This window comes from Patiria miniata, unplaced genomic scaffold, assembly GCF_015706575.1.
Source record: "Patiria miniata isolate m_02_andy unplaced genomic scaffold, ASM1570657v1 HiC_scaffold_6, whole genome shotgun sequence".
NCBI lineage: Eukaryota > Metazoa > Echinodermata > Asteroidea > Valvatida > Asterinidae > Patiria > Patiria miniata.
This window is the reverse complement of record NW_024037073.1, coordinates 12,747,905-12,892,083: the sequence shown is the minus strand read 5'-3', so window position 1 is coordinate 12,892,083 and position 144,179 is coordinate 12,747,905. Positions and strand designations below refer to the sequence as shown.

Sequence of the window (144,179 nt, the reverse complement as noted above, 5' to 3'; positions counted from 1 at the left end):
TGCCCCTTTTCCCTTGCTCTTTCTCTCATAATAACTATAAGTCCAAAACATTGTTGGTGCAGCGCACCCCTTCCTCCCGAAGAAAAATCTTCACTTCCCCAGTGCCCTCCCCACTGAAAATGTGTTGGTCCTATAAGTGATCATGGTTAACGGGTTTAGCGGAAATTACCCCCCCCCCCACCACCATCACACATCCACCCCCCCCCCACTCCTCCCCCATTCGCCTCCCCCGGCAACACCGCTGTTTCCGGGCCGTGTGCGCCGGCACGACATGTGGAAAAGAAAGTTCGTAGGTGCACAGAGGCGTAGCAAGGTTATTTCTATTGGGGGGGGGGGGGTAAAAAAGTTCGTTAAGAGGCACTCACACATCTGTGCTGAAATGTACACGGGGTTTTTTTTCTCCGGACCCTTGGCCTCCGAACAATCAAATTGTGGGTGGGGTGGGGTGGGGGTAGGTACCATCTTCCAATGGGGGCGCTGTTCAAACCGGACAATCATGCACACTATTGGGCAATAGATGGCGATTTTCAAGGCGGCACAATTGCCGCGCAAAATTCTAAAAAGGGCACTCGTAAAAGGACGCTGGTAAAAACGGGCACTTTTTTTGGGTTTTTTTAAAGGGCACTTTTTTTAAGGGCGCTTGTTTAAAAAAATGAGCACTCATCAAAAATATTGGGGGTGGGAATGCTGGTTAGTAAAAGGCACTTGAATGGAAAAGGGCAGTCTTTACAAATTGGGGGAGGGGGGTAAATGGTTCCCTAGATCCAGAAATACAATCAATGAAGTGAAAGGGTGTAAATTTTACTTGGGGTGGGCCACTCCCACTTGTGATGTGACGAACTCCAATGCCTATTAAATGCATATTCAAAGCATAACCCAGATTCAGCAGTAACCCAAGTAAAATTGACACCCTTCCATCCCACTGAATTGATTGTATTTATGGATCTAGGGACCCAAATGGAATGGTATAAAAAGGAGTGGATTGCAAAATAGTCAGGCTTTAATGTAATATATAATTTCATTGAAGAAAAAAGTTGTTAGATGTGAGTTATGAGTTCAAGTTTTCGATGTGCAGTTGTTGGTCTTTGAAAGTGCTATCCGTTCTGTGATTTGAAGATAAATTGAGATTTTCTTCTGATAAGTTGTCATGTTTTTTCGAAAATTTTAATTGGCAAAACATCATTTATGAAATGTGATATTTTGGGAAATTTCATAAGTTTTCATACTGAAGGTATAGAGCATTTTGTTGTTTCAGTAATGTTGACCACATTGTTAGCCAGTATCAGCCAACTCCGAACAAACACTTCAAAATCATTCATTTTTGGCGATGTATGACAACTGCGCATGCCTATTACCATGGTGCTATCCACATAGCAATGCCAACTCTTTCGTCTAGAATTAGTAAGCACGGATCTCTATTATCCAGGCGCGGATCCAGGGGTGGGGGGGGGGGGGTTTAACAAAAAAAAAAAGCTCTTTCCAAGTTTTCTTTCATAGAAATTGATAAAAAAATAATGCGACCCCCCCCCCCTTCCCCTCTGACATCCCCCCCCCCCAAAAAAAAAAAAGATACCTGGTAATAATGTCCGACTGTGCACAAAATACGGACAGAGCCAGCTTGGTTGGGGTATTTGTACACTATTCTGTAATAGTGTTAATAATCGTTGGATTCGAACAGAGCCCGCATTGAAAGTATGGGGAAAAAACCTGTCTACATTTCAGATTTTTTAGCTGATGACACCCCCCCCCTGCAAAAAATCCTGGATCCGCCCCTGACTACCGTAGTGAGCAGCTGAGCAAGCTGACCGCAAGGTGCTTAATATATTGATAACACTTTGAAGTACAAGAGTTCTGACTCCTTCCGTTCATAAAAACCCAACAGTTTCTGTGAGAATTTACATTTGATGTTGAAACATAATGAAACATTGTGTTTATTATACATGCACAAGGCTGGTTTGTTCTTTCTTTGAAGTTCATTTCTGGGAGCCCACCTAACTTAAAGACACTGAAATTTGGCTCACAGTCAGTGCCTTGCCTCAAATCATACGGAACCAGTGTTGCAGTACTCGTACTCGGTACTCATACTCAAGTACTACTCCAGTACTTTTTTTCGAAGTACTCGTACTCGTACTCGAATGTCAAAGTACTCGTACTCGAAATGACGGCACTCGTACTCGGGCAGCAAAGTGCTCGTACTCGACATGTCAAAATAGTACTCGATCATCAAAGTAGTCGTACTCGAATAGTCGGTATAGACTGACTTACCACGGCCTTATTTTATTATCGATACTTTCAGATGGAAATGGTTGATTGGCTTGCAGAGAAATCGAAGTTTCCTGATTTTTCTCTGTGTACGACTGGACAAACACACTTAACAGCTAGCCGTGAGTCGGTCCGTATCGATCTGACTGGGCCTGGGCAAATTACGCACAATGAACCATTTACCGAATGGAATTATTTGTAAATAGAAGTACTTGTACTCGGAATACAAGTACTCGTACTCGGAAGTAAAGGTACTCGCACACGGAGACATGTACTTGTACTCGGAAGTCCAAGTACTTGTACTCGGTAAACTAAGTACTCGGCAGAACTCGGGTACTCGAAAAAAAGTACTGACTACAACACTGTACGGAACATTCGAGCAACGGGAATATAAATATTGACACATTTTCAACGAGCACAGAATGATGAAATCGATGAGGGGAAGCCCCATACCCGAATGAGAAATGTCGTCTGGTTGCTAGACAATGGCAAACTAGCCCATGTCTGTTTTCCTTGCTGTCAATTATAAGCTGTGGCAGATGCAATGTGCTGTCAGTTGTTGCACATTGATTTGGTTTGGATGAGCTTATAGGCAGTTGCTTAAAAAACCCCAAAGATGTAAGTGTATAGTATGCATGAGAAATCGTCTGAATATTGTCAAGTTCGTTCACAATTTGGTATTCAAGTTCGCAGTTGGATATTTGGTGTAACAATGAAACCGTGGTCTGTGAGATTCACTTAACAATATGAATGTATTCACCCAATGGTCTATGTATAGTCAGATTTAGTTACTTGAGTGTATTTAATTAAATACGAAATGAAGATTTAGAATTTCGCGAATAACGTTTGAGTTGACTTTAGGTATAACTGGAAATGTCAGTTTCCTGCAAAATAGGCAGTATAAACCAGAATTCATCTATGACTTTAAAACCCTTTTCTTCTCAGGGCATCGCGGCGCACTTTGGCTACGCCTGTTGGACATTTCCATCTGTCATTGCTTTGTAACCGAAGTCGACTCACTGATATTACCGCCGACTTCAAACGTCGTCATCTCTTGGCCTACTTGGAGGAGAAGAAGAATAAAGCGGAACGTCACGCCATTCGTAACCTTCTAGGCGTGCTCGCTTACAGGCAAGAAAACGACCGTCAGGGCGCCTTGGATTACTTCAATCACATCCTCTCTCCGGGAGAAGATCCAGACAACCTGAACGCCATGGCCAACCGTCATTTTGTGATGTCTACGTCCAGAGGTGGAATTCCTGCGGCTGCTCCTGACGAGCCTGATTTATCTACAGAAGAAGGGAAGATGGCACAAGCCAGGAGATACGCCGAACAAGCCTTTGCCCTCATTGACGAAAAGAACGTCGATGCTATCGATTACGAGGTATGCAGCAGAGCGCTCGAGCTTTGCAATCAGGCGATGGAGCTGGCGGGTCACCTCGTCGATCTAGACGAGAGCAATGATTGGAAGTACCTGGCTGGAGAAGCCAGCTACGAAATGTTACGAAAAACAATGACGACAAGTGAGACACACGACGAGGCCTATCAAGCTTTGGAGAATGCTGTCTGGAGCTTTTGGACCATAGCCGAAAATCCATCTACGGATATCAACATGAAAAGCTCGGCCTGGGTTCATATTGGTTTCATCTTTCGCTGGGCATCAAAATGGGATGTGCGGATAGGAGACGTACCAGAATCTTTGGCGGAATTTATCGACGAACCGGAAAGATGCGTACGCAAGGCGAGGGAAATAGCACCAGATTCCCCGCAGGTTCTCAATTATCTTGCTCGTTTTCGTGGCCAAGCCGGTGATGTGGAAGAAGCACTGAGGCTATACAAGAAGTCCATTTTTCTACCAAGCACCAAAGAGAAGGTCTTCGCGTACTCAAGCAGGGCCGAACTCTGCCTCGAGGAACACAAACGTGCCGTCAGCGAAGATGCTCCCGATCGGAGATACCTTGATCAAGCCAAAGACGACTTGGAGTACATCCTTACGAAGCACGAATCGCCATTGGATTATGCGATGCTGGCTGATGTGTACCTACAAATGGCTAAGATCACCATCGACTCAGCAACAAGACGGGAGTACCTCACAAAGGCTCTGCACAACTGCACCATGTCAGAGAACTGTCAGAGAGGCTACAAACTGGACCGACTCCACAATGTCCGCGGACGATGTCTGTGTTTATTCGGCGAGCACAAAGAAGCAAGGAAGTCATTCGGACGGGGAATTAGGTGCGAAAAGAAATCGGGTTTTATGTGGGGAGAATGCAGGAGCCTTCTAGCCGATTGCGAAGATCACCATCGTCTGGGAGACGATTAGTAGAGATGACCAGAGACCAGTGGCTTATCCAGGAACTGTAGGGGGATGTTTCACAGGAAACAATTATTATTCTGAAATCTTGAATCAAAAGTCCACGTACAGCAATATTATGATAAAGTTTTACTTACACGGGACTGCAGTTGAAATTCAGTGGAGTAAAATCCCTAGCGAGAAAGGAAAATAGTTCTCCACGCTCCAGCTTGTACATTATTTTGTAGTTTTAAAGAAAAGAAAACAAACCATGGTATACATGTATTTACATATGTGCATCTTAGCATGTTTTTCGTTTAAAATACAATTATGAGACCGACTGGCACAAATTTGCAACCAACAGATGTATAATACAACATTTAGGTTACTTTATGCGCTATTTGTATAGTGTTGCTGTCTTCTGTTTGTAACTGAATATGTTTAATCTAGAACTCATTAAATCATAATGTAACTTCTTTGGTTAAGTCGAAAGTAGAGCTTTGTGAACTGTTAAGTTGAAGTTTTTCATGGTAAGTCTTGATATTTGTAGCGGTATATACATTCTGGAAGTTCAAATATTTTGAAGTTTGAGACTGTTAATCGTGTGTGCATACTGCCTATTATTATTTGTAACGTAGACTGTCATCAACCCTTCACTTTTCACAAAGAAAATGCGTAGGTTTAGCTTTTGAAGAGGTGTGTGAACCCTGTGAAGCTACACGTACATAATGTAAGACATATTTGTAAAGTCATCACCAATAATGAAGTGTATTTGTTTCCTCAGTGTGTTCATGTTATTGCCATTATATAATGTAGGGGACTGTAGCTTATAACTGAATTAGCAAGACTGTACTTGTCATAACATACACGAATATTACACACGGAAAGAAGACCGATTGGGAGGAGTTTCCGGGTTGCGACAGAAATATCGTGAAATTGTTTTGAGAGGTGTTCTCCTTTGATTCCATGTATAACCCCAAAACACATATCGGTGCATACTCTAAATAATCGTGTTGAAAACACAAACTGTTTCCGCTGTTCTTACTGTATATAGATATACATTCTAGTGTTAGAAAAATAATACTCTGGTAATTCAAAGCAAACACTCTTAGCTGTATGCTCACCGTTTCCCTCTTGCGACACCGTTATGTTTCGTTATCAACATATTAGTTTTAGAAATAAGATTTTAGGTGTTTTTTTTTATTCTTCGATAATGTGGTGTTCAGAAAAATAATGTTTTAAAAACGTTATAACGTCGCTTTGTTCCTCAATATCTAAAAAATGATTACCAAATATAGGATGATAATTGCGGAAACGACTAGGCAAACAGACAGTCAGTTAGGAACCATTAAAACATCAAACTGTGTGTTTTGTTTAATGCTTTCCTTTAAAATGTACCTTTCTGTTCCATTTCACCTTATTTTCAATTTTCGTTTTGCCATTTCGAAGTGTATTTTGGTGCCTTTTGCTAGAATTAAGGATATTTTCTGTCGTCAATTTTCTTTTCCTTGGTGATTCGCTATTGTTAAAGTACATGACAGTAAGCCAATGAGCAACCCTTTCTCACATTATTTTTCAATGAGCAAAGTTTGGGTTCACAAGTTGAACAGAACACCCCTATATTGAACAGTGTCTTCCTCAAATGTCATCACAGCAACAGCGTCCTCAGTAGTCCGGAAAAGCATGGGTAATTTTAAATGTTTAAAAAAATGCACTCTTCAATAAAAACAACAAAAAGGGATATCAAATAGTTTTAGTAGGAGTTGTACAAAAACAAAAACATTGTGTTTCTAAGAAAAATTCTTCTTTATAAACTGTGTGTCATTAGCATGATCTATTATTGTAAAGGTGAATATATACTATTTTCGAGAGTGCCAAATTTAGTGTTTTTCATTGTTTACTTATTTTCAAAAGTCTTGGTCACAAGAAGCCAACATAATGTTGGACATTAAAGATGCGTTTCCTATGCTGTACATGTACTTGAATTTCACTTTTGAATGACACATCGAACCAAAATCCACCAAATTTAGTTGTTCAGTTTATTTTCTTAACAAAATTCGAATGATTGGAAGAAAATTCGACTCTCGTAGTGTTGGTTCATCTGTTCACTTTGTGCGCAAAGTGAACTACATTTAGAGGGTAGCAGACGCCCTTTATCGGAATGAAGTCCCTCCGTTACCAAAAAAATATACAAATTGAAAATTCGTCAGGAAAATAAATCCGAATTATTCACATCGGATGTGACTTGCAGCCATTGTTTACCTAGCCTTTAGTCAAGTCCCACGCGCCTATAGGACCATCCGGACACGTAACGCACCCTGGATGCTTGCCCGTAAAAAGACTAGCACGAGCGGTGAAGCCTCGCGGCTACGCCGCTCGCGTAATTTTTTTCCTAGGTGGGTTAGGGGCAAAGTCATGAATAATTCAGTTTTTCCTTTGAATCATTGCAAGACTTAGGTTCTCGTTCTATTTTCCCCTTAATTTAAAATTATCTCAGTGATAAATTTGGAGAAGAAAAATAGCTGATGAAAATGAGCAGCGACGACGTGGATTCGAACCAGGGATCTTTGTATCCATAGCTCATCTCGCTATCCACTAGGCTAATGTGTGGTAGCTCGACGACAACCGTTCTTTAAAATGCTTTAATGTATTGTAACTAGTTGAGTAACTAACAACAATGCTGTTGATGTCATTGTCCGTTCTCATGGATAAACATGAATTATTCATGACATTGCCCCTAACCCTCCTAGGAATAAAAATTACGCACGCCGCGTGTCCTAGTCTTTTTACGTGTCAGCATCCGGGGTGCGTCACGTGTCCGGGTCAGCGCGTGGGACTTGACTAAAGGCTATTGTTTACCTCGCAGTAGGCGTTTCCAGCAGTGAATAAAGCCATCCAGATATTATTTTTTTTTTCGAAAGGAAACATAAGCGTGACTGGAATAAAGACTAGTACCAACATGTTGTGCCCTAAATTCCTTCACGTGATTATAACATAAAAACCGCAGATTTTTGTATAGTATTGTGTGAACTATTAAGATATTGTTAATTTAAAGGTTTAAACAAGTGCTGAAAACTACGTTGGATTTTAATATAATTAGGCCTATGTACTTTTTGCGTGTTATGGAGCAGAAAAAAAATGGGCGATAGCGTTTTGTGGAGTAAAATTGTTGCAAAGGGAATTTCCCGACTCGATTGTGCAACACGTACACGATAAATCCAAAACATTGTGGGTGCAGGCGCACCCCCCCCCCCCCAAGTCACTCTTCAATTGCCCTCCCCACTGAAAATGTGTCGGTCCTATAGTGATCCTGGTTAACGGGTTTAGCAGAAATTACCCCCAACCCACCCCCATCACACACCCGACCCCCCCCCCCCCCCCTCTTCCCCCTCCCCCGCCTCCCCCGGCAACGTCACTGTTTCCGGGCCATGTGCGCCGGCACGACCCGTGCGAATATAAGTTCGTAGATCGCACAGGCGTAGCAAAGTCGTTAAAGGGCACTCGCACATCCGTGCTGAAATGTACGCAGGGTTTTTTCTCCGGACACTTTGCCTCCGGACACTTTGCCTCCGTACAATCAAATTGTGGGGTGAGGTGGGGGGGGGGGGGGGAGCAGGCATGTATCATCTTCCAATGGGGGCGCTGTTCAAACCGGACGATCATGAACACTATGGGACAATAGATGGCAATTTTCAAGGCGGCACAATTGCCAGTGGTCGCGCGAAATTCTAAAAAGGGCACTTGTAAAAGGACGCTGGTAAAAACGGGCACTTTTTGGCTTGTTTTTTTTTTTTAAAGGCACTTTTTTTTTAAAGGGCTTATTATAAAGGGCACTTGTTTGAAAAAATGAGCACTCATAAAAATATTGGGGGTGGGAATTCTGGTTAGTAAAGGGCACTTGAATGGAAAAGGGCAGTCTTTACAAATTGGGGGGGGGGGTAAATGGTTCCCTAGATCCAGAAATACAATCAATGAAGTGAAAGGGTGTAAATTTTACTTGGGCCACTCTCACTCGTAATGTGACAATCTTAAATGCATATTCAAAGCATAACCCAGATTCAGCAGTAACCCAAGTAAAATTGACACCCTTCCATCCCACTGAATTGATTGTATTTATGGATCTAGGGACCCAAATGGAATGGTATAAAAAGGAGTGCATTCCAAAATAGTCAGGCTTTAATGTAATATATAATTTCATTAAAGAAAAAAAAATGTTAGATATGAGTTATGAATTCAAGTTTTCGATGTGCACTTTGTTGGTCTTTGAAAGTGCTATCCGTTCTGTGATTTGAAGATAAATTGAGATTTTCTTTTGATAAGTTGTCATGTCTTTTCGGAAATTGTAATTGGCAAAACATCATTTATGAAATGTGACATTTTGGGGAATTTCATAAGTTTTCATACTGAAGGTACAGAGCATTTTATCGTTTCAGTGATGTTGACCACATTGTTAGCCAGTATAAGCCAACTCCGGAACAAACACTTTCAAAATCATTCATTTTTGGCGATGTATGACAACTGCGCATGCGTATTACCATGGTGCTATCCACAAAGCAATGCAAACTCTTTCTTCTAGCATTAGTGAGCACGGATCTTTATTACCCAGGCGCGGATCCAGGGGGTGGGGGGGTTACAAAAAACAGCTCTGTCCAATTTTTTTTCATAGAAATTCATGAAAAAAATATAATGCGATACCCCTCCCCCTTCCCCTCTGACAACCCCCACCCCCAAAAAAATTATACCTGGTAATAATGTCCGACTGTGCACAAAATACGGACAGAGCCAGCTTGGTTGGGGGTATTTGTACACTATTCTGTAATAATAGTGTTAATAATCGTCGGGTTTGAACAGCGCCTGCATTGAAAGTATGGGGAAAAACCTGTCTACATTTCAGATTTTTTTTCCTGATGAAACCCCCTTGCAAAAATTCTTTGATCCGCCTCTGATTACTGTAGTGAGCAGCTGAGCAAGCTGGCCGCCAGGTGCTTTCTATATTGATAACACTTTGAAGTACTTGAGTTCTGACTCCTTCTGTTCATAGAAAAAAAACTAGTTTCTGTGAGAATTTACATTTGATGTTGAAACATAGTGAAACATTGTGCCCCCAGGAATTAGTTGTCAGTTTATTATACATGTACAAGGCTAGTTTGTTCTTTCTTTGAAGTTGATTACTGGGAGCCCACCTAACTTAAAGACACTGAAATTTGGCTCACAGTCAGTGCCTTGCCTCAAATCATACGGAACCAGTGTTGCAGTACTCGTACTCGGTACTCATACTCAAGTACTACTCGAGTACTTTTTTTCCAGAGTACTCGTACTCGTACTCGAATGTCAAATTACTCGTACATGAAATGACGGCACTCGTACTCGGGCAGCAAAGTGCTCGTACTCGACATGTCAAAATAGTACTCGATCTTCAAAGTAGTCGTACTCGAATAGTAGGTATAGACTGACTTACCACGGTCTTATTTTATTATCGATACTTTCAGATGGAAATGGTTGATTGGCTTGCAGAGAAATCGCAGTTTCCTGATTTTTCTCTGTGTGCGACTGGACAAACACACTTAACAGTTAGCCGTGAGTCGGTCCGTATCGATCTGGCCAGCACCCGATTTCACGAAGCGCTGCGACGCGTCGCAACTCGAGTTACGACGTGTATTACACGTCACAACTTGCGACTTGTCGTATAATCCATTTCACGAAAGTTGCGATGTGTTGAACGCTTCGTAAGTTCCTTGACAACGGCTTAAAACACGTCGCAAGCTACGACGTGTCTAGTGGTCGTCACAAAATAAGAAGAGTCCTTTTTTAGCCAGTTTAGTTCCATAAACATTAAAAAAAAATGAGATTATAATACCGAGGCCATGTGTGTAAAGTTGTAAATAGAAAATTCATTGAATAATTATGAATTAGCCTGGAATATTGCAGTTGAAATTTCAAAGTAGCTACACAGTCCACTGAGAGCTTGTTTTCCTTTAAAATTACATCGCATGGCCGCCCTTTTGTCCTACGTTTTAACAAATTTCGAGCGGAGACCCGACGACTCTTTGTTGAATACCAGACGACTATTTACTGTACGCAGACTTAATACATAAAACAGTCACCGAGTTGTGCTGTAAATACACATACGACGCCTTGCACTTACGACGTGTTTTGTGAAATGGATCGCAGGACGCGTCGCAGCTGCGCCGCATCGTAGGGATACGATGCATCGTAAGTTACGATGAGTTTCGTGAAATCGGGTGCCCTGCAAATTACGCATAATGAACCATTTTCCGTATAATGTGGGGGGGGGGGGGGGGCAATGTACAGATTTGGGTTTCCGTGGAAATTTCATGTTAATTTATGGCAACCATTATAAATGTAAAAAACAATAAAAGTGATGTTGCCATTTTTTCCATTGACCTTTAGTGACCTTGACCTGATGTCAAAGTTCATGGGTCATTTTCACCTAAAATTTGCCTTCCGGAAGGGTTTGTGAAGATTTTCGAGGCAAGTGAGCACATATTGTATTTGGTTGAGAGTTTCTCCATCATAATAAATGTTATTATTAATGTATTTATGGGTTTTGCTGAAGAAAACATGAGCAAATGTCACTTTTACCCGAAAAGGGCCGGGTTGTTTTGATCACATCTCACATGGATTCCGCCCCCCCCCATGACCTCGGCCATCGAGTGATGAACAATTATGAAACTCGGTACATGCATAGAACAACTTAACATGAACATACCCAAGAAATTTCATGATTATAGGTGAAAGGGTTTTGGAATTATGGCTTATTAATCATTCATAAGCACGTATAGTAATTCAAATGTGTACACTACGTACCGGTATATGGGGAAATTCGGTTTTGACGGTGGGTAGCGCCGAATTTTTTTCACTGCGCGGCAACCTGTGGTCCAAATTTTATGTTTTTGGTATCAAAAGATGTGCAAGACTCGAGGCTAAAAAGTCAGGGCAACTCTGGCCGCGAAATGAATCTTTTTTTAAGGCTATCGCAGAAAAGTTGAGGCGGGGGGGGGGAATCCGCCCCTCCTTTTAGGGCTAATGTTGATTTTGAGGACCTGTATTTATTTAAATGCAAAATATGACCAACCCTTTAGTGCCTGGCATCCAAATATGAAGATGTTGTACAGTGCCCTCTGCAGTACAGCACACACGCAGGGTGTTTGTCGTTTGGGGAAAAGCCCCACTTCTTCATAATGCTTTTGGTGCGAGCCACTCCAGAGCGGAGGCGATTTAAGCACCTCCAGGTCTTCCATCCTGCATTGGATCCTGTAGGTGAGGCTTCTGCAGGCTTGATGGGCATCTCATGAAGTGGGGGAGACGACACCAGCCTGGCCAACCCAGGAGGTACACACTTAGGTCTAGCAGGGTTGATCGCTGTCAGGTGACTCACAGTGTAGCACTGCTGTGACTGGTCAAGAGCATAGGTCAATGTCTTCTCTGATGATTCTTCAATAGAACACCAATAAACTGGGTAAGGGTCAGGTCTGCTGTCATGTCCAGGTTTTCTGAAGGAGTCAGCAGTGGTTAACAGTGTCATAAGCAGCTGTAAGATCAACAAAGACAGTGCCGGTGATCTATTTTTTTCTGATGGAAGCCGTCCTCAATGTACTGAGTGAGGTTTAGAAGCTGTCCCGTTGTAGATTTGCCGGGACGGAAGCCTGCCTGCCTGTTCCTGTATCAGTTGTTTCTCAATGAAGAGGCAAGACGGTTCAGGAGGAATTGTTCCAGCAACTTGAATGTTTGTCCTAGAAGGGATTTGGGACGATAAGTTTTGACCTGCAGTGGGCCTGTCCCGGGTTTAGGAGGGCGATGACCTTCGACTCTTGCCACACTTTACGTATTGTTTTTGTGGCGAGGCAGGTGTTGAGGAGCTGGAGTAACCAATTTGAGGCGTTTGGTCCAAGATGTTTCAATTCTTCGGTGAAAATGTTATCCAGTTTGGTTGCTTTCCTGTCCTTTATTTATGCCAGTCGCAAGTTCATTAGCAGAGAAGTATTTGATGAAGCCAATGTCGAAGGCGGGGTCTTTCTGGCGGAGCTTGGGTTTTGGTCGCTTAGGAGAACGTGGCACTTAACCATTTAATAGCAGTTGTTGTGGGCTATTTGGTTGGTGGTGATGTTACAATGCTGTTCACTTAGCTCTGTGCGGTCATTGCTGAGCTTTTTGATTATACTCCACGCTTGGAGGCCATTATTGGCTTCTTGGCCATATTTGTGGTTACAACAAGGGATTGCCACAAGCTTTGAAGCTGTTCTTATATGGCTGTTATTAATTCCTCCCCAGCTGAAATTGTATCGACAGCAAGAGGTTCGTTTTCACTCAGGCGTTTGTATTTCAGCACTACGGGATGCTAAGCCTGGGATGTACTCAGTGCAGCAGCCCCTAGGGGTGTTCTTGCACCACCACATCAACAAACCAGAGTCAAAGTTATCGGGGTTACATCAACCTCAGCTATAGATGGTGTTTGAGCTTATTGGTGAAGCCTTCCCAGTTGGCCTTACTAAGTTGAAATGGCGGCGGAATGGAATTGTTGCGGAGAGACAGCAGCAGTTACTTTGATTCCAATAGGGCGATGTAGGGTCTTTGGAATGGCGTCAAGGACCATCTTGTTGCTAAGCGAGGCGATGTTGTGGCTCACAAGGGCTAGAGCAGGATTGAAACTTTATCTCCAGCCTCAACTGTGGAAAGACTTTGGCAGTTACGCATTGTGAATAAGGCTCAGTTGACTTGCTTCGGCCAGCGATTCAAAAGCGTTGACGTCTGTGATGGAATGAGAGCAAATGATGCTGCTGTGGCTATTAAATCCCCGATAATTATGCATGGCTTGGACTGTTTTGTGGATTGTGGCGGTGGCATTAGGAAGGGGCTTCCGGATGGTTTGTAGATGGATGTTGCTACTCCACCTAAGCTCAGTATTCAGAACTTTGATGTTCTGGTCATCAGATATGGAAGTTGACTGGATGACAGTCCCAGTTTTGAACCCTCCACCCCCCCCCAAAAAAAAACGCACTCCCATACTTCTCGTAGGGGCGCTCATCAGTGTCAGTGTCATACCGTGGATTTTTGGTCTGTTGTTGGGACCATGCATTTGGTGCATTTCTTGCAGGCAAAGGACACCGCACCTGGTGTTCTTGAAAAGAAGGTAGTCTACGTTGGCCATATCTCCTCAAAGTTAGCAGATATTACTGTCAGCGCCGGCCTTAACAAAGGCCCCACTACTGTGCCCTGCTGAGGTGGCGATGGCATCTGGAATTTGGAGAGACACCAGGAATTTGGGGAATCATCTTCTTCCTTCGTCGATTTTAATCAGATGAACAGCTCGTTGGTTGAATTGTTTTTGTTTCTTTGGTTGGAGTGGCACTGGGACTAAGAAACAGGAAATACCATTGGCACCAATAATAGCCAATGCGCTCGGCGCCGGACGCGGTTCTACGGGGGGGGGGGGGGGGTGCTAGGGGGGGGGGGCTGTAGCCCCCCCAAATTTTGTCTAGCCCCCCAAAAATAAATTCCGTAAAAAAAAAAGGCATTAGCAAAAAGAAGGATTGTGATGTAACACGCGAACGGTCTCCCCCTAAAGAAGAAATATCCGTGACAAGAGTGCATTAGTTAATATATTGTGAATGATTTTAGGATTTTTTTGGCGCTCCCCATTGAAAATATGGCATGAGCCCCCCCCCCCTCCCCCTATTGATTTTCGGAGGCCTAAGTGTCTGCAAAAAATAACCGGTCAACATTTCAGCACGCCCCCTGAAAAAAATTCTGGATCAACCGTGCTAGCCCCCCTAAAATATTGGTTCTAGAACGGCGCCTCAACAAAATAATGCAGGCTTCCATGCTTTCACTGGAGCTGAGCAGACGGGCAAGTTCGCGGTGAAGGGCAAGCTCAATTGTTGGCAGGCACTAAATTAGTGTTCTGCTGAGGTGTTATCTGCCTTTACTGCGTTGGGAGCTGCCTGCAAGCTAACAGCCGCAACAGAAGGAGGCATCAAGGCAATTGTATGCCAACCTGTCACGTTGCTCGAGTGACGACGATGATGAGGAGGATGATCCTTCAATTTAGTTCTGACACTGCAGCAGTTTGTACTGCTGGTATGGTCGGCCATGGACACAATGATCCTTTATAAACATTGGACAGATGAACATGTGTTTGCTGTACTGAGATCTATAAGTGTATGTACATGTATGTAATGTTCCAGCAAAAGACGTCATGTTAATAAATAGTCGAAAATACGTTGATATTTTACTGGAAAATTAAGCTGTTTATACTCCACACACTAACAGGACTTTAAAAACGCAAGCAGAGCAGTTACTTAATATAAGAAGCATTATTAAAACCCCAAAGGGGTAAATGGATATTTAATCAATACTTAAGCTCCTATTTCTAACACCATATTGTGTGCATTTTAACCGTTTTGGGGTATATTATGGAAAATAAGATTAAGGTATCAGAAAATGGTCAGAAAAAATGGCAACATCATTTTTTTGTAAGTTAAAACATCCCAGAAGATGGTCCAACCAATTGCCAAAAATTTACATTTCATGCCAACGGAAGTACATTGGCCCCTCCACTAGTATGGCCGTATTCGGAAATAGAAGTACTTGTACTCGGAATACAAGTACTCGTACTCGGAAGTAAAGGTACTCGCACACGGAGACATGTACTTGTACTCGGAAGTACAAGTACTTGTACTCGGTAACCTAAGTACTCGGCAGTATTCGGGTACTCGAAAAAAGTACTGATTATAACAACACTGTACGGAACATTCGAGCAACGTGAATATCAATATTGACACATTTTCAACGAGCACAGAATGATGAATTCGATGAGGGGAAGACCCATACCCGAATGAGAAATGTCGTCTGGTTGCTAGACAATGGCAAACTAGCCCATGTCTGTTTTCCTTGCTTGTCAATTATAAGCTGTGGCAGATGCAATGTGCTGTCAGTCATTGCACATTGATTTGGTTTGGATGAGCTTTTACGCAGTTGCTTAAAACACCCCAAAGATGTAAGTGTATAGTATGCATGAGAAATCGTCTGAATATTGTCAGGTTCGTTCACAATTTGGTATTCAAGTTCGCAATTGGATATGTGGTGTTACAATGAAACCGTGGTCTGTGAGATTCACTTAACAATGTGAATGTATTCACCCAATGGTCTATATATAGTCCGATTTAGTTACTTGAGTGTATTTAATTAAATACGAAATGAAGATTTAGAATTTCGCGAATAACGTTCGAGTTGACTTTAGGTATAACTGGAAATGTCAGTTTCCTGCAGAATAGGCAGTATAAACCAGAATTCATCAATGACTTTTAAAACCTTTTTTTCTACTCAGGGCATCCCGGCACATTTTGGCTACGCCTGCTGGACATTTCCATATGTCTTTGCTTTGTAACCGAAGTCGACTCACTGATATTACCGCCGACTTCAAACGTGGTCATCTCTTGGCCTACTTGGAGAAGAAGAAGAATAAAGCGGAACGTCACGCCATTCGTAACCTTCTAGGCGTGCTCGCTTACAGGCAAGAAAACGACCGTCGGGGCGCCTTGGATTACTTCAATCACATCCTCTCTCCGGGAGAAGACCCAGACAACCTGAACGCCATGGCCAACCGTCATTTTGTGATGTCTGCGTCCAGAGGTGGAATTCCCGCGGCTGCCTCTGAGCCTGATTTATCTACAGAAGAAGGCAAGAGGGCACAGGCCAGGAGATACGCCGAACAAGCCTTTGCCCTCATTGACGAAAAGAACAACGATACTATGGATTACGAGCGATCCAGCAGAGCGCTCGAGCTTTGCAATCAGGCGATGGAGCTGGCGGGTCACCTCGTCGATCTAGACGAGAGCAATGATTGGAAGTACCTGTCTGGAGAAGCCAACTACGAGATGTTACAGAAAACAATGAGAAAAATAGAGACACACGACGAGGCCTGTCAAGCTTTGGAGAATGCAGTCTGGAGCTTTTGGATCCTAGCCGAAAATCCATCTGCGGATATCTACATGAAAGGCTCAGCCTGGGTCCGGATTGGTTTCATTTTCCGCAGGGCATCGGAATGGGATGTGCAGATAGGAGACGTACCAGAATCTCTGGCGGAATTTATCGATGACCCGGAAAGATGCGTGCGCAAGGCGAGGGAAATAGCACCAGATTCTCCTCAGGTTCTCAATCATCTTGCCTTTTTTCGTGGCAAAGCTGGTGATGTGGAAGAAGCTCTGAGGCTATACGAGGAGTCCATCCTTCTACCAAGCACCAACGAGAATTTCTTCGCGTACTCAAGCAGGGCCGAACTCTGCCTCGAGCAACACAAACTTGCCGTCAGCGCAGATACTCCCGATCAGAAATACCTTGATCAAGCCAAAGACGACTTGGAGTACATCCTTACGAAGCACGAATCTCCTTGGGTTTATACGATGCTGGCTGATGTGTACCTACAAATGGCTCAGATCACCATCGACTCAGTAACAAGACGGGAGTTCCTCAACAAGGCTCTGTACAACTGTTTCATGTCGGAGAACTGCCAGAGAGGTAACGAACAGTTCCAACTTTACCCAATCCGCGGACGATGTCGGTGCTTACTCGGCCAGCATACAAGAGCAAGGGTGTCATTCAGACTGGGAATGAAATGCGAAAAGAGATTGGGCTACAAGTGGGGAGAATGCGGAAGCCTTCTGGCCGATTGCGAAGATCACCATCGTCTGGGAGACGACTGCTAGAGATGTCCAGAGACCAGTGGCTTATCCAGGTACTGTAGGGGGATGTTTCACAGGAAACAATAATTATTCTGAAATCTTGAATCAAAAGTCCACGTACAGCAATATTATGATAAAGTTTTACTTACATGGGACTGCAGTTGACGTTCAGTGGAGTAAAATCCCTAGGGAGAAAGGAAGATAGTTCTCCACGCTCCAGCTGGTATATTATTTTGTAGCTTTCAAGAAAAGGGAAAAAACCACGGTATACATGTATTTACAAATGTGCATCTTTGTTTTTCTTTTAAAATAAATTCTTCATGAAACCGACTGGCACAAATTTGCAACCAAAAGATGTATAATACAACATTTAGGTTACTTTAGGCGCTATTTGTATAGTGATGATGTCTACTGTTTGTAACTGAAAATGTTTAATCTAGAACTCATTAAATCATAATGTAACTTCATTGGTTAAGTCGAAAGTATAGCTTTGTGAACTGTTAAGTTGAAGTTTTTCGTGGTAAGTCTTGATATTTGTAGCGGTATATACATTCTGGAAGTTCATATATTTTGAAGTTTGAGACTGTTAATCGTGTGTATTATTTGTAACGTAGACTGTCATCAACCCTTCACTTTTCACAAAGAAAATGCGTAGGTTTAGCTCTGGAAAAGGTTTGTAGTTTTTGAACCCGGAGAAGCTGCATGTACATAATGTAATACATATTTGTTAAGTCATCACCAGTAATGAAGTGTATTTGTTTCCTCATCTTGTTCATGTTATTGCCATTATATAATGTAGGGGACTGTAGCGTATAACTGAATTAGCAAGACTGTACTTGTCATAACATACACGAATATTTCACACGGAAAGAAGACCGATTGGGAGGAGTTTCCTCGGGTACGGGTTGCGACAGAAATATCGTGAAATTGTTTTAGGAAGTGTTCTCCTTTGATTCCATGTATATAGCCCCAAACACACACATCGGTGCATACTGTAAATAATCGCGTGGAAAACACAAACTGTTTCCGCTGTTCTTACTGTATATAGATATACATTCTAGTGTTAGAAAAATAATACTCTGGCAATTCAAAGCAAACACTCTCAGCTGTATGCTCACCGTTTTCCCTCTTGCGACACCGTGATGTTTCGTTATCAACATATTAGTTTTAGAAATAAGATTTTAGGTGTGTTTTTTCATTCTTCGATGATGTGTTGCTCAGAATAATAATGTTTTAAATAACGTTATAACGTCGCTTTGTTCCTCAATATCTAAGAAATGATTACCATATATTGGATGATAATCGCGGAAACGACTAGGCAAACAGACACTCAGTTAGGAACCATCAAAACATCAAACTGTGTATTTTGTTTAACGCTTTCCTTTAAAATGTACCTTTGTGTTCCATTTCACCTCATTTTCAATTTTCGTTTTGCCATTTGGAAGGTCTTTATTGATGCCGTTTGCTAGAAGTTTGGATTTTTTTCTGTCGTGAAGTTTCTTTTACTTGGTGATTCGCTCAGTTTTCCGGAAAAGCATGGGTAATTTTAAATGTTTAAAGAAGTGCACTTTTCAATAAAATTATTCAAAAAGGGATGTCAAATATAGTTTTAAGAGGAGTTGCACAAAAACAAAAACATTGTGTTTCTATAAGAAAAAAAATAATCGATGGCTTCTTATAAACTGTGTGTCATTAGCATGATTGGGCCCAATTTCATGGCGTTGCCTAGTATACGATTTCCTATTATTATGTACAGATTACTGTTTATTATTTTCGAGAGTGCCAAATTTATAGTTTTTCATTGTTTACTCATTTTCAAAGGTTTTGGTCACTAGAAACCAATATACTGTTTTAAATAAAAGATGCGTTTCCCATGCTGTATGTATTCGAATTTCACTTTCATGACACATCGAACCAAAATCCACCAACGTTAGTTGTTCAGTTTATTTCTAAACAAAATTCGAACGATTTGCAGACAATTTGGCTCTCGTAGTGCAGGTTCATTTGTTAATTTGTGCGCAAAATGAACGACATTTAGAGGGTTGTAGACGCCCGATATTGGAATGAAGTTCCGCCCCCCCCCCCCCCAATACAAATTGAAAATATGTCAGGAAAATAAATCCGTATTGTTAACATCGGATGTGACGTTTGATGCACTTATTGTTTACCTCGCAGTACGCGTTTCCAGCAGTGAATGAAACCATCCAAATTCTGTCGAAAAGAAACACAACTGTAACTGGAATAAAGACGAGCACCAACATTTTGTACCCTAAATTCCGTCTCGTGATTATAACATAAAACCGCAGATTTTCGTAAAGTTGCGTGGCCTAATAAATATTCTATTTCAAGGTTTACACTATTGCTGAAAACCACGTTGGATTTTAATTTAATAATGCACTTTTTTCGTGTTATGGAGCAGAAAAATGGGTAATAGCATGTAATGTTGCAAAGGGCAAAAGACTCGATTGTGCAACACGCATGCGCTGTTTACTATTGATCTGATGCCTGAATGTTTGCATCCGAGAATAAACACTGCCCACACCTTGTCACTTGACACATATCTTCGGTTGCTTGGAACACATTAGCAAACATTTACAAACATGCCATGCTTATTGTCTGCACTTTAAAGGGAACCAATGGTGGTTGAATCTAATTACAGTACTTAAAGGTAGGGGCTGATACAATGTGCTTAGCCCACTCAGCATTACTTACTAAGACGCTTGGCCTTCTGCCCCTTTTTCCTCGCCCATTTCTAATAACTATAAGTCCAAAATATTGTGGGTGCAGGCGTACCCCCCTCCCCCACCCCCACCCCCCATAAAATCGTCACTCCTCTAGTGCCCTCCCCATTAAAAATGTGTTAGTCCTGTAAGTGGTCATGGTGACGGGTTTAGCAGAAATTACCCCCGGCAAGGCCCCAACCCATTACCATCACACATCCAACGACGCGCGCGCTGACCAGAGACCGACTTTTTTTTTTTGGCCTTACCGACACAATATCGGTTAATTTGCGTGACATTATCGGTTGGTGATACATTATCCGTTGGTTACTACCCCACAGTTGTAACACAGGACTTACTTGTAAATATTTGCATATGAATGAGCCTTTTTTTGCCAAGTGGGTGTATTTTTGTTGCATTTTATTTTAGTTTGTCGGCTTAATAAACAACCTTCAACCAACTGGGACTATCAAGTTGTTTTTTTTTTCAGCACTCGTTTTATTTTATTAACTTTATATTTAATACGTATGAATTTAGTAAAAATTTACAAACAAATGTATTTTTCTTTAATATAACATATGGAAATCGTTATTGCATGTGGAAAACTGGAAACTGTTGTTAAAAGCTTGCTTTGTATCACACTCTAAAAAATAGTTGCTCAATATTGGGTAAAATTACTACCTTTTCGAGAGTAAAAAGGGAACATGGTCGTCAACTTGTGTACTTTTTTTTACACAACAGCTAAAGTGTAGAAAAGTACCCATTTCAGTGTAACTTTTACCCATAATTGTGTTCCGTGTTTGCACAACAAAGTTGGGTAAGAAAGTTTACCCATGTGACGACCATGTTCCCTTTTTACTCAATTATTGGGTAAACTTTACCCAACCCTCCTTTTACCCAAGTGTTGTGTCAGTTTCTTACCCAGATATTGGGTTCTAATTTTTACCCTGCATTGTTGGGTTCTAAATTTACCCATCACTTGGGTTGTTTTTAAATTAGTTGTTGTGTACCTTTGTTATTGACCCTTGCGGTTTTATTCAACTTTGAACTCTGCAAAGTGAATTGCATGCTAGAGACAGCAATCGCGAGGGATTTCAATAACTGAGTCCTGGGTTGGAAAGTCAGTAAAATGAATAAGATGATATTTCCCGAAATATGGTGCTGATGCATGAGGACTATTACGAGGAACGTGGGCTAAATGATGGGCAGGGGTGTTAGAATTTCCCTCAATCAACTCATTCAAAAACAATGCCCCAAATGTCGGTCACTTTACTCCGTGTTTCTAGATCTGAGAACACTCACTATACGGTGCATGAAACGCATGCATCATGTGCATGGAATCGTGGATGGCAGAGCCGTGACGTCCAAGTTGCATGTCTAAATAATAAGCATGTCACTTGTCCAATCTCTCCGATATTAATCCTCATACATCAGGATCGCATTTAGAGGAAACAACACTAAAATTCTTTTCACTGACTTACCTGGAACAAAGAAATCACGTCTTCAAAATCCCCAAATTGTTAAAGGTCTCACAAATGGTGGCCATTTTGTACATGAGTGATACGCGTGCACAATATTGGGCAAACGTTGTCACGTGCGTCAGTTTACCCCGCACCGTGGTAACATTTTACTAATGTCGTGGTAAATTCTACTCTTCGACGTGTTCAATGAAAGAATTGTTACACAGTTGTGGGGTAAATTCAGTTTCTTTAACCCATCACTTGGGTAATAATACCATGATTTTAACTTTTTTCCTGTGCTGCTTGGACTTGTAGTCAATGTTGGGTATTATTTTACCTTTTCATGTGTAACACATTTGACACAAGTAGGAGGTACAAGCGAAATTTTCATTTTGCTCAATATTGAGCAGAAATGACACAATTTTTTTACACAACAGTTTTACACAACATAAATTTACACTTCTTTTTTAGAGTGCAGTGAGGTCAAATATTGTGTGTACAAAATATTTTACAATGGCCTTGTTCCACTTTGATAGACACTAGTCAGTGTTGATATTTGTGTGCTTCCAACAATCACAGCAGATACTATTACCCCCATTCCATGCCAGCTGATGAAAATAACTGTAGCACATTGAAAGCCAATTTCTCTCCTTTCTCAGTGTGTAGGCCAACCTTCAGTGCTTTAAAGTTTAAAGAAACTTCAAGTTTAGTACAGAAGAAACAAACGCTGGAGTTTGTGTCCTTCCCTATTTCAAATCACTTACATTCAGCTGATTTGTGGGCTGACAGTGCCGAAGTATAAACGTCTAATATATGTGTAAATACATATTATCCAGAAACAAAAAGAAAAGTTTTGTGTTCAAATGAAAATGTCAGACTCGATCTTTCCACTCTATTTTCTTTGTTCTCAAGTGCAGATTCAGATTATCCAATAACTACAGTGGATTCGTATTATCATTACAATTTTTCTCAAATATATCATCGGAAAAGTGTTTCCATTAACATTTCAGAATGGGTGGCAATTTTTTTTAATCATAATCTTCAGGATTCTTACAGAAATGTTCATGTCAAAGTCTTCCAGACTATGTTCTCTACACTCTTAATTAACTGTGGATTCATATTTTCTAGTAATATTGTGTATATGCTTCACGAGCACAGGACCTCCACTCTTTGGGGTGACATATCCTTTACTGCAGCATCAGCCCGAGTGTGGAGCCAACTCCTTCTGGCTATCAAATCATCTCCATCCATCACAACATTTAAGACAAACATAAAATCTCACCTGTACAAACAAGCTTACTCTCACAACACAATCCTAACTGGACTTTCTCCTCAAGCGCCATGAGCGCCTTTTTAGGCGGATACCGGCGCTTTACAAATGTTCTTTTATTATTATTATTTGTTATTATTAGTATAACTGAGAGTAATCTGTCATAGAATGTATACATTCTTGCAATATGTACAAACTACCAAACTGCATTATATTGAACTACAATAATATAAACTGCTCTTTGTATAAGAGCTATTTGTTTTAATTTGCATCATAAAATGTGAGGTTTTTTTTTACTTTTGCTGTACAAAATTTCACAGATTACTTTACAAAAAAATTATATATACGTTTAAAATGAAAACGTTTCTAGCTTGTAATAAAATTGCTCACTGGACTATGTACATAATTTGTGTCGGGAAATATGAACATATATATAACACAGATTGCATCAATCCATTTGATGGAAAACTCCCGACTTTCAGAAAACATGCTTTATTTGAAATTCCATTATTCACTAAAGGTCTTCAGGGCTGAACAAACGAATTTAAGGTTTGTATTTGCATCAGTGAAAGCTTAAAAAATATCTCATCGAGTGCTCTGTACGACAGACAAATTTCAAATTGGCAGCCAAGCATGCAGAGGGTACGTTGGTTGATATTTCTTCTTCTTCATGTCTTTGTTATCCTCAACACAAAATATCACAAACCCCTCATTTTCAAAGCTGATTTGATATTTTGTCTATAAAGGGCATAGTGTTTTCCTTTGACACCTTACAGCTTTTATCGATTTTGTTTTGTGGAATTTGGAAAATAATTTTATCATTTCTAATAAAAATTTGACCAGACTGAATTGTTCTACAGTACTGATGTAGTCTTTGCATAGTATTAGTTTGACATATCTGAAATTATATCATCTTCTTGTAAAACACTATCTGTTGGATGTATGACTTTGCTGTTGCCGTGCTGCGTGTTATTTTCAGAAATCATTTCAGAATGTGGTGGAGTTGTTTGGGTTCAGTTTTGGCCCAAGTCATGCACATTGTGTTCAGCCTGTTGACCCTCGAGGTGGCCGTACTGGTTTCAGTTCATCCTATAATCGTCCAATTTCTGCGTTGTCCAGCTCTCGGGCCTTTTGGCACAGGGCAAATGGGCAACAGCAGCTCAGTGTTAGGCAGTCATCGCAGATTGAACCCTGGATCGGATATAGAAACAAAATGTTGGAATTAACTGAGAAATTACCAAAAAAACAGCTTTCTAAACCCAACACGGTACCTTCACCAGTGCTCAACTAAATGAGCTGTCTAGCTTGTCTTATATCAGCAGTCTTCCGTAATGTATTGAGCACCTGCGGCCTGCCTTCATTATAGCTGGAAGTTCTATTAGTAAAGTTCCAATATCTTGTTCCCGAGGTTCTACATTTCAATCTAGCCAAGGCGAGCCGAGGGAAAATCGAAAATAGAATGCTCCGTGGATCACAAGGAAAGTCTACACTTCACCACGGGTTAAGCAGTCAATGTTTATACCATCCCTCATCAGCAGTGATGGCTCTACATCATAATTCTTTCTTTTTAGGGGAACTACACAAAATAAACTTCTTGACAGTTCCTGACCTCAATGTTTTGCTGCATCCGAAGCTTTGTTCTCAGCGCAAAGACTCCTCCCGGAACACAGGCCACGACACAACAGGACTCCCCGAGCTGACGGGCCAGTGAACAGGCCAAACACGGTGTGCACAGCGCGCCCAGTAAACCTAATCAAATATATCAGAAGATGGGTGCCGGGGAAATAATTACATTATGTGGAAATCATGTTGAAGATCTCAGCGTTAATGGCCAAACGTAACTTTGACTCGGCACTTCAAACTATACACAAACGAGCAGAACGCGACAATAATCATTAGAAACACAACCATGCTCAAACAAACAGGCTTGTGCCATCCTTTTTAGATATCTACTTAGAAACCTACTCCAGCATCAATAGTTTCTAGAATTTAGCTTTTTTCCCATGGTATTTATTTTTTGGCCTTGGTGATACATTTTTGTATCAGTACATGAAAAAGTCTAAGAACAAAAGTTATGCACAAATATGTTTCAGTTACCAAAAAAATCGGGTTCACATTTTTAACACCCCCCCTCCTCCTCGTAATCTGAAAAGTGTGTTCCTAAAGTGGCATCACGGAAACAGCGCCCCCAGTTGTCAGAAAAAGCAGGGGTGTTTTAAATGTTATAAAAAGTGGACTTTACTAAATAATTAACGAAAAAGAGGATGTCTCATAATTTTTATACAATTTGGGGAAATGGATATATGCACAAAATAAGTTCCATCCTAAACTTTATGTCATGCCCCTTTAGCAAGGAGCTCGATCCATGATATTATTTGAGTGGTTGGTTGAACAACTTAGTCAAAATATTGACTGGTTTTCCCAGTTATTGGAAATTGACTAGGGATTTAGTTAAACAAGCAAAGTTTCATACTATGACTAGAAAAGTAGTTGGGTTCTACTCCAATTTTAGTTATTTGCACAACTATTTTTTCAAAGTCAATAATACTGACTGGAAAAAATCTAGTCAGATTGACTGATTTTCAGTTGCACCCAGCTGACCCTGAATGGCTAGTCAAATTTGACTGGTTTCTAGTCAAATCTGACTAATGCTTTTTTAGAGGGATATGTAAACGCAGCTGCTAGCTTACACGTGTGTTCGTCCTCCATACATCCAAAGAGTTTAGTGGACCAGTCCGAAGTTACCTGCATATAACCCACCAAAAAGAAGAAAAAACAACGAAGATAAGTGCATCAAGTCATAAAGACTGGAAACAAAGGCAATCTAAAATTCTTGGAAAGACGTTTATATATAGTACCCTGCAGATTAAAAGAAAGTTAATAATAATTATTTTAATTTTCAAAAGCATTACTAGTTTCAAAGACAAAAAAGGAGGATGGCGGTAAATGGAAGCGGGCAGGGACGAGAAACGTGTTTCCTTACATACGGGTAGGCCTAGTCTGTTCTTATTTGAAGTTGATTTCTGAGAGCCAGGCCGATCCAAATTAAAAACATTCAAATTTAGCTCACAGCCAGTGGCTTCCGTCAGATCATACGGAGCATTAGAGCAATGTCAACATTAATGTTAAAATAGATGAGGGGAAGCCCCGTACCCAAATGAGAGCACTGTCTGGTTGCTGAGACAACAGAGACGGCGTCTATTTCCCTTGATTGGCATTATAAGCTGTACAAGACGCAGTGTGTTGTTAGTTGCTCCACATTGATTTGGTTTAGATGAGCGAATACATAATTATAGTTCCTTGGATAAAACCGGGGACGTGGCTCCCCCCCCCCAAACCCCGCCTCCTGAAAATTTGCCAGTCCTGTTTCACGAGCGGCCTTTTAATTCAATATTTTTTTTAGATTGTGCCGCCATGAAGAGCGCCACGTATTGTCCGCTAGTGTCCGCTTTGAAGGGCGCCCCCGTAGAAAGATGGTGTCCAGCCCATTCCCCTACTTTTCGATTTTACCGAGGTGACCGGTAAAAAAAACACCTGTCTATCTTTAGGACCGATGCTTCAGAAATTGCTCAGCCCTCTTTTCTATGGTGAGAACTCTGGCTACACCGCGATTCCAAACCAAAGACATTTCAACTTGGTTCACAGCCATCATGTGGCTTGACGGGAAGCCCCGTTAAATTCCGTATGGTTGCTGGACAACGGCAGACTAGCCAACGTCTGGTTTTATAAATATTGACACATTTTCAACGAGCAGAGTATGATGAAATCAATGATGGGAAGCCCCGTTTTCGAATGAGAAATGTCGTATGATTGCTGGACAAGCCAACGTCTGGTTTTATAAATATTGACACATTTTCAACGAGCAGAGTATGATCATGGAGGAAGGAATTAACGTTAATTCCTTCCTCAATGGTATGATGAAATCAATGATGGGGAGGCCCCGTATCCGAATGAGAAATAACCTATGGATTCTCGGAAACCGGAAACATATATATATATAAAGCCCATGTTTTCTTGCTTGTCATTATAAGCTCTAACGGATGCAGTGTGTTGTCAGTTGCTCCACCTTGTTGTGGCCTGGATGAGCGAACACATACTTCCTTGAATAAACACAAACATGTAAGTGTGAGAAATCGTTTTAACCGGCAATGAAGCTCGCAATTCGGCGTTAATGTTTGTAATGAAATACATGTATTTGGTGTTTTAATGAAACCTTGGTTTGTAAGTTTCATCGAACAATATGAATATCAAACTGTGTTCATCCAATGGCCTAGATAGTCAGATTGAGCCACTGGGTGTATTTAAATTCGAAATGAAGTATTTCAATTCCGTTAATAACGTTTGTATTGACTTGAGGTATAACCGAAGTCTCAAACTAAGACAGAATTCAGATATTGATTTTTATAATCTATTTTCTCAGGGCATCGCGGCGCACTTTGGCTACGCCTGTTGGACATTTCCATCTGTCTTTGCTTTGTAACCGAAGTCGTCTCACTGATATTACCGCCGACTTCAAACGTGGTCATCTCTTCGCCTACTTGGAGGAGAAAAAGAATAAAGCGGAACGTCACGCCATTCGTAACCTTCTAGGCGTGCTCGCTTACAGGCAACAAAACGACCATCAAGGCGCCTTGGATTACTTCAATCACATCCTCTCTCCGGGAGAAGACCCAGACAACCTGAACGCCATGGCCAACCGTCATTTTGTGATGTCTGCGTCCAGAGGTGGAATTCCTACGGCTGCCCCTGACGAGCCTGATTTATCTACAGAAGAAGGGAAGAGTGCACAAGCCAGGAGATACGCCGAACAAGCCTTTGCCCTCATTGACGAAAAGAACAACGATGCTATCGATTACGGGCGATCCACCAGAGCGCTCGAGCTTTGCAATCAGGCGATGAAGCTGGCGGGTCACCTCGTCGATCTAGACGAGAGAAATGATTGGAAGTACCTGGCTGGAGAAGCCAGCTACGAGATGTTAAAGAAAACAATGAAGACAAGTGAGACACACGACCAGGCCTATCAAGCTTTGGATGATGCTGTCCGGAGCTTTTGGACCATAGCGGAACATCCATCTACGGATGTCAACATGAAAAGCTCGGCCTGGGTTCGTATTGGTGTAATCTTTCACTTGGCATCGAAATGGAATGTGCAGATAGGAGACGTATCGGAATCTTTGGCGGAATGTATCGATGACCCAGAACGATGCGTGCGCAAGGCGAGGGACATAGCACCAGATTCCCCGCAGGTTCTCAATTATCTTGCTCTTTTTCGTAGCCAAGCTGGTGATGTGGAAGAAGCTCTGATGCTATACGGGGAGTCCATCCTTCTACCAAGCACCAAAGAGAATTTCTTCGCGTACTCAAGCAGGGCCGAACTTTGCCTCGAGCAATACAAACGTGCCGTCAGTGCAAATGCTGCCATTCGGAGATACCTTGCTCAAGCCAAAGACGACTTGGAGCACATCCTTCCGAAGCACGAATCGCAATTGGATTATGCGAGGCTCGCTGATGTGTACCTACAAATGGCTAAGATCACCGTCGACTCAGTAACAAGACGGGATTTTCTCATCAAGGCTCTGCACAACTGCTTCATGTCAGAGAACTGTCAGAGAGGCAACGAACAGGACCAACTCCACAATGTCCGCGGGCGATGTCTGTGCTTACTCGGCCAGCACAGAAGAGCAAGGGAGTCATTCAGGCGCGGTATTGAATGTGAAAGGAAGTCAGGCTGGTGGGGCGAGTGCAGGAAACTTCTAGCCGATTGCGAAGATCAGCATCGTCAGGGAGACGAAGACGATGGCTGAGACGCACCAGGAGCTATCCAGGTACTGAAGGGGAGGGAAGTGGGTTTTCACCAGGAACAATATACTGAAATCAAAAAGTCCATGTATACAGTCAGCTGGCAACAGAAACACATTGGGATCAACATTTATTTTACATCGGACTGCAGTTATAACGATCATCACCAAAATTCATATTTGAAAAAAGAGCAAAATCTCGAGGGAGAATGGAAGGGGTACTTCCCCACCCATCCTCAAGCATGCAGGGTGTGGTGTAGTTATTGATAACTGCACTTATTTATTTGATAACAATGCCTGGATCGAAGGTTTTTTTGGTGGGAGGTGGGAGAGCGAAAAATGAAATTGTAAATGTTTTTTTTTCTAGAAAAAAAGTAGCGAAGTTCCTCACCCTCAACTTGTATATTTGTAACATTCCAGAAAAGAAAACAATAGTTACAAATGTTCGTCAAAGCATTTTTGTTCGTCGATTCATTTTAAAACGATTTAAGCACATCCAAACGACATGCGATGGTTTAAAACTAAACGTCTTCATGGAACTGGCTGTCGGAAAAATTACAACAATACGATTTACAAATGTTATGTTTATAACAGGGGCATCAATCGCTTCTCAAAAGTGGGGGGGGGGGACATACCTTGATCAGAAATAATGCATGCGCGAAGTGCGAAGCCCTTACAGCGTGGGGTTCGGGGCCCGCTTAAGGGCCCGGAAAAAAAATCGGATTCTAGATGTTCATGTGGTGTGATCTGAGGCAATTTCTGACCACTTTAACCAATATTTTTTGAGCAAAAGATAATGATTTAAACATCATTTTCGAGGTTGAAGTCATTGAATAAGCTATTATATTCTCAGCTAAAGGCGTGGGGTTCGGAGCCCGCTTAATTAAGGGCCCCGAAAAAAATTGATTCTAGATGCTCTGTGGTGCGATCTGAGGCAATTTCTGACCACTTTAACCAATATTTCCCCAGCAAAAGATAATAATTTGAAAATCATTTTCGAGGTTGAAGTCATTGAATAAGCTATTAAATTCTAAGCTAAAGGCGTGGGGTTCGGGGCCTGAGGGCTCTGTGGTGCGATCTGAGGCAATTTCTGACCACTTTAACCTATATTTTCTTAGCAAAAGATACATTGTAGTACATAATAGGGCCCTGTAAAAGTGTTGTCAGTTGCTCCAAATTGATTTAGCCTGGATTAGCCAACACATAATTACAATTTTAATAAAAAGAGAGGGGGCATCGCCCCCAGACGCCCCGTCCCCAAGAGCCCCCCCCCCCCATTTTTTTTTGCACGTCCCCGGAAATTCACTTTTTCACGAACGGCTTTTTTTCACGAGTGCCCCTTTGTTAAGAGCGCCACCTTTTGTCCGCTTGTGTCCGCTTTGAAAAAACGCCCCGTGGAAAGATAGTGTCTAGTCCCCCCCCCCCCCCTTTTGATTTTACGGAGGCCAGGTGACAGGTGAAGACAAGTTCATTTTGCGACGGATAACCTTAACCCAAAATGCTTCTACAACTTTTCCAAAGAGGAGAAACCTTGTACAAGCGTTACATTCACTGTGTGGACTTCCGAACAAAAGAGGTCCACATAAACCAGGTAGCAGCGACGCGACGTTGTGTGGACTTGCCCACGTCCACACAATGTTTCCCCCTCTCTGGAAAACAGGTTTAGAGGCATTTTGGGGTTAGGTTTATCCAAGGCAAAATGAAGAGAAACACTTGAAAAATCATCACGGAAAAAAAATGGTGGAAACTGTTTTCACAGTGTGAGTAAAATGATTTTTTTTGCAGGTTTTTTTTTCTTATTTACACGAAAACAAAGGAATGTCCACACTAGGTATGTAACGTAAAAATGCGTGCGTTTGTTTGTGGTCGGTAACATGGAATCGAGAACAGGAACCAAATCGAGGACGACATCGATTAGAAAACGTGTACCAAACCAACGAGAGCTGTTGCGGAAAAAAGTTAGTACAAGCAAAGCAAAGGGAAGAGGAACAAAAGAAATTTTAACAATGTCAGTATCAGTCTTCAATGATTAAGATAGTCATATTGAGTCATTTGGGTATAACCTTTATTTAAATACGAACTGCAGAATTTCAATTTCGTGAATAATGTTTGTGTTGACTTGAGTTATAACCGAAGTCTCAATTTACTGATGTGGTATATAAGCCATGCAGAGTTCACCTATGGATTTTCAAAATGTTTTTTCGCAGGGCATCCCGGCTCATTTTGGCCACGTCTGCTGCTTACTTGGAGGAGAAGAGGATGAAAGCGGAACGTCACGCCATTCGTAACCTTCTAGGCGTGCTCGCTTACAGGCAACAAAACGACCGTCAGGGCGCCTTGGATTACTTCGATCACATCCTCTCTCCGGGAGAAGACCCAGACAACCTGAACGCCATGGCCAACCGTCATTTTGTGATGTCTGCGTCCAGAGGTGGAATTCCCGCGGCTGCTCCTGACGAGCCTGATTTATCAACAGAAGAAGGGAAGAGTGCACAAGCCAGGAGATACGCCGAACAAGCCTTTGCCCTCATTGACGAAAAGAACAACGATACTATGGATTACGAGCGATCCAGCAGAGCGCTCGAGCTTTGCAATCAGGCGATGGAGCTGGCGGGTCACCTCGTCGATCTAGACGAGAGCAATGATTGGAAGTACCTGGCTGGAGAAGCCAGCTACGAGATGTTACAGAAAACAATGAGAAAAATAGAGACACACGACGAGGCCTGTCAAGCTTTGGAGAATGCAGTCTGGAGCTTTTGGATCATAGCCGGAAATCCATCTGCGGATATCTACATGAAAGGCTCTGCCTGGGTCCGGATTGGTTTCATTTTCATTTTCATCTTGCCTTTTTTTCGTGGCAAAGCTGGTGATGTGGAAGAAGCTCTGATGCTATACGGGGAGTCCATCCGTCTGCCAAGCGCCAAAGAGAATTTCTTCGCGCACTCAAGCAGGGCCGAACTCTGCCTCGAGGAACACAAACGTGCCGTCAGCGCAGATGCTCCCGATCGGAAATACCTTGATCAAGCCAAAGACGACTTGGAGTACATCCTTACGAAGCACGAATCTCCATGGGTTTTATACGATGCTGGCTGATGTGTACCTACAAATGGTAAGATCACCATCGACTCAGTAACAAGACGGGAGTTCCTCAACAAGGCTCTGTACAACTGTTTCATGTCGGAGAACTGCCAGAGAGGCAACGAACAGTTCCACCTTTACAACATCCGCGGACGATGTCGGTGCTTACTCGGCCAGCATAGAAGAGCAAGGGAGTCATTCAGACTGGGAATGAGATGCGAAAAGAAATTGGGCTACAAGTGGGGAGAATGCACAAGCCTTCTAGCCGATTGCGAAGATCACCATCGTCTGGGAGACAACTGCTAGAGATGCCCAGAGACCAGTGGCTTATCCAGGTACTGTAGGGGGATGTTTCACAGGAAACAATAATTATTCTGAAATCTTGAATCAAAAGTCCACGTACAGCAATATTATGATAAAGTTTTACTTACATGGGACTGCCGTTGACGTTCAGTGGAGTAAAATCCCCAGGGAGAAAGGAAGATAGTTCTCCACGCTCCAGCTGGTATATTATTTTGTAGCTTTCAAGAATAGGGGAAAAACCACGGTATACATGTATTTACAAATGTGCATCTTCGTTTTTCTTTTAAAATAAAATTCTTCATGAGACCGACTGGCACAAATTTGCAACCAAAAGATGTATAATACAACATTTAGGTTACTTTAGGCGCTATTTGTATAGTGATGATGTCTACTGTTTGTAACTGAAAATGTTTAATCAAGAACTCATTCAATCATAATGTAACTTCATTGGTTAAGTCGAAAGTATAGCTTTGTGAACTGTTAAGTTGAAGTTTTTCGTGGTAAGTCTTGAGATTTGTAGCGGTATATACATTCTGGAAGTTCAAATATTTTGAAGTTTGAGACTGTTAATCGTGTGCATACTGCCTATTATTATATGTAACGTAGACTGTCATCAACCCTTCACTTTTCACAAAGAAAATGCGTAAGTTTAGCTCTGGAAGAGGTGTGTGAACCCTGTGAAACTACATGTACATAATGTAAGACATATTTGTTAAGTCATCACCAATAATGAAGTGTATTTGTTTCCTCATCTTGTTCATGTTATTGCCATTATAAAAATATAAGGGACTGTAGCATATATTTCTGAATTATCAAGACTGTAGTTCTAATAACATACACGAATATTACACATTGGAAGAAGTACGTTATATCGGGTACCGGTTGCGACAGAAATATCGAAAAATTGTTTTGAGAAGTGTTCTCCTTTGAACCCACGTAGCCCCAAAATACACATCGGTGCATGATGCATGTAAATAACCGCGTGGAAAACACAAACTGTTTGCGTCGCTTTGTTCCTCATTCTAGTGTCAGAAAAATAATACTCTAGCAATTCAAAGCAAACACTCTTAGCTGTATGCTTGTTATCAACATGTTAATTTTAGAATTACGATTTGACATGGTTTGTTTGTTCTTCGGTGATGTGGTGTTCGGAATAATAATGTTTTAAATGGGCCGTATCATAAGTCCGACGCCTCATAGGTCCGACGCCTCATAAGTCCGAAATTTCGGATTCATGAGGCGTCGGACTTATGAGGCATAACATTTTATTATTCCGCCTCATAGGTCCGACACCTCATAAGTCCAACGCCTCATAAGTCCGACGCCTCATAAGTCCGACGTCGGAAAAATGAGGCGTCGGACCTATGAGGCGTCGGACTTAATGAGGCGTCGGACCTATGAGGCGTCGGCTTATTGGCCTTTATTTGGTTGGCGGATGCAATTTTGTCGGACTTATGAGGCGTCGGACCTATGAGGCGTCGGACTTATGAGCGGACCCCTTTTAAATAACGTTGTAACGTCGCTTTGTTCCTCATTATCTAAGAAATGATCTCGATAAATTTGATGATAATTGCGGACACGACTAGGCAAACAGACTGTCAGTTAGGACATCAAATTCTGTATTTAATGCTTTCCTTTCAAATGTACCTTTAAGTTTCATTTTACCTTATTTGAATTTTTTGTTTTGCCAATATGAAGGGTTTTTTTTAGTGCCGTTTGCTAGAAGTTTGGATATTTTACTGTCGTAAATTTTCTTTTCCTTGGTGATTCACTATTGTTGAAGTATATGGCAGTAAGCCAATGAGCAACCCTTTCTCACAAATGTTTTCAATGAGCAAATCTTGGGTTAACAATTTGAACAGAAAACCCCAATTGTGTCTTACTAAAATGACATCTCAGCAACAGCGTCCTTAGTTGTCCAGAAAAGCATGGGTAATTTTAAATGTTTCAAGAAGTGCACTTTTCAATAAAATTGACCAAAAAGGATGTCAAATATAGTTTTAAGAGGAGTTGCACAAAAACAAAAACATTGTGTTTCTAAGAAAAATTTATCGATGGCTTCTTATAAACTGTGTGTCATTAGCATGATTGGGCCCAATGTCATGGCGTTGCCTAGTATACGATTTCCTATTATTATGTACAGATGACTGTTCATTATTTTCGAGAGTGCCAAATTTATAGTTTTTCATTGTTTACTTATTTTCAAAGGTTTTGGTCACTAGAAACCAATATACTGTTTTACATTAAAGATGCGTTTCCCATGCTGTACATGTATTCGAATTTCACTTTCATGACACATCGAACCAAAATCCACCAACGTTAGTTGTTCAGTTTATTTCTAAACAAAATTCGAACGATTGGCAGACGATTTGGCTCTCGTAGTGCGGGTTCGTTTGTTCATTTGTGCGCAAAATGAACGACATTTAGAGGATTGCAGACGCCCGATATCTGAATGAAGTCCTTCCCATTTCGTTACAATAAAAACATATCAACTGAAAATTCGTCAGGAGAATAAATCCGATTTGTTTACATCGGATGTGACTTGCAGCCATTGTTTGCCTCGAAGTATACGCGTTTCCAGCAGTGAATAAAGCCATCCAGTTAAAAGTTTTTTTTAATTGCAAACAAGTAATACGGTTCGACAACGCTTTCGAAAAGAAACATGAGTGAGCATGACTGGAATAAAGACTAGCACCAAAATGTTGTACCCTAGAAACCGCAGATTTTTGTAGTATTGTGTGGACTAAGTAATAAATATTAAGTTTCAAAGTTTACACATTTACTGAAAACCACGTTGGATTTTAATTTAATAATGCACTTATTGCGTGTTATGGATCAGAAAAAATGATACCGTGATGATGTAAAATTGTTGCAAATAATATCAAAGGGAATTTTCCGACTCGATTGTGCAACACGCATACACTGTTTACTATTGATCTGACGGCTGAATGTTTGCATCCGAGAATAAACACTGCCCGCACCTAGTCACTTGACATATTATCTTCGGTTGCTTGGAACACATTAGCAAATATGCCATGCTTAGTATCTGCACTTTAAATTAAAAGGAACCAATGGTAGTTGAATCTAACTACAGTACTGAAAGGTAGGGGCTGATACAAGGTGCCGAGCCCTGGCCTTCTGCCCCTTTTCCCATGCTCTTTCTCTCATAATAACTATAAGTCCAAAACATTGTGGGTGCAGCGCACCCCTTCCTCCCGAAGAAAAATCGTCACTCCCCCAGTGCCCTCCCCACTGAAAATGTGTTGGTCCTATAAGTGATCATGGTTAACGGGTTTAGCGGAAATTACCCCCGACCCACCACCATCACACATCCAACCCCCCCCCCCTCCCCTACCCGCCTCCCCCGGCAACGCCGCTGTTTCCAGGCCGTGTGCGCCGGCACGACATGTGGGAAAGAAAGTTCGTAGGTGCACAGAGGCGTAGCAAGGTTACTTTTATTGGGGGAGGGGGGGGGGGTAAAAAGTTCGTTAAGAGGCACTCACACATCTGTGCTGAAATGTACACGGGTTTTTTTTTCTCCGGACACTTGGCCTCCGTACAATCAAATTGTGGGTGGGGTGGGGTGGGGGGTAGGTACCATCTTCTAATGGGGGCGCTTTCAAACCGGCCAATCATGCACACTTATATTGGGCAATAGATGGCGATTTTCAAGGCGGCACAATTGCCGCACGAAATTCTAAAAAGGGCACTCGTAAAAGGACGCTGGTAAAAACGGGCACTTTTATTTTGTTTTTTTAAAGGGCACTTTTTTTAAAGGGCGCTTGTTTAAAAAAATGAGCACTCATCAAAATTATTGGGGTCGGGGAATGCTGGTTAGTAAAGGGCACTTGAATGGAAAAGGGCAGTCTTTACAAAATATTTTTTTTTGGGGGGGGGGGGATGGGCCCCTAGATCCAGAAATACAATCAATGAAGTGAAAGGGTGTATATTTTACTTGGGACACTTTCAATGCCTATTAAATGCATATTCAAAGCATAACCCAGATTCTGCAGTAACCCAAGTAAAATTGACACCCTTCCATCCCACTGAATTGATTGTATTTATGGATCTAGGGACCCAAATAGAATGGTATGAAAAGGAGTGGATTGCAAAATAGTCAGGCCTTAATGTATTATATAATTTCATTGAAGAAAAAAATGTTAGATGTGAGTTATGAATTCAAGTTTTCAGTGTGCAGTTGTTTGTTGGTCCTTGAAAGTGCTATCCGTTCTGTGATTTGAAGATAAATTGAGATTTTTCCTGATGATTTGTCATGTCTTTTCGGAAATTATAATTGGCAAAACATCATTTATGAAATGTGATATTTTGGGAAATTTCATAAGTTTTCATACTGAAGGTATAGAGCATTTTGTTGTTTCAGTGGTGTTGACCACATTGTTAGCCAGTATCAGCCAACTCCGAACAAACTCTTTCAAAATCTTTCATTTTTGGCGATGTATGACAACTGCGCATGCCTATTACCATGGTGCTATCCACAAAGCAATGCAAACTCTTTCTTCTAGCATTAGTGAGCACGGATCTTTATTATCCAGGCGCGGATCTAGGGTTGGGGGGGGGGTTTACAAAAAAACAGCTCTTTCCAAGTTTTCTTTCATATAAATTAATAAAAAAATAATGCGACTCCCCCCCCCCTTCCCCTCTGACATCCCCCCCCCCCCAAAAAAAGATACCTGGTAATAATGTCCGACTGTGCACAAAATACGGACAGAGCCAGCTTGGTTGGGGGTATTTGTACACCATTCTGTACTATAGTGTTAATAATCGTCGGATTTGAACAGCGCCCCCCATTGAAAGTATGGGGAAAACACCTGTCTACATTTCAGATTTTTTAGCTGATGACCCCCCCCCCCCCTGCAAAAAATCCTGGATCCGCCCCTGATCACCGTAGTGAGCAGCTAAGCAAGCTGGCCGCCAGGTGCTTTCTATATTGATAACACTTTGAAGTACTAGAGTTCTGACTCCTTCCGTTCATAAAAAACCAAAAGTTTCTGTGAGAATTTACATTTGATGTTGAAACATAGTGAAACATATTGCCTCCAATAATTTGTTGTCAGTTTATTATACATGCACAAGGCTGGTTTGTTCTTTCTTTGAAGTTCATTTCTGGGAGCCCACCTAACTTAAAGACACTGAAATTTGGCTCACAGTCAGCGCCTTGCCTCAAATCATACGGAACCAGTGTTGCAGTACTCGTACTCGGTACTCATACTCAAGTACTACTCGAGTACTTTTTTTCGAAGTACTCGTACTCGTACTCGAATGTCAAAGTACTCGTACTCGAAATGACGGCACTCGTACTCGGGCAGCAAAGTGCTCGTACTCGACATGTCAAAATAGTACTCGATCATCAAAGTAGTCGTACTCGAATAGTAGGTATAGACTGACTTACCACGGTCTTATTTTAGTATCGATACTTTCAGATGGAAATGGTTGATTGGCTTGCAGAAAAATCGAAGCTTCCTGATTTTTCTCTGTGTACGACTGGACAAACACACTTAACAGCTAGCCGTGAGTCGGTCCGTATCGATCTGACTGGGCCTGGGCAAATCACGCACAATGAACCATTTGCCGAATGGCCTTATTCGGAATAGAAGTACTTGTACTCGGAATACAAGTACTCGTACTCGGAAGTAAAGGTACTCGTACACGGAGACATGTACTTGTACTCGGAAGTACAAGTACTTGTACTCGGTAACCTAAGTACTCGGCAGTATTCGGGTACTCGACTACAACACTGTACGGAACATTCGAGCAACGTGAATATAAATATTGACACATTTTCAACGAGCACAGAATGATGAAATCGATGAGGGGAAGCCCCATACCCGAATGAGAAATGTCGTCTGGTTGCTAGACAATGGCAAACTAGCCCATGTCTGTTTTCCTTGCTGTCAATTATAAGCTGTGGCAGATGCAATGTGCTGTCAGTTGTTGCACATTGATTTGGCTTGGATGAGCTTTTACGCAGTTGCTTAAAAAAAACCAAAGATGTAAGTGTATAGTATGCATGAGAAATCGTCTGAATATTGTCAAGTTCGTTCACAATTTGGTATTCAAGTTCGCGGTTGGATATGTGGTGTTACAATGAAACCGTGGTCTGTTAGATTCACTTAACAATGTGAATGTATTTATCCAATGATCTATATATGGTCAGATTTAGTTACTTGAGTGTATTTAATTAAATACGAAATATAGATTGAGAATTTCGCGAATAACGTTTGAGTTGACTTAATAAGGTATAAATGGAAATGTCAGTTTCATGCAGAATAGGCAGTATAAACCAGAATTCATCTATGACTTTTAAAACCCTTTTCTTCTCAGGGCATTGCGGCGCACTTTGTCTACGCCTGTTGGACATTTCCATCTGTCTTTGCTTTGTAACCGAAGTCGACTCACTGATATTACCGCCGACTTCAAACGTGGTCATCTCTTGGCCTACTTGGAGGAGAAGAATAATAAAGCGGAACGTCACGCCATTCGTAACCTTCTAGGTGTGCTCGCTTACAGGCAAGAAAACGACCGTCAGGGCGCCTTGGATTACTTCAATCACATCCTCTCTCCGGGAGAAGACCCAGACAACCTGAACGCCATGGCCAACCGTCATTTTGTGATGTCTACGTCCAGAGGTGGAATTCCCGCGGCTGCTCCTAACGAGCCTGATTTATCTACAGAAGAAGGGAAGAGGGCACAAGCCAGGAGATACGCCGAACAAGCCTTTGCCCTCATTGACGAAAAGAACAACGATGCTATCGATTACGAGGTATCCAGCAGAGCGCTCGAGCTTTGCAATCAGGCGATGGAGCTGGCGGGTCACCTCGTCGATCTAGACGAGAGCAATGATTGGAAGTACCTGGCTGGAGAAGCTAGCTACGAGATGTTACAGAAAACAATGAGACAAATAGAGAGACGCACGACGAGGCCTGTCAAGCCTTGGAGAATGCTGTCTGGAGCTTTTGGACCATAGCCGAAAATCCATCTGCGGATATCTACATGAAAAGCTCGGCCTGGGTTCGGATTGGTTTCATCTTTCGCTGGGCATCAAAATGGAATGTGCGGATAGGAGACGTACCAGAATCATTGGCGGAATTTATCGACGATTCGGAAAGATGCGTACGCAAGGCGTGGGAAATAGCACCAGATTCCCCTCAGGTTCTCAATTATCTTGCCTTTTTTCGAGGCAAAGCCGGTGATGTGGAAGAAGCACTGAGGCTATACAAGAAGTCCATTCTTCTACCAAGCACCAAAGAGAATTTCTTCGCGTACTCAAGCAGGGCCGAACTCTGCCTCGAGGAACACAAACGAGCCGTCAGCGCAGATGCTCCCGATCGGAGATACCTTGATCAAGCCAAAGACGACTTGGAGTACATCCTTACGAAGCACGAATCGCCACGGGATTATGCGATGCTGGCTGATGTGTACCTACAAATGGCTAAGATCACCATCGACTCAGTAACAAGACAAGAGTACCTCACAAAGGCTCTGCACAACTGTTTCATGTCAGAGAACTGTAAGAGAGGCAACAAACTGGACCAACTCCACAATGTCCGCGGACGATGTCTGTGCTTACTCGGCGAGCATAAAGAAGCAAGGAAGTCATTCGAACTGGGAATTAGGTGCGAAAAGAAATCGGGTTTCATGTGGGGAGAATGCAGGAGACTTCTAGCCGATTGCGAAGATCACCATCGTCTGGGAGACGATTAGTAGAGATGACCAGAGACCAGTGGCTTATCCAGGAACTGTAGGGGGATGTTTCACAGGAAACAATTATTATTCTGAAATCTTGAATCAACGTACAGCAATATTAGGATACAGTTTTACTTTATACATGGGACTAAGTTCAGTGGAGTAAAATCCCTAGGGAGAAAGGAAGATAGTTCTCCACGCTCTAGCTTGTACATTATTTTGTAGCTTTCAAGAAAAGGGGAAAAACCACGGTATACATGTTTTTACAAATGTGCATCTTCGGTTTTCATTAAATCATAATGTAACTTCATTGGTTAAGTCGAAAGTATAGCTTTGTGAACTGTTAAGTTGAAGTTTTTCGTGGTAAGTCTTGAGATTTGTGGCGGTATTTACATTCTGGAAGTTCAAATATTTTTAAGTTTGAGACTGTTAATCGTGTGTATACTGCAACGTAGACTGTCATCAACCCTTCACTTTTCACAAAGAAAATGCGTAGGTTTATAGCTCTTGGAGAGGTTTGTAATTTTTGAACCCTGGGCAGCTACATGTACATAATGTAATACATATTTGTTAAGTTGTCACCAATAATGAAGTGTATTTGTTTCCTCATCGTGTTCATGTTATTGCCGTTATATAATGTAGGGGACTGTAGCGTATAACTGAATTAGCAAGACTGTACTTGTCATAACATACACGAATATTACACACGGAAAGAAGACCGATTGGGAGGAGTTTCCTCGGGTACGGGTTGCGACAGAAATATCGTGAAGTTGTTTTGAGAAGTGTTCTCCTTTGATTCCATGTATATAGCCCCAAAACACATATCGGTGCATACTGTAAATAATGGCGTGGAAAACACAAACTGTTTCCGCAGTTCTTACTGTATATAGATATACATTCTAGTGTTAAAAAAATAATACTCTGGCAATTCAGAGCAAACACTCATAGCTGTATGCTCACCGTTTTTCCCTCTTGCGACACCGTAATGTTTCGTTATCAACATATTAGTTTTAGAAATAAGATTTTAGGTGTGTTTTTTTTATTGTTCGATGATGTGGTGTTCAGAAAAATAATGTTTCAAATAACGTTATAACGTCGCTTTGTTCCTCAATATCTAAGAAATGATCACAATAGATTGGATGATAATTGTGGAAACGACTAGGCAAACAGACAGTCAGTTAGTAACCATCAAAACATCAAGCTGTGTATTTTGTTTAACGCTTTCCTTTAACATGCACCTTTGTGTTCCATTTCACCTCATTTTTAATTTTCGTTTTGCCATTTTGAAGGTCTTTATTGGTGCCGTTTGCTAGAAGTTTGGATTTTTTGCTGTCGTGAAGTTTCTTTTCCTTGGTGATTCGCTCAGTTGTCCGGAAAAGCATGGGTAATTTTACATGTTTAAAGAAGTGCACTTCTCAATAAAATTATTCAAAAAGGGATGTCAAATAGTTTGAAGAGGAGTTGCACAAAAACAAAAACAAAAACATTGTGTTTCTATAAGAAAAAAAAAATCGATGGCTTCTTATAAACTGTGTGTCATTAGCATGATTGGGCCCAATTTCATGGCGTTGCCTAGTATACGATTTCCTATTATTATGTACAGATGACTGTTTATTATTTTCGAGAGTGCCAAATGTATAGTTTTTCATTGTTTACTTATTTTCAAAGGTTTTGGTCACTAGAAACCAACATACTTTTTTTTCATTAAAGCTGCGTTTCCAATGCTGTACATGTATTCGAATTTCACTTTCATAACACATCGAACCAAAATCCACCAACGTTGGTTGTTCAGTTTATTTCTAAACAAAATTCGAACAATTGGCAGACAATTTGGCTCTCGTAGTGCGGGTTCGTTTGCTCATTTGTGCGCAAAATGAAAAACATTTAGAGGGTCGTAGACGCCCGATATCGGAATGAAGTTCCAGCCCCCCCCCCCCCCACATACAAATTGAAAATATGTCAGGAAAATAAATCCGTATTGTTAAAATCGGATGTGACGTTTGATGCAGCCATTGTTTACCTCGCAGCACGCGTTTCCAGCAGTGAATAAAGCCATCCAGTTTTGAGATTTTATCGAAAAGAAACATAACCGTGACTGGAATAAAGACTAGCACCCACATTTTGTACCCTAAATTCCGTCGCGTGATTGTATCATAAAACCGCAGATTTTCGTAAAGATGCGTGGCCTATTAAATATTCTATTTCAAGGTTTACACTATTGCTGAAAACTACGTTGGATTTTAATTTAATAATGTACTTTTTTCGTGTTATGGAGCAGAAAAATGGGTGATAGCGTGTGATGTTGCAAAGGGCAAAAGACTCGATTGTGCAACACGCATGCGCTGTTTACTATTGATCCTGAATGTTTGCATCCGAGAATAAACACTGCCCACACCTTGTCACTTGACACATATCTTCGGTTGCTTGGAACACATTAACAAACATTAACAAACATGCCATGCTTATTGTTTGCACTTTAAAGGGAACCAATGGTGGTTGAATCTAACTACAGTACTTAAAGGTAGATGCTGATACAATGTGCTTAGCCCACTCAGCATTACTTACTAAGACGCTTGGACTTCTGCCCCTTTTTTCCCTCGCCCCTTTCTAATAACTATAAGTCCAAAAAATTATGGGAGCAGGCGCACCCCCCTCCCCCACCCCCACCCAGTGGCGTAGCCACGGGGGGGGGGGGGGGGGGGGGGCGTGGGGGGCGACAGCCCCCCCCCCCCATGAAACCTTGTCGTCCCCCCCCGTCGCCCCCACTGAGATTTTGAGTTTCTGAAAAAATTATCATTGATCTACATGACGCCCCCCCCCCCCATGAAATGTTCCAGCCCCCCCCCCCCCCCCCCCACTAAAAGATTCCTGGCTACGCCACCGGGCCCCACCCCCAAAAAATCGTCACTCCTCCAGTGCCCTCCCCATTGAAAATGTGTTAGTCCTATAAGTGGTCATGGAATTACCCCCGGCAAGGCCCAAACCCATTACCATCACACATCCCCCCTCCCCCCCCCCCCCCCTTCCCCGGCAACGCCGCTGTTTCCGGGCCATGTGCGCCGGCACGACCCGTGCGAAAGGAAGTTTGTAGATTGCAGAGGCGTAGCAAGGCAATTTTTGTTGGGGTGGGGGGGGGGGGGTAAACAAGTTCGTTAAAGGGCACTCGCACATCCTTGCTGAAATGTCCACAGGTTTTCTTTTCTCCGGACACTTGGCTCCCGTACAATCACCAATAGTTGGTGGGTTGGTGGAATCGGTTAGGACCGATAATGTAACAACAATTGACTGATATCGGTCAATTTTTTTTACATTATCGGTTAGCGATACAATGTCGGTTAATTTGTGTGACATTATCGGTTGGTGATACGTTGTCTGTTGGTTACTACATTATCAGTTGTAACACATGACTTCTTGTAAATATTTGCATATGAATGAGCCTTTTTTTTGCCAAGTGCGTGTATTTTTGTTGCAGTTTATTTTAGCTTGCCGGTTTAATAAAAAACATTCAACAAACTGGGACTATCAAGTTGGGTTTTTTTCAGCACAGGTTGTATTTTATTTACTTTATATTTAATACCTATGAATTTAGCATAAATTTACAAACTAATGCATTTAAAAAAAAAATATTTTACAATGGCCTTGTTCCACTTTGATAGACACTAGTCAGTGTTGATATTTGTGTGCTTCCAACAATCACAGCAGATACTATTGCAGTTAATACCCCCATTCCATGCCAGCTGATGAAAATAACTGTAGCACATTGAAAGCCAATTTCTCTCCTTTCTCAGTGTGTAGGCCAACCTTCAGTGTTTTAAAGTTTAAAGAAACTTCAAGTTTAGTACAGAAGAAACAAACGCTGGAGTTTGTGTCCTTCCCAATTTCAAATCACTTACGTTCAGTTGATTTGTGGACTGACAGTGCCGAAGTATAAGTGTCTAATATAATGTGCAAATACATATTATCCAGAAACAAAAAGAAAAGTTTTGTGTTCATATGCAAATGTCAGACTCGATCTTTCCAGTCTATTTTCTCTGTTCTCAAGTGTGGATTCAGATTATCCAATAACTACAGTGGATTCGTATTATCATTACAATTTTTCTCAAATATATCATCGGAAAAGTGTTTCCAATAACATTCAGAATGGGTGGCAAAATTTTTCAATCATAATCTTCAGGATTCTTACAGAAATATTCATGTCAAAGTCTTTCAGACTATGTTCTCTACACTCTTAAATGTGGATTCATATTATCTAGTAATGTTGTGTATATACAGTATATTACTGAGAGTAATCTGTCATAGAATGTATACATTCTTGCAATATGTACAAACTACCAAACTGTATTATATTGAACTACAATAATATAAACAGCTGTTTGTATAATAGCTATTTGTGTTTTTTTTACTTTTGCTGTACAAAATTTCACAGATTACTTTACAAAAAAAAATTATATATACGTTTAAAATGAAAACGTTTCTAGCAGTTTGTTATAAAAAATCTTGTAATAAAATTGTTCACTGGACTATTTACATAATTTGTGTCGGGAAATATGAACATATAAATAACACAGATTGCATCAATCCATTTGATGGAAACCTCCCGACTTTCAGAAAACACTGCTTTATTTGAAATTCCGTTATTCAATAAAGGTCTTCAGGGCTGAACAAACGAATTTAATGTTTGTGTTTGCATCAGTGAAAGCTTAAAAAATATCTCACCGAGTGCTCTGTACGACAGACAAATTTCAAATTGGCAGCCAACCATGCAGAGGGTGCGCTGGTTGATATTTCTTCTTCTTCGTGTCTTTTTATCCTCAACACAAAAGATCACAAACCACTCATTTTCAAAGCCGATTTGATATTTTCACTATAAAAGGTATTTTCCTATTGCACATCACAGCTTGTGTCGATTTTGTTTTGTCGAATTGAAATAAAAATTGATCATTTCTAATAAAATGTGACCTGACTGAATTGCTTTACAGTACAGATGTAGCCTTTGCATAGCGTTAGTTTGACATATCTGAAATTATATCATCTTCTTGTAAAACACTATCTGTTGAATGATTTCGCTGTTGCCTTGCTGCGTTTTATTTTCAGAAATCATCTCAGAATGTGGTGGAGTTGTTTGGGTTCAGTTTTGGCCTAAGTCATGCACATTGTGTTCAGCCTGTTGACCCTCGAGGTGGCCGTACTGGTTTCAGTTCATCCTATAATCGTCCAATTTCTGCGTTGTCCAGCTCTCGGGCCATTTGGCACAGGGCAAATGGACAACAGCAGCTCAGTGTTAGGCAGTCATCGCAGATTGAACCCTGGAGTGGATAGAAACAAAATATTGGAATTAACTGAGAAATTACCAGGAACAGCTTTCTAAACCCAACACGGTACCTTCACCAGTGCTCAACCAAATGAGCTGTCTAGCTTGTCTTATATCAGTAGTCTTCCGTGATGTATTGAGCACCTGCGGCCTGCCTTCATTATAGCTGGAAGTTCTATTAGTAAAGTTCCAATATCTTGTTCCCGAGGTTCTACATTTCAATCTAGCCAAGGCGAGCCGAGGGAAAATCGAAAATAGAATGCTCCGTAGATCACAAGGAAAGTCTACACTTCACCACGAGTTAAGCAGTCAATATTTATACCATCCCTCATCAGCAGTGATGGCTCTACATCATAATTCTTTCTTTTTAGGGGAACTACACAAAATAAACTTCTTGACAGTTCCTGACCTCAATGTTTTGCTGCATCCGAAGCTTTGTTCTCAGCGCAAAGACTCCTCCCGGAACACAGGCCACGACACAACAGGACTCCCCGAGCTGACGGGCCAGTGAACAGGCCAAACACGGTGTGCACAGCGCACCCAGTAAACCTAATCAAATATATCAGAAGATGGGTGCCGGGAAAATAATTACATTATGTGGAAATAATGTTGAAGATCTCAGCGTTAATGGCCAAACGTAACTTTGACTCGGCACTTCAAACTATACACAAACGAGCAGAACGCGACAATAATCTTTAGAAACACAACCATGCTCAAAAAAACGGGCTTGTGCCATCCTTTTAAGATATCTACAGTATGTAGAAACCTACTCAAGCATCAATAGTCTCTAGAATTTAGTTTTTTTTCCGATGGTATATTTTTTTGGCCTTGGTGATACATTTTTGTATCAGTACATGAAAAAGTCTAAGAACAAAAGTAATGCACAAATATGTTTCAGTTACCAAAAAACTCGGGTTCACTTTTTTAACACCCCCCCCCTCCTCCTCGTAATCTGGAAAGTGTGTTCCTAAAGTGGCATCACGGAAACAGCGCCCCCAGTTGTCAGAAAAAAGCATGGGTGTTTTAAATGTTATGAAAAGTGGACTTTACTAGATAATTAACCAAAAAGAGGATGTCTCATAATTTTCATACATTTCGGGGAAATGGATATATGCACAAAATAAGTTCCATCCTAAATTTTATGTCATGCCCCTTTAGCAAGGAGCTCGATGCTTGGTTGGTTGTTTGACTATTAAAATATTATGTCAACGCAGCTGCTAGCTTACACGTGTGTTCGTCCTCCATACATCCAAAGAGTTTAGTGGACCAGTCCGAAGTCACCTGCATTACCCACCAAAAAGAAGAAAAAAAACGAAGTCAAGTGCATCAAGTCATAAAGACTGGAAACAAGGGCGATCTAAGATTCTTGGAAAGACGTTTATATATAGTACCCTGTAGATGAGAAGAACATTAATTATTTTAATTTTCAAAACATGTACTACTTTTAACAACAAACAAAGGAGGATGGCAGGAAGAAAAAAAAGAAGCGTGCAGGGATGAGAAACGTGTTTATTTTGTTTACGTCCCCTTACATACGGGTAGGCCTAGTCTGTTCTTCTTTAAAGTTGATTTCTGAATTTCAAAATGAAAGACATTTAAATTTGGCGCACAGCCAGTGGCTTCCGTCAGATCATACGGAACATGCGAGCAACGTCAACACTATAAACGAAATCGATGAGGGAAAGCCCAGTGCTCAAATGACAAATGTCTTGTTAGTTGCTCCACATTGATTTGGCTTGGATGAGCGAACACATAATTATAGTTCCTTGAATAAAACCGGGGGGCGTGGCCGCCCCAATCCCCCGCCCCCTGGAAATTTGCTAGTCCTGTTTTAACGAGCAGCCTTTTAATTCGCTTTTTTTTTTAAATTGTGTCGCCATGAAGAGCGCCACGTATTGTCCGCTAGTGTCCGCTTTGAAGGGCGCCCCCGTAGAAAGATGGTGCCCAGCCCCTTCCCCTACTTTTCGATTTTACCGAGGTGACCAGTAAAAAAAAAACACCTGTCTATCTTTAGGCCCGATGCTACAGAAATTGCCCGGCCCTCACTCCTATGGTGAGAACGCTGGCTACACCGCGATTCTAAACTAAGGACACTGGATTACAGCCATCATGTGCATGGGCGTCGCGAGGGGGGGGGGGGCAAGGGGGCACTTGCCCCCCCCCCCCCCCCTGGAAAAGCAAAAAAAAAAAAAAAAAAAAAAAAAGAAAAAAAAGAAAAGAAAAAGAAAAGAAAAAGAGGCGCGAAGACAAAGTTGTGTAATTTTAATGAGTTGGGGGAGGGGGCAAAATGTCCCTGCCCCCCTCTAAAACTGATAAATCGAGAATGTGTTGAGAAATACAAGAATTTTTTGGCAAAAAAATTCTTTGCCCCCCTCTAGAAAATATCCTGGCGACGCCCTTGCGTACAAGATCGTACGGAACATTCGAGCAACGTCAATATTGAAATACTAACACATTTTTAACGTGCAGAGAATGATGAATTCAATGATGAGAAGCCCCGTTAAATGTTGTTGGACAACGGCAGACTAGCCAACGTCTGTTTTTATAAATATTGACACATTTTCAACCGACGAGCAGAGTATGATGAAATCAATGATGGGAAGCCCCGTTTTCGAATGAGAAATGTCGTATGATTGCCTTGCTTGTCATTATAAGTTCTAACGGATGCATTGTGTTGCCAGTTGCTCCACACTGTTGCGGCATGGATGAGCGAACATAGTTCCTTGAATAAAGCAAACATGTAAGTGTGAGAAATCGTTTTAACTGGCAATGAAGATCGCAATTCGGCGTTAATGTTTGTAATGAAATACATGTATTTGGTGTTTTAATGAAACCTTGCTTTGTAAGTTTCATCGAACAATATGAATATCAAACTGCGTTCATCCAATGGCCTAGATAGTCAGATTGAGTCATTGGGTGTATTTAAATTCCAAAGGAAGTATTTCAATTCCGTTAATAACGTTTGTGTTGACTTGAGGTATAACCGAAGTCTCAAACTTATATAATTATCTAAGGCAGAATTCAGCTATTGATTTTTAAAATCTATTTTCTCAGGGCATCCCGGCGCACTTTGGCTACGCCTGTTGGACATTTCCATCTGTCTTTGCTTTGTAACCGAAGTCGACTCACTGATATTACCGCCGACTTCAAACGTGGTCATCTCTTGGCCTACTTGGAGGAGAAAAAGAATAAAGCGGAACGTCACGCCATTCGTAACCTTCTAGGCGTGCTCGCTTACAGGCAACAAAACGACCGTCAGGGCGCCTTGGATTACTTCAATCACATCCTCTCTCTGGGAGAAGACCCAGACAACTTGAACGCCATGGCCAACCGTCATTTTGTGATGTCTGCGTCCAGAGGTGGAATTCCCACGGCTGCTCCTGACGAGCCTGATTTATCTACAGAAGAAGGGAAGAGGGCACAAGCCAGGAGATACGCCGAACAAGCCTTTGCCCTCATTGACGAAAAGAACAACGATGCTATCTATTATGAGCGATCCAGGAAAGTGCTCGAGCTTTGCAATCAGGCGATGGAGATGGCGGGTCACCTCGTCGATCTATACGAGAGCAATGATTGGAAGTACCTGGCTGGAGAAGCCAGCTACGAAATGTTACAGAAAACAATGAAGACAAGCGAGACACACGACGAGGCCTTTCAAGCGTTGGATAATGCTGTCTGGAGCTTTTGGACCATAGCGGAACATCCATCTACGGATGTCAACATGAAAAGCTCGGCCTGGGTTCGGATTGGTTTCATCTTTCGCTGGGCATCGGAATGGGATGTGCAGATAGGAGATGTACCAGAATCTGTGGCGGAATTTATCGATGACCCGGAACGGTGCATGCGCAAAGCGAGGGAAATATCACCAGATTCCCCTCAGGTTCTCAATTATCTTGCTCGTTTTCGTGGCCAAGCTGGTGATGTGGAAGAAGCTCTGAGGCTTTACGAGGAGTCCATCCTTCTGCCAAGCGCCAAAGAGAATTTCTTCGCGTACTCAAGCAGGGCCGAACTCTGCCTCAAGCAACACAAACGTGCCGTTAGCGCAAATGCTCCAAATCGGAGATACATTGATCAAGCCAAAGACGACTTGGAGTACATACTTACGAAGCAAGTCATTGGATTATGCGATGCTGGCTGATGTGTATCTACAAATGGCTAAGATCACCCTCGACTTAGTAACAAGACGGGAGTTCCTCATCAAGGCTCTGTACAACTGTTTCATGTCAGAGAACTGCCAGAGAGGCAACGAACGGGACCAATACCACAATGTCCGCGGACGATGTCTGTGCTTACTCGGCCAGCATAGAAGAGCAAGGGAGTCATTCAGTCGCGGTATTCAATTTGAAAGGAAGTCAGGCTGGTGGGGTGAGTGCAGGAAACTTCTAGCCGATTGCGAAGATCAGCATCGTCAGGAAGACGAAGAGGATGGCTGAGACGCACCAGGAGCTATCCAGGTACTGAAGGGGAGGGAAGTGGGTTTTCACCAGGAACAATATACTGAAATCTTGTATCAAAAGTCCATGTATATACAGTCATTAGGCAACAGAAACACATTGGGATCAACATTTATTTTACATCGGACTGCAGTTATAACGATCATCACCAAAATTCATATTCGGAAAAAGAGCAAAATCTCACGGGAGAATGGAAGGGGTACTTCCCCACCCATCCTCAAGCATGCAGTTTGCGGTGTAGTTATTGATAACTGCATTTATTTATCTGATAAAAATGCCTGGATCGAAGGGGTTTTTGGTGGGAGATAGGCGAAAAATGAAATTGTAAATGTTTTTTTCTAGAAACAAGTAGCAAAGTTCCTCACCCTCAACTTGTATATTTGTAACATTTCAGAAAAGAAAACAATAGTTACAAATTGTTCGTCAAAGCTTTTTTGTTCGTCGATTCATTTTAAAACGATTTAAGCACATCCAAACGACATGCGATGGTTTAAAACTTAACGTCTTAATGGAACCGGCTGTCGGAAAAATTACAACAATACAAAAAAAAATCGGATTCTAGATGCTCATGTGGTGTGATCTGAGGCAATTTCTGACCACTTTGAGCAATATTTTCTGAGCAAAAGATAATGATTTAAACATCATTTTCGAGGTTGAAGTCATTGAATAAGCTATTATATTCTCAGCTAAAGGCGTGGGGTTCGGAGCCCGCTTAATTAAGGGCCCCGAAAAAAATTGATTCTAGATGCTCTGTGGTGCGATCTGAGGCAATTTCTGACCACTTTAACCAATATTTCCCCAGCAAAAGATAATAATTTGAAAATCATTTTCGAGGTTGAAGTCATTGAATAAGCTATTAAATTCTAAGCTAAAGGCGTGGGGTTCGGGGCCTGAGGGCTCTGTGGTGCGATCTGAGGCAATTTCTGACCACTTTAACCTATATTTTCCTAGCAAAAGATAAATTGTAGTACATAATAGGGCCCTGTAAATGAGGCACAAGTTCAAAAATCTGGGGGGACATTTGATATTGTGTCCCCCACCCTTTAAAAAGTGGGGGGGGGGGGACATGTCCCCCTGTCCCCCCCCCCCCCCCCCCCCCCAGGATTGACGCCCATGGTTTATAACCCGTGTGCTATTGGACGTGTTGTTGTCTTTGATATAGTAAGTTAAATTATTAAAGTGTACTAGATTTAATTGAATGTGTAGTTCAGTGAAACAGTTTATTGAAATTTTGTAATACGCGTATGGTAATTTATGATTGATGTAGTGGTTACAATCATTTTGAAGAAATTTCAACAAAATTAAATTTAGACAATGTGAATGGTTAATACCGTCTATTATTATTTGTAAGGTTGAACTAACCCTTTAATTTTTACAAGAAAAACTGCATAGACTTAGTTAAAAGAGGTGTCTAGTTTGTGTTTTAAACCATAGGAATCTACGTTTTGTCACGAATTTCCTTCGCGAAATAATAGGCCACATTTAACATAAAAACCTTTCATGTTTTAGTTATGTAGACTTTCACGGTAGGTGTTAATTTGAAACAGCGATTTTTTTTTGCGTGTTATGGGGCAGAAAACCAGGGGATAACGTGTTGTAAAAAAAAATATTGCAAAATACGAAAGGGAATTTCCGGCCCGATTGTGCAACACGTACACACTATTTACTACGAAGACCTAGAGGGAACATGACGATATATTCTTACGTACGTACTAAAAGGGACACATGGATTTTCGGCCTATGTACGTATTAAAAATCTTCATGTCCCCTCTAGGTCTTCGTAGTGAACAGTGTGTGCACGATCGGGCCGGGAAATTTCCTTTCGTGTTGTGCAATCTTTTTTTCTTCTTTTTTTTACATCAGACGCTCTCCCCTGATTTTCTGCCCCAGAACACGCAAACAAACTACATCGCTATATGAAATTAAACGAACGTAATAATAAAATATTACTATAGGCCTACACCTAAGCAATATTGTTGCGTATATACATACATGTTTATACAATGATAATTATCGTTCTCTATTACAATCCACAGTGCTCGATACATCTCTGTACACTCTAAAAACATAGTGTAATTTTTTGTTGAGTATAGTTGTTGGGTAAAATAATTGAGTACATTTTTAAACAATAATTGATTTAAACCCCAAAATATTATTACGCATCACTTGTGTAATAACAATATACGGGTTTTACCCTTCCACGCGGTAAATTTTGCTCAATAATGCGTAGCCTGTGAATCTTACTCCGAAAAGTTGATTGTTTTATACTCCGAGTTGGGCAGAAGTTTACTACAATGTGGGAGGTAAACATGTATACATCGCATTGTAGACGCGCGCGGATTGTTCAAGATGGAGGACGTAGGCGAAACTATATTTTTCCCTTTATTGTTTATGTTTTTTCGCTGCCATTTCTAATTTTGCTGAGGGACAAAAATAGACTTTGACGTCGTGAGAATTGGCAGAACTCGTCCCCCTTTTGAATGAAAGTTTGAACTACGAGAGTTTTAGCTCACGACATGCAGCCTTCTACACATCGTAGACTATTTTGGTGTGGTAAACGTGCGATCATCATGTATTTTTCATGCTACTTAATCACGGTTTTCATTTTCTCTTAAGTCCATGCTCTCACAGAGTCGGGGTGTGTGCGTGTGTGTGTGTGTACAGGCATTACATTCACTGTGTGGACTTCCGAACAAAAGATGTCCACATAAACCAGGTAGAGGAGACTCACGCTGTGTGGACTTGGGCAAGTCCACACAGTGTTTCCCCATTTCTGGAAAACAGGTTGAGAGGCATTTTTGGGTTAGGTTTATCTGTAGCAGAAAAAAGAGAAACACTAAAGGGAATCATAGAAAAAAAATTGGGTTGAGAGAGTTTTCACAGTTTGAGAAAAATGAGTTTTTTTTCACTGGTTTTTCTTAACTACACGAAAGCAATGGAAAGTCCACACTTGGTATGTAACGTAAACTTGTGTGTGCATTATATATATATATACAGGTATATATATATATATACGCAAACAGAGCTAAGTAAACATATATGGGACTTAAAGGACGAAGGGAAAGACTACGAAATCAAATGGGACATAGTTCTGAAAGCACTGCCATACTCTAACGTAAACAAGAGATGCAATTTGTGTATAGCAGAGAAGTACATAATCATATGTAGGCCAGATCTAGGTACACTGAATAAGAGAAGCGAAATCGTCTCCAAGTGCAGGCATCGAGACAGATGTGTTCTTACTTCAGTGACGTAAACGCGTACTAACTTCAATGACGTAACGCGCGTAACGCGTGCGCGCGCTTGATTCGAAATAAGGTAAGATGCTACTTGTATTCTATTTTTCGTCATTCTGCTGATGAGTGCCTTATGGTACGAAACAGTCTGTTCAGAAGAGAGATATGCCAAAGTTTGTTTAACTCATATTCTGAATTTATTGCATACAGGTATATGTATATATGTATACAGGTACCGAAGGCATCCAACGTCGTACACGTACAGCGAAACCGTTGTGTTGTGGAGTCGCGTATATATTAACCATTCATCAATCAAATTTGGTATGCAAAACAAATCTATAGTACGGCAATAAACTGGCTATAGTCTTTGCAAACAGAAGGATAACAGCTCGACTCCACAACACAACGGTTTCGCTGTACGTGTTGGATGCCTTCGGTACCTGTGTTGCATTATGCACAGAACTGACAGACTGACTCTGTGAGAGCATGGACAAGAGCATGCAATGAAAATGAAAACATGCGGGTAATTAGCATGAAAAATACATGATAGGTTTACCACACCAGAATAGTCTACGATATGTAGAAGGCTGCATGTCGTGAGCTAAAACTCTCGAAGTTCAAACGTTCCTTCAAAAATGGGTACGAGTTCTGCCAATCCCCACGACGTCAAGGTCTATTTTTGTCCCTCAGCAAAATTAGAAATAGCAGCGAAAAAACATAAACAATAAAGGGGAAAAATATTGAAGTATAAGTGAAGTATAAGTGAAGTATATAGTCATAAAGACTGGAAACAAGGGCGATCTAAGATTCTTGGAAAGAAGTTTATGTAGTACCTGCAGATGGGAAGAGAAATAGTTTATGTGAGGTTGATGTTGTCCAAAAACATCTGATGTTGAAAAAATGTGAAACATTGTTCCCCCAGGACAGGAATTTGTTGTCCACTCGGTTTTTAGGCCCTGTAAATAAAAACGGTTTCTCTCCGGGCTTTTGAAAAATGCAAGAGGCGGCCTCCCTTTTTTTCCCAAGTTGACAGATGGCGGATTCCGTTTCTCGACCCTTTTGCTGATACAAAATTATGTCCCGGGGAGCTGTCACTCTTCTACATAGCTACAAGTTGTTGAAAACAAATGAACACACAGTTATTGACAACTTTTGCAAAATATATTGCAAATGTCTTAAAGGGAATATACAACATTTGCAAATATTGAAAAACAATACTACCATTTTTTTTAAAAGAAATACCTTACTAGGATGTTGGTAAATGACAGTCTAAAGCATCCTGTAAAATTATGGCACTATGTGTGAAGTCCTTTTCAAGAAAAGTGGTATTTTGTATAAATTTCCAACGGTGGTCAGCCGTCCACCGTTGGAAAAACCTAACTATTTTCAACTACTGCTCCAAATTTCCCCTTTTTTCAGTCCAAATTGTGTTTGCTATTGGTTACATGTTCTTGAAGGGGTGCAGGCCAGTTAGACTGATTCCATTACCTTACAATTTCCCGGCATCTATAAATTGATCCATTTCATCTTTAGTGGAGTCAGGGAACCAGACTACTTGAACATTTTTGGTTTTCTTGGTTTTTTAAAGTATTTTTAAACACAAATCTTCAAACATGTCAGTGTAACAATATTTGATCTGTTATACTAACCCCTCAAAATAGCTCATTTCTGAAAATCACAGCAAAAGCCAATGATGTACATTCCCTTTAATTTCAAACAAATTACTCATTTAAAAATAAAAAGGAGGCGGGCGGAAAGAGGAAGCATGCGGTTACGAGAAACGTGTTTATTTTTATTATTTTTTTACTTCGCCTTACATACGGGTGGTCTGTTCTTTCCTTGAAGTTGATTTCTGAGAGTTCGATCCAAATTATAGATATTTAATTTAGCTCGCAGTCTGTGGCTTAACGTGTGTGATCGTGCGGAACATTCGAGCAACGTCAATATTTAATATTTGGTTGCTGGGACAACGGCTACCGAGCCCACATCTATTTCCTTCATTGTCATTATAAGCTGCAAGGCATAAAGGATCGATGTAGTGTGTAGTCAGTTGCTCCAAATTGATTTAGCCTGGATTAGCGAACACATATAATTTCAATAAAAAGGGAGGGGGTGGGGCATCGCCCCCAGATGCACCGTCCCCAAGAGCCCCCCCCCCCCCCCCCCCCCAAATTTGCACGTCCCCGGAAATTTGCTTTTTCACGAACGGCTTTTTTTCACGAGTGCCCATTTGTTAAGAGCGCCACCTTTGTCCGCTCGTGTCCGCTATGAAAAAACGCCCCCGTTGGAAATATTGTGTGCAGCCCCCCCCCCCTCCCCCTTTGATTTTACGGAGGCCAGGTGACAGGTGAACACATGTTCATTTTGCGACGGATAATCTCAACCCAAAATGCTTCTACAACTTTTCCAAAGAGGGGAAACCTTGTACAAGCGTTACATTCACTGTGTGGACTCCCGACCAAAAGAGGTCCACATAAACCAGGTAGCAGTGACGCGACGTTGTGTGGACTTGCCCACGTCCACACAATGTTTCCCCCTCTCTGGAAAACAGGTTTAGAGGCATTTTGGGGTTAGGTTTATCCAAGGCAAAATGAAGAGAAACACTAGAAAAATCATCATGGAAAAAAAATGGTGGAAAGTGTTTTCACAGTGTGAGTAAAATGATTTTTTTGCAGAGGTTTTTTTTTATTTACACGAAAACAAAGGAATGTCCACACTAGGTATGTAACGTAAAAATGCGTGCGTTTGTTTGCGGTCGGTGACTCGGAACTCGAGGACAGGAACCAAATCGAGGACGACATCGATTAGAAAACGTGTACAAAACCAATGAGAGCTGTTGCGGAAAAGTTAGTACAAGCAAAGGAAACGGGAAGAGGAACAAAAGAAAATCCTCGATTTACACCCATAAACAAACGTGCTAGCGTGGACGTGTTCACATCCATAAAAGCGTTCACACTTCCTGCACCCTCTTCTTTTGTTCACAGGACCAAAAAGAGTCTATGCAAGGTAAGAGCACACTCATCCTCCTAGGGTGAGAACGCTGGCTCCACGCCTATTCCAAACTATAAAAGACGTGTTAATTTGCCTCACAGCCAGTGGCTTGCGTAAGACCGTATGGAACATTCGAGCAACGTCAATGTTAAAATACTAACACATTTTCAACGAGCAGTGACTGATGAAATCGATGAGGGGAGGCCCCATAATACCCAAATGACAAATGCCGGATGGTTGCTGAGACAACGACTACCGAGCCACGTCTTTTTCCTTCATTGTCGTTATAAGCTGTGAAGGATGCAGTGTGCTGTTAGTTGCTCCAGATTGATGTGGCTTGGATGAGCGAACACAAAGATGTAGGTGTATAATGCATGAGAGCAATGGAGATCGCAACTTTGAAGTTCAAGTTCGCAGTTTTATTTTGAAACGGTGGTTTGTAGGATACATTTAACAATGTCGGTATTAGTCTTCAATGATTAAGATTGAATGAGTCATTTGGGTATAACCTTTATTTAAATACGAACTGCAGAATTTCAATTTTGTGAACAACGTTTGTGTTGACTTGAGTTACAACCGAAGTCTCAGTTTACTGATGTGGTATAAACTGGTATAAGCCTTGCAGAATTCACCTATGGATTTTTAAAACATATTTTCTCAGGGCATCCCGACGCATTTTGGCCACGCCTGCTGCCTACTTGGAGGAGAAGAATATTCGTAACTTTCTAGGCGTGCTCGCTTACAGGCAACAAAACGACCGTCAGGGCGCCTTGGATTACTTCATTCACATCCTCTCTCCGGGAGAGACCCAGACAACCTGAACGCCACAAGGGCGGATCCAGAACACAATTTTGGGGGGGGCCAAAAAAATTTTGGTCCCCCCAAAAAGTGGGTCAAAAAATTACGGCGTGGGGTTCGGGGCCCGCTTAAGGGCCCCGAAAAATTTTTGGATTCTAGATGCTCTGTGTTGCGATCTGAGGCAATTTCTGACCACTTTAACCAATGTTTTTTTTTTTGAGGAAAAGATGGTGGTGTACTCATTGCCTGCCTTTATTGCGATGTCAAAAAGTGGGTCAAAAAAATTACGGCGTGGGGTTCGGGGCCCGCTTAAGGGCCCCGAAAATTTTTTGGATTCTAGATGCTCTATGGTGCGATCTGAGGCAATTTCTGACCACTTTAACCAAGGTTTTTTTTTTGAGGAAAAGATGGTGGTGTACTCATTGCCTGCCTTTATTGCGATGTCAAAAAGTGGGTCAAAAAAATTACGGCGTGGGGTTCGGGGCCCGCTTAAGGGCCCCGAAAAAATTTTGGATTCTAGATGCTCTTTAGTGCGATCTGAGGCAATTTCTGACCACTTTAACCAATGTTTTTTTTTGAGGAAAAGATGGTGGTGTACTCATTGCCTGCCGTTATTGCGATGTCACATAAAAAAAAAAAAAATGATTTCGTTTTGGGGGGGGCCATGGCCCCCTTTGGCCCCCCCCTGGATCCGCCCTTGGAACGCCATGGCCAACCGTCATTTTGTGATGTCTGCGTCCAGAGGTGGAATTCCCGCGGCTGCTCCTGAGCCTGATTTATCTACAGAAGAAGGGAAGAGGGCACAAGCCAGGAGATACGCCGAACAAGCCTTTGCCCTCATTGAAGAAAAGAACAACGATGCTATCGATTACGAGGTATGCAGCAGATCGGTCGAGCTTTGCAATCAGGCGATAGAGCTGGCGGGTCACCTCGTCGATCTAGACGAGAGCAATGATTGGAAGTACCTGGCTGGAGAAGCCATGCAGCTACGAGATTTTAAACAAAACCATAAAATTAGCGAGACGCACGACGAGGCCCATCAAGCTTTGGAGGATGCTGTCTGGAGCTTTTGGATCATAGCGGAAAACGTCAAGCCGATTGCGAAGATCAGCATCGTCAGAGAGACGAAGTGGATGGCTGGAGACCCACCATCAGGAGCATGTCCAAGTACTGAAGGGGAGGGGGAGGGGGTTTCACCAGGAACAATATTTTGAAATCTTGTCTCAAAAGTCCATGCATACAGTCAACAACGGAAACACATAAAACCTAACTATAAACTGCACAGTAACTGTTAACGATTAGCCACCAAAATTCAAATTCGAAAAGAAGCAAGAGCAAATGTCACGGGAGAAAGGAAGGGGGTAATTCCCCTGCCATCCTCAACCAGTGTGCGGTGTAGTTATTTACAACTGTACTTTTCAGGGAATAAAGGTGTGCTTGGGAGGTTTTAAACACGCTGTTTAAGACCGGTTTGAGTCTGGATGCTGATGGCTCGGTCCATTAACAGCGGTCATCCCCCAACACGGTTATTACCACGCAGTGAAGACTGGGTCCTCGCACTGTTATTCCCTAAATATCATCATTATTGCCATGCACGTCAGTTACCATGCACCATTTGCAACGATGGGTTATTTCATAGCTCTGTGGTCCACCCACCTTGATATACTGCGGTCTGGAGTTCTTCTGTGGCTGTCGTGTGATAGGCTCTGGTCTCCTGAGATGGTACTGTTGGCATGCTGAGACGGAAGAGGAAATTAGGTGGGAGAAAAATAAGGTTGCATTTCAAATTAGTCGTGTCTGCTACCACTTGCTACAGTCTGTTGATGTCTACAGAGAGAAGTTCAAGGATATAGCAGATGATCATTTGTCATTGGAGTATTTTTTTTCGTTTGAAGCAATAAGTGCTCAAAATCTAAAGACGGGTGTATAACAACTAACCCGATGAAGCGTTAGCTCTGCGAATGTTGTTTATTTCGGAAACACACAATATTCTGGATATCGAGTTCAATTCAAAAGTTAAAATCAGCATTAGGGACATGATTCTCATTCAACCGATTAATCAATCGTGATGTCACACGCTGAACCGACGATGATTCGATCTCGCTAATAGCAAAAGCGCGCGCGTGTGCGTCGTGTCAACGCGCTTGTACCCATTCACGGATTCGCCCGATTTCAAACCAAATCAACTGCCAACAGAATTTTCCAAAAATGTGTCACTTGACGCATCTTTGGGAATGACCTCAAGCATGCCAAATATTATATCTTTAAACCAAGTAAGCTTTTTACAATTATTTGGTCGGTTACTTTTTGGATAGCTGCAAATGATCTACTCTACCTTTAAGCATTGTAAACAAAAACTTTTGAATGACTAAAAGCTAAGTATTGAAAACTGCAGATACCCGGTCACTCTCTTTCAGCAACACAGCAGATTGGGCTAACCGTTTATAGACCAATGGCGACAAGCATTGTTATGTCTTTTGTTCAGATAATCCAACGTGTGGTATACTACTAGTAGTTTGCTCAATAGCTGGCTCAATGCTTTTGCCATAAAAGGCGGCCTCACGTGTGTACAGCGATCACGTGCCCGCATTCGTCTACAATGTACTTTACTTCAATTCAATTTTAATTTAAAACACTTTATTTATCATTAAAAAGACAATTATATATGGTTAGACAGCTCACTATTAAAAACAATGAAGGTAAATTACATAGCAAATACATAAATCAAACAGTAAACTACTTATCGAGATTTAAAATTGATGTAAAACTACTTGAAAAGTATTATTTAAACTTTAAATACGATGATGAATGCACACGTCGTGGTGACAAATACACACGTGATGGGCATACTGGTAGCTTTTAAACACGAGTATCTAGGTTGGCACTCATTCCCTCATCCAATCCTATTTTACGCGGTCTTTTTAGGGGAACCAAACCACGCTTGGTGTGTGATACAAAAAGCACTACTAACGGCCTTTATAATGGCGTACATGTACATGAGTTTCAGTAAGTGATCGTATAAGCTGCTGGTGTAAAGTGCTACAAGTAAAAGAAAGAGGAAGAACTTTTGGACATTTCAATAAACTGTCTTGTGTCTCTTACCGTAATGGTTGATGCGAAATGTCCTGACCCGCCCTAGTGCCATCATGGCGGTCATCGTACACACCCTGTAGCGGCCGTAAGTGGCCCCACAATAAAAACTACTAAACAAAAAAAATTGGCAAGTCAAATTGTTGACCTTTTCCGTCAGTTTTTTTGTCAGCTAGCTCCCGATTAAGGAAATCAATGTAGCTTTACCGCTACAGTCTCTGCTAACGGAAAGTTGTCATCGTGACTAAGACGTGTGGATGATTCATCAAATTGGTTGGGGCCAAATTCAAGAATGCGGTGAGGGGGTGTCACGGGCGAAGAGATTGTAAATCCAGAGGCTTCAACAACAATTAGAGCTCTGACGAGTACTCAATGTTGTTCAACATTTCGTCACTTTCACTGGTCCAACCCTCAACCACGCCCACCGCGGGTAACACGCTACAAAATCAACATGATTATAATTCCACAACAAGGGCATGATAACTGAAGACTTAAAGTTCAAGGAGTACAAGCTGACTCATACTAGTGCAACGTGTGAGGCCTGACAAAATTAATTGAGGGTTATTACACATAGGCGATTTTCTAAACGCGAATTGATAAGCCCTGTTGTATATGTGTATCTTACATGCCTCGATCTTCACCAGGAAATTAATTGCCGATCTGTCCCTAAAGATAAATTAATAGTAAATTTGTTGTTATGAGGGATCATAGGCCTACTAGTCGTGATTGAATTTTTTCCTTTTCGGAGTGTGAGTTGCAAGATGCAATAGGGAAGGTCTTTTAAAAATGTGATTCTTATAATAAATAATTCTTCTGTTAACATGGTGTCGAAGCAGAGGCCGAAAGGTTTAAAGTCAGTAACAGGAAAGCTGTGAAAAATCTATTTTCATTCGTACTGTACACGGGAGTTTAAAAACGTGAAGTTGGACAATTTCGGTTTAAAGTTTCCAATAAACAAAACAAAAACTATACAACTCCACTTGCATTCAACCATAGCGCAAGGAACCCCATCCTATTCAACATTACTGAATCTCAGGCATGCGTCACCCCACGGTCTTCCCTACCTATGCACATTTTGTCGTCCCCGTTTGCCAGCCGGGTCAGACTTGCACTGGCCACCGTAAACGTAGTGGTATTTCCCGAGGTGGACCTCAGGCAGACGACGTTGGAGGGGCATGACGACTGCCGTGGGCCGTCGCGGTTCCGCGGTGCAGCTGCAGTGCTTTCCCCGGTGCGGTAAGAACCTGCCGATGGCAAAGTGTTACTGTGGCAGCAGCCGGTGATGAAACCGGGATCGGATGGATAGCCCCGCTGCAAGTCCCCCGTGGAGTAGGTCTCGTACAACAAATCTGGAACGCTACGCCATGGTCCACCCATCATTATCACCTAACCAGAAAGTCCAAAACCAATCGCCACAGACACCGAATACTGACGTCAACTCTGCGGTCACTGGACCCTATACACACCTTCAAAGAGATATACCTTCGGTGGAAAAAGATGCATCTCCCAACTCTACATCTAGTTTATTTTGCCATTTAATTGCTGACTTTCCGGTGTCCCTCCCGTTTTGCAGTCACGCGTTGACAAGATGTCTGTTGAAACGTTCCAGCGTTTAATCCTTTGCGGAAATCCGTCGTTGTCGGTCAGCGTTGCACACTGTGCTCGCGCTGTCTTATCGCTCTGCACATTCTGTCACTCTGAATCGGCGAGGTATTACAAGAAAGAGGAAAACCGGCTTCCTGTATATTTTTAACAGCAGCAAGATTTTAACTGCTATGACTAATGGGTACAAATATATCTCAATTTAAACACCCTGTCGATGGATATTAGCTGCTGCATGCAGGCGTGCAGGGTCAGGGGAATCGACATTTAAAAAAAAGTTGAAACTTATATCAGTTCTCTGTGCAGTTTCTCATCTCTGTCGGGGAGGGGGGGGGGGGTGTCTCTAATAATACCATGCACCCGGATTCAATCATGCACGGGCTATGGGTACAATCACTTTGCGTATATAGCGTGTGGTTCTCTAATGTTTGCGGGCAAATGCGTGCTTTTAATTCCGCATTTAACAAACTGTTAATCAACTACATGTATCTTGAAATTCATTGGAGACGTCTTGCAAACATTTTAAGATATATTGAACACATTTTGACACATTTTAGCATTTGCGCACGTCGTAGTTGAAATTTCGTCAATCGATCCACATCATTGATTTATCAACAGCAACGACAATACTGGGGAGCGGTTTTAGATGACTGCGAAGAAGTGCAATCATCAACTCCACTGATTACTACAAGATACTTGAAGCTTGGTAGGCATCCATGATTACTAATGCAACAGTTTAGGCATTCTGTCTATGATGTACATGTACATGTATTCGGTTAAAACTGCTCTCAAATGAGAGATGAGGCCCTATACTTTAATATGAACAATGGCGTCTCGACATGATATTGTAACAAGTATTGTTAACTAATATTGAATAAATAGCATCTTGTCAGTGGCGCGATCTGGTTCTGTGATTTACAAGATTTGCTAAGTTTAGTTTATGGCATATGCTTATAGTTTTTTATGATGACATAATTTACATAATTTTGTTGGGGCTATTTACACAGTAATGGATGTTGTTTTTTGTATGGTATTTTAGTAGAACGTTTTGTTTCATGATACTATTCTATAGTTACATTATGTAGTACTTATGTTAATGACATCATTTGATTTTCTTTAATGACAGTGATATGCTAACAAGATATTATTTTGTAGTTAATGGGAAATTGGTATTGTCTATTCCATTTTATTATCGTATTTTACATGATTTATACTTAGATAGTCAGATGTTTACTTAGTGGCGTGAAATAATATTGTAGATTATGACATTATTTTGGTCCGGGGTATCATAGTAGCTCGGTTGACGGCATCCAAAAGTTATCGTTATTATACCATGCTTTATTACTGCCATGTTGCTGGCCATGACAACTTCTTCGGCATCGATTGGCTGTAGTTAAGGGTAATGTTTGTAAACTAAGGTGAAATTAGACTGTTTCCCGGCCCCCTAAAATATGGACAATGGGGTCAGGGAGGGAACCCGACTAAGGTGTAATATCAGTGAGGTATGACTAAGCCACACGATGATTTCAACATAAAGGTGTATTTAAAATCCATGATTCGCCTCACCTGCTAGCATAATCTGCTGCGGCTCACTTCACAACACATCAGGACACCCTAAATGCTGGAATGGAGCAACTAGAGTAGCCACTATACCAGTGTTGTAGTACTCGTATTCGCTACTCGTACTCGAGTACTACTCGAGTACTTTTTTGGGGTACTCGTACTCGTACTCGAAGTACTCGTACTCGAAGTATTCGTACTCGTACTCGAATGTCAAAGTACTCGTACTCGAAATGACGGTACTCGTACTCGGGCAGCAAAGTACTCGTACTCGAATAGCAGTACTGGGGGGCGGAAAAGTTATAGCTTCACTTACCATGGCCTAATTATTTTATCGATACTTTCAGTTTGAAATGGTTGATTGGCTTGTTGAGAAATCGAGATTTTCCTGATTTTCTTCTGCACAAGTCCGGACAAACACATTTAACAGCTAGCCGTGAGTGGGTCTGTATAACGGTCTGACTGGGCCTGGGCCAATTACGCACAATGAACCATTTGCCGTATGGCCGCGGAAATGCGAGTACTCTTACTCGTACTCGTACTCGTACTCGGAAGTACAAGTACTCGTACTCGTACTCGGATGTACAAGTACTCGCACTCGGAGACCCGTTCTTGTACTCGGAGGTACAAGTACTAGTACTCGACGCGTACTCGGTAACCTAAGTACTCGGCAGTACTCGGTACTCAGAAAAAAGTACTCGACTACAACACTGCACTATACATGTACAAGGTGAGTAAAAAAAAACCCGAAACCCCAATGTCGGGACAAATGTTTTAGTAAAGTACTACATGTAGCACTTTCAAAATCTAGGATATGAAAGCCGAATTCATAATCTTTCTTCTAGTACAAGAACCATTCAAATCACTCAAGTACTTTTTAAGTTACGGAATTTTAAACCACCGTTTTAAAGTCCACGAATCACAAAAAAGAGTAGGTGTTCTTTCAGCGAAACGAAAACAAATCACTTGGGATGTGTGTGAATTGTTTTAATTTTGCTAAAAATAAGAACGCACACCTAATGGTGATTGTGTTTAAAATTCTGTAACTTGAAACTTACATGAGTGATTTGAATGTTTCTTGTACTCAAAGAAGGATACGAATTGGGCTTTCATATCCTCGATTTTGCTCTTAAATACAAAAGCACATGGTTCATCTCTTAGTCTCTTCACTCAGTTTTAACCATTTCGATAATTGGCATGGGAGGTAGTATATATAAAGCCAATGCATGTACAAACAAATTCCCGGATGTCCCCTCTCAGGCTTCAAGTGAACAGCAAGGGACTATAGTCGTGTTCCCTAACGTGGCGCACTTCGAAGCTTCCCCAACTTTCCTCGTGTAGTGTTGCCAAACTTCTTTGTTGACAAACCTCAAACTCATGCAGTGAAATACTGGTACTTTGACCTTATTAATGCTTGCTATTTAACATCTGTGAACAATTTCGGTGTCATAAAATTTAAGCCGAAATTAAAAAACGGTGGCGTCCGGAAATTGGGCACAAATTGGCGGAGTGTTCCCTAACGTGGCGCACTTGAATAAATCTCGGAAAATTCCAAATTAACATTTAAGAATTTCTGCCAACTAATTATTATCTCTACTTACATACCCAGCCAGATGTTTGTCAGAAAATTATTTCCTTATTTTTCGGGGCATTTTCAAAGGGTTCACTTTGCACTTGAAAATAAAATCGGAAAATCACGCCAAAATATTGTTTTCTTTTAACTTTGTAGCGGGTAAATAAACTCGCGATTTATGAACGGGAGTGTTTAGAACTTGATGAAATGTCACTTTCTGTAAAATTTCAGTTAAAACTTTTGCTCTAGCTAGGCGCTACAGCCGAAAAATCAAAGTGCGCCACGTTAGGGGCCGCGCCACGTTAGGGTACATCAACAAATATTATAAGGCGAGCAGCTTCGGCGATTAATTATGCAAAACAAGACTTTCACCATAATGTCCCGATCACGACAAAAAAAAATGTCAATTCACAACAGGTATTTCTTGAATTATCGTCCGTGCAACGAGTAGGCCTAGCCTACGTGTTTTTTCCCCCATGAAACTTGACTTCCCCCACCCTGCGAACAGGGTGCGGGGGGGGGGGGGGGGGGGGGGGGGGGGGATACGAGCGAATGATACTGGGTACGGTGACCACTATTTGTGTGGAGCGCCCTCATGAAAGACGTTTTCAAGTAGCCAAAGGGCATGTTTACACCGCGCGGCTCTCGAACAACCGTACGCCCCGCCGCTACGTTCACGCCCATGCATGCAACCTTGCAAGCGCGGTCGAAAACATGATCATCAATTACATGTAGGCCTAGGCCTACTTATGTTTGTTTGCGATGTAATGAACATCACCGGGATAAAAAATGGCGAAGGTAAGTGAAAAACCACCCCCATGTTGTCAGACCCCCTAAAACTACGCGGTCCTATATTTAAACTTGATTTCAGCTTTTTTTGTTTGATAGTGGATATTTTGCCGGAGGTAATGACGGCAAACTACTAAAGGTTTGCCGGCGGCAATCCATATCAACAGAGGGCGCTGTACTCTTTAAGATAGGGCTGAATTATAAGATGTAGGCCTATTAAATTCCCACCAAAAGTTGTGTAGCACGTTTGGTGTAGTGGTTAAGCAAAGGCTCTACTAGTAGTAAGCTTAGCGGGATGACTCGGTTCGATTCCGACCGCAGCACATTTTAAGGTTTTTTTTCTCATCCCCAAATAAATAAGAATATTCTTCTTTTATTATTTTAACATGTCTCAAACATTTTTTTGCAGAGTACATTGTATTAGGGCCTACATTTTCTTTTTCAGATTTGTGGCTCTGGAGGATTTTTTTTAAAAGGGAAATAAAGTCCGAAATTATAAAATGGTCTGAATCCCATCTTGTGAATACGAGGTTACAACGATAATTTTGGCATTGAGCCAGACTAAAGTTTGTCAGGTAATACTTACTTTTAGGACCCCGTTCCTATATAGGAAGGGAAAGACTCACCAAAACAGTTGACTAAATGACACTCAAAATTGACATTCTGATACTTCTTGGCACATCTGAACAATTGGCAATGACACCTTCTTGACTTCTAAAGACTGCTTTAGCCTGCAAAAGTCACTTTGGTACTGGACAGACATCTGCAAAAGTCAGTTTTGAACAGAACTCGTAAAAAATAGAGGTGTCCTAAAAGTAAGGATTACCGTTTGTCACCGGAAAATGTTTAAGTACAAAAACCCAGTAACTGCGCATGTTCAGTGCATTATCCGGCAAACTAACGTTTACTAAAGGTTTGCCGTCTCCGGCAAAATATACACTGCCTTTTTGTTATGGATTTCAGCTTTTTTCCCTCACTTGCTGTGTACAAAAGTATAGGAGATTTCCAAAGTTCAGCTTTTTTTTACACCTTTTCGGCTGGTTTCAGCTGTTTTCAGCTATTTTATTTTATCAGTGGTCACTCACACTCCTGGAAAAAAAACAAGTAGGCCCCCCCTATTTCTGCTTCCGGTTTCCCTACCTACCCTATTCTGAGAGCCCCTACCCTGTAATCGGAAGCAGAAATATATTTTTTTTGGGCCTAATCAGTGGTGCGCGCTCCTGTATGATGTTTTTTACTAACAAGCCGGATGGCTACTGATGTTAGAGCCACTTGTCTGAAATTTCTATTGGTTTGGGTTTTTATGAATGGGGATAATGTTGCTGTTTTTCCACAATTTAGGAATTACGTGTGTACACTACAGTCCAAAAACCACTGAAAGAGCCTGTGAAAAACAGTTGATAGCTCCTTCCAACAGAGTTTCAGAGCCTTTCAGTGACACCATCAGGTCCCATGGCTTAAAGGGACACTAGGTCCTGGAACAGCCCAATGTGGCTACAAAACGCGCTTTGAACGAGATCATGATAATCGGAAATAACGTTTAAAAGTAGGATATAAACATCCACACAACTATCCTTTCAAAACTGGGCATTTTTGTGTTATTCCTGTATTATGCGTGCGAGAACGAATTTCGGGGTCCACTTTTGTGACCCCATAAATTCAAGCTGTTTGGATGCTAGTTGTGATTTCATTCGTAAAGTGTTTGCATTTTGCGGACGTTGAAGAAACCACAATTTTTTGCATTGGTGATTGGTCACCGCGTGCTGTTCCCGAGACACACAACGTGTATAACGTACATGAGAACAACACGAAAAACGTATTCGTACTCCGTCATGTCCGATGTTTTTTTCGTCTTTTCTCGGGAACGGTAAGACATTAGGTTGGTTTCCTTTCAACCAGATGTTTGAAATAGGCTAAGTAAATAATCCAAAACATAACATTTTCTGGGATTTCAGGACCTAGTGCCCCTTTAAGTTCCGGAAGGTCTGCTCCACACTTAAATCGCAGTCTTGTCGGAATCATCAATCTGCCAACAACCCACCCGCCACTTCTTATCTTTCTCACATGTTATATCCGCATAAAACAAAAGAATATTCGGAGCCTATTTCCGGAGCGGTGAACTGCAAGAGTTGAGAGTTCAAAGGTAGGCTCTCGCAGATGCGGTCCAAGGTGCTCGGGCAGAGCCATATATGTTTACAGAATGAATGCTTTTAAAGGGAATGTACATGTACATCATTTGCTTTTGCTGTAATTTTCAGGAATGAACTATTAGAGGGGTTAGTATAATAGATAAAATATTGTTACACTGACATGTTTGAAATTTTGTGTACGAAAATGCTGGAAAAACCAAGAAAAACAAAAATGTTCAAGTAGTCTGTTCCCTGACTCCACTAAAGATGAAATGGATCAATTTATAGATGCCAGAAAATTGTAAGGCAAGGGAACCAGTCTAGCTGGCCTGCACCCGTTCATGAACATGTAACCAATAGCAAACCAAATTTGGACTGAAAAAAAGGGTAAATTGGAACAGTATTTGAAAAATGGTTAGGTTTTTCCAACGGTGGTCGGCTGACCACCGTCAAAAATATACAAAAATACCATTGTCTTTAAAATGGCTTCACACCAGGTGCCATCATTTTACAGGATGCTTTAGACTGTCATTTACCAACATTGTAGTAAGGCATTTCTTAAAATCTTTGTAATTTTATTCGTGGATGTTTGCAAATGTTGCATATTCCCTTTAAGAATAACCAAGGCTGTCGTACATAATGTACAGAGATGAAACATGTAGTCTGGATGTAGCGTTTGTCCACTTGCATCTGTAATACTTTATCCTGATGACTACTTGAGGCAGAATGTTTTTTTTTTTTGAATATTCAAATTTTATTTGACTGAGAACCAACAAACATACATCGGTATCATTACAAAGTTCTTGAACTGAACTGTGTGATCAGATTTTAAAAATCAGACACAGTAAAAACAAAAGTTGGGTTAACTGTAAAATAAGCATCATATCAACTTGCCTCACTGTTGATTAATTAACTCAAGAAATGATTGACAAACTTTCCGGAAGAAATTGCCCCAAGGGGAAGGCAGTTAATAGAATGACCATCATTTAAGGCAACATACCGACCCATTTGCCCATTTCTTTTTAGTGTAAATCTTCCATATGTTGCACTAAAACAAATAGATATTTAAAAATGCTGTACACAGTCTTTGGCCGAAATGGATATTTTTTGCTCTGGCCACTGAAAAGACAAGTACCTTCAATCTCCAGCTTTTCATATATTTCTCTCTATCAAGCAATTTCATATGCTGTACCCCTTTTCGTGGTTCATCTTCATGTACATGTACTTGCAAATTTTGAACATATGAACATACATTTGTAACATAAATGTTTTGGAAGCCAAGTTAAATTTTGTCCTCTGTGATATTTGATGATACATTTGTATACATTTCTAAATGGGATTACTTATTTTTGAAATATCATTTTCTCTTTACAAGTAAAGCCTTAACATTTACTTTTATGCACTCACTCATAAGTCTAAATAAATTTATTCATTTTACTCTTTTTGAAATCTCAGGGTGTAAAGCGAGGTAGTGGGAGTGGTGACGACCGTCCAAAGAAGAGGCGGCGTAAGGATTCGGTCAGTAATGATGAGAATGATGCCGCTACGGATAGTCAAGATGTGCACAACAAGTGTAAGTGCATGCCACGTCCATAAGAAGCTTGCAAGGTCTGGATAGCTGTAGCTGTGCTGAAAGACATAAGTAGTCCTTAGAATTATTCTTAATTTTTCCCCAGCAGGATTGAGGCTGTATGCTATTTTTGCATGGAGGCAGTTGGAGATTTTGCAGGATTGAGGTTGCACATGTACATCTCAGCAAAAATGCCTAGGGAGTTAGGGTTAAAAAGATATGGCTAAAAACACTTGATGAATAGAAAATAAGAGCGATTTGAAAAAAGGAACCAAGCAAAAGAGTGCAAAATTAAAAACCAAATCCAGTAAAGACACCCAAGAAGGGTAAATAATCGTACAATTCCTGAAAAAAACTGACTTAAAATTGTGAAACAATTTGCTCACTGCAAAAAAACAGGAATAACAAAAACCACATCACCCAGCCTTTGCAATTTGCCCCCTCATTGACCCTATAGTTTTGTCATAAGGTAATGAAATATGTCCTGAAAACCCCCATGAATACAACACATTTCTCATTTGGATTTGTTTCCCCAATGGTTCATCAATCAGCTTCTAAAGCGAAACCAGCAAGGGTTTCCGAACGATTAGCAAACAGACAGAAGCTAGCACGGAGATCCGAATTAAGCCGTTCCAAGGCTGCTAGCAACAAGGCTAAGCAACACCGCAAAGTGGCAGCTGTAGTGAAGAAGCATGTCAAACCAACAGGAACAGCTAAGAAAGGTTGGTGCAATTGTAACAGTTTTTGCCACAACTGATGACAGTTTTGCTACTTGGTGACTTGTGATTTTTCACGAGTCACCGAATTGATAAGTCATTTTGGAAGCAGGCTTTAAACCAAACCACGCCCCCCATTCCCCACCACTGTATCCTACACTGATGTGCACTCGTCATTATGTTCTAATGATAACAAATGGGCACCGCGGATGTGTTACCTCATCAGAATATATTTATTTGCTTTTAGTAACAACGAGCAATTTTGCATCAATATACTCGCCCTTCCACTGATCCACAAAGACCCGCATTTTTCAACATCAATCATCTAGTATGTCTCACTGATTATAATAAGCCTACTGCCTAGTATAAATGATTCCAACACAAGGATAGATATTGAACATTTGCATAGTTTGGTCAAAACTAAGGAGCTTTACTATCTGGAAAGCTTTGACCTCTTAAAAGTATAATACGTACGTAGATAATAAGTTAGGCCAAATAAAACAACAAACATGTTTAGCATCCGTGCCCGCTTTCTTTTTGGAGGCCGCCTTTCTTTTCTGAAAAAAATGATAAAATTTAAACAGTGACATCATTTTGGCCTCTTTGCATGTTGCATCTGGGCCATATAAAGCTGGTACATGTATGTCATTTCCTGAGTCCAAGTGGCGGCCATTTAAAATAAACGCTGGCGGCCATCTTTAAAAATAGCCCAGCCAGTCGTTTTGGCGGCCATTTTGGGAAAAAAAGGGCCTACTCTTTCCTTTTTTGCAAAAAGGCAGGACGCTGAACATTTATTTTTTAATTTTTTTATTTGGCCTTAGCTACCTAGAGATAGTAATTCCATGAAAGAGATTGTGTTTTGCAGTGGATCTTTTGCTTTAATTCCAATGTTGATTCCATCGACCAAATCTTGTGCATATGCACAACTCTTTTATGCACGTTTGGTAATGAAAATTTGGAGCATATGGGCATCAGTGTAGAGATGATCCTCATATGCAGCTCACAACAACCAAAAATCATTAAATTAACTTGGTTTTTATAGATGCAAAGAAAGCGACTTCAAAGGCCGGCAGTAGCAAAGCAGTCTCAAAGGCCAAACCAGCAACAGCAGCAGCAGCAGCAAAGAAACCAATTAGCTCTAAAGGAGGGCACAAAAAGGCGACACCCGGAAAACCAAAGAAGGATGTGGCTAAGAAGCACGCAGAGAAAACAGCCAAGAAAACCAAAGCCAAATCTAAGGACAAAACCAAGACAACAATCCCAGCAGTTAAGAAGCGGAAGACAAAAAAGGAGGAGCTGAACGAGAGGCGGATGAGGGTCAAGGTGGTGCCTAACAACCAACTGACTCCCAACCTGAACATCAAGGTGGTGCAGAAGGACCCCATGTTTGAAGTCAAGTAAGTGCGACCCCCTAAAAAGGAAGCATTACACCTGCTCTTCCGTATTGTCTTCCATTATAATGATCTCAGGTAACCAATATGCTGGTCTTTCCGAAAGGTCTATTTTGTTAAAATATACATTTGCTCAGTTGCCCAGACTTGATGCCAAGCTTTGTCAACTTTGTGCGGAAGAAAATCCATACTGGATCACCACATTACCTGCCACCAAACACATCAGTTTTTCCCTCACCTTGTGATTTCACCCAAGAGGAAGCCAGGAAGCCTCAGCAATGCGAACATTTTTTAGGAAAAATGTGTTTTAGAGCACATTTTGGATGCACATGTCGTGCAGAACTAAGTTGAAGCAGCCGGTCAAAACTGATTGAAGTGTCTGGAAGACAGTGGTATGTTATCCGCATGGCATCGACAACCATGACAACGCCATGAGCTGGCCAATGATAATGCAATACGTCATTATGAATATTTATATTTTCATGAATATTAAGTTTATTTCAATGGATACTTCAAATACCACTTACTGTGGTCATCCCCTGAGAGTGATTATGAATAGCAAACTACCTACCTAACAAAAAGAACGTTTGAAGTCATTCTTAATGATACCTGACTGGCAAACTGCAAAGTTCTGAGGTAACAGGGACAGGAAAAATGTCACACTTTGGACACTAAATGTATAGAATATATGAAAATACATTCCCAATGTGAATGCCAAGTGAATTTGATGTTACAGAGTTTCACAGCACTTGTGTGTTGAACCTTTTTTCAAATTTGTAGCATGTAATTACCTTGGTCGTCACAAATGTTCTGTGCGTTTTACATGCATGTGAAGAATGAAAGGCCACATTTTGGCTAGTCAGTCACACACTAGGCTCAAGAGTAACCCAGAACTTGTTTGTTGGAGAATGTCCATTGGATTTGCCTTAATTTTCAGGAATGAGTCTGAGATTCCCGAGGTGTCCAAGTTTGTCCAGTGCAAGCGCAGCATCCGCGCCGTGCTGACCAACGACATGAGCCTCCTCAAGAAGCTCATCGAGAACAAAAATGTGCCGTCCGTTTTCCACAAACGAAGCGTGTCAGATGAGAGGACGGCTCTGGCTTACGCGGTGAGGACGGAGAACCATGCTGCTCTCAGGCTCCTCCTACCTGAGATTGACAACTACAGAGAGCGGGCCAAGCTACCAGATGTTGTCATGGAGTATCAGAGTTCTGGCCGGTAATGAACAGTTTAAAGAGGTTGTGGAATGCTCTAAGACTTTTCCGTCATTTTTCGGGTATATGTAGCCTAAGGTGTGATGAAATTAAAACGACTATTGTTTCTGTCATGAAATGAATACAAAAAGTACTTTTGAGAGCTGTTTTTCAGGTCCTGTTTCGACCCGAACACGCAATTTGTGTAAAAGTTGTCGTTGGGGGCAGCAAACAAAACATAGTAAATTGATGTAATAAACAGGACTCCCTATGCAGCGTAGTATAAACGAGTCCTGTTTATTACGTCACGATTTTTCTGATTTTACGAAGAACCCGACGACTGTTCATTTCAATTATGCGCTCGCCGACCAACAAATTACTCGATGAATTTCAGTTTTATAAACATATAAACACACATTACAAAAGAATGGGAGTTTGTCATTATGATATATATGGGTCTACTCTACAATAAAAAATATAAAAAACAAAACGACTTTCAGCATTCCACAACCTCTTTAAGATTTGAGGCTTTGCATGGTGCAGTATCGGTATCATTTCAGTTTGCGGTAAGACCATGTGGTAATAACTACTGCTTACAATGGCTTAGTCTCCTGACGATGACTAGAGCAGGCTAGTCGAAACGTTGAGACCAAAGACAAGTTCTTTTAGAACTTAAAGCAGGACTGTTCTTATCAGAACAAAACAACTTAGCGAAAGTTGATAATAAGCAGGACAAGTTCTTCTCAGAACTAAATATCTTCTAAGCAGTAGTTATTACCACATGGTGTTACCGCAAACCGAAAAGATAATGAACAGTTTGTTCAGCAATACAAATTGTTAAAAAAACGGTTTGGGAAATGACATTTACACCGAAACATATTTTTGTGTGGAAATTTCCACTCCTCTGAATTGTATGAAAATATGTGACATTCTTTCTTGTTTAATGTGTTTGTCAATTGTACTCTTTCTCACATGGTGTCCGTGCTGTATTCTGATAATGTAGGGCACTATTGCTGTAATGTCACTATTGGCAGATACTCTGTAGTTAAGGCTTTTTTGGTCCAAAATGTGAAACCAGAGGAGATTATTAGGAAAGTTGCTTATTCACTGGCAGATTTAGGGGGTGGGCAAAAGGGGGATGGAGGGGGGGGGGGGGGGTGGCAAACCCTTTCTCCACCCCCACCACCCAGAGCATTGAAAAACTGCCCATACCCCTCTTCCACGAACCCTTTACCCATAGCTATTTCTACATACTTTGGTGCATACACAGGTATATGATAGTCCACTTTGAACAAATGCCCACTAAGGAAAATGGTGTCCAGCCCACCCCCTCCCCCCCAATAAAATAAAAAAATAAATATTATAAGCAAGCAGCAGCAACTGATAGACTGGAAATTTTATCACTGTTGGGATCATGAATATGGAAATTTGCATTAACATAAGATCCAAAAAGGCCCTGAAACCCTGTTAGAAATAACCATACAAAGACTGAAAATCAGGTTAATCAGACACTTTTTAAAGGATTTGGAGAACATGGGCCCCAACCTTGCAAAGTAATAACTAGGTAATTTGTGTCGCTCCACAAGAACACTGTGTTGGTTTTGGTAGCCTTGCGTGATCTGTGTCACTTTTGTCCTTGGTGGCTACAAACATACATGATTTGCTGACATGACATTGTGTATTGATCTTTATCTTCACAGGGCACGCTTTGCAAATTCTGGTTTTGGGCAAGGTTTTTTCATGGGCAGAGGGAACAAAGAAGGGAATAATGCCTTCACAAAGGTAATTAACAGTCACTGCCACAGGCAATATGTCAGCCACGACTCCTTGGGCTGTGTGGGCGTTCCTTCACTATCCCCTGTCCGTGTAGAGTATGTAACCTAGTGTACGCCCATTCCTAGCTCATTCCAACCAAACTAAAATCATCCCTGACTATGCAAATCCATCCTAACTGAAACTAAAAAAGTACAACCCAAAGACAACCAATCCCAACATTGCCCAACCTGACTATAGCTCCAGATCTGAATGACTCATTTTAAGCCGATCATTTCAACCCAACCAAACCCAGTGCAACCCAGTTCAAGCCAAAATTGACTTTACAACCCAGGTTGACTCGACCCAACCCAACCCAGTTCAAGCCTTACTCATCAAGCCGACATTTTTTCAAAAGCTCATTAAATCCTTTTGTTTGATTACACAGGACCTAAGTCAGCGTGTAGACCTTAGGCAAAACTACATAGATGAAGTGATCAAGTGTGGTGTATCAACCGGCACCATTGATTTGATCTTAGCCACGGACACGGAGGATGGAGAACCAGAGGTTGGTGTTTCATAACCTTGATATCTTGACCTTCCTGAATCTTGCAAAATAACCAACATCTGTGTTTGGTAAGTTGATTTATCAGCTCATAATGGCTTAAGCAGCAGATGACTAGATGATATATTGGTGCAGTGTTAAATGTGTAAATATTGTTTTAATAAGGGGATAAATATTGTGTTGAAGCAGTTTTAAACGTCTGGTTTAAAACCATTTTTGACCAGGCCCCTAACCGGTTTTAAAGGTAGAATGGACGGACCATTTGCAGCTATCCAAAAAATTACCAATCAAATTATTATTACAAATCTGACTTGAATTGTAATTATTCCTTCTTTGGCATGCTGGTATTTTGATGAAAACGACAAAAGAAGGTCATTTCAAAGAAGCGTCTAGTAAAACATTTTCCAAAATTTCCGTTTGTAGTTGGTTTGTCTGAATGCTTATTTCGGGAGTGTGTCACAAGAGGGCGTAATTCAAAATACCCCTCGATGGATGTTGAATTGAAATCGAGATCCATTGCGAGAGTATTGTGTTTTTTTCAGAATGTACAGTATTCGCAGAGCTAAAAGTTCATCAGGTTAGTTGTTAAGCACCTGTCTTTAGATTTTGAGCACTTTTGTTGCTTCACACAAACGAAAAGGGACAAATGACAAATGGTCCATTCTCTATCTTTAATCCAGATGTTTACAAACTGCATCACACTATTATTCTCATCCATAAATACCTTTTTGTAGAACACTTCAAACAGAAATTCTGACAATGTTTTTTCCACATTCAGGCTAATTCTATGGGGCGCGTCGCGAGCATGGTTTGGTCAAGATCTCATTTTTCAAAAGTTCCGTGCAGAAGTACCCCTTCAACGTCCAGAAAAGGAGAGTTATGGGAGACCTAGACTGGTTCCAGGTCGGTCCACTACGTATTTCAAATGATCCAAAGTTATCGGGGGTGGGGACTAGTCTGTGAGACCATTGCAAATTGAATTTGAACATATTCACGCACCGACGCTGCCTGACGCTCACGCGAAGATGCCTGACGCTCACACAAAGAAGCTGTGGTTAATAGCTTTGGCACATTCAGGACATGCGTACTTCGCGCGCGAACAGTACGCACACGCTGGGTGTCCTGTCCACGGAGCTCTCAAAAGTGGTAAACAACGTCCCTCTGTTGTTGGCGCACGGAGCCCATTGTGCCAAAAAGCCACTTTTCATGAACTAAAAACCCGTTTTCTTAATTAGGACACACTGTTCAAGAGTATCCACAAGATAGCTCGAGCAGGCCATTACAAACTGGCTGGCTACTTGGTTGACAAAGCCAGGCAGTTGTCCCGCCTTGGATTCAATAAAGTTCATCAAGAGGTAAGTCGTCAGCCAATTTGGTGTTCCCAACTGCTTATACGTGTTCTAATCAAAACTAAATGAATGTCCAATTGACAGCAGAATCAATTCTTTACATACATGGAAATCGTAGAGGAGAAGACATCACAAGGATTCTTGTTCTGAAATATTCGTACTGCACCGTGTTGCAGTATTTATAATTTGATATTAAGAAAAAAAAGGGGCTGGCCACTTTGGCCTGAGTGTTATCAAATTTGAAAGGGCACCGAGGCCAAGTGAAGGCTGAGGCCAAGAATGTAATCCATAGTTTTTGCATAGCTATAGGCCAACATGCAATATGGTTGGGACATATATAGCCGCATGTGCAGTGGGAGTCACATTTTAAAGTCAGTTTCCAGTACAGCTTATATATTAAGTTTAATAGAGAAGATGAACATTACAAAAAGAACGGCCGCTGCCTGCGTTTGTTTTGTGTAACATGGTTGACGTACTACATAGAACCAGCAATGATGTTTATGCAGAATCAGTGTGTTGATATATAAGCCAAAACAAATAATAGCTTTTATTGCACAAATGAAAATAATTTCGGCTGAAAATGATGTGCAAACTCCACTAAATCAGCACCCCCCCCCCAAAAAAAATAAAGATAAGCAGATACTTCCGATATATATGGCTTTAAAAAATATGTAGTGGATAGTTCGGGAATTTTTTGGGTTTTTTTGGTGCTGATTTAGTGGAGTTTGCCCGCCATTTTCGGCCGGAATTATTTTCATTTGTGCCATAAAAGCTATCAAAAAGGGCCTCAAAAGTGATGAATATTTAATGAATATAAAAATATTCAAGTGGATAATTCTTTAAAACACACTATGCATAACATTACTAACGACCAAAGATCGTTAAACGCCGCGCCAACTGGCCAACACGATCTGATGTACTGTGCCTTTATGACACATACTTTTGGAAATGATGTTGTGGTAGTATTAACAAACTTGACTCATTACCCAGTGTCACACCCCCAAACTTTCCCATTTTGGTGTAGACAAGGTTGGCGACCCATTATTTATTGCCCGTGTCTTGGACTTCACCTAGCTGTTTGACCCTTTTAACAGTCAGGATCAATGCCACCTCACTTCCTACATGAGCCTGTTTCGTTGTAGATCAATGAAAGTACAGTAGACTTGCTATAACATTTGGTTAACACCTTGCACTCTTGGTAGGTTCTTCTTGCCAAGCAGCCAGAAGACATATCCCGCTGCTTGACAGTCTCCGTCAAGAAGAAGGCTTACTGGGAAGTAGACAAGGTTAGTTTTCATACCAAGTCACCAAGTTGATTTGTCATTTGAATATACCTGACTTGTGATCTGATTGTCGGACTCGGCTATGACTCTGGTGGTCCAGCTACCAACGTAAAGGGCTCATGCAATATTGTGCTTTTGTAATGCAATACTTGAAAATGCATCTTTGTGTCCTGTTTAATCTTATTTTCAGTTGTCGTTTTGCCTTTTTCAATGGTATTTTGGAACCTTTTTGGTTTTTACACTTATGCAAATTTTCACATTCATGAGCAAAACCGTGATGTCATTTCAGGCAAAAATCTTATTGTTACAGCTATTTCAGCATCAAAAGTTGCCAGAATTGTGCGTGTTTTGCTGTCGTAAATGTTTGTTTCATTGGCGATTCGTTGCAATGTGTCAGTACATGACAGGTAGCAATTTCTCACAAATGTTTTCAATAAACAAATTTTCGGTTAGCAATTTGAACAGTAAAAGCAAGTAAATTCTGTCACGAGCCAATGTGGCCCATCAGGCCGGTGTTTATCTCAGGTTTCAGTAGCATGAAACGACTGAGAATATTTCTATTCCCCCTGGATGGGATGCCAGTCCATCGCAGGTTACTCCCCAGCTAATACCGGTACCCATTCATACTCCTGGGTGGAGAGAGGCAAGTGAGGGTAAAGCGGCTTGCCCAAGGACACAACATATGGCAAGCAGCTGGATTCAAACCCCTGACAATCTGATCACAAGTGAGGAACCCTAACCACTAGGCCACACTCACCACACTTTGAACAGAAAACCCCAAAACAGACGAGTGTCTTCATGAAATGACGTCACAGCAGCAGCGCCCACAATTGACCTATCGCCGTTTGTGAGTTAGCCACGCCCCTTAGACAACCCTATGGAGTTTTTGTACTCTGAGGTTTATTTGTCTCATATGTTGCGCGTTCTGCGTCCATTTGTATATCATGTAATTGGACAATATTTCATAAGTTGCGTTGACAAGATTCTACCGCGATAGGTCAATTGTGTGGAAAAGCGTGGAAAAACTTTAATGTTTAAAAAGAAGTCCACTTTTCAATAACATTAACCAGAAAGGGATGTCACATAGTTTTCATACATTTTAGAAGGCAAAGTTGCACAAAATGTGTTCATATTGAAGCTTTTTTTTTGGCTCAGGTATTTTCCTCAAAAGTTTTGTTTCTCCATATTTGTTTGAAAAATGAAATAATATGGCTTTCTGTTTCCTTGTTTTCTAGATCACTCCTGTGCATTTTGCTGCCATAAACCCCAACCCCAAGATACTGGATAAGCTGATGTCCATTTTGCCAGAGTATTCTATCATGGATAGCTATGGATTGAGGCCCATCCACTATGCTGCTGTGTGTGAAGGAAGTGGCCCTCTTGAATTGCTACTAAATCGGTGAGATGCTCTGCATTCAAATACAGTCATTGGGAAGCAGGGGCGGATCCAGGAATTTTTGCAAGGGGGGGGGGAGGGTTTTCATCAGCAAAAAAATCTGAAAATGTACACAGGTTTTTTTTCTCCGGACACTTGGCCTCGGTAAAATCAAAAACTTGGGGGGGGGGGGGGGGGGCCTTGTACCATATTTCAATAGTGGGCGCTGTTCAAATTTGACGATTATTAGTACTAGATTACAGAATGGTCTACCGTATTTAGAACAGACAGACATTATACGAGTAAAAATTTGTTTTGGGTGTCATAGCAGGGGGAGGGGGTTTCGACTTATTTTTTTGGAATTTGTATGGAAAAACAATTTCTTTTTACAAAGCAAGGGGGGGGTTTTTTTTTGACCCCCAAAAGCCCCCCCTCTGGATCCGCGCCTGGGAAGCATTATGCAATGCATGGGTCCTGCAGCAAATGCTAATGAAATTTGTATCCTTGTGGAGACATTTCTTTGTTCTCGTGCAGTAAAGTTTTCGAGTTTGAAAGTGTAGTTTCAAAATGCTCTTATTTTAACCAGAATTAATTTCCTTGGCTGAAATTCAGACTTAATATCCCTTTTCTAAAACTCTTCCATTTGCGACAGATCAAATCAATTTGGAAATTCCTATTTTTTTGAGTAAAATCCATTTATATCTATTTCGTGAAAACCTTGTGGAGACGTATTCATCTATAGAAATTGCCCAGTGGAGACATATACAATCTTTTGTTCCTTATTGTGTGCATGTCTCCAGAGGGCACGGTGTATCAGATCGGTGTGTAATGTATGCCAAGGGGAGGATACTCGTAACAAATTTGTCAGGCAGCTTTATTATATAGTTGTTGGCTATTTAACAAAACTCAGTGAAAGCTCCTTAACATTTGCTATATTTGAATTTTTTTTAGATGATAACGTCTTTTAAGATGACTGTTTACGACAGTTTGGTATAGTGGTCTCAAATAGTCCGTAAATTGGCTTCGCCTATCGCAATTTTTGAAAACAGAGAAAGCCCACTCTCCTCAGAATTGGACAAGAATGCTGAAAATGCCGTCGTAAATTTTTTTTTTCAAAATGTGTGATCATTGAAAGTTTATGAAGTGAAGAAATTTAATTTTAATAGTAGCAATACCATCTCTTGACTTCCTAGATTTTGACCAATCAGCAAGCGCTTTCTAATTTTTCTATAGGCCTATCGGGCCTTCAGTCATTCACCCGTTGCGGGTCATAGGCATGGATAAAAACCAACTCTTACGGTGCGCGGTGCTCGGTATCATGTCACTTGAATGTGCTCCCGGCTGTTGTTGTACTACAAAACACTGCATTCGAATTGACCAATCACAGTGTTAGATTTGGGAATGAAATGACATCACGATTTAGTAAAGTCAACTCCAATTGGCTGTCAGATGTTCGACTGGAGATAGATAGCGCTCCGTGGAGAACGGGTGATACTCAGACTACCCTCTGCTCTGACACCCAGAAAAAAATTATGAATATAATATATCTGCCTGTGCACAGAATTTTCTCAGAGCCAACTTGGTTAAGGGGATATACAATTCTACACTATTCTTTAATATAGTGTTGATGATCGTCGGACGTTTGAACAGCACCCCCATTGAAAGTATGGTCCAAGCCCCCCCCCCCCCTCCCCCACCCCTCCAACCACCCCCCCCCCCCCCCCCCCCAATTGATTTTACGGAGGTTAAGCGTCCGGAGAAAAAAAACTACATGTCAGTATTTGTTGCTGATGAAACCCCCCCTGCACACATGTCTGGATCCACCCCTGAATAAATGTGCAACTTTTGTACTTTTTTGCAAATGTACATATCGCGTTTGGAGAATAAACTCTTCAAATGTTTGTCTTGATTTTAGAGGTGTAAATCCTGAAGACAAACATACAGGAGGTGTGACCCCGCTCATGATGGCTGCGAAAGCTGGACGAGCAAAGAACGTTGAAGTTCTCCTCAAGAGCATTGAAGAAAAAAGAAAAACCATTGAAGAAGACAGAAGAAAAAATATCGAAAGACTAAGAAAAATCGCTGAAGAAAAAGGAGAAACCTTTAAAGAAGAAAGTAAGTTTCAGCCAGTTAAAAAGGTAGCTCCAGTATCACAGCTCAAGTGGTACCGGGTATGATAATTTATTCTTACGTCAACAGGCCAATAGGTTTATTCATGAGAACAGAACAATGATATCAAGAGCATTGTTCTTTAGTCAACCCTTTACATTAAAGCATTTTTGAGAACTTTTGTTGTCGAGCTACCACACAGTAGCCTAGTGGATAGTGAGATGAGCCATGGATACAAAGGTCCCTGGTTCGAATCCACGTCATCACTGCTCATTTTCATCGACTATTTTTATGCCCTGCGGCGAAGCCGAAGGGGCATACTGTTTCCGCCTCGTCCTTCCGTGGGTGGGTGGGTGTGTGTGTGGGTGGGTGGGTGGGTGGGTGGGTGGGTGTGTGTGTCCGGACAAATCTTGTCAGCGCGATAACTTGAGAAATACTTAACATATGAACTTCAAATTTGGTTTGTGGATTTTTCTTGGTAATCCTAAGAAGCCTTTTGCATTTGGGGCCAAAAGGCCAAAGGTCAAGTTCACAGTGGCTAAAACAATTGAAATCTTGTCAGCGCGATAACTTGAGAAATACTTAACATATGAACTTCAAATTTGGTTTGTGGATTGTTCTTGGTAATCCTAAGAAGCCTTTTGCATTTGGGGCCAAAAGGCCAAAGGTCAAGTTTACAGTGGCTAAAACAATAGAAATCTTGTCAGTGCAATAACTTGAGAAATACTTAACATATGAACTTCAAATTTGGTTTGTGGATTGTTCTTGGTAATCCTAAGAAGCCTTTTGCATTTGGGGCCAAAAGGCCAAAGGTCAAGTTCACAGTGGCTAAAACAATAGAAATCATGTCAGCGTGATAACTTGAGAAATACTTTACATGTGAACTTCAAATTTGGTTTGTGGATTGTTTTTGGCAATCCTAAGAAGCCTTTTGCATTTGGGGCCAAAAGTCCTAAGGTCAAGTTCACAGTGGCTAAAACAATAGAAATCTTGTCAGCGCGATAACTTGAGACATAATTAACATGTGAACTTCAAATTTGGTTTGTGGATTGTTCTTGGCCATCCTAAGAAGCCTATTGCATTTGGGGCCAAAAGGTCAAGGGTCAAGTTCACAGTGGCTAAAACAATAGAAATATTGTCAGCGCAATAACTTGAGAAATACTTTACATGTGAACTTCAAATTTGGTTTGTGGATTGTTCTTGGTAATCCTAAGAAGCCTATTGAATTTGGGGCCAAAAGGTCAAGGGTCAAGTTCACAGTGGCTAAAACAATAGAAATCATGTATTTATTCTGAGATTATAGGGATTAGGGATTAATTCATATAAAACCTACAGAAGACACTAATGCTGTCAATGAATGTTCCATGTGACCAAGGTACATGTAAGTTGATGTTAAAAGAGTGGTGTTATGTCATGGGAACTGTCACCGTTGCGGGGCATTTGTGTTTGTAAACACACCTGACTTGTTTCCCTCTGAGTTTATCGTTGAGATAATTTTAACTAAAGGGAAAACAGGAACCTAAGTGCCTTGCAATGATTCAAATGAAACACATAAATTATCATAACAATGATAAGTGGTACAACTGTAGTTGTGATACTGGTGCTACCATCTGAAAAGTTTGCAAGTTAACTCTATGGGAAGGCGAGTCGGTGCCATGGTGAGGTAAATGGGGAATAATTCCTTTGTAACGACCCTGCCCAAAGGTTTCCGTGACCTGGAAAAACCTGGAAAAGTTATGTAATTTTGTTTTCAATTTCCATCCCCTGGAAAAGTCATGGAAATTCGTACAAATGACAAATCATGGACAAGTCATGCAATTTTGTCATGTTTGTAAGGATTAATTTATTTTTTATTGAAACTTTTTTTTCTCATAATTGACCATCTGAAAAATTACTTTACTTTCAACAAAATGCAAAAAAATCGCAGACACAAGCATTTTGAATTTGAAAGACATTACTGGTTTTTTTGGTTGCGTTTGTGTTTCTGATGAGGGTCATTCCGTGTCAAATCAACACGCTTTTGGACCCGACCCTCACAGATTGAAACGATATTTGGTGTGATGATTGGCCTATATGAGAAACCCCCAGAACTGAATTTTTTTGTAAATTGACTCGTTAGTTTTTGAGATACGGGTCAACGAACTTTTGACTAATTAGCATGACCTCCGAACTTTAAATACTTGTATCTCAAAAACTATAGCGCCTACAAAGCCAAGTTGTACATCATATTAAAGCTCTCTGAATGGCCTCCATTTCATAAATAAAACCAAAATCGTAGCATGAAGTGCAGAGAAAATGCGTAACAAAATGACCTTTGACCTCGAATATCGAAAAACAATATGCTTCAAATTTTGTAATTTTTTTTTAAATGTTAGTTTATGATGTCAGCAACAATCTTAAAAAAAAATTGGGATGGGCGCTCTTAAAGTTTTTAAGTTATGATTTTTTGAAGAAAGCCTGTCCATGAAAAAGTATGCATAATATTAAATGTACATGTACATGTACATGTATACTTGTACTGTGTACATGTACATGTGTACATTTTACCTGTGCATCATGTTTGCCCTTTACAACCATATAGTCTCAACTCATATATATTAAGGGCAGAACAAAATTACTTATAAAAAATATGTTATACCGGTCTACGTTACTTTCATTTTTTGCTCAACCAAAGTCTGTGTTGCAGTGTTCATCTCCTCGGCGGAGATCTTGTATACGCGTCCTGTTTCAGTGAACGGTTCCACTGCTGTTAGTACATCCTTGCCATGAATTACAAGTGTGTCTGGTCGATAGGGGAACTTGAAAGATGGAGATGGCCCATGGGGATGAAGGAAACTTAGTTCCACTTCTTGGGATGCTGGAAGGATCTCCTGAACACATGCTAGCCACCAGTAACAGTCATACATCACTGTAACATACCCCTTGATATCTGCAAAATCAATACATGCAGTTTGTCCATGGACTTGGAGACAAACTGGTTCCTCCCTTGAGTCTGAGGAGGAGGAAAAATCACGCACCTTAATTTTGTCTCTAGACATCGGACAAAAACAGTGCAGCTTTTGTGTTCCTGGAATGGTACGTGCAATTTGGAATCTTTGCCTGAGAATATCCGCTTCATTCTTGTATTGCTCTGTTGTTGCAAAAGCAAAGTCAGTACTCTTTCTCTGAGAAGTAGCAAATTCATACAGCTGCCAAGGGGTCATGATCTGCTGATCCAAAGGTCGCTGGAGACTAGCTCTTGCTGCAAGGCGTTTAACAGTTTAACACTTGAAACCAAAATTCATACAGTGGATGATTTTTTGGATTCCTTCATGGCTACTCTCCGCAAGTTACTACATCATGACTTTATTGCCAAACAGCAGAGTCACTTTCTCCAGCACACTAAAGACAACATGGAACCAAGCGAAATCTTGGTCATTGCAGATTTTGCAGAAAATTACAGTTTTGTAGTTCAGGATGCTGCCCAGTCATTCCACTGGAACAATCTACAGGCTACAATTCACCCCTAGGTGTGCTACTTCCAACAAGAAGGCAAACTTGATGAGCACCTAAGCTTTGTCGTCATCTCAGACTGTAATACCCATGATACTGTAACAGTACATCTGTTCCAGAAATTGCTCCTTCAATTTCTCACTAATAAGATTGGAAGTTTCAAGAAGATATTGTACTTCTCAGATGGTTGTGCTGCTCAGTACAAGAACCTCAAGAATTTCATCAACTTGTTCCATCACGAAGAGGATTTTGGTGTACCAGCAGATTGGCATTTTTTTGCAATCTCCCACGGGAAAGGCCCATCTGATGGAATTGGAGGAACTGTTAAACGCCTTGCAGCAAGAGCTAGTCTCCAGCGACCTTTGGATCAGCAGATTATGACCCCTTGATAGCTGTGTGAATTTGCTACTTCTCAGTCAGTATTGACTTCGCTTTTGCAACAACAGAGCAATACAAGAATGAAGCGGATATTCTCAGGCAAAGATTCCAAATTGCACGTACCATTCCAGGAACACAAAAGCTGCACTGTTTTTGTCCGATGTCTAAAGACAAAATTAAGGTGCGTGATTTTTCCTCCTCAGACTCAAGGGAGGAACCAGTTTGTCTCCAAGTCCATGGACAAACTGCATGTATTGATTTTGCAGATATCAAGGGGTATGTTACAGTGATGTATGACTGTTACTGGTGGCTAGCATGTGTTCAGGAGATCCTTCCAGCATCCCAAGAAGTGGAACTGAGTTTCCTTCATCCCCATGGGCCATCTCCATCTTTCAAGTTCCCCTATCGACCAGACACACTTGTAATTCACGGCATGGATGTACTAACAGCAGTGGAACCGTTCACTGAAACAGGACGCGTATACAAGATCTCCGCCGAGGAGATGAACACTGCAACACGGACTTTGGTTGAGCAAAAAATGAAAGTAACATAGACCGGTATAACATATTTTTTTATAAGTAATTTTGTTCTGCCCTTTGAGTTGAGACTATATGGTTGTAAAGGGCAAACATGATGCACAAGTAAAATGTGCACATGTACATAATGTACACAGTACAAGTATACATGTATGTATGTACATGTACATACATGTACATTTAATATTATGCATACTTTTTCATGGACAGGCTTTCTTCAAAAAATCATAACCTAAAAACTTTAAGAGCGCCCATCCCAATTTTTTTTTAAGATTGTTGCTGACATCATAAACTAACATTTGAAAAAAAATTACAAAATTTGAAGCATATTGTTTTTCGTAATTCGAGGTCAAAGGTCATTTTGTTACGCATTTTCTCTGCACTTCATGCTACGATTTTGGTTTTATTTTATGAAATGGAGGCCATTCAAAGAGCTTTAATATGATGTACAACTTGGCTTTGTAGGCGCTATAGTTTTTGAGATACAAGTATTTAAAGTTCGGAGGTCATGCTAATTAGTCAAAAGTTCGTTGACCCGTATCTCAAAAACTAACGAGTCAATTTACAAAAAAATTCAGTTCTGGGGGTTTCTCATATAGGCCAATCATCACACCAAATATCGTTTCAATCTGTGAGGGTCGGGTCCAAAAGCGTGTTGATTTGACACGGAATGACCCATGAGCTTTTTTTCATGAAATAAGTTTTACAGTTTGACGTGCGTTTCGATGAATTAGGTGATGTAGGCCATCAGCCTGGGGTTTGGCCAGTATCAAATCAGGGCATAAATGATCATAGTGCGCATGCGCAAGGTATACCGCCCCTAGAGTGGTAACAAGCATTTTGATGGACATTTTGAAAAAAAAAGGGTGATAACACCCAAAAAGCTGCCACCGCTGCAATGCTATCACATATTTTCCAACTCTGGAGGTGTATACCTTGCCAAAAATTGCTATGACGATTATTCCCCTCATTTGATACCGGTGGCCAAAATTTTGGACCGAGGCTGATGGCCTAATGGATTTTCATGATTTGGCCATGGTAAAGTCATGAATTTGATTGCTCAAAAGGTGCAGGAAGACTTTCGACTTGTAGGTGATTTTTCACAACAGGACCTGGAGGACGTCCCCCCCCCCCCCAACCTCGTTTAACTTTTGTTGTCCTGACAAGTTCCAACATGGCACGGGGCAACATGCAGGTTACTGAGCTGCAACATGCATTTTAATGAATTGGACATTGATACAGTTGTTAAGATTTCTGATAATGTTGTTCCAAGTGCATCATTCACTCTACCCTTTTGTAAACAAACCCTGAAGTTTTTCAAAGGCCATGACAAGCCATTTCTCTTTGCTTTCTTCAGTCGAGCCAGAAGACCACTCAGGCGTGAAACAAAAGACATCAGGAGGAAATATGGCCATTCATTTTGCATCAGAGGGAGGCAGTGTTGTAAGTTTTCTTTTATTTGCTTGAAAGTGTTGCTAGACTCCGACACAAAACAACGTGTTTTATCTGTCAAGCCTGTCTTCAAGTTATGACCTCATGGTCAGGTGCTTTGTCCCAGAGTTATAATCAAGTCAATCTCAAGTCAATCACAAGTCAATCACAAGTCAATCACAAGTCAGTCACAAGTCAGTCACAAGTCAATCACAAGTCAATCACAAGTCAATCACAAGTCAATCACAAGTCAATCACAAGTCAATCACAAGTCAATCACAAGTCAATCACATGTCCATCACAAGTCCATCACAAGTCCATTACAAGTTCATCACAAGTCCATCACAAGTCCATCACAAGTCCATCACAAGTCAATCATAAGTCAATCACAAGTCTCCCAAAACTGGAGTCACAAATCAGGTTAGAAGTGACATTGGATGACTGTAAAAGTTCACAGTTTATTATTCGTATTAAATGTGTATTACTTATTTTTGGGCATTGAGTCGCACTGCGCATTATCGTGTACTGGCCCACTCAACATTGAGAGGGTGAACATTTCGTCAACATGTGATTTTAATTTTTTGTCATGAATGACATCTTTAATACCCAAAGTTTCAGGGTTCATTCACAGAAATGTTGATTTTGATGAATAAAGTGGGGAGAAATGACAATTTCGAGTGCTTCGTGCCCAAATTTACAACAGAGCCAGCTATTTCAAAGATTGTTTTCTCATTTGTGTAATTCGAATTCCAAGGAAGTAATTAATATGCAAATACATCATATCCCCAGAACAGGAGGTATACAAAATGAAAGCTTACGTTGTGGGCTTTCCAACCATGTATAAAACTCAATTTCACTTTTTTGTGTGACATAATACCCTTTTTTTGGAGTGGGGCACATATTTGGTACTGAAACCACGATTCCTCAAAAGCACCCTAGGCGCTGTAACTTGCACGGGAGGAAAACCCCAGAAGAACAATCTGGGGGAAACCCAAGGGACAAGGTACAGAGTGAAAACCAGGAGTGGACCAGGGCATGAAATGGAAACCCGGGCCATAGAGGTGAAACGTGAGGAAAGAACCACTGCGCCAACCTGACTCTCCAACCACTGTGCCAGCGTGACTGGTTGTCATTATAAACTTGAGATTAGATGACTTTGTGATTTAACTTGTGATGACATGATTACAAATCTCAATTGCAATTTTGATCTTGTGTTCGATTCCCCGACTTGATTTGTGTATTACAGAGTGTCCAGCCTGTATGCCGTCCTAGCGAGACACGTCATAGTAAAATGAGTGCCTGTTTGGGACAGATGGTTATTATGTTTGCAATAAAATCCTGTCACATCCTTTTAAAAAGGGAATACAATTTAGCTGTAATTTTCAGAAATTGATGGATTTGGGGGTTAGTATTTTATGGTAAATTTGTTACGCTGACCTGTTTAAAAGTTTTGTAATCATATCCTAGAAAAAAAAAGGAGAAACAAATGCCGTTCTTGTAGTCTGGCTCCCTGACCCTACTTCTGATGAAACGGAGCAATTTATAGACATCGGGGAATTGTCAGATCAGGGAACCAGACTATAGCTGGCTTGCACCTGTTCAGGGATGTGTAACTGATTGCAAACAAATGTGAACTAAAACAATTAGGGACAGTATTTGTAAAAAAGTCGGTTTTATCCAATGATGGTCAGCCGACCATCGTTGGAAATTGATACAAAAAATTCCACTTTTCTTGAAAATGACAGCACACCAGGTGCCATGATTTCACCTACTGATTATTCACTTTCAGTCAAGTATAATGGCATTTCGTTATAACTTGGTAGTTGTGATTTTTAATGGTTGTGAATGTTGTATACTCATTGCAATGCACAGATGTGGACTTTTGTTTAAATAATACACTGTGAAACACCCTCATGTAATTGCTTGGTTATGCACTGTATTGAGAATCACTTGGATCGGGCTCGGCAGCTCTCTGACCATTTTCCCATTTGCTGGTCTGCAGGATTGCATTCAGATTCTCGTCAACCACGGTGCTGATATTGAGGCTAAGATGGGTGCCTTCTACAACAACATAACACCTCTGATGATTGCTACACTACATGGACACTTCCAGGCAGTGGAGGCTCTGCTAGACATGGGAGCAGTCATCGAACAGAAAGGTATACTGTACAGTGGAACGCCACTATACCGAACACCGCTTTACCGAACATTCGGCTATACCGAACATCCTTGGCTCCTGGTTTTAATGTACAAAACGTACTGAACATTGTTGTTGAAAAGAGTCAACAGATTCACCAAAAATCTAACGGTTGTATTAAATGCTATTTGGGCCACTTTAATTCCTGAACATCAAATGACCCATAGTTACATCGTGTTTGAATGTTCAACAGCGAAAGATGGCTGTTACTTCTCCAAGGAATGAAAGGAAAACCCCTCATTGCTAAAGTTTCGTGACCACTCCTTGTGCGGCTGCGAGATGTGGGAAATGCCACTTCACTATTGCTCAAAAGGGGGCCGGCGGTTCAAAATCACTTTACCGAATGATCGTTATTACGAACACTTTCTGTGGATGCCACGATGTTCATTATAGCGGCGTTCCACTGTAATCTAATTGCACATTGCCCCAAGTATTTGATAAGATACTTGGGAAAGTGTACCTATTCCTATATTAAACCAGCGCTTGCTTTCAGCCTGGGCCATTATTTGTGGCTAGGCTCCCTAACTGTTTAAAACCTCCTGTTTACAACTGCTCGATCACACTTTTATCCCCGTATTTCTATTGGTTGAAACCAAAAGATGAGCGTGGCCAGTAATGGTGAAAAGCCACTCCAGTATTTTCAAAAACATGGGGGAATTCAGATCAGTTTATTCCTTATCACCATTCCATGAGTGAGAGCCACACTGGTCAATTCACTGTCATGTGACAACTGTTTTTTGTACTTTGTACTAACGTGTTACACATGGAGCAAAACCGCATGTGTAGACAACAACTGCTGGTGCAATCTGAGTTAAAGTCATCCGCACATGTTTTGTAAAGAACACTTGTAGGACTATTGCATGAGGCAGTGCACATGTATGCACACATAGAGCATGGACGCATGTATGCATAGACCTTTCACTTAATTTTACACTGGATACATTCCATGTTTTGTTACCAGGCTCCTGAAATTAAATTAATAATGTCAACCGTAAATGTTTATGAGGTGGTTTAAACAAGGAAATAACATGGTTTATATCAGCTGGGCATTTGATATTACCTCCCGTCAGTATTCGAGTCTACTTGGATCATTCTATAATTGTTTATCATGTACATTTTTCCTGTCCCTGTTACTTTGGTGCTTTGTAGTTTGCCATTTAAGTATCCTTAAGAATTTTGGAGGAGACTGAAAAAAAAGAAAATTTTGTTTATGTCAAATGTAACAGGGACATAAAAAAGGACACCAAATGTATAGAATGACACATACGCCCTACCCGATCTATGATCGGGTAAATCAGCTTGTATAAACATAAATGCCAGGACTTAACTTGAATTGTAATGGTATACTTCTCAATTATTGCCTAGTTTTATTGCTGTTTCAATTTGGTTGATGGCAGACAAGTTTAATCGGACTGCCCTGATGCTGGCCTGTATGGAGGGCAACTATCCAATCGCCACCCTACTCCTGAGGAAAGGAGCTATCCCTGATGCACAGGATTCCTCAGGGAACACACCGACGCACTACGCAGCCGCCTATGGCTGGTGGCACTGCCTCAAACTGCTGCTGAAGGCTGGCGCTGATCCCAACTTCACAAATGATTGGAAGGTACTGGGCTAGGTCTGGGTGTTATAAGCATATTTTCAAATATGTGACCTGTTCTGTCAAAAGCAGACGCTTCTGGGCAGAGGTTGAAATTGAGATGGGCCAAAAAAACGCTGTGGGGGTGATTTTTTATCGATTTTCAAACTTTTGCATATTTGTAATCCTAAACATGTCTAAAATACATTATAAAAGTTTGAAACCCTAATTTGAACTTTACATATACTATTTTTGATGATTTTGATAAGGTATATCAGTTAAAGAAATAACTGTTTTGTGACGTTCGTGGCCATTTTCTTCGTTTTCTACTTTTCAACACAATGAACTTCAAAATAGCTTAACTCTGCCCAGGAATGACCGGTATCAAAAATTAAACCACCTATTAAAAGGAAAAAGAACATATGTTAACAATATGTAAAAATATCCCTTTCGACCTTGTGTCCAGAAAAGTCTGATTTTGACAGAACAGGTCACATATGTGGTGACCACTTTTATTACCAAACTTCACAAATGATTGGAAGGTACTGGGGTAGGGGTGCTGTGGTCCAGTGGTTATGGTGTTCGACTCGTGTGCCGTGGTACATGGGTTGGAATCCTGACCGTGGGAACATGGTGCTTGTGCTCTTGAGCAAGGCACTTTACCATTATTGCTTCGTTCTTCGGATGGGATGTAAAGTCGTAGGTCCGGTGTGTTGTGTAATGCACGTTAAAGAACCCAGTAACACTTATCGCTAAGAGAAGGGGTTTGCCCCGGTATTTCTAGCAGTGGCTGCAGCACCTTGTATTCGGGTGCTTCACAATGGGTCTCACATTTCTCATAAAGTTAATTTACCTGTCTTTAAAAATAGACATAATTACCAGCGCCTTGAGTACCTAATTGTTGGTAGATACGTGCGCTATATAAGACTCTGGTATTATTATTATTATTACTATTTTTTATCATTGTTTATCTTATTTATTGCGCTTTGCCCATCTCTGTGGTAATTTTGTAAGCTCAGTGCTCAGTGTTTTCTGAGGGCTTACAATCAAAAATTACAAAAGCTTAAGGCCCGTCTCAATTCATATCTGGGATGTGTTCAGGACAAGCTGCGGACATTGTATCAGGTATAAGTTGCAGGATTCTGAACAACTTCCCCGCAGTCTTCCCACTACAAGGTTATTAGTATTTGTGAGTCAGTCAGGCAGTTGATACTGAAATTTCCCCGGAACATGTCCGGGACAAATGCAGAGCTTCTTCCGGACAAATTCCCGCAACTTGTCCGGAACTCGTCCCGGATATGAATTGAGACGTGCTCTTACTGAGATTTTATTCAAATCCACAGTCCTCTTGCTTACTAAAGCAAATGTCTTACTGCTTCACCACTGAGTTTGCCGGACTGGCTGGCCAGTCACATCTGATATAGCAACGGTGACCACAGTCACTTACTGTTGTGCGTGAGAGAGTTTATTCTTCCCTCCCCCCTTTTGAACTTTGTAATATATCCCCATTGCATTTGAGTTCTTTGCTGTCTCGTCAGACAACTCCTCTGGGTGTGGCGTTCATGAAGGGCCACATTGGCTGCTCAGATCTCCTTCTGGAACAGCCCACTGTGAACGTCAACTTCCGCGACAACAGCGGAGCCACCCTGCTGTCGTTGACCGCAGAGAGCCCCTTGACCAAGGACATGGTGGACCAGATACATTACCTTTTGGAGAAGAAAGCCGACCTGACTCTGGTGGACATTCACGGCAGAAACGTGGTGTGTGTAATATCCTTGTCAATCTTCCCACAGAAACAGTGCCAACTTTACTTAAATGTAACGGTAGACTAAAACTTCAGGGTATTAAACTAATTTTTGAACATACCCAAACCAAAAAAAAAAAAAAAAAAAGTTTTTTTTTTTAGTTTGTACCCAGAATAATTTAGGTACCCTAGGAATTTCTTGATGGGGAGAAGGCAAGCGTTGTGACAAATTCAAGAAATTCACCCAGTCTCAAGTCAAGGGAACCTTTTTAAATGACCTGTGACAAGGCATTCTTTTGTCATCATTTCTTCCTTGAAATTTCCCTGATTTCACTTGGAGACTTTCATACTTTCGAAAGTTCTGCACAAATTGAATACAAGCTAGATATCTCCTCACAAACTGCCCACATAATAAAAATCAGTATCTTTAAAGTTGAACAAACAAATTGACTGGAGCGGGGCTTTGAACCTGCGACCTTGGAATTGCTGTTCCGGTGCTCTACCAACTGAGCTGTCCAGCCCTATGTTGGCGGTTTCCCTTTTGGTCAATATCTTTGTTCATGGGACGCTAGTCAGAAGCCATAAATAAACCGTAAATGCCATATAGCCAGGGATCACCCCCTAAGTCAGGATGCCAGCAATAGTTAGCAAAGCCCTGAGGAACGGCAATCAAGAGGTCGCAGGATTAAACCCTGCTCCAATCAATTTCTTTGTTCAACTTTTAAAAAAATGGTCACGCAGCTAGTCAGTTTCCCAAATTTTTTTGGTTGAAAAAAATGTGTTACGTTAATAATGCAAATGTATGTTGTTTAACAAAAGAAATGTCCTCTTTCATTTCATTGCAGTTCCATTACTTGGCCACAAGTAGTCCACCAAGAGACTGCGACGTAAGTACTGTAAAATGTCATTGTTTTGACGACATTTGTATATTCCTGCTGCAGTGTATACTTCAATGCGCGTGTACACATCAAATGATGAATGAGCAAATGTTACATCACAGTGTCATGAATTACAAACATACAGAAGAAACGTCAATTTTTTTAGTTTACAGATTTGAAAAGAGCACAATCTCAGCACTACTGCTGTGAAAACCGCATGCTGATGCCATATTTAGTTCTGAATCTCCAAATGAAAGTTCCCTACAAACGACTGATTTAGCTTGATCTCATCACAAATATGTGCTTGGCCAGTTTTAAACAAGTACGTTTGAAACCGACTAGGGACCTGGATGTGGCCCAAGCCGAACATATTTATTCCCATTCGTAATCACCTTTTGGTCAAATACCAAAACAAGTCAAAATTCACTATTCTTCAACGATTTTGTGCAACAATTTTGCATCAAGTTTTGTGAAACACGTACCCCTCTTGCCATGTCTATGGCACGTGCCTCACGCGCGTAGTGCTAAAACATCTCCTTTTATGGAGATTTACGCGTGCGAGGCACATACTGCGTGATGTGGCGCAGAACACAGCGGTGCAGGAATTAAGTGTTTAAAACCAGTTGGTGTTCTATGGGGGTTTAAAACCACCCATGTGACAGGCTCTCAACCAGTAGGAATGGGTAATCTATGACGTTAAGTTATTCTATGGTTGTGAGTGAAAGTTTGAAAAACATGAAATAATGTAGTGCATCTGTATTCCATCTATGTACCATGCAGTACGGATATTGTTGCATAGTTGTAACTATGGATTGACCAATCAGGATCCAGAAGTCAACTTTGTTTGCAGATAAAATATATCTTAAATAATTTCATGGACATTTTTATGATGTACACCAAGAATGTGGAACAGGAATGTAAAAAATTTAATAGTTTCTTGATAAGCAACCTTTACTCAATTGCTCGATATATGCAATGCAGTTGTTGAAAAAAATAAATCTTTTTTTATGCCAAGTGTTTTCGAACTGCCTCTTTTTTTGTCAGGATGAAACCAAAAAAGCTGTGAAGAGTGCCAAACAGGGTGTGGCCAAGCTTCTGATTGAGAAAGGATGTGATGCATCGGCTAGAGATAAGGATGGAAACACTGCCGTCAATATTGCTCTACAGCAGGTATGCTGCAGAGGTGTAAATTGCATCAGCCACAAGTTAGCCGCAAGTCAGTCACAAGTCAGTCACATCTCAGTCGCAAGTCAGTCGCAAGTCAGTCACATCTCAGTCGCAAGTCAGTCACAAGTCAGTCACAAGTCAGTCACAAGTCAGTCACATCTCAGTCACATCTCAGTCACAAGTCAGTCGCAAGTCAGTCACGAGTCAGTCACATCTCAGTTGCAAGTCAGACATAAGTGAGTCGCAAGTCAGTCACAAGTCAGTCACATCTCAGTTGCAAGTCAGTCACAAGTCAGTCACAAGTCAGTCACAAGTCAGTCATGAGTCAGTCACAAGTTAGCCGCAAGTCAGTCACATGTCAGTCACATGTCAGTCACATGTCAGTCACATCTCAGTCACAAGTCAGTCACAAGTCAGTCACATCTCAGTCACATCTCAGTCGCAAGTCAGTCACAAGTCAGCCACATCTCAGTTACATCTCAGTCGCAAGTCAGCCACAAGTTAGCCGCAAGTCAGTCACATCTCAGTCACAAGTCAGTCACAAGTCAGTCACAAGTCAGTCACATCTCAGTCACAAGTCAGTCACAAGTCAGTCACAATTCAGTCACAAGTCAGTCACAAGTCAGTCACAAGTCAGTCACATCTCAGTTACATCTCAGTCACAAGTCAGTCACATGTCAGCCACAAGTTAGCCGCAAGTCAGTCACATCTCAGTCACAAGTCAGTCACATCTCAGTCACATCTCAGTCGCAAGTCAGTCACATCTCAGTCACAAGTCAGTCACAAGTCAGTCACAAGTCAGTCACATCTCAGTCACATCTTAGTCACATCTTAGTCACGAGTCAGCCTTTAGGCTTTTAGGCAAGAAAAGTAGGATATAAACCCCAATATCCTTACTTTTATTGTTATCAGAAATATTTGCCAGATAGGGATCTTGTGTTGAATTTAGGGGGATTCAATCCCCAGTCTACCACCAAATGTTTACCAGAGAGGCCAATTTACAATTTCACAGTCAATTTCCTATAATTGTCCAACAATAGACCAACCCATCAAGTCCTACCGACTGTCAAGTGGGGAAGCAACACGTGTTTCTCTTCAGTGCCTCACTCCATGTTGCAGCGGCACGCATTCCATGCGCGACTGCATGCATGTTGGACTTTTGTACATGTCCGCCAGACATTATAAATCGAGGCTGTGGTTGGTCCAATGTCGTGGGGCGGGGTTTAATGGATCGGTATATTAATCATTCACTCTACAAAGTGAATGTAAATCAAATTAGGTTTTTGCCCTTCGCCGACGTATAAACTGTTTACTCAGTGTGTTACCTCCCGAGTGAAAGTTGGAAAAAATCATTCGGGTGGGACTCGAACCCACGACCTCCTGCTTTCTAGTGCAGACGTCTTACCACTCGACCACCCACGACCTCCTGCTTAGAGGTCGTGGGTTCGAGTTCCACCTGAGTGATTTTTTCCAACTCTCACTCGGGAGGTAACACACTGAGTATACAGTGTTTATACGTCGTTGAAGGGCAAAAACCTAATTTGATTTACATCACCCCGACGCAAAAGTCCATCTTATGAAAGTGAATGTAGTTTACTATACACACAAATTCATTTGTCACTCACTTACATCATCCTGTGACCAAGTTCATAGGGGTATCTTTGCTTGGGCAGACAGGGATCTCACAGTAGCTAAAACTATAGAAATGTTGTCAGCGCGATAACTTGAGAATGAGAAATACTTCACATATGAACTCCAAATGAGGTTTGTGGATTGCTCTTGGTAATCTTAAAAAGCTTATGGAAGTTTGGGGCCAAAAGATCAAGGGTCAAGGTCACAGTATACAGCTAAACCTAGAAATATTGTCAGTGTGATAACTTGAAAAAATCTTTACATTTGAATTTCAAACTTGGTTTGTGGGTTGCTCTTGGTAATCCTAAGAAGTCTATTGCATTTGGGGCCGACAGGTCAAGGGTCAAGGTCATGGTGGCTTAGCTGGGCATTTTTGTTTGTCAACACACCTGACTTGTTTTGACCATGATTCTTTTCTGGTTAAGTAGGAATTTGCACCCGCAACGGCAGATTTTTTTTAACTGCTCAAATCAAGAGTTTGAAAGTTTCACACATTCTCAGCATGCAGTGATATCTGTGTGTTGTTTTTACTTCCGATAAGGTTGGGAGTGGCAATATGGATCCAGAATTTGTGAAACTGCTACTAGAACACGGCTTCAGTTTGTCCCTGAATGAGAGAGTGGAGGATGGAAAGAACGCACTGCACATGATGGCTCAGAAATGTGCCAAAGTTGACATGGGTGCACTGTTGCCAGTCATTGCTAAGAATGTAAGTATTTATAAGATGGAATTTTGCGTCGGGGTGATATAAATCAAATTAGGTTTTGCCCTTCACCGGCCTTTAAACACTGTATCCTCAGTGTGTTACCTTGTTAGCTCGGTGGTCGAGTGGTAAGACGTCTGCACTAGAAAGCAGGAGGTCGTGGGTTCGAGTCCCACCCGGGTGATTTTTCCAACTTTTACTCAGGAGGTAACACACTGAGTATACAGTGTTTAAACGCCGGTGAAGGGCAAAACCTAATTTTAAGAATGTAAGTGTAGAATGAATTAAGTCTGAAATATCCCCTGGAGTCTACAGGGTGAGTCAGAAGGATCTGGACCCAATTTCGTTTTTTTTTTTTGGTGGCAAATAGAGTATAATGAGAAAATAAAGAATGGTTTAGTAACTTGTCTTCCACAGAAATTTTGAATTTGTCAAATTAGTGGCTGTGGTGAGGAGTTATGCCATTTTTATTGAAGTGGCTCATTTTTCAGGCTGCGCAGGGAATTGGTTGTGCCTTTTTTAATTGTGTCAATAACTTCAAGTGAGTCAGTCACCATGACTAGGTTTCTATTTGTTATTACACTGCTTCGCCACCTCAGTACGCTATTTCAATTTGTTAAACCATGGAACCGTGGTCAAAGTGTATTTAGCGTATGTTCTTTGCTAGCACTTTTCTTCAAAATGGTACATGGGTATATACATAAAACATTTGTCAAATATGTCCAAAATACCAGCCTTTAACATATCTCATTTGCACATGTTGTGATAAATGCTACATACAGGGTTAGTCAAAAAAAGCGGAACCCATACCCCACAAATTATATTTCATATCTAAAAAAATATTTAGCACCTAAAATAATAATGACTGGAAAGACAATTTCATAAGGTACTTTTAGATGAAAAAATGACTGAAATTGCTCAATCCGTTCAGAAAATGTCACCATTTAAACACAATGACCCTAAAACCTCTCTCGTCCTAAAAAAGCGATTTCAAAAATTGTTGTTGCAATTGTCCTCAAACATCACCAGCGATAAAATCTCAGTTTAAATGATAAAAATATTCAAGAGAATCCCTTTTAAGGCCCGTCCTTTAAAAAAAGTAGATTTTATAATATTGTTTGCCTAACCAGGGTTGTTAATAAAGATATTGTGTACTACAGTTGGTGACAGTTTTTGAAACAAGTATTCTTTCTCATTTTCTTTGTTGCTCCAAACTGTCAAAACACACAATGATCAATTGCTTTTTTTGGACGAGACAGGTTTTAGGGTCATTGTGTTTAAATGGTTATATTCTTTGAACGGATTGAGTAATTTCAGTAATTTTTCCATCTAAAAGTAGCTCATGAAATTGGCTTTCCAGTCATTATTATTTTTGGTGCTACATATTTTTTTAAATATTAAATATATTTTATGGGGTTTGGGTTCCGCTTTTTTGACTCACCCTGTAGTAGTGAAATCTTTGGTCTATTGCAGTCTGTGATTGGAACTAGACTAGTGGACTAGAAGTCGAGATTAGGGTTTGCGGGTATTACTAAAGATAATACAATTCTCCATACAGTACTGTCTGTTTCATTTCAGTCTGCCATTCCATTGACATGTCATGCCTGCTTAAAGTTTGCATTTATCGACTATCGAAAAGGAAAATACTGAGCAAAAGGCCTTTAGATTTTCAACTGTTCAGTAGTGGTGAAAATAAAAGATGCCAATTGGTTTTCCTTAAAAACACTTTTATTCAACAATTGTTATACTCTTTCAATAAAATATGTGTAGTGGACACATCAAAGATATCAGTAAAACTGAAAATCTGAAAAAAATCATCCCCATGTGGTTGTTCATTTTTCTCCACTATGGCCTGTGCCCAGTTCCATCTCATTTGGCCTGAACACCTCACATATGAGTGAATAACTTTGTTTTGACAGATGAAGCAAGAGAAATCTCGGATGAAGACAGGTGATGGGTCTCATGCCCCAAGGACCGTGACCCTAGAAGAGGCAGCTAAAGTGGTGGATAACGATGGCTACACACCCTTCCTAAGATGTGTGTCTCAAAAGTACCCAGTAAGTCCGATAACTTGTGCATTTTGACTGCCGTTTCTTAATACGTCTCTTATCTGCCATAAATACAGACAATCAGTTTGGCAAGTGGTTTGGAATAGCACAAGCTGGCTCTGCTTGTTAAGTGTAAAAAGGGCACAGGAGCTAATCACGGGCACTCATAAGTTGGAAAAACATAGATTTTGCAATCCAGTGAGAGGAAAAGACGCAAAATTGCAGCGATTATGATAGAACGTAGGAACTGTAGTGTAGCCAGGCAGCATGTCTGGCTGCATGTATGCCTACATCATCACGCGGGAGTGTCTCGTACCGGCCGAGAGTGTCGCGTAGCTGGACCAGGCGAATACAAAACGCGGGATTCAAAAAAACATGTATACAGCTGAAACGTCACTAGATTGTGAATAATTATAGAATTTTGCTCAAAACTTTCTGAACTGAAGCGCGCTACTAAAAACCATTTTTGGCGAGCTGCGAAGCAGATGCGAGCCTATGTAATACCGATTTCCGTCCGTCTGTCCGTCCGTCCGTCAGTGCGTCTGGCGTACGTCTGTCTGGCCATCCGCGTTCAGATAAAAATGTTGAAGTTTTTGGTTCTAGCTAACTTGGTAAAAAAAAATGCAGTTTACATGTATCATCTCTATAACTTACAATTAGGTTCATTTCATTGCAGTTAATTTTATGATTTTATTGAGGAATTTTAATTAAGGAAAATGTTACAGTTTTTAATTGTTAAATGTATGTATAGTGGGAGAACATGTACATGTACATGTATATATACCTGTCCACTATGCATTTTGGGGGAGCATTCATGTGTTTACTTATAGACCGGGAGCCAGGGGGGGTCAGCCTAGCTGGAAAGTTAACCAATTTTCATGGGGTGGGGACAGGTAGGGGAGACAGGTAGGGGAGGATGGGGTAGGTGGGTGTAGGGGTTGGGTTAGGAGGGGGTGGGGGAGGGGGCGGGATATAGGGATTGAAGTAGGGTTTGGGTTTGGTTGGGGATGTGTAGGGGTTGGTGGGTGTAGGGGTTGGGTAAGGGGAGGGTGGGGGAGGGGGTGGGATGTAGGGATTGGAGTAGGGGTTGGGGTGGGGATGTATGGGTATGGGAGAATGGGGTGGGTGGTAGTAGGGGGTTGGGGAAGGGAGGGTGGGGGAAGGGGGAGGAGATAGGGATTGGAGTTTGGGTGGGGTTGAGATGTGTAGGTGATGGGATGGGTAGGGGGAGGATGGAGTGGGTAGGGGGTTGGGGTGGGTAGTGGGTTGGGGTTGGTAGGGTGGCAGGGCGGGGATGGGGTAAGATTTGAGGCATGTGGTGATGATGCTGCGTCTACATGTACATACCCATTCATGTTCCGCATTTGTGGGGACTACACAATACCGGTAGTTCTTCCATGGTAATACATGTATGGGGACAGAAGATTCTGTGGGGGCTGCAAAAAGTCTCCACAACTGGGAACTTAATACCCTAACAATGGAAAACTTTCATGTATAAATGGAAATATATGTACATGTATTTATTAGGACATTTGTTGACTTTTTATGTTTGCATTTAGAAACTGACCCCTACACCTTGGCACATCAACGAGAATCCTGATCCCCATCATGCCCATCCCCCAACCCTACCTTCAGCCTTCCTTCCCGCCTTCGACAGCGAGCCATGGCGGCTTCGCCGTTCTAGTTAAAACTGTAAAAATGCTTGCAAATGCCAACAAGCAATTTTATTTGTTACATGACATTATATTCCTTTAAAATTCGTTTCAAAAAGAAAATCAAAATTTTGAAAAAGCATGTATATATACCAACTTTAAGAGCTCTCAGCCTACGTAAAACAGGATTGATTGGCTGTGACTGTTTATGTAACTTGATGCAGCTTTGCTTTGACTGTAGGTGATTGATAAGCCAGCTGTGCCTACAACTTGCCTGCTTTAATTGTCTGTTGACTGACTTTGACTTGTCACAGTGCTAACCTGCAAATGTGGTCCGTCTGTTGGTGACTAGCCTGTGTAAAAGGCAAGGCAGGGGAAGAGGATTGATTTTGTGACTGTCTGTGACTGTTCAGACAGCAGAAGGATTAATTATTTGTTCAGAAGTTCAGACTAACAAGCTGGATAACTTAAGCATGCTTCTACATATTTGTTGGCTAAAGACAGAAATCAAATGAAGCATTAAATGTCATTGAGGCTGCGTATGTGAACTGCCAAAAAGACCTCAGCAATGATTGAATTAAATCATGTTTGTTCTGTATCTCATTGTAGAGCAACAATGCCCAGCAAAGTGCAAATGTACTCAGCATGGTGAAGGTAAGGACAATTCCTACATTGAGGAAGATTTCGTACCAAAAAAATACAGTTGCAGGTCAACTCTAACCGAACCAACTCTGTCAGAAATCAAAGCTGTGAAAATGATTTCATCACTAAAGTTGCTAATTACACTCTTGCTGCTTTCTATTTGACGGAGAGATTCAGGATTTCTTTTCAGTAGGGTTGCATTCACTGTCACATTTTTAAATCTCCTACTTAATTTTCTGCACTTTCCCATCTTTTTTTCTTCTTTGTGTAATTCAAAGTTCAGATTATTTATTTGGCTTGATCTAATGAATTGAAAACAAATGCAGACCAGGTTGCTATGAGTTAATATTGTATTGCATAGACTGTATATTGTTTTATCTATAAGCATTTGATACATTACTTGAATTGAATATACTTTTAAAAATTGGGAGAACTTTAAAACGTACTCTAAGTGGGGTGGAAAGGAGTTGGTTATGCATGGGTCTGAGTTGGTCTGGTTCCGAGTCGGTCTGGGACCGAGCTGGTCTGGGACCGAGTTGGTCTGGTTCCGAGTTGGTCTGGTTCCGAGTTGGTCTGGTTCCGAGTTGGTCTGGGTCCGAGTTGGTCTGGGTCCGAGTTGATCTGGGTCCGAGTTGATCTGGGACCGAGTTGATCTGGGACCGAGTTGGTCTGGGACCGAGTTGGTCTGGGTCTGAGTTGGTCTGGGTCCGAGTTGGAGCTGGGTCCGAGTTGGTGTGGGTTCAAGTTGGTCTGGGATCGAGTTGGTCTGGGTCCGAGTTGGTCTGGGTCCGAGTTGGTCTGGGTCCGAGTTGGTCTGGGTCCGAGTTGGTCTGGGTTCAAGTTGGTCTGGGTCCGAGTTGGTCTGGTTTTCCGAGTTGTTCTGGGTCTGAGTTTGTCTGGGTTCGAGTTGGTCTGGGTCCGAGTTGGTCTGGGTTCGAGTTGGTCTGGGTCTGTGTTGTTTGGGGTTGGAAATGGCTAGTTGACTCAAGACCATAATGTAGCGGGCTTTGATCTGTATTAAAAAAAAATGATGTTTTTCCCTTTTCTCAAGTATTTTCCCCAAAGAAAAGACATTTTTCCTGTATGCCTATAAAGAACTACTATTCAGAAAATTCTAATTATTGTGTTAACGAATCTTTCATCATATAGGCGCTTGTTGAAGTGGCCAAGTCTGACATCAACACTGTTGTGGGTGATGCTGATGACAGTTACAGTTAGTATCGGTCACAGTTTGGAATTCGGTAGACTGTCAGTTTTGGGTTTTACTTCTAGACAATATCCTTCTGTGTCACTGATATGGGTAATTTGGAGGAGGGGAGAGGGTGGTACTGTATTGCCAAAAAGATATCTTAGTTAGATATCTTTAAAATTAAAAACTCTTGTTTTTTTCTGAATGTTAAGAAATAATTTTTGATAAGATTATCCAGATATTTAAAGAAATAGACTAGGTTTTAGTTCTACACTTGTTGTCAATAGTGATATAATGATTGGCATTTTGCCTGATGGGGGTAAAGGGCACCTAAGGCAAAGCAGAGTTAGCAGTCAATTTGGCTAAGTAGAGTTTTCGTCGCTTTCTGCCTCTGTGACCTGGGTTGGAATCCCACCCAGGCCAACATGTGTATTGAGTTTCAGCCCCTACCTGATTCCTTCCGGGGGTTGTCCTTTCAAGGATTTCCTGCCGACTCTAAATTAATTCATAGCCTATTCTCTCTAGGTTTCTTCATGCTTCAAAGCTATTTAAGGAACATGCAGTGGAAATGCAGCTCATGTTGTTTTCATGCACATTACTATGTGTTGCAACAATACATACACAATCTTGGAAGTGACAAGAAAGTGGTAGTTTTTCAATGACTAGCAAATCCTTTCATCAATACATGTTAGAGGGCGCTATTTTGCTTTCGTCACACAAGGTACTCCTTGTCAAAAGTGCATATGAGCAGTACAAAAATTAGTCCTTTAAAATTACCCACAAAAAAAGTTTTGAAGAAATACTGGCCACTACTCTTGTCCAAACAAGCTGCTTAACATGATAAACAATTGAAAAGCGGAACTTACTCCAGGAAAATGAAGAAAATTTTGATAAATGTTTGTACACAAAGCTATAAAGACACTACTGTTGTGCCTTGAATGACATCACGCTTTGGCTCATGAATATGGAAATTTTCATTAGCATAAAAACTGCAATGTTAAAATTTCTCCCTTTTACTGCTACAAAGAAGGTGGAGAGTCATAGTTACATGGCAAGAAAGCTGTTTTAAATGAATTGAAGTCATAAAAATCCTATTACATGTTTCCTTTAATGCATGTGCACTTTTAAAGAATCCCAGCTTTCATTACCAGAAAGAATTTGAACAAAAGAACTAGAGATTTTGCATTTTTTTTTTGACAAACGCAGGTTGATGTGGCACAACACTATTCGGTTGTACTTTGTTTCAGTCCAGTGACGAATGTCAATGTTCAAGGGCGCTATAAACCCGTATATATGCCATGTGGCCAGGGATCACGCCCAACGTAATAATGCTAGCAACGTCTTCTTTTTTTTCTTGATGCGCACGGCTATTGCCATCTTCAGAGCAGTACAGTGCACTTCACTTTGTCTGCACACATGCTGATGAGATGTCCACATTGAACATGCTCTTGAAGTGGAAACCCAACCTGGAGCTGTTTGATAATGCCGGCTTAACCCCGTTGCATCTGTCAGTCCAGAGAGGCCGAAAGGACGCCGCAGAAATACTGGTAATGTTACCATGTCTCAAACTTGGGATTGGTTATGGATGTCAAGCTTGACTGATCAAACTCATTTTGGTCCGAAGCTCCAGCCTCATATTCTCCTAGACCAAAAAATACCCAATTGTTGTTTAACATCTTCCAAATTGTTTTCACTTATTAAGAGTCATTTTACGTGAAGATTTTGCAAAAATAGACAAAAGTGAAAAAAATTAACTATTTTTTTTTTTAATATGAAAGTAACCCCAAAAGGTTCTTTAAATCCATAAGTAGTTTGTTGGTGTAGTAATAGGCCACTTTTGTGTTTTTGGCATTTCGAGACCAATTTTTGAGTTTAAAAAAAAAAGCGTTTTCAATGGGCTACCCAGGCGAGGTAAGAAAGATAATAATATGAGTATTAGGGAACGTCTCAGAAGTCGAAACGCTTGGAACCTTCCAATGAGGATAATCGCCTGTTCCATTTGGGAAACACACTTGGAACACAGAATTCGGAATTCCGGGCTTACGCTTGGACCCTTCCGATGAGGATAATCTCCTGTTCGAATTTGGGAACATGCATTGCTCCCTGGGAACAGCCTGGGAATGCCTGGTGTTGGTCTATATATGCACGTGCACGCTTACTCAGGAATGGCCTGTTCCAGTTGGGAACACGCTGGAAACACAGAATTCAGAATTCCACACTTACGATGACCATACTGTGCTAACAGGGCTAGCAGAAAAATTCTGTGCTAATCCAGTAAGCACAGAATCCTTAGTATCGGGTTGTATGCATGCATGCGCATTAAGCAAAATCCCTTGCTAACCCGTGAAATAGGCTAACCGTAAGCACGAAATATTCTGCTACAGTAAGCGCAGATTTTTCGCTAACAGTATAAGCAGAGCCATGAAATTGGGCCCATGTGCCTCGTTAATGTGTTCAGGTGTCCCTTCCCTTCTTTCGATTTCCCCATCACTTCCCTTTGGAATCACTGTGCACTGAGTCCATACCCTATTGATTACCCTTGTTGTCTGTCCATACTTGTGCAGGTTAATGCAGGAGCTGATGTGAATAAATGTACAAGAGGTAACAGCACTTCACTTCTGATCGCTGCCAGGTCAGTTGATGATAATAGTGATAAAGACTCTGTATAATTGTCCACATCTTATAAATATGGATAATTGGTTGAGAGCCCGTCACGTGGCCGGTCTTAAACGGATGATAAAGACATGGCTAGCTGGTCTTAAACACTTTTCCAGTGTCACAATAAAATGTGGACTCCTAAAAATCCAGTGCCTCTTATCGTTTCATTGGTTGAACGTTCACAATCCTCACGTAGGCATGCGCAACAGTACCAGGGAGTCAGAATTTTATAGTTCTAAATTCAAAACGCAACGCGCCAGGTGCGTTCTGCACGACATCGCGCAGAACATGATACGCGCGTGTCAATCTCCATAAAAGGGTTGTTTACATCTTACTCGCCAGCTGAACACTCCATTATTTTGCAAGAGGGATGTTTCAAAAAGCATAAAGTGAATTTGTTGAACAAAATCGGGATGTTTTGAACGAATTATATGATTTTTTTTACCGAAAAGGTATTTATGAATGGGAATAAATATGTTCTTCGTCGGTATTTATCACTCTGTTTAAGACCACTTAGAGTCTGGGTGCTGAAAATTACCCTCGCCTCCAGCTCGGGTAATTATCAGCACCCAGACTCTTAAGTGGTCTTAAACAGAGTGATAAAAACCTCCGGAGCACACATTTATTCCCTTAATATTACATCAAACAGCAAGTTTCTGAACAAGGGACTTAAAATACATGGCAGAAAAGTATTCTGACAATTTCAAATACACAATCAAATTGGGCTGTTCCCTACAGAGGGAAATATAGAGCCTTCTTGTCAGTGACAGAGTTTATGACTTAGATTATGACTTTTTGTCAGGTAACCATGGTAGCTCTTTCAAACTCATTGATTTCTATATAAAGACTGGATAGCGTACAGAAAGCCGCAGAAGAAAGCCATTTGAAGCCATCTTGGAAAGACTGGTTGGTGATCTATAAAGGACAAGTTGCCGTTTTGATAGGCAATTGTGATTCACTTTTGTAACATAGTGGTTCACCTGTTCACCACTGACCACGGTTCACAATTTTTTCAAACGTCATTTTCAGGGTTAAAACTCTAATAAAAACTAAAAAACCTGGACTTTGCATCTTCTCAAAAGAAACAAATGAAGGAAAAAATCAATTCATTGTCTTGACCTTTTTATAGCTTAAAAATGGACGATATCTTACCACTCTTGGTGACGAGGGGAGCCAATGTGAATGCTGTAGACCCTGACAATAAGAAGACTGCCCTTCACTACGTGATGACACCATTCAGTGAGTAGACGTGATGCTGCCATGAGGATAATTGTACTGCCCCAATTGTGTATCATTCCGATGGGATTTATTTCAAACAGAAGTGGGAGGGCGGGATGCGTTAAAAGATGAAAAACATGGCCGTTGATTTCTGCAAAGTAAAAAAACTTTAGATCCAAAGAAGGGATTAGAGGTACAGTCCATCATTTGTAATTTGTGCATTTTGTTCGTTTGAAGCAACAAACGTGCTCAAAATCTAAAGTAGGGTGCTGAACAACCAACCTGATGAAGATTCAGCTCAGTTTCAACCGTATATTCCGAGAAAAACAACATTCTAGGATCTCGATTTCAAACCAAAAGTTGCTGAATCATGTTTTGAATTGGGCCTGCATTCAGCGTTTGAGACACGTTCTCACTGAGCTGATTGCAGCTACGAGACGTCGCGCACTGATCTGACAAATTATAGCAACTCGTGCGTTGTGTCAACACTTGCGTGCGCTTCGCCGAATAAAAAAAACTAACTACTAACGGAAATTTCCAACGATGCATCTTTAGACGCACCGTTTTTATAGACTGGACACGTGGCTGTTTTAGGCCAATGAAATAACTGTGTCCAAAGACACAATATAACAATAGCATTTTTCTCCAGCACAATAATATAACTGTTTACTGAATGAACATGGATTGATGTGTGACATTTTCAGGTGTATCACATTGCTTGGCAAACTGCAAGGTCCTCCTTAATGCAGGGGCCGATCCCAACGCCCTGGATGCAAAAGGCAGGACGCCGCTTCACTACGCCGTCAATCTGGACGGGGGCAGTTTTGACGGCGCCCCTAGTATCTCAGAGCTGCTCATCAAGAACGGTGCCAGTGTGTTTGTCCGGGACATCCGTGGTAGATTGCCTCTGCATTACGCGTTTGTCAAGATGAGAAAGTACGTATGTTGCTAAGACCCTCACATGAGGAACACGCTGCCTGAACCTAATTCATAGATTTCTGTAGTAGCTTTTGTGTATTGTTTAAACAGCAGGAGCTCTAGATTGACAGCAATTGCACCTTCAAGTGTTTGCTGTTAAAAGTTGCCCCTGTTCAGGATATCTGTGAATTTGCTGATATACTTGCGTTGCCCTGCTTTAATCATCAGCCCTTCTCTATTTGTGACCCACCTCAACAAAATGAGTTACAAGTCACCAGAACTAGAGTAGTGAGCCTTTTAACAAAAACATGAAATCGGGTGCTGATCTCAAAGTGATCCTTATATCTTTAATGTATGGCATAGCTAAAACTGTGCCTGTTGGAGAGTATGAGCAATCTCACCGTATTGTTCTGATGCACATGATGTGCAAGTCTGTACTTGAGTGACTTGATGGCAATCATCAGCATTTTTTTCAAAACTTTTACGTGACTGTTCTAAATGACAGTAGTCAAGACACATGGAGAATGTGTTTGATCTTCTTTTCATTCAATCTCTTGAGTTTTCTCTCGAGCAGGATCTGAGACTGTTCAGTGTTTCCTCCTCTAGATCTATGGGCTTTATTAAATTGAAAGCAAGGCAAAATCTCTTTATTTTTGGAACTTGCGAAGAGAAATGTAAGCAGTGACATATCGATACCAGTCTGGTCCGATGAATATTTTTAAAAAAAATTGTGATTAGCCATGCCCTTATGTTTAAAGCCACATTCAAAAAAAAATTGAAAGAGAGGCTAAATTGAATAAATAGTTGGGCACCATCCCATTCAACAGGTCACAATTTATAAAATACATTCAAGGAACACGACCAAAATGGCCTCCTCGTGAATGAGGTCCATACTGTCAAAACTCATATCCACCTCACGCATTAATAATAATAATAATAATAACAGGTTCTTATATAGCGCTTTTAACTAAGATCAAAGCACTTTACATTATTATTACCCCTAATCATTGGGCCAATGAAACATTCCAAATACCATCTCAGCTCCTTGGGGAGTATACAGCTCGATGCAGCCTGTTAGGCGCAAGGAAGCTATTTCTATCACAATAACCATCACTGCCCTCATAGGTACCCATTTACTCCTGGGTGGAGAGAAGCAATGAGTGACAAAGTGCCTTGCTCAAGGGCACACGTACCATGACCCCGCCAGGACTCGAACCCACAACCTGCAGCTTTACCCACAGACCACGAATCAGTGCCCTTAACCACGAGGCCACATCTCTTTGTCACAGACACCGTAGCAGGGATAAGACTGACCCCATTGAGATAGTGACGGTGCTCTTAGATGCCATGAAGGGTCAGCAGGTGGATACCCAGGACAAGTTTGGACAGACTCCCCTGCACTGGGCTGCCTACCGGGGGGCCACCATCTCAGCCAAATACCTTGTGCAGGTCTGTGTAGTATACCCACAGAGCTCAGTAAAATTATTAGAGGACTAACTTGCCATTCACATTGTAACTTATTCAGCTTATCCATGTTTATGGCCAGAACTATAAAACTTTGTTTTCTCAGCAACACGATGTGCTGTATTCATTATTTTTTTCAGAATTTGAAAGAAAAAAACTCTCAGCGTTACTCTGGTATCCAAAACAAAAATTCACAGAACACATTTTTTGAAAAATGGCAAATGTTTCAAGATTGCGGGTGGGGGGGGGGGGGGGTTGGAGTTGTTTAATATATAGCTATAGTTATTTAATATTCGAGTACCCCTAACTTCCCCCAACAAAACAAACAAACAAACAACAACCACCAAGGAAAATCATTTGTGTGTGCTCAGGGTAGTCATCCTAAATATCTTGCTGGGAGTTCACATACCGACAGGTAGGGTTTCCATAAAATGAATATCTATATCAATATCCATTTCTCTCTCTCACTCTCTTTCTTTAATAGAAAGGCAAGAATCTGGAAATCAAAGATCGTAATGGCAACACCCCCTTGGCTATGACGGCCCTAGGAGGCCATGATAGGTGAGTCGACCTTCTTCACCGACCAATTAAATAAAAAGCATGGACATGTTTTGCTTAAAGGGAATGTACAACATTTGCTTTGGCTGCAATTTTCAGAAAGAAATGGATTTGGAGGATCAGCATATTATAGAAAATATTGTTAAACTGACTTAATTCACGTTTTGGGCTTGTAGATGCTGGAAAAACCAAGAAAACCTATCATATTCTTGTAGTCTGGTTCCCTGACCCCACTTGATGAAACGGAGCAATTAATACACTTTGGGGAATTGTAAAGTCAGAGAATCAGTCTAGCAGGCTTGTACCCCTTCACAGGTGTGTAATCAATTGCAAAGAAAAGTCAGAAAAACTAAATATGAATAATTAGGAACAGTTTTTGAAAAAAAGCCAGTTTTCTCCAACGCTGGTCGGTCGACCAGCGTTGGAAAAATATAGTTTTTCTTGATGATTTAGAATGTCAGTCCCTAACAATCCAGTAAGGTATTTCGTGATAATGTGATCATTTCGTTTTTTTGATGTTTGCAAATGTTGTATCTTCCCTTTAACTCCGATTTAGATCATAGTTGTAATGTTGCATCAGAGCATGAATGTGAACCATCAGTCGCCAGTATTTCAGACACACCACTACAATATATGTGTGCAGTCGTGAGGGCGCCATTGAATTACATGCCCTTAAACAAACCTTGCACATTGAAAACCCATAGGAACTAGACCCATGATGTGCATATTCACTGGGATGTCAAACTGAGAGATATTTAACAATTATTGACTGCTGTGAAGTGGGATATGACGTTTTTAACACCTGAGGGGCGCATAGCTGAGGGTGCTATTTACCCCGAGGGGTTTAAAACGGCATATCCCACATCACAGCAGCTAGCAATTGTTTTGTTATATTGTACAAGTAACTCAACAAGATTATATAGCTCATGAACTATAATTGATCAAGTGGGTACTATTTAACAATTGTTGACTGCTGTGATGTGTGATATGAGATTTTTAACACCCGAGGGGCGCATAGCACCCAAGGCGTGCTAAGACACGCTTTCTCTCAATCGAAGCCATTTCTGGAGGGACTAGTAGACCCCTTGCATCCGACGTCGCATCTGAGGACAGCTCTTTGTTCCTCTTTATGAAACGCATGAGTAGTCAGTTTTTACTGTCATTCGCACTGAATTGGAATAACACAATAATTCCCTCAGTGAGGCTTGCACTTGGTATTTGCGGCCAGTCTCTTCACTTTGAGCAGTATTTTTCCCATTACATCGGTAGGTTCTTTTCCAGGTTATCATCAATGTTTTTACCCGTGTCCACAATCCATTTTGTGCTGATCACATTTTGTATCATTTTGGCTCGTATATCCACTCCCATCCCAGCGTGGCCATAGTTTTGATCGAGGCAGGCGCAAACATCAACATCACTGTGACATTTGTTCCACCGGAGTTGGAAGACCTGGCCAACAAGGGGTCGACAGAGCCAAGCAAGTCTTGGATCTGGAAGCCCTTGATCCAACCCCAGCCTGTGCCCTTCACTGCCTCGTTTGTCCAGGCAGTGCTGGGCGAGGGATGGGAGAGCGTCATCTTTCTCATCATGCCCCGGATGCAGAAATTCAGACTGTCCTTCATCAGTGTCATGCAGGTATGTGTACTAATAATAATACCAGATAGCACACGTGTCTACCAACTATTAGGTACTCAAGGCGCTGGAAATTATGTCTATTATTAAAGACATGTAAATGAAGTTTATGAGAAAATATGAGACCCATTATGTAGCACCTTTATGAGGGTTTACACGGTGCTGCGGAATATATTGCAGCCACTGCCAGAAACACCGGGGCAAACCCTTCTCTTAGCAATAAGTGTCACTGGGTTCTTTACCGTGCATTACACAACACACGGGACCTACGGCTTTACGTCTCATCCGAAGGACGAAGCAATAATGGTAAAGTAGCTTGCTCAAGAGCACAAGCACCATGTCTCCACAGTCAGGATTCGAACCCATGTACCATGAGTCGTACACTGTAACCATTGGACCACACCACCCCTACTAGTCAGACATGCTGAAAATTGTTATAACGAGTGACCCCTCTAACGGACTATGTTACATGGACCCCATCATGTTTGTGATAGCATTGTTTTACTGTACCTGCTTGCTTTTGGGACCTTCAACCCCCCCCCCCCCCACCCCTTCCGCCAATAATACTACCACACCTGTGCGTCGATACAGCAAGATACAAATGTGCACAGTGAGCTTTATAGCTTTACAGTGTAAACTGCAACTTTCACAAGTGTCATAAACATGAAATATGTTTTGTTTTCCCATGTAGCCCTGGTTTTCATTTATTTAAAATCTCCACAAATGACATTCAAAACCTTTCTTTTTCGTTGTCTAAGTAATTTGTAAAGTTGGTTACGGATACCTGATTCAATAATCTGGAACTGGTTCCTGACATTAAAGGGAATGTACATCATTGGGTTTTGCTGTAGTTTTCAGAAATGAACTATTTGAGGGGTTACTATAATAGATCAAACATTGTTATACTGCCATGTTTGAAGTTTTGTGTTCGAAAATGCTGAAAAACCAAGAAAAACAAAAATGTTCAAGTAGACTGGTTTTCTGACTCCACTAGTCTAGCTGGCCTGCACCCATTCATGTAACCAATAGCAAACAAAATTTGGACTGAAAAAATTGTAAATTTGGAGCAGTAGTTGAAAAACAGATACCACTTTTCTTGAAAATGACTTCACACCAGGTGGCATTATTTTTCCTAGTAAGGTATTTCATACAAACTGGGTAGGTTTATTTTTCGATGTTTGCAAATGTTGTATATTCCTTTTAACGGTCGTGTACTCAGGTACCCGGTTCTGATGCACAACCCTAGTAAGCAGAGCCTTGAAACCAGGCCCCATCCAACTAGCCAGCCCTCAGTTGTTAGTCTCTAAGTTTGTTAATATCTTTGTTGAAAATTTCTATTAATCATATGGGGAACGGAAAAGAAGCAGTAGTTTATTGAGAAAAAGTCTCAATTTACCTTTTTTTTTAATTGATTCCTGACCAGGCCATTTTTGAGGCTCAGAAACTTCAGCTGGCCTGTACCATGCTCCTGAAACAGCCAGACGATAAGAAAGTCCAAGCCACCGATAGCAGAAACCGTAACTTCTTGCACTTGCTCGCCATACATTCTAACTTGGATGACCCAGTCCAAATATATGAAGAGGTATGTATTATTAGTTACCCCACGTGTGTGAGTGGAACACACACATGCTCGTTTATTTATTTATTACATTTTTTACCCAGGGCATGCCATGCCCAAACAGTTCAAAACTGGTTTCCATTGGAGCCCTGCATACAATAAAAAATGACTACAAACATGTATACAAATACAATACTTTACAAATACAATACAGGGTGAGTAAAAAAACCCCAAAACCCAAATGTCGGGACCATTGTTTTAGTGAAGTTGTGCATGTAGCACTTTCAAAATCTAGGATATGAAAGCCCAATTTATATGCTTTCTTTAAGTACAAGAATAATTCACATCACTTATGTACTTTTTAAGTTACAGAGTTTTAAACACAACCACCGTTTTAAAGTTCTGTCCACGGATCACACAAAAGGTGTGTGTTCTTTCAGCAACACGAAAACAATTCACACACATCCTTGTGGGATTTGTTTTCGTGTTGCTGAAAGAACACTGAACTTTTTTGTGATCCGTGAACAGAACCTTAAAACGGTGGTTGTGTTTAAAATTCCGTAACTTGAAAAGTACAAAAACCTGCGAAAAACCAGCGAAAAATCTTTTGGGGAGAAAACACGGGGACATTCCCATCCGGCTCCTTATTATTATGGCAACCAAGTTTGTTAACTCCGTAGATCAGCATATATTTAGATTTGTATAATTAGAGAAGACAGCGAAAAAAATACTCACATCATTATTTGCAGAAATATTACTCGTTAGGTTAGCCAAATGTTAAATTTCATGTGAGTGAAACGCACCCCTGTTTAGATTATCAGCTGTGCATGTACAGGGTGAAAAGAATACTGAAATTGCTCAATCCTTTCAAAGAATATCACCATTTTAACGCAATGACCCTAAAACCTGTTTCGTAAAAAAAAAACCACTTTATTGTGTGTTCTGACTGTTTGGAACAACAAAGAAAATGGCACAGAATACTTGTTTCAACAACTGTCAACAACTGTAGTACACAATATCTTTATTAACAACCCTGCTTAGGTATACAATATGCTTTATGCAATCCACTTTTATTAAAAGACAACCTTCAAAATGACTTTGTGGAATATGTTTTACTTTTAAATTGAGGTTTTATCGCTGGTGATGTTTGAAGACAATTGTGACGACGATTCTTGAAATTGCTTTTTGGACGAAAGAAGTTTTAGGGTCATTGTGTTTAAATGGTGATATCGTTTGAACCGATTGAGCAATTTCATTGATTTTTTCATCTAAAAGTAGCTTATGAAATTGGCTTTCCAGTCAATATTATATTTGGTGCTACATGGACATATTTTTGTAAATGTGAAACATATTTTTTGGGGTTTGGGTTCCGCTTTTTTTTACTCACCCTGTACATGTGCGTCAACATCAAGAAATGCAGAAGATTGTTTTGGAAGAAATAACAATCTGCATGTCATGCAGTGAAAAAGGAAATTTAGTTTGCACTTGAAGGCATTACCTCATATTTCCAATCCTTTGTGTACAGGGCAACATAATAAATTTAGAAACAGATTGGATCATTATTTTACATGCCTTCTGGATAGATTGCCAACCCCCTGCTAGAGAGAGGCGTGAAGTTGTTTGCCAGGGATGACAAGGGTTGCACTCCTCTCCACTACGCAGCTGCCAACCAGAATAATAGACTGTGCAAGCTTTTCGCAGGTAGGTCAAATGTCACTGAATTTCCACTTTTCCTTGCTATAAAGCGATCGGTACAGTAGATAGTGCTATGTGACCACTCACAAAATTGACCTGTCGTGGTAGAATCGCGTTAGAACATGTAGAATCATGTCAACGCAGCTTGTGAAAAAAACGAAAGTTATTATTATAATGCACCCAGTTACTTTCCCTTTGTGCTTTGTTGAAAATATGCCTACAATTGGAGTGGACTTTTTTGCTACACTAGCAAAATGTTCTCCTACAGTAAACAGATTTTCCCCCCTCTATTAACCCCAACTCCCTAGGCCTTTTTGCTAGGATGTAGCCTCAATCCTGCAAATTCCTCCATTATTTCTTGGATGTGGTCCGTGGAGGGGTGACCACTGCTTGAATCCTGCAAAATCCTGTGGCAGTGACTGTCAATATGCTGAGGCTTGGCCAGTGACATCCTGGAGCAGTACGGAGGATTTCAAGCATAATCCAGGCCTATATTTTTGCATGGCTGGGCAAACACAACACAAGGTCCGGCCCAAGACCTTGTCAAAGTGCATCCTACGAAATCAGTAACACACTTTTGCCATGTAACCTCAATCCTCCAAATTCCTCCACTTTGGCAAAGAGGATTTTGAAGGATTCAGGGTGGTTACGGTTAATAATCTGAAGCAGAACCACAAAATGGGGCCATACAATTCGAAATTTAAAAAGGTAGCCCTTTCCTTACTCGAAGATTGTCTTTTCCAGAAAAAGACCAGGCAAGTTTCAAGAAGTGCTTGAGTTGCAAGGACAATAGAGGGCGCACACCAACAGTTGCAGTCTTCTGGAACATAGGCCACAGCAATTTGACTGAGGAAGTCTTAAAGTAAGTCGTTTGATTTTGTAAAATAAATGTCAGCTGTTGGATTTAGTGTCAGGAATTGGATCAATTTTTGAGGTAAAAGTGTACTTTAGGGCTCCTCTATCTCTTTAGTTCTAAAACAGTTCTTATTGCTCATAAATGACTTCTGTTACCCAAGGAATCTTCCTTTCCCTTAGTTTTCAAGATTTTCAACTGTTCTATTTCACTCAAAAAGATGACTTAATTATCCAATATTTTTTTTCCAAGTTAATGCCGTGGGAATGAACAGTTTTAGCATTAGCGTGAGCCGACACCCTCTCCATGTTCATGTTTTGTCGTGTTTTGTCATCATGTTCATCATTTTACCCCATAATTTCCCTCTAAATGCATAACCCTGCCCTCATTCCATGACATTCCTGTGGCTTTTGAACATTGCCGGGCACCGGTGTTTTGGCGAGACAATAACATAAAAGTAGATTTAGTTGTCTTACAGGAAAGGGGTCCCGAAGAACACTTTTACCATTTCTCCAGCGCTATCAAAGAAACAATATCTGTACGGGTGTGTGTTTGAAAAGTAGAGGTAAATGGGACATTTATAATTGTATGTCTCTATTCTCTGAAAGTTACCATGTCTATTATTGTTAATTCTCGGTAATGAAATCAAGGATTCCTCAAAAACGCCCCAGGCACTGTAGCTTGCAAGCCTGAACAAAACATGTGGATAAAAGACAATGAGAAGAAATCGCAGTTTTAGAGGTGGGAGGAAAACCCCAGAGGAATATTCTGGGGAAAACCCACGGAATCAGGTAGGGACTGAAAACCCAATCCACTGTGGACCAGGGCAGGAATCGAACCCGGGCCATAGTGGCCAAAGGCGAGGAGAGAAACCACTGTGGCAATCTGATTATCTAACTAATATTACGTTCACACTCCCTTTGAAGGGAGAGTGAACGAGGCCCCTATAGAGGGGCCTCGTAGCTGAGCAGTTAATAGAGCGTGGAGCTACAGAGTGGAAGGTTGGCGGTTCGAATCCCATTCGGACCAAAAACTGGAAAACCCTCTCTGACGACCCAACAGTAAAATGGGTACCTGATTCGTTCAGGGAAGGTAGACGGCAAGAGGAGAGGACTGGGCACCGCCACTCATATGCCGCACCCAACATCCCACTGCCCCTACGGCCAATAATGGCTATGGGTACCTTTACCTTTACTTTTTTACTTCCCTTTGAAACCAAAAATCTCGGTTTTTGTTTAATAATTTCCTGCCAATGCAGCCTTTTCACCAGTTATAATGCTTCCCTGGACATCCGAGCCCAGCTTCCAGATGTGCAGGCTCGCATCCCCCAGCAGCGAGCGGATACTATTGATGCTTGGTACCACGGCCCCCTGGAGAAGTCGGTGTCCAGCACCCCTCTGATTCTCATGATTCACACCAACGATTTCAAGGGGTGCAAGTTCCTGTTGCAGAAAGGAGCCAGCTGCAACTACGCAGATGAGAACGGTCTGACACCACTCATGCATGCTGTCCAACAGGTATTCAGTTTATTCATCCGTAGCTCTACGTGCAATTGTAAAAACAGTAAAATTAACAGCCCCAAAATACCCAGTCATAAATGCTTGGGAGCTAATTGATTAGGTTATATTCTAACTTTTAACAACTGAATATTACCTCTCTCCTTTATTTTTTTCTTTTCTGGGGGGGTGTTTGTTTTATTCACTTTTTAATTGTTATCAACCGTGGCTGATGCCTCTGTTATTTGCAAAAGGACTTGGAGTCAAGCCTGAGTCTGAGTCCTCGTAAACATACCGGTATTTGTACATTTCTTGTGTACCCGTGTCAGGCTTGTTATGTTCAGCCATATTCCTACTCATTCTCAAGACTCTGTCGTCACCATAGAGCTACATTAAATTACTAGAGCGCTAACTCATGTACAAAGTGATGCCTGCTGGGCGCATCCATGTTTGTACACAAACCTATGGAGAACTAGAAATTGTGTACGTATTTTGTGTGTCTATTTGCATAACTGCATTTGTATTCCATACCGGTGCGTCATCGAAGCTGATACGCCCAAAACCAAAACGCATGATCAGGAAATGAGCATGTCATTTTGCTCTACGCAAACAGCGCAACGTGTGCGCGTCCCTCCGCTGCAAATGCTTTTCGCTGTGACGTTTTTCGCACCGTCATGACGTGCTTAAGTTGTTTGCGTATCTTCTACTTGCGCGTTGCATTTAGAGTACACTTTTAAAATTCAATCCATCCATTTTGATTGTGTTCTACAAACACGCACATCAGTGCTTCACAATTATTACCCCTGTTCATCAGGCTACGAGACCGGTATTTGCAGCAGCTCGAGTCAGTGCAATCTGGTCTCTACCCTCACAGGTACTCATTTATACTCCTGGGTGGAGAGAGGCAATTGTAATAAAGTGTCTTGCCCAAGAGCACGAACCCATGTACCACTGCACGTACGTCGTGGACCGGAATCATTAAACCACAGCGCTCCACGTATTCAGTTGCCAAAGTTTTCCGAATGAAGTTTACACACTCGGCATAAAATCTTCAGAGAAACTTGCCCAGCTCGCCAGACGAATATTGCTCAACCTCAGTAAAGTTCAGTTCTTTTGCAATATAGTATCTTCTAAGAGTTTCTTCCGCATTAGTAGGGGAGGCATCTTCAATGTCTACAATATTCTCCAGTTCGGCATAATAGAGCTCAAGAAACACTGATTAACATTTACGTCTGCAGCAAGTCTTTTCACTTGTAGCAATAGTGCCTCGATTGCTTTGTAAACCGCATGCGTAGTGGACTCTTGATCATTATTATGTATGAGGTATCCGCTCCGTTCACAAGTACCCCCTCACCGGCAAAGAAAGTGCAGTTGGGGGTGACCGACCAACGCCATCTTGCCTGATTGCAATTCATTTGCCGCGAAGCACGGCCACTGTGTGTACTTAGTACAAATCCCCTGGTGTATGTGCGTCACACACAATGAACGGTGCTCGTCAGCCAGCGAAATGTCCGGCCCATGGGACGTCGTTGCTAGGTAAAAGGGCGCCCTCTTTCGTGGGCGCACGGAGCCCATAGTAATACCAAAATATTATAAAGGTACTGTATCACTATTATAGTGCTACATACTACAGATTACTGCTAGTAGTATTTTGTAGCTTTTGGGGCAGTCAGGGTCAAGGGAATGAAGCCAGCATTCAAAGAATTAAGTAAAAGTTTGATTTTCTTTTCATTTTTATCGCATCCCTCAGAATGAAATGGAACTCGTGAAGTTACTCTTAGACCATAACTGTGATAAACACTTTGAGAGGGGTGAAGGGAATCTGAATGCCGGATCTCTCTCTACCTGGGCTGTCAATCTGTGGGAGCAGAGGAGTAAGCATTACCAGAAGTCATTTATTCAAGTGTCATCTCTTGAACTGAAAATATATGAACTTAACTAGGTGTAATTGACCTATCGCCGTTTGCGAGTTAGCCACGCCCCTTAGACAACCCTATGAAGTTTTTGTACACTAAGTTTTGTTTGTCTCAGATTTTGTGCGTTCCGCCTCCATTAGTATATCATGTAATTGGACAATATTTCACAAGCAGCATTGTCGCGATTCTATCTCATATTTCTCATAAACTTCATTTACCTGCTGTTAATTATAGACATAATTTCCAGCGCCTTGAGTACCTAATTGTTGGTAGATACGTGCGCTATATAAGACTCTAGTATTATAATGGTGAGGTGGCATGCCTTGCAAATTGTGGCAGCCACCTTGGGCTTTTTTCGCCCAAAATATTTCCTTTAAGAAAATTGCTGAATGCCCCCCTCTTCCTGGCCCTTTTAGGCTAAAAATCCAGTCACAGGCGAAACACTTTGCATTTTTATACAATAATGTCATGAAAAAAAAACGACTGCAACATTACATGACAAAGTCTGTTTAAGGTTTGAATTGGCAAACTTGAATCCAAAGTTCTTGTTATAATTTCATGCCCTTGCCTTATGGTGTGCAGAATCGAAGCCCAATGATAAGGAGAGGTATATCAAGACAAACACCCTGGGAAAATTAGATGGCTTGGATTATATCGACCAAGTCTCTGATTATGACATCTCGAAGGCTCTGGAGGAGGAAGACAAGAAGAAGAATGAGGAGAAGGATGAGATGGAGGATGAGGAGGAGGTTGAGGAGGACGAGAAAAATAAAAAGGATCTTGAAGATGAGGATGAAAAGGAAGCACTCCTTGAAGCAAGAAAGAAAGGTGTGCACAGGATCCAATGCATTTAACGCATATAGGACCAAAGTACATAGAGATGCAATGTACTACAATAATACTTTTTTTTAGTATACCCACATCCACATTCAGGATCTGAAGTAGTGAAACAAAACCGAAGATGGAAGCAGTCTAAAAATAATAAAAATAATACTAATAATTTGGGAGGCTAATCCTCCTTAATTACTCGCAGCTGAGAAGCTAAATTGTGAAGGAAGTGGGTACAATGTGGTCCAGCCGCTGGCACGTAAAGGCGCCTATGACTGCCGGCCACATCGACCCATATATGAGCACAGAGCGCAGCCTGAGATCGAAAATGTTTGACATTTCCAGGGGGAGGAAAACCGGAGAGCCTGGAGAAAAATCCTTGTGGCACTGGATGAGAACCAATCCACAACTCTACTCACTTATGGCATGTATGGTCCGCGGACGGGATTCGAACCAGGGCCACAGTGGTGAGAGGAGAGCGCTTTACGCACAAGCCACCCATGCCAGGGAAAAAATAGAGAGGCATTTTGACCTGGGATTGTTTGGTACGGTCTGGCTATTCTAGGGTGCCTTTGTGTTATGAGAACCAATTAATAATCCAACTGCCCCTTCCCTCTTAGAGAAGAGAAAGCAACTGGAAGAGGAAAAGAGACAGGATGCAGCCAAGAAGTTTGCGGAGACCTCCAAAGTCGACCTCAACGCAGTGGACTCGGCCGGCCGCACTGCCATCCACCACTTGGTCAAGACTCACTCCTACGGCACGCACGAGAACGTCATCATGCTGGACCTCCTGTTCAGGCTGGGGGCCAAGATATCGATGCGAGACAAGCACGAACAGACGCCTCTGGACTACGCCATGGAGATGCGCTCGGCCAAACTTGCTATCGAGCTACAGCGATTCATGAAAATCAAGGAGTCTAAATGGGTGAGTCAGGTTATTGTAATAAATTTGTTTCTATTTCAGCTATTTTCTTTTTTATACAGCTTTGAATAAGACCTCAATATTTCCATGATAGAGAATCAATTAAACTCAAACAGTTGAACTCAACACTTAATTCGGCTGAGCGATCTCCTGAAGATGACCAGACCACACTGTTTGAAACCTTGGGTTAACTGTTTCTTCTTGGAATCACACAAACTCTAAAGGTTTACACACGGATGGTGCTGCTCCGAACCCTGTACTCATTGATGTATATTAAGAATGCTTTCATTGAGCACTAATCATATTTTTTGGGTTAAAATCTTGACATTGGACTTTATTATTGAGGATATTGTCTTGAAATTATCCTCAATAATATAACAGTGCATTGTGAATAATATAACAGTGCATTGTGCATCACATGGCTAAATTTGATTGCCCCCCCCCCCCATTTCAAGTGTTCCCTCACACGTAAGCGCACTTTTGAGTTTTTGTACGTTCAGTTAAAAAAATTTGGCATTCATGTGTGAATGGGTGTACACACCTAATATGTCCTAATGACCCTCCTAATTAAATGTGCAATATCATATACATTCCTGCACAGTGTCTCTAGTATTCTCTTGTACATTACATGTGCATTTGATGTGTCTAAATTTGAATAATGTAAAAGAGTTTGTATCCTCAAGCAAAGCTTTGGGTATTCCACTATTAGTACGTCTGCTTTAAATTTACACTTGCCACATTGTTAATAACTTGTAACAGGCTGCTATGTGATCACTGGATGTGCTACTCATCATAAACCTAATTCTAATTTGGTGTGATATCTTCCAGAAACTCCCCAAACCCACCCCGCTGTCCTGGACGGATGCCAACCATTTCAAGGCACACAAGCCCGACTTTAAAGCCGACGCCCAGGCCATGATCAAGCAACTGGAGTCATCGGCCGCTAGAGCGAAGACCAAGGGAAAGAAGAAGGAGGAAGAGACAGGGGCCAAGGTGGATCCCTTGTCAAACTTCAAGGAAGGAGGGTGAGTGCTAAGCAGTGATGTTTAGCCCATTGCCTGTCTCTGGGTTAATGTTGAGTTAGCACTGTATGCGGAGTGTTTACCAAGAGCCTGTGAAGAAACGATATGTGCTTCTGGGTGCAGCTTAAAACAGAGATATATCCAACAAGAGGATGGAGGCGTGGGGGCTCTATTCACGTCTTTGCAAGTTTGTAACCTTAAACATGTCTGAAATATGCTTTGGAAGATTCAGACCATAGTTTTGCCTCTAAAGGATGATTTTTTTAATGATTTATAGAAGGGAATCAGTTCCACAAATGTACCACTTTTGGCTATTTTTTAATTAAAAATTGGCTTAAACTTACTGATATTTGCCCCCCCCCCCAAGTTGTTTTCTTCCCCCCCCCCAGATTTTCCCCGAACACTTATCTACATAATGTTTATGTTTATTTTTTTCGCTGTTAAGATTCACAACAAGTTGAAGATTGGGAGTAAATTATCGGTTCTGTTTACACATTTTGGGCTAATGAAAGCATTGGTAAACAAAACACATCACACATGCATTTTATACAGCCATAGATAGTGTGCAGCCAACGTCTTTGTACATTTTTTATACACCATTCTGCGGTTTGATACATTTCTCATTCATAAAAAAACGACTACACCTCTAAGTTGCTCTAGAGGCTTATTTCCGGACCATTGACAATGGGCACGCGCACGCGTACAGGGTCACTCTTGTGTGAAGCATGTGTCCGTTTCCAGTCTGGGTAATTGAAAAACAAACTGGCAATAAAGACGATTTTGATGTGATAAAAGTTTTTCAAAACACCTGCTATTTCGTTACTTTCTCGTTAGATTTTGGATATTATCAGATTTTATTTCACTGCCTCCAAAAAATATTTTCCTTGCCCCCCTCCCACCCAATTGACCTATCGCCGTTTGCGAGTTAGCCACGCCCCTTAGACAACCCTATGGAGTTTTTGTACACTAAGTTTTGTTTGTCTCAGATTTTGCGCGTTCCGCGTCCATTTGTGTATCATATAATTGGACAATATTTCACAAGCTGCGTTGACGCGATTCTACCGCGATAGGTCAATTGCCCCCCTCCCCCAATTTTAGAGTTTGACGCCACTACTGCATATGACGAACACACTCCAGGAGTGTGCAGTGTTGCACATTGGACAGGGGCACGACTTGTTGCCCACGTGTGCAGATGGCAGTTCCTAATAGATCTGTCTATTGTCGGGAGCCTAGACAATAGCCCTATGAGAGTTGGACGCGGCCTAAAATTTGATGTTCAATTTCTTTAAAGCAGAAATGGTCACATCTCTGCTGTTTTTCTCTCTCTCCATCCAGAGTGGTCCTTATGGATGAGGAGCAAGGAATACCTTTCGATGCCCTCCTGACAAGGGTAGATGTCAAACATGGCATGCGTGGGATGAATAACTTCTACAAAATGCAGGTGAGGAGGCCATCAAACTAAACTGCCATTCGGGCTGATATACAGAGTTGAAGCAGTCTGGGCATGCTTTTAGAACAAAATATTTTGAGACTAAGAAAAGTTTGATTTTTGGGAACACTGATTGTAACATCGAACCGTTATTTTTTGTATCATGGCCAAGAGATTGAGAGAGTATTAGAATACATATATCTGGAAGTGATTATTGACAACCAATTAATTGTGGTGTAATAGGAGCGATTCACAGTACTGTAATACTAGAGGGCTCAAATCCAGAGAAACTTGCGCTGCATCGTGGGAAAATGTTGACACCGCGATGCGACCTTGAATAGAAGTCGCCAGTTGGTCGTCGCCATAAACTCTGTTGCATTGCGATCGATTGCTTGTGATCCAAAACTTAAATATACCGGAATTTGTGGGGGTACCGTAGGATAAGGTAAAATTGGGGTTAGGTGACATTAAAGATGGAAGAAGTTTGTGCACAAGTCCATGGGAATGTCTCCCAAATTACCCTTTTCCCTTAAATTTAATTTCCACATATTTTTGTTTTATTTTCTTGACAGTTAAGCTTGAACCTTTTTTTCCCCTTCATATTAGTGTCATTTTCAAATTGGTGACGTTGTTTCAACACCTGGGAAGCAGACTTCCGAGTTCTTTAATCGTGATGAATAACAAACGAATGAACAAAGTTAGCAACATGTCAAGTTGCATTATGTAAACTTTGAACATTGACCGTGTCTTGGTTTTCTTCTTTAGATCATTCACCAGACAGGGAAGGACATCATCCTGCTGTTCACTCGATGGGGTCGTATCGGTGAGGAGGGGCAATACCAGCGAACACCCTTCAGCACCAAGGAAGAAGCTAGCAAAGAGTTCCGGAAGATCTTCAGGGCAAAGACTCGCACCGACTGGGCTGACGTCAAGAAGTGAGTGATCTAGTTATTGGCTCTGTGTACACGCAAGGGGGCAAGGGGGGGGGGGCACCTGGTACAAAAATGTTGTAAAGTGAAGGCTATCCTTCATCACATTTCTATTCCATCCTGTTGTCAGTTACACATCTTTTTTTTGGGGGGGGCATACCTATGTTCCCCAATACCAACGTTTCCCAATACTGATGTTTCCCAACCCTAACCCTAACCCTAATCCTAAGGATTTCGGGGAACATCAGTATTGGGGAACATAGGTATTTGGGAACAACAGGTAAACCCCCCTTTTTTAGCAGGGTCCACACAGCCTGGAAAAAACCTGGAAATGTCATGGAATTTTTTTTCTCAATTTTCAGGCATGGAAAAGTCATGGCAATTTGTGCAAAATGACAAAAGTCATAGAAAAGTCGTGGAAATTTGTGAGGACAAAGTTATTTGTTAAAATGGCTGTAGAGTGAGGGCTAACCTTTATCACATTTCTATTCTATCCTGGTGTCACCGACAATTCTTCTAGCAGGGCCCACACAGCCCGGAAAAAACCTGGAAAAAGTCATGGAATTGTTTTTTCAATTCCCAAGCAAGGAAAAGTAATGGAAATTTGTAAAAAAAAATAACAAAAGTCATTGAATTTTTGTGAGGACCAATTTATTTTATTTGGTAAAAAGGCTGTAGAGAGAGGGCTATCCATTATCACATTTCTATTCTATCCTGGTGTCACCGACAATTCTTTTAGCAGGGTTCCTACAGTCTTGCAAAAAACCTGAAAAAAGTCATGGAATTTTCTTTTCAATTTCCAGGCCCGGAAAAAGTCATGGAAATGTGTAAGAAATGACAAAAGTCATGGAAAAGTCATGAAATTTTGTTTTTTAATTTTCAGACAAAAAGTCACGTTCAGACAAAAAGTCATGGAAATTTGGAGGTAAAAAAAAAAAGGCAAAAGTCATGGAATTTTGTGAGGACCAGTTTATTTTGTGAGGACCAATTTATTTTACATTTTAAATTCATAATATAAATATAATTAGAATCGAAAATCTGATTTTTCTACCTTTAAATGCGACAAATTTTGCCTATTCAAGCATTTTGATTTGGCAAGACATTATATGTTTTTTTTTTTTTTTTTTTTTTTTTAAGGCCAAAAAAAAAAAGTCTCCGGTTTCTGGTATGGAGCTTGTCCAAAAAGTGGTGCGGCGACGCGTCTTTTTTTTTTTTTTTACCTGACTTTTTTGCTTCAAATGTCGGCTGATGACTGCAAATGGCGCCCCACTAAACTTAGTGCAAATATATGGGAGTTCAGAGAGGCTACATTAAGCTTATTCTCGATCATAACCCCATCTAAAAACACGTTAAAATTGTGCAGCAGCAGAATTCCAGTCAAACCAGTGAGTTTGGCGGTTTTGAGACATCATCTTTCATTGAAAAAAAAACTTTTTCATTTTGCCGACGCGCATGGCTACGGCGACGCGCGCGCATACCAGAAACCGGAGACTTTTTTTTTTTGGCCTAACGGTTTCTGTTAAGTACCTTTCAGGGAACAAGGTTTTCAGTTTTGATCTGCATTTTAATGAACAAGATCATGAATGTTCATTTGGTATGGACATGTCATGGAAAAGTCATGGAATTTTATCTTGCTAAAAGTTCAGGTAGCGGCCAGTGTTTAGGAATCAGCACCAATTCACCCTGCCTGACGCCCTCCCACCACCCCCTCCCCCCCTAAATTTTGTTTGATCCTACTGTTCTACTTTTTCACCTTGGTCTGCATGAAAGCATGGAATTGTCAGGTTTTGCCCGGGTTTATTCTTTAAAGAAGTAGAAACAGCTAATATAGATTGACTTGCATACAAATTCCTTAAATTTTCCTGGTTGACTGTTAATATTTGTCTCTGGTCTTATAATGGTTCAGCTTCCAGAAGGTTGATAAGAAGTACCAGCTGGTACCGTCGGATCCATGGAGGGCCACTCGGAAGGAAGCTCTGAAGGAATTCAAGTTTGACTTGGAGTCCAAAGTCCCCTCAAAACTGCCCAAGGTGCTGCAGAAGGCCATCAAGGAACTGGTCAGTAGTTTGTTTTAATCAAATCCAAGGCCTGCTTTAAACGTATCCACTAGGCCCCGCCCACTGAGCTCGTGGGCAATTAACACGTGCTCCTCTCCAACGCCACACTGCTTGTTCAAGCCGGGTGCGTCATACGTGCGTGCACGCTTGTCAGACATGAATGACAGTTGTGATTGGTCAGAATACCATGGTGCGGGGCTTACTGGAGTGTCTATTGTGGAATTGGTCATTGATTAGTTCGTCCCATTTTCTACAGGATTGTCAGTGTGGAACTTCGAGACTTAATTAAAAGAGGTAGTCGTACTGAAGGCACAAGTTACGTATAGTTGCAATAGACCATTATCATGTGGCGGCCATCTTTAATTTTTTTCCCATTCAGGAAGGAATGGGGAAAAACGTCTGGAGGCCGAAAGGAGAAATAGTCTGGTTCCTTTTTGGCACAAATAAATTATCATTCAGTTTGTTATTGGATACAGGGAACATGACTGAAATGGTGGCAGCATGATAAAGGTCTATAGTTTCTCCCGGTTGACATCATGCATTAGGAACATGAATATGCATTACATGCAAATGAAGTGGTCATGTGGGTTTTGGTTTCCACATGTGGCTGCTTCAAAGGGGTTGAAAAGGTTGAAATCAAAATGTGAATTGACCCCCTCTTTAACCCATTAGCACCTGTACTACATATAGATTACATTGTGCTTATTCACTGAAAAATCAGTAAAACCATAGAGTGCTCGAGCCATTTCGGTGCTACAGTGACGAAAGAGTTGAAGGGCCCATGTAATGTATTCATTCAATCCTTACAAATGCATCTTGAATTGTGTCCAATTTAACCTTATTTTCAATTTTCGTTATGCCATTTGTAAGGGTATTTTGATGCCTTTTTGTTTTTTTATGCTAATGTGAATTTCCATATTCATGAGCAAAATGCGATGTCATTTTAGGTAGAAGCCTCAATGTTGTAGCTATTTCAGCACCAAAAATTGCCAGAGTTTTGGATATTTTGCTGTCCTAAATTTTCGTTTCTTTGGTGATTATGTTGTTTCATTACTTGACAGTAAGCCAATGAGCAAACATTTCTCACGAACGTTTTCAGTGAGCAAACTTTTGGGCTCAGAATTTGAACAGAAAGCCCCTAAACTGAACTGAGTCTTCCTTAAGTCGCAAAGCATGGAAAAATAATATAAAATTAACCAAACAGGGATGTCAATTAGTTTTAATTCATTTACTCATTTACAAGGAGTAGAAAGTTGCACAAAGTATAATTCCTGAGTCAAATCCATGTCATGGTCCCTTTAAGGGATAATTTTGCACAAGGAAAGTGCTACAAGATGTAAGACGAAACCCTTTGTTTCCACAGATCAAACCAAATGTTATTGCCAAGGCATTATCCGACTCCGGCATCGACACGGCCATCATGAACATGGGTAACCATCTGCCCAGAGAGTCCTTACTCAAAGCCAAGGAGGTCTTGGTTAAGATAAGGTGAGTCAAGTAGCTGGATTGGAAGAGCAAAAACCATGGCGATTGCGTAGTTACACATCCCACTTTTAGATTTGGTCAAATAAGAGTCGAGAGTTTTTTTTACCGATCCAAAATGAGTTCTGCATCCTGAAGCAGGGTTTGCTTTATTCTAATGAGGTTTTTCTTGTCATTTGCACAGTATCTTTCGGTAGAATATGTGATTTTCTTACACATTATACTGTTGATGCCGTGCGAACAAATTAACACAGTTTTGCATATTTCTCGTTGCGTCGTGGTGGTCACCATCTTTATTGTTTGTGTTTTGTCGGCCTCATCGTTTGTTTAACCCAAAATTACCCGCAAAAAAAGTTGAAACCCTGTCCTTTTATCCACAACACTCCTGCTGGTTTTAAATATCACTACGGCCCCCCCCCCCCCCAAAAGTTGGTCTGTGGTCAGCGCGCATCCATTTTGATCGTGCGCGTACATTTTTATTTTATTTTTTTTCAAAATTGTCCGCGTTAGCTACAAAAGCACCCTTTATTGCTGCACGGCCTCAAATGTTGATGGGCAGCTCGTACCCAGTGACAGATCCAGTACGAGGTTGATGTTGAACGAATGATAGTAGCCCATGGGTACGAAGTTGCTGCCAGCTGATCAACAACAATGGCAGCTATAGTCAACAACACACACGATGACATGCGATGTGAGCAATTGTGATTGCAAATGAAAGCGTGCCTAAATGCACGAAATATGCCACTTATTTCTGTGTCCATTGTTTGTGGAGTGAAAACTATTAGACCGTTTGGTTTTGTGTCATGTGACAGCTGTACAATCCAAGCATGAAAAGAAAAGCAGAACAAAAAATATTTGCATCGCAGCATCAATTCTGGAACTTAAGTCTGACCACGGATCCTCTGCACAAGGATCAACGACTCATCTGAGCTTGTGTACAAAGTGTAGGGAACGGTTTGTCTAGAGGCGTGATAACGGCCTGTGGGTGTTTAGAACATACAATGCGCGCTCGTGAGTGAGACTTGGCATGCGCGCCCAACATGAAACCCAATCACGGGAGACTTGACAGAAATTCAACTGCTAGTTGTGTGCTGACTCTAGTCTCGCACATGCGCATTGTATGTTCTATGGTGCACAGGCCGTTATCACACGTCTTACCAGAAATGTTGGAAGTCGTTTATCCTTGTGTAGAGGATCTGTGGTCTGACTAGAGACCGACTGTTTCTTTTTCTTTCTTTTTTTGCCTAACCGGTGGATTTTATAACCTTAAAGTGGATATTTGTTCTCTTTAAGAAACAGGGCCTATAACTTCACAATGGCCAAAACCATAGGGTCATTGTCGACGGCATCAGTACTTTGAACAGACATCCATCTGTTACTTGTATAGGTATTGATCAGTGTATATAACAGAATTTGAGAAAACACTATTAAAGATGAGGGAATTTTCCTGTGTTTGTGTTATTTTTCCACACATAATGTACACATTGCACAGAATTGCATATGGAATTTGCTCCATACCTATTTATATTAAAGTGGAATTTTAACCACCCCCTTCATTCTGAAATGCAGAGAGGTTTTAGAGCAAGTTGATGAAGATAAGAAAGCTTCCACCCGTGATATGCTGAAGTACCAAGCCAACATGGACAAGGTAAGGAATCCAAGCCCTCAGTAATTGTTTATTGGCTGAAAAAATTGATGCCTTTCATAATACATTCATTCAAAACTTAAAAAAAAAAAACACAAGCCCAGTATTAAGCTTTAGTCCGAGGTACACAAACCTCTATTCAGTTGATTGAAATGGCTGTTACATTTGGCTGTTAATGTGGTAACCAACCTTTTCCCCAGTGCTTAATTATTTCCAACCCCATTTCCAGTAGTAAGCCTGGAGCAAAGTAGAAAACTTTCTTCCTGTATCCTGATTCGATACCGTTATGGATTTATATCGTGTACTTGGTGTTGTTATTCTCAACATGCAGTACATGTTTTTGTGATCATTCGTCCACGCCTTCTCGAAAATACTAATTTCCTTCCCAATTTGTTCATATTAATATGGAAAGTGATACTGCATGATGTCTCGTTAAGATCGTAACAGTTTAATCATGGAGGAAGGAAAGAATTGTGCTTTCGTAACTCGCGCCATGCTCGCGCTGCGACGAATTGACTCTGTTTTTACCCCAGACATCGCATAGAAAAACAAACGCAAATGTAACGCACATGCAGGCACCAGACTATTCCTCATTTGCATACGTGTTCAAAAATCTTGCACATGCAAATGATCCAATACCAGGGTGAGAGAGCAGATAGTGATGGACGTGTACTGCTCGACACCCTGGTTGTGTGGTAACGTGATGGAACTAAAACAAGCTCGATATAATCTCGGAAGCTGTAGACTCCCAACGAATTTGTGTTGCACTTTGCGTGGAATGTGTACAGCCGTTGTCTATGAATGTGATCTCGAGAGCTGCTATGCAGGAGGCATGCGGCTATTGTCCCCCGGATTATTGCTCTCATTGAGCTGCTGCTGCGCAGAACGTTTGTCACTAACTAAGGAACTAACCAACGTATGTACCTACTAACGGAGAGACGTGGTGATTTGTTGAGCTGCTGTCGGCAGCTAAAAACAACCACTTTCACCATTGGCATGGAGACTTGACTTATAGCCTACATATGTATCATGAAAGTAAGCGGCACCCTACTATAAATGCACGTGTGGTGTAGGTGCAACATAACATACATTAATAGCTGAGCCTCGTAAATTTGTTGTTAATCCATGAAATATGCTTACTGTAAGCACGGAAACTTTTGCTACAGTAAGCATGGATTTTTTGCTATTTTATGTAAGCATAGCCATGAGATCGGGCCCTGTTTGTTCTACACTGACGTAGCATTCAGAGATCACCATGCATAATTCCATTCCATCTGATTTCAATATTTTTTGTACGAGCTCGCACAAATTGCTGGGGACACGTCTGATAGAATTGTACACAAGGGTTCAGGAAGTTGAAACAGTGCTATAAAAGTTTAATAGGTGTACCAGGGGTTGGCAGGCTCAGTTCCAGCTCCAGTTAAATTCAATTTGTGCCTCATTTTATTTTTTTCAGTTGAAAGGAAGATATTTTTGTTTGTGTCCCTGTAGGTCTGGGATTTGAGCAGCGAGTACTACCAATTGATTCCGTGCGTCAACTTCACATACGATAGAATCCCACCATTGACTGAACTGCGCACCTTGGAGCAAAACGCTAAGAAGCTGGAGATACTACTGGACCTTGCCACCACCAACCTCATCTTGCTGGGGGCTCAGTATCGGGTCAAAGGTCAGTGGTTCTCTGCCCCCTTATCCTGCCCATAATGCTTTGCGCAGCAGTGTATTTTGGCCACCACCATGCATTTTAGTTTTTCTCAGACTTGTGTTTTCTGAAAAAGAAGTGGTTTATAGCTGAGAAAATAGAAAGAAATGACCGTTTTTTTGCAAGCAAAATTCAGGGAATAATCTGTCGATACTTGTATCTTGTTGGAAACTTCCAAAATCATTCCAAGAAAGTTGCCGCTGTGAATCAGAGTTTATGAAGGAGGAAAATGGGATTTGCTATCAGCATCAACAGGGCCGTTCGTCATTCTTTACCTTTTATGGGATGTGAATCAAATTGGAGGACGAGAGGCTCTGCGAGCTGATGTATATTTTTAGTAAAACACTTGTTTGAAACCAGCTTGTAGGTTTACAAAAGATTTCTGTTTATGTAAGACTTAATCCAAGTATTCGTACTCGGACTTGTACTAGGTCACCTATAAGTAATCGGTACAAGTTTGGAAATATGTACTCGACTACAACACTCTTATTAGCAGATGATGAGTGCATGCTTGATGAAGTGTAAACGTGTCCATTAGCCACAGTTTCAAACTGATGAGACCTTGAAGATTTCCACAGTGATGATCAATATCACCGCTATGTAATGAAAAGCATTATTAGTTTCCTATAAAAAACCTGCATATTTATTGCATGTGTAAAATTAGTGTCCAGGCCTGGAACCATCTGTTCGTTATTGAACCTTGCAAATTAATGTGTTGACCCTTTCAGTCTGTCAATCAAAATGGGCATTGACCAATTAGATCGGAACTTGTGGTCAGGTAACTTTAAATAAGCACAGTTGCAATAGGCGTTGTGGTCACATGCCTTGTAAGAAATGTACACATGTACAAAAACCATCACGGGTTTGATGGGGGAAAAGGAGGATATGTCTACATTTCTTAAAGTTGGTATATACCTGCTTTTTGGGTGTGGCTCCCCGCAAAATAGATTTCAAATTGAATTAATCATTTTCTAGCATTACATTATATCGCACGAAAAAAATCGGCCGACGATAAGTAACCAATTAATTTATTTCAACTTTTGAATTGGGAGCATGCTGCTCCTTATTCAAATCTGAGGCCAGCGGGACCTATATATACACATGCACTCTAATTGCGACAGTGCATGCATACTGAAATTTGTATTCTTGTGGAAACATTTCTTTGTTCTCGTGTAGTAACGTTTTCGAGTTTGAAAGTGAAGTTTGAAAATGCTGTTATTTTTACCAGAATTAATTTCCTTGGCTGAAATTTGGACTTAATATCTCTTTTCAAAAACTCTTCCATTTGCGACGGATCAACCCACCTTGGAAATTCCTAGTTTTTGAGTAAAATCCATATATCTATTTCGTGAAAATCTTGTAGAGACGTATTAGAAATTGCCCTGTGGAGACATATACAATCTTTTGTTCCCTATTGTGTGCACGTCTCCAGAGGGCACGGTGTATCAGATCAGTTTATGAATAGTAATAAACACCACATATTCAAGTAACGTACTGTATGTGTATGTGTGAGCTGTGTGTAGACCAGTTGCATGGGTACGTGCACGTATGTATTGCCCGTTAGTGCCACCACGTAAAACTAGACGAGGAAAACTACGGCTTTTGCAATCCTCTGAGAGGAAAAGATGCAAAAGATAAGTAAGTGATGTGTGCATGTCAAAATATCTAGCTGTACCTAATGGATCTTTTTTGTGTGTAGAATATCAATGATGTCAGTACTGATTGGATTGACCCAACTGTAAATGAAATGTGTATGAAGTGGTTGAGATGAGTGCACAAGTTTGTGAGGGCTTTTTTTTTTTTGGAAGCAAGGCTCTATGCTTCACACACAAAGTTCTCCTGATATAGTACAGTAATTTGGGAAATCGGTATGCACTGCATATCTCATTGTGCTACGTACCTTAAAATGTACAAGTAGTGGAGTGCCGTGGCCTCGTGGTCTGGAGCGTTGAATTCGTGGTGTGCGGGTTACTCTGCAGGTTGTGGGTTCGAGTCCAGCCTGTGGCTATGGTGCATGTTTTCTTAGGCAAGGCACTTTGTCACTCATTGTTTCTCCCCACCCAGGAGTAAATGGGTGCCTGTGAGGGCAGGGATGGTAATTGTGATTGATTTCAGCTGCTTTGCGCCGAAATGTCAGCATGGAGCTGTATACTCCCCAGGGAACTGAGATTGTATTTGAAATGTTTCATTGGCCCAATGAGCAGGGCAATAATGATGTAGCACCTTGAGCACCAATAATGGTGGATACCTGCGCTTTATAAATACCCTTTATATTATTACTATTATTAAAACAGCATATCTCAAGTGCAACAATGAACATATTAAAAAGCATTTTGAAAATTCTTTTCAAAAGAATCCATTCATTCTCTCCTGTCTGATAGTTTTACTTTTTTCAAGCTGTAACTTGTTGTGTAATTACTTCTTTCGTTGCAGAAACCAACCCTCTGGATTACATCTCCAGTTGCCTGGGCTGTCAGATTCAAATCATGGATGAAAATGACCAGGAAACACAGCTCATTCTTCAGTACATCGATAACACAAGTGAGTGAAGAGCCCGCAGGCAGTTGAGGCATATTTTTTCCTGTAACACAAAATAGTCATATACATGTAAAGCTGATGCCTCATTAACAGAACATCATCTGATTGAAGTGATATTACCTTGGTATTACCTTGCCCACCTTCGAAAAATGATAAATCGAGAATATGCTGGAAAAATACAGGGATTTCTGGGGGAAAACGTGCTTTGCCCCCCTCTAGAAGACTCCTGGCGACGCCCATATGTGCAGAAGTATCCTTTCAGTGGTGGATACACAAGAGAAAGATTGAAGAGCACTACTCGAGCACCATCTTGTTCACCATTGGCTGGCACTCATCATTCATTGGGTAAAATTTAGCCCTATGGGTTTGTGCACACTCAAATGAAAATTGGTTGTGCATACTCTGTGCCTTACATTCACAGCCAGTGTACATGTATATGTGCAAGCACTGTGTTCTTCACACACTGGCTCTCGTGATAGGCCACATATGCATGCTGGGTGCAGGCATAAATACCCCACTTCAAACTTCAGAAACAAAAATACTTGAAACTCTCACAGGTGTTCAAGACATATATCAAATTAAAGCTTGATTTACCCATTTCACTGTCTGTTCAATTTTGGGGGGTTTATAACCAATGACTTATGGGTAGTCCCCCCCCCCCCCCTCCCACCCCCCAAAAAAGATGATCGCCCTGAAAAGCAGTCCTGATGAAGCCCATCACCAATTTGAAAAATTATCCCTTTACTACATTGCAAAATAGGGCGAACAAAGTTTTGCGTCCAATTTCGTCTTAGATTTCACAGAAATAGCAACTCGAAGACCACTTTAGTAGCTAGAGCTGGGACCTTTCAATTCTTCCAACCCTCAAGTAAGGGTGTCACAAAACTGTCAATTACAAGAAAAAATTGCAAGTACATCGTCATTTGGTTGGTGTAGGCTGTTGTGGGCTTATTTAATAGTGGTCTGCACCCATCTTCTGTTTTTTTTTATGGAGTCCACGACATTTGTGAGGCGTTCTGGCAAAATGAGACAGAAGTTGGCTCAGCGGAGAAAAATGCAAAACCAAATGGGGGTGAATTTTTTTTTTCCAGATTTATTGATGCTTGTAATCTGTTATATGTCTATGTCACATATTTCAAAGAAATAGTATAAAAATAGTGGAATAAAAGGGTTTTTTAAGGAAAAGGAAAAACAAGTGGCATCATTGATTTTCACAAATACAAAACTCGATACTTTAAAGGCCAGTACTTTTCTTTTTTGACAAGTGGATTAATGTGCAATTTGAACAGCCATAACTTGTCAATGGAATGTCTAATAGGAGTGCAGCTAACCGTATTGTAAGGAGAATTTTCTTCTCTTTCCTGATACCCACAAACCCTCATTTCAACCTCTGCCCAGTTGTGTCTCATTTTGCCAGAGAAAGCCTCACATTTTTTCTTTTGTTTGCTAGCTGACAAGGACAAGCACAGTGTGTGTGCCATCTTCCGCCTAGCCAGGGAGGGTGAGGATAAGGAACTGAGATCCCTGAAGCTAGACAACCATCGACTGCTGTGGCACGGCAGCAAGTGCTCCAATGTCATCAGCATCTTGAAGAGAGGCCTTCTCATAACACCACCGGAGGCGGCCGTCACTGGATACCGATACGGAAGGGTAGGCACCAATATGAATTAAAAAGAGCTCTTTGTGGAGTTATGTAGAACGCCATGGTCCAGTGGTTACGGTGTTTGACTCATGTACGAAGGTGTGTGGGTTCGAACCCGGCCAGGAACATGACGTTTGTGCCCTTGGGCAAGACACTTAACTACAATTGCCTCTCTCCACCCAGGAGTATAAATGGGTACCCGTGAGGGTCGAGGACCGATTGAGCGCTGATATCGACTGCCGCGTGGTCCCATGGCCTGATAAACAGGGTAATAATTGTAAAGCGCTTTGAGATCGTTGATACGATGAAAAGCGCTATATAAGCACAATTATTATTAATTATTATTATTATACCGTAGCACTTGCCTTAGCCCTTGCTTAATATACGAAATGGAATCACACTTTATTTACATGCGAGCTTTCTTATTGGAACTTGTTGGGACGAGAGGACAAAGTCGCCACCTGGCTAGCGTACAAATTTAAACAAACAATATCATTTCTCAATCTCCACTTCCTAACTTGCAAGACCACCCATACCACATGCATGGTTGGGGTTTTTTTTTGCACGTGCCTATTTTGTGGCTCTTTTCCAAAAGAATCATATTAATAAGAGGAATAATATAACCGAAATATATACCATTAAGGAAACATTTCCATAGACGTGTGCACAATTTTTTCCCCCAACTTTAAGGACCCCTAACTTCCATTTTACCTTGTCCTACCCCCACAAATTTTGGTATTTATACTAATTCGACCGTAAGCAATCGATCTAGCCTATTTTTCGATGGTAATATACCGTTTTCAATGGCTGTACCGTATTGTATTCGCAAAGTGACCTGCTGAACATATTTATTTGCACCGTAAGTCATTGCAAATATTTTTTGCAAAGTGTTGCTTTTATTTTTGGAACTTGAGTCTTATTAGCCTTAGCTCAAGTCAAGTCAAGTCTTCTGGTGAGGGAGTCAAGTCAAGTCGAGTCATTTGCTCGCAGTGACTCGAGTCGAGTCATTTACCCATAGGGACTCGAGTCGAGTCGAGCCACCAAAAATTGTGACTCGAGTCGAGTCATTGACTCGAGTCATTACAACTCTGCAACACTGAAATGTCTCCCTAATTCCACATGTCTCCCAAGGGTAAACTTCCCATGCTAATTTGTATAATTTACAATAGTAATGCGAACAAGAAGCTCTAATTGTCATGAATTCCTTGCATTCACAGGGCATCTACACTTCTGATGCATTTGCAAAGAGTATTGACTACAGCATAGAGTCTTTCGGCAGAAAGAACGCAAACTTTGTGTTCTTATGTGAGGTAAGGTTTAAAGTTCCTCAACAGGACATTTCCTCCGGCATGACAATGTAGGGAATGTAGTAATGAGAGCTCCTCATGAGCCTGTAAGAAACACCTGTACTTACTTGGATGGGAGTTGCACACGAAACTCTCTTCTTACTCAAACTGTAGAGTACCGAAGTGAATACAACACGTGCACAATTATGTGTGTAAAAGACATTAGCGCGTGATTCAGCCCGTGAACCAACACGTGTGCGTGCTCCATTCGTTTGCACTACACTTCCCGGTTCAAAATGATGTACTCTATAATACAGATGTCTTACCACTTGGATCAGTTGGCCAATTCAATTCATATATGGACTTCATTCGTGCACAAGTACATCCTCAACAATTTTCAAGAGAGTAAGGCGGGACTCTTGAATGCATTGCCGCCATATGCCTGGCACGCATGCAAAGATGATATGGTTTTATGCACTTTCTGACATTAACTAGAGTTACATACATATTGCACTTACGAGTTCACAGTGAAGTTAATATAGCGAGCCATACCCACGTCAGATATGGGGAAGGATTAGGAGGAAAGGTCCTCTAGTTAAAGCGGACGAGCATTCAATCAAAATATACAATAAAATAACAACTATGATGACGACTATGATCTCCTGAACTTATAAATTTACTAGTGATATGGCACAATGATGATATAATCAACACATGATTGGCTGCATGTACGTATGCTACAATGCATTATCTTCAAGTAAACTTGAATCCTTGATCCTGATTGGTCAATCCATGGCAACAACAGTGTGATATGAGGCTGTATTGCATGGTCCATATCGCACCCTGCCTATTAATGCGCTATTCCAAGATGCGAGCGACATTCCAGCTGCATGCGCTATAAACCGCTAAAAGGTTCGTGTAAAGCGATGGTCCAACTTTACTGCGCATCAAGTTTGCTTGAAGATAAATTCGTTATCACGCTCGCGCTCATGGAACACGGAAAATGTAGTGCGTCTGTGTCCCACATACCACTCGGCTGGACACAGACGCACTACATTATTCCGTGTTCCACTCGCGCTCGCAGGATAACTTATAATATTGAATCACCCGGTCCCGAAAATATCACAATCCCTCTCACAAAAAAATCACACGAGCTCACTGGGAGTTTTCTATGATGGTTACCCTCCCACAGGATGGCTGGAGCCATGCTCCCTACAAATTCCAGAGAAAATTTCTCTTGGTCTTATCTGCTTGAAAACCCACAGGGGAAGACTTGAGACAACTTGCCTTTAGGCGGGAAGTACAAAGGTCACATTTTGCAAATCAAAGTGTGTAATGAAAAAATGCAAATCACTTGCAAAACTTTTAGGCGCACAGAAACTGAGAGCGCACTTGGTCTCCTTTAACAAGGGTTTTTGTCAAGCTTTCCTGTGCAAGTCTTTCATCACCCAATTATGTTTGAGTGTAGGCAGGTACCAAGTGTACAGGGTGTTTCAATAAAAAGGAAACCCAACTTTGAAGAACCAGTATGGACAGACTAAATGCTTACTGGCTATGAAACTGGTATCATCTGAAAGCGTAATCTCTATGCTTTTCAATGATACCTTGTTGACATTTCCAGGGTCATGCATCACTGAGCGCCACTGTCATGAGATTTTGATGCAAAATTGAAGTTGGTTCACTTTCATGTCAAACTCAATGGGCATGGTGTGCATGATAATAAGTATTCAAGAAGACATGAGTGCATAAAAAGAAACCACAAAACAAGTCGGGTTGGTTTCAAAACTGGATTTTATTGTTTGCCATGAATTACTCGTTTTGACCAAGCCACGTTCAAAACAATGTGCCAATTTTCCCGAGGATTAACATTCAAGCCATTTCACAGACATTTCCGTAACAATAGGCACACCGTGACCAGTGGTTTTTTTTATGAAAATGAACCAACTGCATTTTTGCATCCAGTGATGCATGACTCAGAAAACCTAAACAAGGTATCATTGAAAAGCATAGAGATGACGCTTTCAGATGATACCAGTTTTATAGCCAGTAAACATATCGTCTGTCCATACTTATTCTTTGAAGTTGAGTTTCCTTCTTTTTTTTGAAACACCCTGTACATTTGGCTCAGATGAGGGTGGGAGATCAAATTTGGGAGTGAGTTTATTTGCCAGATGATAGAATATACACTTAAATTTTCTTTTCAAATTTTGGAAGAAGCTGTATTTCACATCAGCCCAAACGTTTGCACCCATCCAGGTGGCTCTGGGGAAAATGGCGGTGGATCACAGTGACCCCGACTCAGTCGTGAAGGATGGCTTTGACAGCCTGCAAGCGCAGAACTACACTAAGATCCTACTTCCAAGTAGAAACATCTATCTGCCCTCAGGTAGGCCAGTAGGTGGCTTCAGCTGTGTTCTGGGGGGAGGGTATGTGCTAGAGCACAGTTGAGGATGAGCTTGCAGCACTTGGAGTAATGAGAGTCAACTGAAAACATTCTGAAAGATTCTTGTACCATTTTTCCCTTTGCTGAAATGAACTGTCAGTTTTCAAACAGTGCACTGTATTAATATAACCCTTTAGTCACTGTAGCGTCCGAAACCGCCCTGCCACTGTTGCGCCCAAAAGCACCCGAGCACTGTATAATGTTATTGATTTTTCGTGAGTAAATACAATGTAATACAATGAAGTGCCGGTGATAATGGGTTAATTTCCAATTAAATATGTTGTACCTAGGAATATGTTTCTTGTGTGCCTAGCTGTCTTCCTTGGACTGCTGGTTAGAAAAGTTTGCCCTCACCCCAAGACAGCAAAATGTTCAGTTCTTCCGCTAATGGGCTTATAGGATTAAACGCATACATGCAGTTTCTCACTGATATTGCAGTGCAGATGCACATAATTGGCTGTTTCGGCCCTTTTGCCGAAACAGCCTTTGTTTTCGTTAAGATTTTTTTTTTTTACTTTATTTTTTTTCTTTTTCAGTCATTTTGCCCATAGCATTTGTGCATGTTTTTTTGTCCCCGGCGCTTTGGGCACTTAAATCAATCCGATTGCATTTATACTTGGCACACACTTGGACCAGCACCTGAAGTTGTGTGCCGAACATTGACGTCATCGTGACGTCATCATGAGTCACGTGACGTGACATTATATGCGATTTTTCTGTTGTGACCATTTTCTAGCAGAATTCGGCTAGATCTGACAGATTGGGCTATATCTCCAGAATTACAGGTCCGATTGGGTTGAAAGTTGGTATGTACCTAGACTGGGATGTCTTATAGATGAAAAATTAACTTGACGTCATGATGACGTCATCACGTGACATATGACATCATATAAAATAAACATATTTTGAAGGCCCATATCTTCTGAACTACAGGTCCGATGGGGTTGAAAGTTGGCATGTGCCTAGACCAGGATGTGTTATAGTTGAAAATTGAAGTGACGTCACGATGACGTCATCATGGGTCACGTGACGTCACGTTAAAGATTAATAGATCTTTGAAAATCAATATAAAATCAACTGTGAGAGACCTGAACTTAACGTTTGCGGGAATCGATAGAATAATCCAGGGTCTTAATTTTTTTTATATTATGTGCAAATCATGTGACCCTTCCTTCCGGTTGAAACCGGAAGTGCCTTGTAATTTGAAATTTAGGAAAGATGTGAACTTGCTTTCAACGATATATGCTATGGCTAAGTTGTTATTTACAAACAAAAATATAGTTATAGATGAAATTGATGTGACGTCGTCATGAGGTCATCACATCACATGTAACATCAAAATTCAAAGCCCTATGGGAATGTAATCATATATTATACCCACCAGTTATTATCAACAGAACTACACATCCTTCCTGGATTGAACTTATACTTGAAACTTTACATGTCACATGTCCCCAAAAAAATACCGAAACAGCCCTGTGTTTGTCCACAAACATAAGTCTAGTTTGTCTATGTAGTTGTACCGGTAGTTCCAGAAAGCTGATTTAATCAGGTTGGACGTCTTGTTAATCCATTATGAAAAAGCTATCACTCTCTCAATGCATTCTGGATCTGCCACTGGTAACCGTGACACTGGGTCAAGTTTTTACTATTTTTATCTCCGTTAGGTGTCACCATTCCCTTGGCCAGACTCCAAGATAGCAGTTCTTACCGTAGGTATTTTGACTACACCGAGTACGTGGTGCACAGGGAAAGCCAGGTGTGTCTGCGATATCTTGTACAATGTCATCCGGATGAAAGTGAGGATGACGACGACATTGATGGTGAAGATTATTATGGCTATGACGATGATGGGGATGATGATGATGACGATGATGACGGTGATGATTAGGCACATCATAAGCGCATTGTACTTGTACATGCGGTTGGCCCTCGCTGACCATTATCAGAATTTCCCGAAAGCAAAGAGCGACATAAGGCACCAAAAAGTGTTATTATAAATTGAATTAGCACGATCAATTTTAAACTGTGACAAGCAGATTGTCAAATTCTCTTAACTAACTTAGAATGCAAATGTATGATGTCTTATGGTAATTTTTAGCCTCTGCTTTAGTAAAAAAAATTCAACATTCCATCATGACAGTGTGCTACTCTCGACCCCTAAACTGGGGAGTGAACCAGAAACATGTTTGAGCTGAAGTTAGTGATTGAGCTTTTTCACAACTTTCGGTCGTGCCTGTATAACGTCATTGTTCCAACCAAACGCGAACCAAAGATTTGGTTTTGTGCAACATTGGTTCGATATGGCTTAAAGGGAAGCAGACGATATATTGACGTCTGGAACCAACATCTTTTGTTGTAAACATAGTGACTGGATACACAGAGGAATAATTACGTGCTCTTTTCAAGAATATGTTAAGTACCGATATGGACAGAAGTAGTTAGTGGCGGGTAAATAGTTGCTCGTATCTGAGTCTATGGAAGTCCACCAATTATGCGGTGTCTAACAAATGTCAAATATTACAATAACAACCATTTTAAAAGTGTTGGCAAAATGTAAGCGTGATGTACATGTTTACATGCGCTTCTTACAAAAAATGATGGAAAGTAAATTTACTGGGAGATAAATGAAAATTGTGGACAAGCTTCTTGTTCTGACAGTGTCTTCTCACACCAGGTTATCACTTTAAAGTCACAAACATGTTTCTGGGCGGGGTCCCAAAAACATGCCTTTGGAAATTGGAATGTAAAAATTGGGAAAATTTGGGAGTGGAATTTCCAGTTCATATATCGAATGATGATTCAATGTACAGGGACAAGGGGCAAGGGAGATCAACAAAGAACTTGGGCAAAAAAAAAATCTTCAAAATGTTTATGAATTTGATCTAGTTTTGAAATGAAATGAACTTAGGCCCAAAAAAAAGTCTCCGGTTTCTGGTATGGAGCTTGCAAAAAAGTGGTGCGGCGACGCGGCTTTTTTGTTTTTTTTTTTTTTTTACCTGATTTTTTTGCTTCAAATGTCGGCTGATGACTGCAAATGGTGCCCGACTAAACTTAGTGCAAATATATGGGAGTCCAGAGAGGCCACATAAACCTTATTCTCGACCATAACCCAATCTAAAAACACGTTGAAATTGTGCAGCTGCAGGATTCCAGTCAAACCAGTGAGTTTGGCGGTTTTGAGACATCATCTTTCATTGAAAAAAAAACTTTTTCATTTTGCCGACGCGCATGGCTACGGCGACGCGCGCGCATACCAGAAACCGGAGACTTTTTTTTTTGGCCTTACGTGTATGATGTTGATATCTCATACTTATTCATGAGCGAAACCCACTTCTTTTATATGGCAATGTTCCATGTCACAGGAAGTTAAAGCTCTAGACTTCCAACTATGCAACAGTAATTAGAGATACTATACTAAACAAAAAATCAATGGCAAACAAAATTACTCTGATCGGTGTGTAATTATTTACACATTCCAGGAAAATCTGACCTACAATTTTGTAAGAAATGTCAAAATTGTGTTGAGTTGGTAGTCACTTGATCACAAGGCTAAACATGTAAGGGGTGTTATAAACAAAACATGGTTTATTTTATTTTGCATGTTTTGGGGGGAAAAAATAAATAAAATACCCTCAAATCATGTTTCATGAATTTTACTAGAGACTGCCCAATCACATGTTGAACTAAGCATTTCAATCAGGAATTTAAAACAAAATTCCACACTGTGGTTTTAAATCTGTCTTTTTGACAATTGTTGATGGTGTGCCTTAATGGAAATAATGAACGAGAAATTAATGTATTTTAGTGAATATTTTCAATGTGAGAGGCGTGTTCACAAAGCAACAAAGTACTATTGGAATAATCTGAAATAGATTTATTACTGAAATAATTAAGCAGCATAAATATTTTGTCTATGGAATAGATGAGAATTATATTTAGGATAAACTTTTATCTAGTCAGCTCAGTTAAAAAAGTGAATTTTAATAATCAATAGAATTTTTTATCAGAGCAAAGTCTCATTTAAAACACATTTAGTTACATAAATAAATATTTAGAAATGATAATGTATTTTTTTCAAAAAAGATTTATGAAGATGATAATGCAGTGTTTTGGGACCATATAAAGATTATGTGTAATGCAGATACAATTTTAAAAGATTATTAATATGGTAATTTGAAAGTTCAATTTTAATTAGTTTAAGGAAGCAAAATATGCCATTTCTGTATATCTGAATGGGTTTTTTTTTTTTAGATAGTTTTGGGTTTTTTTAATTTGGAAATAGCTTATTGAGATATCTAATTACACTTGATGAAAAAACTAATGCAATTTGTTGCACCACTATTACCTCATTAAAATGTAGACAAAAAAATATTAAGGGGGCTTTCTTTTTTGGTTGAGTGTATATAGAATTTCTTTCATTCATTTCATAGACATGGATTTGTCATTTAGTTTCACCAGAACATTTGAAAGGGTGATTCACACTAAACTTTTGCTTTCTTTTTCATTCTATGTGTGGTCGGTAGATTTAGCACAATTTAAATCTTAAAAGTACAATAGAGATTGCAAACCATATAGACAACCAAAGACTGCAGACTGCATATTAATAATGATGGATATTTCCTTGTCAAGTTGTCGTTAATGGTCGAATCTGATTTTTTTTTTCATTATTTCAGCAAGTTTAATTGCTATGAATTTGAAACATTGTTGTAGTAAACCAAATGCTGGTATAAGGGGTTATTCAATTTCAAGCAAAATTCAACAATTCTGCCTTAAAGATTGCTGCTAATTTCACAAATTTGGCTTGCAAAAACCGATGGTGGATAACATGTCCCATTGGTTTTTGACATGATTGTCAAAGAGCATCACATTGACATCCAGTTTTCAGGAATATCAACCTAAAGTTAAGTAAAAACCAGCAGTTTAATCGGTCAACATTAAGACATGTCAGCAATTCATCTTGCCGAGTCTGTCGTTTCAAATTCATAGAATTATAAAGTAAATCAATATTAGTGTTTGCCCTTTTCACCGACGTATAAACACAGTACAGTGTATACTCAGTGTGTTTACCTCCCAAGTGAATGTTGGAAAAATCACTCGGGTGGGACTCGAACCCACGACCTCCTGCTTTCTAGTGCAGACATCTTACCACTCAACCACCGAGCTTGCGGGATCGGTTGGCTGGTTCGAATCTGAGCCAACCGATCCCGCAAACTCGGTGGTTGAGTGGTTATGTTAAGATATCTGCACTAGAAGGCAGGAGGTCGTGGGTTCGAGTCCCACCTGAGTGATTTTTTTCCAACTTTCAATGGGGAGGTAACACACTGAGCATACAGTGTTTATATGTCGGTGAAGGACAAAACCTAATATTGATTTACATCACCCCAACACAAATTCCATTTTAGGAATAAATATAAAGTAGTTCCTGAAAATGGACTTTATCTTTCTGATGCTAGAGTTTACATTTAGTGGAATAAACTTAAGAGGTACTTAAAGAAACCTGTGGTCATTTTTTTTTTGCTGAAAAGTTCCCCGAATTTAAGAAATCCAACACTGATGGGATTCTTTGTAAACGAGTTGGGAAAAATTTAGACGTGGGCTCCATGTGAAGAAATAAATAATAAAGGTAGGCACGTGATCACTGCAAACTCACAAGGCCCACTTCAATGGCGAAACCATTGTGCATGCTATTATGACAAAGCAAGTGCCCCGTGACGAATTATCTGAACAATAGCTAGCACAATGCATTGGCCATTGCAAGGGGCCTTCATGACAGAATTCAAATGATAGCATGCTCATATTGGTCTATAAAAAACCAGGCACGAGATCACTGTACACTCATGAGGCCCCCTGCAATGGTAAATGCTTTGTACCAGTTATTGCCCCACGACACATCATCTGAACAATAGCTGTAGCACAATGCTTCGGCCATTGCAGGGGGCCTCAGTGATAAAAGTGACAGAGTGGATTGGTCTGTATAGAACCAAGCCATCCAAAAAATCGGTGCGTTAGATTTTCAAGAATTGGGGGGGGGGGTGTAATGGTTTAAGCAAAACAAGGTCAAAATCACAACTTTGGAGAGTTTTGAATTCTTTTATTTTGGATTCCATCACAGAATAAATGTATCAGTATTATGGTACATATACATATATTAAATATTCATATTTACATTTGGATATTCCAAAAAGTCATGTAACCAGTCCATTTAAGCACGACTGTTTTGGAGGACAATTACTTTTTACAGGTTCTGTAGATCACTTTCATCCCTCATACCATACGTTTTCATGGTTGGCACTAACTTTCACCTTCAACTTCATGTATCTGGTAAGTTACTGGCTGGTCTAAAGCCAGTCATTTCTCACATCAACAGAAAATGGACAGAAGCAATGCTTTCTCATGAAAAGAGCATCCAAATTTTTATGCAAAACCTATGGCATGAACTAAAAATATACACATAACACAGGAAATTATATTGAAACTGCACAAAGTATACAATTATTAATGGTTTGCTTATGGATTACATAGAACAAAACTGAATTTTGTTCAGCCACGACACATGATGAGCACCATTAAAAATGAAAGGGAAAAAACAAA

The 144,179-nt window shown here is 41.0% G+C and overlaps 4 protein-coding genes and 1 long non-coding RNA gene across 5 annotated transcripts; 2 read left to right on the top strand and 3 right to left on the bottom strand.

Moving 5' to 3' along the window:
- Positions 1-23,082: 23,082 nt before the first annotated feature.
- LOC119743547 lies at positions 23,083-25,460 on the bottom strand. The gene is made up of 3 exons (XR_005273051.1): positions 25,397-25,460; positions 24,316-24,455; positions 23,083-23,897 (listed from the first exon to the last, which is right to left on the bottom strand). It is a non-coding gene; the product is annotated as an uncharacterized LOC119743547 (long non-coding RNA).
- A 182-nt stretch (positions 25,461-25,642) lies between these two features.
- On the top strand, positions 25,643-28,510 carry LOC119743263 (tetratricopeptide repeat protein 22-like). The gene is made up of 2 exons (XM_038219665.1): positions 25,643-25,695; positions 27,193-28,510. Exons 1-2 carry the CDS (start codon positions 25,643-25,645, stop codon positions 28,508-28,510), a joined length of 1,371 nt encoding a protein of 456 aa, XP_038075593.1.
- Positions 28,511-44,079: 15,569 nt separating this feature from the next.
- LOC119743262 (PLAC8-like protein 1) lies at positions 44,080-45,636 on the bottom strand. Its single transcript, XM_038219664.1, has 3 exons — positions 45,609-45,636; positions 45,310-45,449; positions 44,080-44,895 (listed from the first exon to the last, which is right to left on the bottom strand). Exons 1-3 carry the CDS (start codon positions 45,634-45,636, stop codon positions 44,794-44,796), a joined length of 270 nt encoding a protein of 89 aa, XP_038075592.1. The 3' UTR covers positions 44,080-44,793.
- Positions 45,637-46,100: 464 nt separating this feature from the next.
- On the bottom strand, positions 46,101-61,137 carry LOC119743261. Its single transcript, XM_038219662.1, has 3 exons — positions 60,534-61,137; positions 58,036-58,115; positions 46,101-46,181 (listed from the first exon to the last, which is right to left on the bottom strand). Exons 1-3 carry the CDS (start codon positions 60,847-60,849, stop codon positions 46,101-46,103), a joined length of 477 nt encoding a protein of 158 aa, XP_038075590.1. The 5' UTR covers positions 60,850-61,137.
- Positions 61,138-69,249: 8,112 nt separating this feature from the next.
- Positions 69,250-140,482, top strand: LOC119742923 (poly [ADP-ribose] polymerase tankyrase-like). The gene is made up of 45 exons (XM_038219189.1): positions 69,250-69,414; positions 70,451-70,805; positions 71,737-72,018; positions 73,694-73,775; positions 74,194-74,313; positions 75,546-75,665; positions 76,862-76,945; positions 78,178-78,341; positions 80,233-80,432; positions 86,190-86,275; positions 88,266-88,422; positions 89,858-90,066; positions 91,578-91,799; positions 92,629-92,670; positions 93,706-93,831; positions 96,002-96,169; positions 98,083-98,220; positions 100,473-100,517; positions 101,655-101,718; positions 103,078-103,241; positions 104,259-104,326; positions 105,482-105,591; positions 106,275-106,506; positions 107,778-107,937; positions 108,437-108,513; positions 109,884-110,145; positions 111,566-111,724; positions 113,284-113,401; positions 114,140-114,257; positions 115,507-115,765; positions 117,495-117,618; positions 118,243-118,488; positions 119,109-119,413; positions 120,239-120,435; positions 121,768-121,873; positions 122,627-122,796; positions 124,697-124,847; positions 126,211-126,335; positions 127,899-127,977; positions 129,466-129,643; positions 132,110-132,217; positions 133,665-133,864; positions 135,074-135,166; positions 137,399-137,528; positions 139,253-140,482. The coding sequence occupies exons 2-45, from the start codon at positions 70,720-70,722 to the stop codon at positions 139,474-139,476; spliced, it is 6,558 nt and encodes a 2,185-aa protein (XP_038075117.1). The 5' UTR covers positions 69,250-69,414; positions 70,451-70,719; the 3' UTR covers positions 139,477-140,482.
- The last annotated feature ends 3,697 nt before the right edge of the window (positions 140,483-144,179 follow it).

Excerpts from the sequence above, each read along its gene's own strand:
- LOC119743263 (XM_038219665.1), top strand. The coding sequence starts at position 25,643 with ATGGCGGTAAATGGAAGCGGGCAGGGACGAGAAACGTGTTTCCTTACA. Across the intron at positions 25,696-27,192 it reads ACGTGTTTCCTTACATACGG|TCGTCTCACTGATATTACCG; the intron begins GTAGGCCTAGTC and ends TTGTAACCGAAG.
- LOC119743261 (XM_038219662.1), bottom strand. The coding sequence starts at position 60,849 with ATGATGGGTGGACCATGGCGTAGCGTTCCAGATTTGTTGTACGAGACC. Across the intron at positions 58,116-60,533 it reads GGACGACAAAATGTGCATAG|CATGCCAACAGTACCATCTC; the intron begins GTAGGGAAGACC and ends CTTCCGTCTCAG. Across the intron at positions 46,182-58,035 it reads CCAGACCGCAGTATATCAAG|GTGACTTCGGACTGGTCCAC; the intron begins GTGGGTGGACCA and ends TGGGTAATGCAG.
- LOC119742923 (XM_038219189.1), top strand. The coding sequence starts at position 70,720 with ATGAGGGTCAAGGTGGTGCCTAACAACCAACTGACTCCCAACCTGAAC. Across the intron at positions 104,327-105,481 it reads TCACTTCTGATCGCTGCCAG|CTTAAAAATGGACGATATCT; the intron begins GTCAGTTGATGA and ends ACCTTTTTATAG. Across the intron at positions 120,436-121,767 it reads TCAAACTTCAAGGAAGGAGG|AGTGGTCCTTATGGATGAGG; the intron begins GTGAGTGCTAAG and ends CTCTCCATCCAG.
- LOC119743262 (XM_038219664.1), bottom strand. The coding sequence starts at position 45,636 with ATGGCACAAGCCCGTTTTTTTGAGCATG. Across the intron at positions 45,450-45,608 it reads AGCCCGTTTTTTTGAGCATG|GTTTACTGGGTGCGCTGTGC; the intron begins GTTGTGTTTCTA and ends ATATTTGATTAG. Across the intron at positions 44,896-45,309 it reads GGATGCAGCAAAACATTGAG|GGTTCAATCTGCGATGACTG; the intron begins GTCAGGAACTGT and ends TATCCACTCCAG.